At 46.8% G+C, this 123,953-nt stretch overlaps 2 protein-coding genes across 3 annotated transcripts; both read left to right on the top strand.

Annotated features, from left to right (window-relative positions):
* Positions 1-19,506: 19,506 nt before the first annotated feature.
* Positions 19,507-23,755, top strand: LOC127017494 (lipase member M-like). Its single transcript, XM_050898572.1, has 9 exons — positions 19,507-19,608; positions 19,981-20,098; positions 20,565-20,763; positions 20,879-20,988; positions 21,284-21,424; positions 22,131-22,273; positions 22,762-22,833; positions 23,274-23,339; positions 23,522-23,755. The coding sequence occupies exons 1-9, from the start codon at positions 19,507-19,509 to the stop codon at positions 23,753-23,755; spliced, it is 1,185 nt and encodes a 394-aa protein (XP_050754529.1).
* Positions 23,756-44,929: 21,174 nt separating this feature from the next.
* On the top strand, positions 44,930-122,607 carry RNLS (renalase, FAD dependent amine oxidase). Of its 2 annotated transcripts, XM_050899075.1 has the most exons (7): positions 44,930-45,041; positions 45,118-45,223; positions 46,316-46,458; positions 47,665-47,823; positions 103,410-103,583; positions 116,199-116,374; positions 122,329-122,607. In XM_050899075.1, the coding sequence occupies exons 1-7, from the start codon at positions 44,930-44,932 to the stop codon at positions 122,479-122,481; spliced, it is 1,023 nt and encodes a 340-aa protein (XP_050755032.1). In that variant the 3' UTR covers positions 122,482-122,607. The 2 variants fall into 2 exon arrangements, with proteins under 2 accessions (XP_050755032.1, XP_050755033.1); XM_050899076.1 differs by lacking the exon at positions 44,930-45,041 and having other exon boundaries at positions 45,126-45,223; positions 47,662-47,823.
* Positions 122,608-123,953: the final 1,346 nt, after the last annotated feature.

The raw sequence follows: 123,953 nt of genomic DNA, 5'->3' as shown, positions 1-123,953 counted from the left end.
CATTGGTGCACAGTCTGGCATTGGTGCAAGGGGCTGGTGGTGCATGGGGCTGGTGTTGGTGCACAGGGGCTGGCGTTGGTGCACGGGGCTGGCATTGTGCAAGGGGCTGGCATTGGTGAAGGGCTGGTGTTGGTGCACGGAGCTGGTGTTGGTGCATGGGGCTGGCGTTGGTGCACGGGGCTGGCGTTGGTGCACGGGCTGGCATTGGTGCACGGGGCTGGCATTTGTGCACAGGGCTGGCATTGGTGCAAGGGCTGGCGTTGGTGCATGGGGCTGGCGTTGGTGCATGGGGCTGGCGTTGGTGCAAGGGGCTCAGCAGGGTGCATGGGGCTGGTGGTGTCACACGGGCTGGTGTTGGTGCTCAGGGTGCTGCAGGGTGCATGGGGCACAGCGGGGTGCATGGGGCTACCCTAGCTCATCCCAGCAAGCTCCTGTGGGAAACCCACCCAGCTCTTGTTTGGCTCTTCTTGTTGCCTCCTGGCGTGTAACGAGCCACTGCCTGGAAATGCAAAACCTCCCAGTCCCCGTAATGACTGCTGGGGGTGCTCTTTAAAAAATGGAAAAGAAATCCATCCCCAGGGAGGGAAGAAGCTGGGGATGAAGCTACCTTTCGCTCTCACCGGCCATTGCATGCAGTTTTGGTGGGAGGATGGGTCTTTTCTTACTGAGCACAAAGGATGCCCGTCTGGACCACAGTGAGAGGTGACTTTCTCTGCCGGGTGTCTGTGCCCACCCAATTTTCAGTTACCTCCATCTGGTCAATCGTCTCCGTGTGCGCTTATCACAGCCCTCGTTAGGCGTTTTTTTGCCCGTCCTGCACTTCTCCCACAGACTTCACCTCTTCCCAGCTCACAACGCTTCGGCCAGCCGCTGCCTGGTGGCTGAGGAGCTCCCTGCAGGGACGGCGAGGGGTCGCGTGGGCTGTGGGTGTCATTTTTGGCAGCGCTGCCTTCGAGGATGCCTCTCCGCTGCTTGCCAACATGCCCGCGCACTGGCACGCTGCAGCGACCCAGTGCTGCTTTGCACGCTGCAGGCACCAGTCGCCTCTCCTGGTGTTAATACCTGCCAGGTCTGGCCAAGCCGCGCTTGCTGAAATGCAAACACGCATTCTTTGGAAAGCCTAAATAATTCCACCTCAGTTTGAAGCTGTAATGACTGGTGTTTACTAAAGACGAGCTGGAGGCAGCGCCAGAAGCCCTCCCAGCCTGGCTCACCCTCACGTGAGCAGTGACTCAGACCTGAGTCTGATTCTTTCCCTTGTCCCGGTTTCGGCTGGGACAGAGTTAACTCTCTTCTTAGTAGCTGGTACAGTGCTGTGTTTTGGATTTAGTGTGAGAATGATGTTGATAACACGCGATGTTTAGTTGTTGCTAAGTAGCACTTATCTTAAGCCAAGGACTTTTCAGTTTCCCATGCTCTGCCAGCAAGCAGGTGTGCAAGAGCTGGGAGGGAGCATGGCCGGGCAGCTGACCTGAACTAGCCAAAGGGGTATTCCATACCATGGAACGTCATGCCCAGTATATAAACTGGGGGGAGTTGGGCAGGAGGGGCGGATCGTGGCTCTGGCATCGGTCAGCAGGTGGTGAGCAATTGCATTGTGCACCACTGGTTCCCCCCCCCCTTTTTTTGTTATATTCCTTTTCATTACTATTATTATTATTATTATTATTATATTTCATTATTAGTATTGTTAGTATTATATTTTACTTTAGTTATTAAATTGTTCTGATCTCAACCCACAAGTTCTGCCTTCTTTCCCGATTCTCCTCCCCATCCCACCGGGAGCCGGGGGAGGACGGGGAGTGAGGGAGCGGCTGTGTGGTGCTTGGCTGCTGACTGGGGTTAAACCACGACACCTCTGCAGGGAGAGGAGGAAAGGTGGAAAAACAGGATCAAATATACCGAGACAAGAAATCACTCCCCCTTCCTCCCGGCATATATTAACATCCACATAACTTGCCTTCCTTTTGGGGACAGGACAGCAGAGAGTCTCCTGCTGGAGCTATGGCCACTCCTGGTCCTTGCATCAAGTCTGGGCCACGTTACTTCCCCCGTTACTTGAGTCTGATGGAGAGAGGGCAGAGCCGGAGCTGAGCCTTCCGCGAGGCGTTCCCAGAGATTTCCAGCATGCACACACATGAACGTTACCAGCACACCATGACCCGGCTCTTGCCGTGGGACGGACACTCTCCAGAGAGGATCCAGCACATCTGCTGAGGCTTTGTGCACCACCGGGATGCAGACGTGACCCCCCCATCCCCTCACCCCTCTCTGCACCAGTCCCAGCCAGTATCTCGCTATTGCCAGCGCTGCAGCCCCAGGGGTACTCCCCACCTCTCCCACAGCACTGTTAAAATCAGGCTGGGAGCCCCCCCCCCCCGAATTACTTCAATTCAGGGTGAATTACTGCATGGACTATTAAGGCATGAGCGAGTCAGGAAAAAACCAGCCACAATCAGATCTCGAAGCATCAGCATTTTCTTGCTGGCAGGCTTATCTGCCATCTGCTGAAAGGAGACCTCTGCATGCCGCAGCCTGCAGCTGCTGGGACATCTGGACGGCGTTGGCATCCCCAGTGTCCTGGTTTCGGCTAGGACAGAGTTAATTTTCTTCCTAGTAGCTGGTATAGTGCTGTGTTTTGGGTTTAGTAGGAAAATACTGTTGATAACACTGATGTTTTTAGTTGTTGCTAAGTAGTGTTTATACTAAGTCAAGGATTTCTCAGCTTCTCGTGCCCAGCCAGCAAGAAGGCTGGAGGGGCACAAGAAGCTGGGAGGGGACACCGCCAGGACAGCTGACCCAAACTGGCCAAAGAGCTATTCCATACCATATGACATCATGCCCAGTATATAAACTGGGGAGAGTTAACTGGGAGGGCGGATCGTGGCTCGGGAGCTAACTGGGCATCGGTCAGCGGGTGGTGAGCAATTGCATTGTGCATTGTGCATCACTGGTGGTTTTTTTCTTTTGTTGTTGTTTGTTTGGTTTTTTTTCCCTTCCTCCCCCTCCTTTTTGTTGTATTCCTTTTCATTACTATTATTATTATTGTATTTCATTATTACTATTGTTAGTATTATATTTTACTTTAGTTATTAAACTGTTCTTATCTCAACCCACGAGTTTTACTTTTTTTTCCCTCTTTCCTCCTCCTCACCCCACTGGGAGGGGGAAGGGGGAAGCGGCTGCGTGGTGCTGAGTTGCTGGCTGGGGTTAAACCACGACACCCAGGCAGGCAGAGGGGTGCAGAAGGAGTTTAGGTCGGGCAGCTGCAAGCTCAGCCCGGCATCTGGCCCGAACGGGGAAGGGCTGCAGCATGCAGCGCGCACCGAGTATCAGCTAATCAGGGAGATGGTGGAGGGGGCTTGTTAGGCTCAGCACCACAGCACAATCCAGGCTTCCAGGCTTGAAAGTGAAGGTCACTACTGGAGAAACAAAATATTTCTCTTATCTGCCTAAAAGCAATTAAAAAAATCCATCTACAAAATTGGGATAAAACCAAAGAATTCTGAGCTTAAAAGCCAAGCTTATTCCATAGGTTTTAAAAGTTATTTTACTTTCCTCTTGTAACAACACACACCCACTGAAGGGGAAAGAGAGATGGGGATTACTCAAGAGCAACCACAAGGTGAACCGCTGGACTGCTTTCTCATCAGTGCTGCTGTTGGAACTGGATCCCGACGGGACTGGTGTGAACACGGTGTGAGTCACGGGAGTGAACATCCACCACGCGTGGGTTTTATCTGCCCGTAGTGCCAGGGGACGCAGTTTCTGTCTGGCTGTGAACCAGAGCACTCGGGGTTCAAGGAAACATCTGAAGATGTTGCTGACTACCAGCCTGCATGACAGCACAGGAGAACAAGGGAGCTTTGGACTTGCTTGAGTTTTGGAATGGATTTTTCAGAGATTTTAACATTTGTACATTTTGAATTTCCTTAGATTTTTTCAAATTTTTCAAAGTTTTTGTTGCCTTTTGAAACTGGGTTTGGAATGCAATTTTTTGAAAGATACATCACCTTCGGGGACACCCCTATAGCCAAATTTAATTTGTTTTGATAAAAGCCAGGTCACATCAGATGCCGGAGCGATGCGATTGGAATGGATGCCGGAGCAGTGCGAGGAGCACCAGCAGCAGCAGTACCCGGCAAAAAGCAGTGTCCTCTGCTTCTCCTGAGCTTCTAGCACGTGGTAGAACCAATGCAGCCGCACAGACAGAGCTCCTGTTCAAGCATGAGACCACCCACGTTTCCAGCTGTGGGATATGTGACGGGATATTCCTGGAGGTGGAAAGTGATTGCGAGCAAGCCTGTGGGAGGTGTGACCAGACTGATGAACTGCTCTGCTTGGCGGCCGAGCTGCAGGAGGAGGTGGGCAGACTGAGGAGTATTCGAGAGTCTGAGAGGGAGATGGATCAACGGAGCCATACTCTGCCATCTCTGATGCATAAAAGCCAACTCGGTGTGGCCGCTACGGAGCCAGGTCCAGGATCTGCTTTGTGCCAGGAGGAAGGCAGCGTCACAAGGGACAAGGAGGGGTGGAAGGAGATGACAGCAGAGAGAAACTCCTCCTGACCGTCTAAGACACCCTTACAGAATAGGTATGAGCACATAGTGAGACAGAGGAGGAACCTGTGCAAGCAGTCTTGCCAAGGTCAGAGAGACCAACCCCTCGCAACAAAACCTGCATTAAGACCAGCGCCGAGACAAAACAACGGCGAGTTACGGTCATCGGTGAGTCCCTCCTGTGCAAAATGGAAGCGCCCGTTTGCAGACCGGACCCTCTTTTCAGGGAAGTTTGCTGCCTCCCTGGGGCCTGAATTAGGGACATCACCGCAAGACTGAAGAGCCTAGTACGACCTTCAGACTACTGTCCATTTCTGCTCTTCATTCAATGCTAGTGGGAACATTTACGCTGCTCCTAGGAGCACGGAAGGCTCAGGAGCCTATCTGAAATGCTTGTACACCAATGCACACAGTATGAGAAACAAACAGGATGAACTGGAAGCATTGGTCAGCTCCCAGAGCTACGATATCATTGGTATTAGTGAGACTTGGTGGAATGAGTCCTGTGCCTGGAGTGCTGGGATGGAGGGCTACAGGGTCTTCAGGAGGGATAGGCAGGGCAGGCGAGGTGGAGGTGTCGCACTATATGTAAGGGAGAGGTTTGATAGCACAGCCCTCACAGTTAGCGATGATGGGGTGGAAAGCCTCTGAGTGAGGATGAGCGGGATGGAAAACAAAGCAGATGTTGTAGTGGGTGTCTACTACCGATCGCCCAGCCAGGATGTAAGCACTGATGAGTTATTCTATAGGTGATTAGGAGAAATTTCTGGATCAGCAGCCCGTGTCCTTATGGGAGATTTCAACTTCCCAGCCATCAGCTGGGAATATCATACTGCTGTGACGAGCAGGTCTGGGAAATTCTTGAAGTTTGTAGGAGATCACTTCTTGTCACAAGTAGTCAGGGAGCCAACGAGGAAAGATGCCCTCCTAGACTTGCTACTTGTGAACAGAGAAGGACTCGTGGGGGATGTGATGGTAGGTGGCTGTCTTGGCCACAGTGATGATGAAATGGTTGAGTTTAAAATTGTCAGTGTAATGAGAAAAAAGGACAGCAGAGTTGCTACCCTGGATTTTGAGGGAGCAAACGTTAAGTTATTCAGGGAGGTACTTAGCAGAGTCCCCTGGGAATCTGCTTTTGGGGGCTTAGGAGTCCACGAGTGCTGGTCAGTCTTTAAGAACCACCTTTGAGAAGCACAGAGGCAGGCAATTCCACTGTGTTGTAAGTCAAGCAAGCGGGGCAGAAGACCAGCTTGGCTGAACAGGGAGCTCCTCGTGGAGATCAAGAGGAAAAAGGAATTGTACCATCTCTGGAAGTGAGGTCAGGCTTCGCAGGAAGATTACAGAGCTGTGGCTCGCGTATGCAGGGAGAAGACATGAAAGTCCAAAATCCAGTTAGAGTTGAAACTGGGCAGTGTTGTGTCAGACTTTAAAAAGAAGGGCTTTTTAAAGTACGTTAGTAGAAAGAGGAGGTCTAAAGAAAACATTGGACCGATACTTGTTGAAGATGGTCATCTGACTAATAGGGATGAAGAAAAAGCGGAGGCGCTCAATGCTTTTTTTACCTCAGTCTTTAATAATAGTCCTTGGGCTGCCTGGTCCCTTGAGTTGGAGGACCACGAGTGTGGGAACAGTGACTTTCTGTTTGCGAACACTGAAATTGTAAGGGACCAGCTGTGTCAGCTGAATGTTCACAAGTCCATGGGGCCTGACGGGATTCATCCCAGAGTACTGAAGGAGTTAGCGGATGTTACAGCAGGACCCCTCTCGATCATTGGGAGTCTGGGGAGGTCCCTGCTGACTGGAAGCTAGCCAACGTTACTCTAACGTTATTCTAACGTTATTCAACGTTATTCTAATCTACAAGAAGGGCATGAGGGGATCTAGGAAGATCCAGGGAACTACAGACCTGTTAGTCTAACCTCAGTTCCTGGAAAAATTAAGGAGAAGGTTATACCGGGTGCTACTGAAAGTAATTTAAAGAATAATGCAATCATCAGGCACAGTCAACATCGGTTCACAAAGAGAAAGTCCTGTTTAACTAATTTGATATCCTTCTATGATAGGGTCACTCGCCACGCAAATGAAGGGAAGGTGGTGGATGTATTTTCTGGATTTCATTACGGCTTTTGATAATGTCCCTCACAGCATCCTTCTGGACCAGTTGTCCAACTGTGAGATGAGCGGGTTCACAGGGTGCTGGGTGAAGAACTGGCTGAAGGGCAGAGCTCAAAGGGTCGTAGTGAATGGGGATACATCTGGCTGGTGACCGCTCACCAGCAGTGTTCCTCAGGGTTCAATTCTAGGGCTGGGCCAATGCTGTTCAATATGTTTATCAATGATCTGGGTGTAGGAGTTGAATGTACCATTAGCAAGTTTGCTGATGATACCCAACTGGGAGGTGCTGTCGACTCTTGAGGAACAGGAGGCCTTGCAGAGGGATCTAGATAGATTGGAGTATTGGGCAATGATTAATGGGATGAAATTTACCAAGTCGAAATGCTGGATTCTGCTCCTAGGACAGAGTAACACTGGCCACAAGTCTAAATTGGGAGAGGAGTGGCTGGAGAGCAGCCCTGCAGAAAGGGATCTGGGGGTGCTGGTCGGCAGCAGGCTCAAAAGGAGCCAGCAGTGTGCCCTGGCAGCCGAGAGGGCAAACCACATCCTGGGGGGCATCAAACACAGCATGACCAGCTGGTCAAGAGAGGGGATTGTCCTGCTGTAGTCAGCATTGGTGTGGCCTCACCTGGAGTACTGTGTGCAGTTCTGGGCCCCACCATTTGAGAAAGATGTGAAGGTACTTGAATGCATCCAGAGGAGAGCAACCAAGCTGGTGGCAGGGTTGGAATACATGTCCTATGAGGAGCGGCTGAGCACTCTAGGTTTGTCTAGTTTGGAGAAAAGGAGGCTGAGGGGCGACCTCATTGCTCTCTGCAGCTTCCTGAGGAGGGGACGTGAGAGGGAGGTGCTGATCTCTTCTCCCTGGGATCCAGGGACAGGATGTGTGGGAATGGTTCAAAGCTGCGCCAGGGGAGGTTTAGGCTGGACATTAGGAAGCATTTCTTTACCGAGAGGGTGGTCAAACACTGGAACAGGCTTCCTAGAGAGGTGGTCGATGCCCCAAGCCTGTCAGTGTTTGAGAGGCATTTGGACAATGCCCTTAACAACATGCTTTAACTTTTGGTCAGCCCTGAAGTGGTCAGGCAGTTGGACTAGATGATCCTTGTAGGTCCCATCCAACTGAAATATTCTATTCTGTTTATATCAATTCCACAGCAACGTTTACAAAGGCTCCTGCTCCTGGAGGGACTTCCTGTGGAGATATCAGCACTTCTGGGAAGACCCTGGGGTGGGTGCACAGCCTTGGGGGCCATGGTCACTGCATCCCGGTGACTCTGCGCTCCCTTCTCCACAGTCCCCCATCCCCTTGGTGCCATGGGTCTGCCTCCGAGGAGACTGCCTGCCCAAAGCCGCTTTAATCTCGTGTACTCTTTCCTAAATTTCTCGGTGCTACCTGCTCTTCAGCTAGCTGCTGTCTGGTCATGTAAGCACTGATGTCTTGGACTGATTGCTGTCCGTGGGACGGTGCTCTCTGAAGGAAAAGGGAAGGCCTGGGCAGCAGAGGGTGCTGTGAAAGCACTGGTGAGGGAGATTATCTCCTGCCCAAACCCTCACGGAAAGTGTAGCATTTTGGTATATTTAAAAAAAAACAACCCATGGTCATCCACCTCTCCTTGAGCATGAGGCGGTTCTGCAGCCTGGCCACGGCTACCCAGGGCAGGAGCTCTGCAGGGATGGAGCCCTTGCTGCTGGGAGGATGGGGAAGGTCCAGTCTGGCCAGGTCCGGTCCTTTCACTCTCCATATTATGAACTGTAATGCCACAGGCCACATCTGTGCTGCTTCGGCTGGGTGAGAGGTGTGTTTCCGTTGCATTCGTTATAATGCATTGATAAGTCATGCTGGTATTTCAGGCCCTCAACAACCTGCTGCAGCTGTGAAGTTGGCCCTGATGGGGCCCGAGGTTGGACCACAGACCCTGGGAGGCTGCTGCCAGCCAGCATCACCCCGATGCCCTGGTTGACACTGCCTTTCTTCACTTTGCAGTTGTGGAGGAGCAGGAGGGGGAAAAATAAGCCCCTCCATAAATCCTCTGTGTTTTTCAGCTGGTTATGAAGCCTAGTGGTGTTCTTTCTCATGCAGAGCAGGTGAGATGTTTCTTCTTGTGTGTGCATCTATGCTGTTGAGTTTAATTTAGCAAAATACTTCAGCTCAGGCTGTTCTGGTTTGTCAGTAGCAGGGTGTAAAGTCTGTTACTGAAAAAAAAAAAACCAACTCGAAAACCCCAGGGCACTTCTGCCTCTGGTTTGCTTTCCTCCTTTGTCACCAGGGGGAGAAGCAAGGTTTTGTGCAGTCTGCGCTGAGCTCCATTGCTTCCTTATCATTTTACTGCTCGCATGACTAACCCCCTCCCTCCCCTCCCTCTGAAGCTATTTTGCAAATCACCGCAGGTCGGCAGCAGGGTGGAAAGATGGTGTTGACTTCAAGGCGAGGCAGTTGTGCTCTGGACGCTGGGCTGTGAGCGGTAGAACAGCCCCCTTGCAGGCTCCTGCCTGGGCAGTGGGGTGTGCGGCTGCGGCGTGCTGCGTTGGCCAAGGGGCAGGTCCAGCCCTGGAGATGCATCTTCCCAGGCTCCATCCCTTCCCACCTGAGTGTCCCCAGGCCCCTCAGTATCTCTCAGCTCCTGCTTGGTGGGGGAAAGCATGTCCTGACTCCAGCTATGATTTTGCTGATTATTGGCCATGCACATGCTGGTTGTGCTGAAGGCACTGGGCACCATTTAAACTGTGCCAACAGAGACACGGTGGTGGCTGAGCGGATGGTGCCAAAGCAACCTCCTCAGATGCTCTGCGAGCCTCTTGGTGAGGTGCACGTGTTTGGGAGCCCACCCGTACATGGACAGACAAAACCGCAGGCAGGTGACACCCATCACACGTGTGCTGGGTGCTCTCAGGGAATATGCAGGAGCTTTTCACCCCCAAATAGCAAAGCAAAGGTCTCTGGGTGTTCACAAGCCGAAGGATGTGCCAAGAGGGACTTGTGCTGACATGTGGCTGCCCTGGCCAAGAGGAAAAGCCGAGGGCTTGAGTCAGCGAGCAGTTTTCTGGATCTGCCAGGCAACCCGCTGAAATGCATCCGAGTCTGTTCAGCGGGTGGATACCTGCCTTTGAGCTGGGAGATCCCCCAGCACTCGGGGCCCTGTCCCAGGGACGCCCCGCTCTCACGGGGACGGGCTGTTTCCTTGGGGCCGGCCGGGGTTTCCCATGCTGCGGCTGTGCCGGTGCCTCTGGGGCTCTCGCTGTGCCCCTCCGAGCAGAGTCCGGCCCCGGCCTCTCTGGGACCCCTTTGGGCAGCAGGGGTCGATGCCGTTGGGTCCCCCTTTGCCTCCTCATCTCCGGCTGAGCAAGCCCAGCTCCCGCAGCCTCTCCTCGCACGCCCTGGCCTCCGACCACCATCGCCTGAGAGTCCCCGGGCTCACTCTGATTTGGGGGTGTCTCACTAGTCCCTGGGAACCCAAAACTGGATACAGCATCGTGATTTGGCCTCCCCAGTGCCAAGCAGAGGGAATAACCCCCTCCCAGGGCTTGCATCCAGGCACGCATCTCCTCTGGCTTGAGGGGAGCGGGAGGGCCAGGTGAGGAGTCATCCTTCCCGCGGAGCAGCTGAGCCTGTCTGGAATCATGGGCTTCCAGCTTGTGCAGAGAGGCACGGAGGGGAGCAGGCGTTTCTGGAGAGGGTGTGAAAGGAAGGACCTCTGAAGGACCGAGGAAGACTCGTCAGGCTTTGCTGCAAGCCACTGAGGTAGATGAAAGTGAGCCTGGAGGCCAGAAGCTGCCTGTGAGGACACATGGAGCACGGGCAGAGCTGGGTCTAACTCCTTTCTACCTGCTGCCCTTGGTGGAGAGTGTCCCTGCCTGCATCCTGGTGGGAGCTGGCTTTGCTGCACCTGGGGGCTTTCTGGGGAGCTCCTGCAAGGAGAAGGTCTGTGCAGGTCTGCCTGCAGAGCTCTGTGCATCTCAGGAGTCTCCTCTGTCTCAGCCTGCTCTGGTGACACCAGATCGCACTGGGGACGGCATGTGAGCACTGCAGAGAACCACAACTTAAAGGTCGTGAGCTGAGCTAGGGAGGAGCAGGCTTTGGGGAGCGTCCCTGCAGCCATTGCAGGCTCCGGGGTGGTGGGAAGGAGAGAGTAAGACATCGAGGTGTTGCTGGATTAGTATTGGATGCCCAAGCCGTGGTGGTGGGGAAGCTGAGGGAGAAGGTTCTCATGTCATATCTGCTGGTGGAGGCTGTCCCTGATGCTGGAAGTGGTGGGGGAAAGGCAGCTTTGTGTTGGGACAAGGCTGGGATCCAGGTTTTATGGGGTGCCTTGGTCTTTGAACAAAGACCAAACACAAGAGCTCTTTCCAGCCCATCTTTATGCAGGGGGCAAGGTAATTCCCAAGCCTGGTCTCTTCTCCTCTCTTTGCTTTTGCTGTCTGCCTTGGAGGGAGCCATGCAACTGTTGGCTCCTGCTGCTGGTCCTCAAATGCAGGCTTCCCTCATACCCCATCCACACCCCCACGTCTCTCAGCGATGCGCAGTGCCCCGAGTCCAGCCCACGTGCGCTGGGCGTGAGCTGGTGTCAGCCCAGCTCTGCAGCTTGCCTACCCTGTGACATCTTTCCTCCTTTTTCAGCTGAAAACGGCGCGCGGTGCCGTCCACGGCCACCTTCTCCCAATCTGTTGGGTGGCACGCAGGTAGCCGCCAGTGTTAACGAACACATCCCTAAATAAAAGAACGCCGAAAGCGCTTTTGCCACGGGGCTCGCCGGCTCCTGGAAGAGCAAGCCATGACCTCCCGCCTTGACAAGGAGCCAAGCTGCTGCGGTTGTGTGCTGGAAGCCTTGAGGTCCCCAGGGAAGCAGCAGATGGCTGTGAAGGACTCTGGGGGTAGGGGGGAGAGCCACAGATGTCACGAGAGGGCCGGTCTCAGCACGTTCTCAGCTGTGCCGTGACCATGGGCTGAGCTGCCCGGAGCAGCCCAGGAGCTGGGGACAGCTTTCCAATGCCTGGAGGTGCCCGGCGAGTTTGGGTACCCCAGGATTTGGGGTGCTGGGGAACCTGGCACTGCCACCCCAGACCGAGGTGGCCCCGCTGTGGTTCCTGGAGTCTGCCTTACCCCTTGCCCTCTTCCCTCCAAGGTGCTTTTTCTCACTTCTGCTCTGCCCGCCAGAAAAGCAAGGGCTCTCCACCGTGTCTGCACACAGGGACCGGGGCAGTGGAAGAAACAGCTCCTTCAGGAAGGACAGAAGCTTCATCTGCTATTTGATAACAACTTCTGCTCTACGGGAAACAGCCTTGTAGGTTTTGGGGAGCTGTGAGGAACGGTCACCACTCTTGATCCACCTAAAACACCACCGGACGCCTACCCCTCATCGTTTGCAGAGACCCAGCGTTAGTCATGTTGCATATTTGATGGGAGCAATGCCTGCATCTTATGGAGCAAGGAAGAGAAAAAACTTAATGTTTTCTCTGCACGACCAGCTGTCGATGTTGTGCAGGGCAGTGGACAAGAGATAATTTATTACGTTGGCCTGTCTTGGGACAACACTTTAGAAGTGTTGATACAGGAAATACCATTCCTGTAACGCTGTAGGACCCAGTAGAAGTCATTAGAGTACAAAAGCATCTTGCCCCAAATGGGAAACTGTTGTGAAATCTTCCCCTTCTTGGCATCCAGTAATATGTTGCATGTCTTCTGCTCTAGCAATCACATTCTGGTGGCTTTCCCTGCTACTTCTTAACCTTTTCCTTGTGTTTACATTCTTCATGGGTACCTGTGGTTGAGGCTTTCAGTGCAAGGTGCAACATCTTGCATAAAAAGAGCCTTGGATCTTTTTCTTGGTCAAGTTGATGATTAAATACCTGCTTTGTCCTATGGCACTTCTTAGTATGATTTTCACTCTCTTTTCTTGTAGGAACGCGCACCTTTGCCTTGTCAGGTGCATGTCTGACGCTGCCTGAAAGGCAACTTAGGTTACTGGGCATTCCTAGCCAGGTATTTTGCCACCTCTATGTAGCTGTTTTCAAGGCAGGAGAGGCTGCAAACATGGCCATCCAGACCAAGTAGGAGTGCAGTGAGCAGCAAAGTCATTGGCAGAGATATTTGTATGTGCTTGAGTCAGGGGAAGTGTTCCTGCGAGTCTTCTATACTTACACTTCCTTTGGGTTTCATTGCATTTTCTTCAATACCCCAGGTGACCCAAAACAACCTCAAACTAGTTTTGCACTGTGTCCTCTCCACATTCTTCAAAACACTAAATGTCCTCTACTGAACATGCTACATCCACCATGCTCTGGTTTGCACAAGCCACTGTAAAAGAGTTTGGAAAAAGGCTACAGGACAAGTTTGCAGATAAATAAATGCTGCCTTTTGGATTGCTTGGACTGTGCTATATCAGCACCATGAGCCCTGAATTTGAGTCCTGGCGTTTGTGCTCAAAGAAATGCCGTGTGAGCAGTTACAGCCTTGCACTGAGTTACCGAACCAGCCCACTTCCTCCAGGACCTCGGCTGAGTGTGGGGAACGGCGTCCAAAGGCTCTGTAATTAAACGAAGCTCTTGCAAAGCGCCACATCCTGCTCTTTCATGTGAGCATTTAACTTTAGGAAAACAAACAAACAATAATTCTGTTGGTGAAAACCACAATAAGCATGGGTCCATCCAAGCCAGAAGTATTTCTCACTGACAGAGAAAATATTCTGCTCACCGCTGATACCACCCCAAAAGAGTCACGAGCACTTTGTGACCCACTCTGTCTTCTGCTGGGCTGATTCCCCACCCGGACGCTCATTCCTTGAGCTCCTTCAACTGAGGTGACACTGTCCTTCCAGGGTTGTGGATAAGCTTGGTCCATGGAAGACAGGGCAGGACACCTCTATGGCCTGCAGTCACCACCTCAGAGTAATCCGGTGCAAGAGCAAAACCTGCTTGTTTTGGTAGCACTGAACAAGCATATCGGTCAGTAAGACGGAGATCCTCCCACTGTATGGGAACGGGCTGCTCCGTTTCTCAGGGAGGATGGTGGTGTGTCTGCTGGTACCCGAATCCAAGAAGAAATAAGCATCCGTGGAGTGAAAACTCCAGCCTTTGACCAGGCTGCTGCTGTTTGTGGGAGACACCTACATCCTCTTCAGCCAGGGCAGCTCCTCACCTCTCATGCACATGGCTGCAGGGAAGAGCAAGCTGCTCAGGCAAACCTGCCTTAGACCAGCACATAGGCAGCCTTTGGCAATAGACCTATCACCTCATGTCTTGCCACACGAGTCCAATTTGCTCTCCAAAGCGATGTCCTTGAATAACTTCCCGATACAAACTCTGCCATTAAAGCTCATGAGTCAGGACCCAAGGAAGGGAGCTGGAGCTGGTGTGAGAGAGATCTTCTCGAGTCGGGCTGGTTTGACCCTGGAAATGATGCAGCCTGACTTGGGTATCGAATGGTTGTGCTGTGAAATGAACGGGTTCCAATTCGGTCCCGGTCTGGGCTTTCTTCTAACCCAGATGACCTGTTGCATCACAGACTTTGGACCTGAAGCTGCCCACACAAAGAGCCTGACTTGCTGGTGGTCCTGGGGAGACCTGATGCTGGTAAAGCACATTTGTTGCTTGTTCAGTTCAAGGCACCGACTGGGAGTCCTCTGTCAGACTTGCGGTTCCTGGGACTTGCATAACCCACAGGCAGGAGGAACTCTTCTTCCTTAATGTCTTTGCTGCCATGAAAGTCACATCCAAAAGCAGTTCAAAACCAAGGGCACATCAGCACGGCCAGGGCAGACATGTCTCCAGAGGTGGCTGGCAGTAAATGCCCAGGGAGGGTATGAGCAAGGCTGTGGCACGGGGAGAGGACTTTCCAAACAACGTTTATGGCCAATACTTCAGATCTTATTATTTATCTTACATGCAGGGACCATAGTCAAAGGCAATAATTGGGGCGTGTGAACTGTGAGCCTGCTGTCCCAGGGCTCCACCGGCCCTGGCTTGGCAGCAGGTGCCACTGCGCTTTGGTCTGTGCATCAATACCCACATCCCACCGGGAGAACAGGAGGTCCCAGGTTCTCAGCAAGCTCTTGAGGGTCCACGGGGTGGTGCAAGGAAGGGAGGACCTGGGCTGTGACCTTGTGCAGCTCCCGTGCTGACTCTCCTGTTTTCACCAGCTGGCAGAAAGCAGAGAGGTCCAATATCTCAACCATGAGAGATATGGGAGAAGTACACCCAGGTGGGACCCCAGTCTCTCGTTCTCAGTGAGCACTGCACAGGAGCTGGGAAACACAGCGTAGACCAGAAACCGTTAATGCATTAATTGCTGGCTCAGGGATGATTGTCCCATATGCCAGGCTGGTTATGCTTGTTTTCCTCCACCTGGCTTTTTCCTGGATGCTGCCCTGCAGTCACATGGGCCCACCTCGGCTAGACAGAGCCACGGCTGCTGGTGACAGTCCCCCTGTGAGCGGGAGGCTGGGATGCAGACCCCAGAGGTTCCTTCCCACCACCATTGCTCTCCTGGCAGGAGGAGACGTAATGAGGCTGGAAGACATGTTGTTGAAGGGGCCTGTGGACACAGAGCCATCGTGGAGGGCTGATTGTCACGCCTGCCCATGTGAGATTTGCTTTGCACCCTTTGGATTTCCACTCTTGGGATCTCCACACTGATAAAAATCAGACCGTCAGCGTCATGTGAACCTGGTATCCCTTCCTCCTTTCCTCAGCTCTGCCTCTTCCCTTTCAACCCAGCCATGGTTGCACCACCTCCTCTAGGCAGCGTGGTCGTCCCTGTGCCTGCTGCTGACATGCAGAGCTGACACGCATTGCCAACGGGTACCTAGACCAGGAAAGCTAAGCGTGAGCAGCCAGTGACCTGTCTGGCAATCCAAGAGCATGTTGCCCTTCGTATTACAGATGAGGCAGCTGGAATCCCTCTGCAGAGGTATGCCAAAAATGCAACTCCCAATTGCAGGACGCCACAAGGCCTGGGTGTTCCCGGTGATGGGGACGTTGCCCAACAGCTTGTTATGTACCTTCAAGATGCGGCGCTTTGCTGCTGAGCTCCCTGGGCTTCGGGATGCTGTGCCTGAATCATCGGGCTGGAGAGGAAGAGCGGGCAGTGTGATTGGAGAGGGACTGAGCTTTCAGATGTTGACGGACGAGTCCCAACCTCTCCATGTGTCTTTATAAGCCAAGAGGACGGGTTTGCTCAGTGCCGCCAACCCTCCCGACTGCACGGACGGGCCTGGAGCAGCAGGTCAGGTTGATGGGCAATGCGTGCTCTCCTTCTAGCCCAGGCTGTTGCCGAAAGAAAGGATCCCAACTGAGTCAAGAGGCTTTATAATCCCTCCAGCTGTTTATTTTATGCATGGAGAACTTGGGCGTTTCGGTCACCATTGCAGTTAAAGTGTCCTCTGAAAGGTCTGCTTTGCATCTGAGCTCCTCGTTTTTTGAGCGCTGGTGCTTCCCAGTGAGCTGAGGGAGCGCTGTGAGTCCTCCTGGCTGTGGTTAGACATTTTCCTGGGCCTCCATCCATTTTGGCTGTGTGGAGGGGATGGGGTGTCCCTGCACCCCTGGCTTTGGCTTGGTTGGATTACCCAGGGCTGATGCATGGGGAATGGCACCTCTGAGAAGGAGCAGAGACCATCTCTGCTCTCCTCCATCCCGCTTGCCTGTGCCCAGGGACTCACAGCTGAGCAGCAGTTTGCCACTAGAGACAGCCGTTCTGGGTTTGGATGGTGGGACGCGTTGCAGTCTCTCTTCTGAGAAAGGCACTGTTGGGCTCTTCTCAAGTTTGTTGATGCGCTCTGGTACCTACTTTGGCTTGTTGCTGGAGGCAAGCGGTGGGAGGACCCACAGCTGAGTTGGGTGGTCCAAAACAGCCGGGGTCTGAGCCCCGGGATGCCATCAGGCGGTGCTGAAGCTCTGAAGCGTGGCAGCATGTGGCTGCGCCAGCTGGAGGTGGGCAGTCGGGGGCTGGAGGAGGTGGCCCCGCTGTGGCCGAGCTCTGCGGAGGCAAGGCTTGCTGGGCAGCGCGGGCAGGTCCCCTGCAAGGCAGTGAGCTGACATCTCCTCTGCCGAGTCCTCCCCTGCCCAGGCAGGAGCAGGGAATGCTCCACTGCAGGCTGGCTCCAGACCATGCCGGGTACCTGGGGATGGACACAACTCTCACGTCTTGCGTGACCCCAAGGCTTGGGTGCAGAAGGTGGGGACTGTAATTTTGGCTGGTCTTTATGTGTTCCTACCCTGTTTTTACATCAAAACCCAGGAGCCTATTAGTGCTTGCTGAATGCCACAGGTATGCGCAGTGACTCATCCTTCCTCCTTTGCCACGAAGGCTTTAATCTCTTGGGATACCAGAAGCAGTTGCTTCCATAAGTGGCTGAATGCTTGTCAGTGGTCTCACTGACATCTGTGGACTTTGTGGCACAGCTTGCCACAGGTCATGGCTACCGTGGTGTGCCACCATAATATCTGGATGACACTGGCGTGGGCGGCAGAGCCTTCAGCTATGGTGGTGACCTCCATGGAGGTTCCTCCTTGGCTATGGTGGTTCCTCCTGGGAACTCTTAGTGCCACTGCTCAGGAGCTGGACGAAGGGGCGTCGGGTGGAGGAAATCCTCACCGCAAAACATGCAGGGTTGTGAGCCAGGCACGAGCCACAGAAACCACAGGCCTGTGGGCTGTTGCCGATCATGGGGCAGTGGAAGGTCCTCTTGCATATGATGATGTGCAGGGCTGGCTGCAGATGTAGGGGAGATGATGGACCGTGGGGGCAGAGCTTGGCAGGGATGGGAGACCTCTCTGCCCAGGGGATGGGGAAAGGCCACTCTGGCTGGGTCCAGCCCAGCCATGGCTTTTTGAAGGGACTTCTGCAGACCTCTAGTCCAACTTCCTACTCAGAGCAGGACCATCCCCAGTGCTAGCTCAGGCCAGCCCTGGTTTTGTCCAGCCAAGCCTTGAAAGCCAAGGTGTAGACCCAAGGGAAAGCAGCTGTTTCCTAAGCAACATGCTCCTCAAGAAAATGCAATTGGTATGAAAACTCAGGGTGGGTTTCGCAACAGGAAAGCAGCGCTGGGAAGTATATTGTTATATCTGGCGTGGGGAGGGCTCCTCTGGCATCTCCTAATTCCTGTGCAGGTTCGGCTTCTTGGTCCCTTGTAATTCACACTGCCTGCTGAAGTGGCTATTTCAGTAATTTGGTCTGTCTCTGATGTCCCCAGGCATGGCCTGCAACGTCTTGCCTGCGTCTCTGTGCAATTGAGCCTGGTGAGAAGGCAGCCACTGTAATTCCTTCCTTCCTGCTGTCCTTCCTGCCTTCCTTCCACATGCAGTTTGGAGGGGCTACAGATGAAAAGCACCTTAAAATGGTGATTTGCACCCATGGTTCCAGCCTGCAGTTGTGGCCACTGCTCTTCGGCAGCCGGACAGGACAAGTGCCAGTAGGGGAGACTGGGTTTAGCGATGCTGTTTGTCCACAGGATCACGGGGCAATCCGACCTCTCCTTCCTTCGACCATCACAGCAGTTTAATCCCAGGATGTCCTCACCTGCATGGGGAGACGTAGGCACCAAGATGTTGGTGGTAGACTTGAACACAGAGCAAGACTTGAGTCAACGCTTTGTTTTAATGTGTGATAGTGAGTTTTTTCTGCTGCCCACATGGTGCTGGGCTGTGGGTAGGTGTTCCCGTTTTCCTGAGCAGCCCAGGAAGACTTTTCCATGCTGGAAGGATGCTGGGAAAATGTGCCCAGACACTTCCTCTGGGAGACAGAGAGTCTTTTCTAGCTCCTGCAACAGGGTCACCAGGGAAATGGACTTCATTGGACCTGTCCTGAAGTCTGGATCCCCTTGGGCTGGGGTGCTGGGGATGGCAGGGCACACCAGGAGCACATGACGACGAGCTACAAACCATCCAAGGCAGGGATGGAGCAGGGGAGCTCCTGCAGAACGGAGCTCCGACACGACCCCTCCTGCTTGGGGGAGGATGCTTTCCCAGAAAGCATCCTGATGCTTTTCCCAGAGAGGGGGTGGCTAGAGGCTGCTTGTCCCACACTGCAGTGGCAGCTGGACCAGGGCCAGGTGGGCAGGGTCAGCAAGACATGCTTGGGGTAGGTTCCTAACTGCACAGGGAAGCGTTAGGAGGTGGATTTTGGTGGGACATAATGCTGGCATATTAAGACACGTCTACAAATACAAAGCTTAAGCCGGTGGCCCTCCACCCGCACGGTGTGGATGTGGCTCTCAGGCGGACCATGGGCTCTCAGAGGCTGGTCACGTCCCCGCCAGAGCAGCCACCCCACCTGGAGAGGGGACTCGCTTGTGCCAGGTGATGAGCGGCAGCACCAGCGGGCTTTAACACTCAAGGCGGGGACCATAAAAGCAGCGTTGTGGGGTCAAACCAGTCATCTGGGGAGCCTCTGGTAGTGTCTGGAGGAGGAGTCCTGGGGAAGGGCAAAAGGGCAGGACAGCCGCTGCAGACGTGGCTTTTCCTCAGCCCCTGCCAGCCCCAGCTGTGCCCGGCTCAGAGCCCCCCAGGCCAGATGTGGCCTCTTCCCATTTCATCCCCTGCATCCCCTGGGGACCCCCAGCCCTCACCGCCCATGTGCCACTGGGTGCTCTTGCTCAGCTGGCTTCAGCCAGAGCTGCAGGATGCTGTGGAGTGCCCAGTGCCAGGCAGAGGGTCCCTCCCATATGATGCCACAGCTGGCGTGGTTTGGGCTCGTAACGCCCAAAACATGTCGCAGCATCATGCATTGGTGGCTCTGCCAGTGATGCCAGAGCTTCACAGTGTTTGCTCGTGCCTCCGGTGCGCCCGCCATCCTGCTCACACCAACCTTGTTATCCCCCAGGCGCTGCAGAGAGGTGAGATGTGGCTGCTGCTGGTGGCCCTGTGCCTGGCCCAGGGGCTGGGCGGTGACGTCCCACACGCCGGAGCGAGCCACGACAACCCTGAGCAGTTCATGAACATCGTAAGTGCCAGGGCGTCAAACCCACCCGCCGCGGGACCCGGGCCTCCCCAGGTGGTGTGCCCAAAGTCCTCCCCGAGGGACCAGCCAGGCTCTCCCCACCCCTTACCCTGGTGTCTGCACCTGGGGTCAGCCGGGGGGCTCGGGGCACCAAGGGTTTCCTATATTTGCATGGGTGTCACTCACTTCATACCCTCAGCTTGAGATTGGCCTCTCCCTGGTCTTCCTCTAACGTAGATGGACCTTCAGGTCTTGTGTGTGTAGGCGGAGGTGACACCGGAGAGGGTGGGTGGCAGGAGTGGGTGTCATTGGGTCAGGCGAGGGGTGATGGACACCAGTGGGTCACTCTCTCCCTTCGGACTGTTGTTCCTGCAGAGCCAGAAGATCCGTTTCCACGGGTATCCCAGCGAGGAGTACGACGTGCTGACGGAGGACGGCTACGTCCTCAGCCTCAACCGGATTCCCCACGGCAAGGGGGACGCTGGGCACTCAGGTGGGCTCGGTTTCACCGAGGGTGAAGCAGCCATGACCCTGCTCAGAGATGAGGCAGCGTGCAAGGGGAAGCCAGTGCGAACACCCGTGCCTTCAGACACAGTTTTGGCAGCTGGAAGAGGGATGAGAAGCTTTTGCCAAGCTGCCTTGAGCTGCCCCTGGGGATGCAGGAGCTCAGCATCGTGTTTCGCTGCGTTCAGGACAGGGCAGCACAACCCAGCGAGTCCCAGCGGCTCCTTCCCTGGTGCAAACCCCTTGCCCTGGTCCAAGGTTTCCTGATAGCTCAGGGCCAGGGGTGGCAAAAGTCCTTCAAACAAAAAAAGCGCCAGCAGAGCCAGGGAAATCATGGGAGAAGGGAATATTTAATGTGCAGCCTGCAGAAAATAATACTGAGATGCACAGGGCCATTTTATTTCCATATGGGAAGAGGTTTTCTTGTGTGAAGTACCCGATTTCTCCTCTTTCAGGATCCAGGTCACCTGTGTTGATAGTGCATGGGTTCAGTTTAGATGGTGGCGACTGGGTGGACAACCTCCCCAACAGCAGCCTGGGCTTCATCCTCGCAGATGCAGGGTATGACGTCTGGATCGGAAACAGCCGGGGCAGCAGCTGGTCCCGCCGGCACCTGAACTTTTCTGTCGACCAAGAGGAGTTTTGGGATTTCAGGTGAGAAGGCCACCAAGGATGGAGCTGGGATGCCGGGCTGCCGGCGCCAACCACCTGATGTCCATGGGAGGTTGGGAGATGCCCACCTCCTCCAGCTTCTCCCCTTGCTCCCCAGCTTCCACGAGATGGCCGTGTACGACCTCCCTGCCATGGTGGGCTTCATCCTGAGGCAAACTGGGCAGGAGAAACTGTTCTATGTTGGCCACGCTCAGGGCAACTCTCTGGGTGAGTGAGGAGGAGGAGAGGGGTGCTGGGATGCCATGGGAGAGGGGCATCAATATGTCTCCCAAACTGGAGACTGCTGGGGACAGGGCTGCGTTGGCCTGTGGGGCCACTTTTCCTACCTGCCCTCTTGGTCCTTCTGCATGGGAGAGGATTGCCACGTCTTGCCCAGCCATCCTGGGCTGTGCTCACATCCAGGAGCGTTTCATTTTGTTCAGACCCTGTGTTTCAAACGGGAGGTCTGGGATGAGCGTTGTCACTGTTGGGGTTATCGTTGTGACCTCTCGCTGCTTTTCAGGTTTCATAGCGTTTTCGAGCATGCCGCAGCTGGCTGAGAAAATCAAACTCTTCTTTGTGCTGGCTCCTCTCTACACCTTTCATCACGTCAAAGGCCCCGTGTTAAAGATAGCGTTTTTACCAGACGCAGTGCTGAAGGTACGTGAGGCGTTTGTGTGTTATTGCCACCAAAACCCAGGAGCTTTCAGCAACTCATGTCCCCCACGTTGCGCCGTGCACTGAGCCCGTGTCTGCGGCAGATGTTGGAGACGCGTGTGGGGAGATGAGCGATCCCAAGATCCCAAACAGCAGGGATGTCCCTTTCCCCCCAGCTGAGCACAACCAGATTTCACTGTTTAAAATAGCCATACCTCTCTATCATTCCTGTTTATGTTTTTGTTTATTGACCTCACCACACCCCAGTCCCGTAGCCCAGGAGGTGCTCAGAGCAGCCCCACACCACCTCCCTTCCACCCTTTGCTCCAGCAGCTGGAGAAGGGCTGGAAGGGGAGCTGGTGCTCTCCCTGGGTGCTCTCCAGCTGAGGAGCATCTGTCAACCGAGGTGGCAGATGAATGGTATGAGTCTGGCCATCCTGGGCTGAGCTTTGGAAGCTGGTACCTGAGAGATGATGCACCAGGATGATGGGGACGACAGCATGGCGTGGAAAGGATGGTGATGGTTTCGCGCTGCTCTGAGAGTTGGGGCGACCATGGGTCAACCTCCTCAAGAGGCTGGCTAGTCCAAATGTGTCAACAACCATATTGAGGAGTTGCCTGTCGGCGCTGTCTGGAGACAAGCTGTTCTCGTGGAGAGGGGACGTGTGTCACGGGACCCGCCGTGACCTGTTTCCCTGCGCTCTTGCAGGCAGTATTTGGAACAAAGCAGCTGACTCTGGTGGGGAGGAAGGAGAGAGCCACCCTTGCGAAGACGTGCAGCAACCTGCTAACAGCCGAAGTCTGTGAAAATGAGATCTTCCTTATTGGCGGGTACAACAAGAAGAACTTGAATGTGGTGGGTGCACCAGCCTCTCTAGGTCACAGCCATCTCCAGTTTTCCTAGACACCTGGAGATAGCTAATGAGATACAAAAATGAGTATAAAAACCAAATAAGGTGTGAAAAGCACTGTTTGAGGCAGCGGTTATTTAGAGATTTCTTTCAGTGGTGTTGGGTTGTTAAACCTCACGGAGGCTTTGGTAGGAAAGAATCACTTGTGGTCTTGTCTGCAAAGGAAAGGTAACTTCTGCCTCATTTTCTGCTGACATGCGACAAGTTTACAGGAAAAAAAAAAACAACAAAAAATTAACTGGACCAGTTGTATTTCCATTTTAAAGCAGCGGTTAACTGGTTTGCCTTTAAAAGCTATTTCTAGCTCTGAACAGAATAAAGCTGCTGGAGAATATAAAGTTTGTATTGCAGTTATAAGACAGAATGATTTTTCTGCCTAGACAGATTTTCATCATTCCCCACTCACTTAGAAAATACTTTCTTTTTCCCATAGAGCCGACTGGATGTATACCTAGCTCATTTTCCAGACTATACATCAGTAAAAACTCTTCTCCACTGGGGACAGGTAGAGATTCTGATTTTATAACGACTGTAACCGAGGCTTTTTCTTTTAATCTGTGAATATGATATTTTACAATGCTGCTTCATTCACCCTGGAGACAGGTAAGGAGGTAGAATCAGACAAAGCCAATAAAAGTTATTTTGAAGTTGCTACACCAAGGTGTCTCAAAAAGCCACAGCTGCTAGCTACTGCTTCTGGCTGGCCAAGGCAGAGCCACCCAGATGCCCGCCTCTGTCACGGGTGAGGACCCCATGTAGGTGGTTTTTGGCCTCCCTCTTTGCTCTGTCCCACGGGATGGGCACCAGCAAGTGCCAGCCCAGACACCAGGGCTGTGCTGGGCAGAGAGCGCTCACCTGGACCCTGCTGCTGCTGCCCTTTGCTTGCGGTGGGGCTGATCCAGGGCATTACCTGCACGGGGTTAACCCTTTGCCTCTGCCTTCCAGACTGCCAAAACCGGGGAGTTCAAGCAGTTTGACTATGGGGAGAAGAACCAGGAGAAGTACAACCAGGTAAATGGGCACTTGTGGAAGGAGGAGCAGAGGATGAGGCTGGCTAGGACCAGGATGGGGGTAGCCTCCTCCAGTGGCCAGCGTGGCCCAAGTCCTCTGGGATGCCAGGGGCAGCACACCCCATCCATTAGTGCTATTGGTGTCAGAGCTCGCGAATAACCAGAGCGCTTCCCCCCTCCCAGGCCACCCCCCCCTCGTACAGGATAGAGGACATGATGGTACCGACCGCCCTGTGGAGCGGTGGGGAGGACTGGATGAATCCCCCTCCGGAGACCCAGCGCTTGCTCCCCCGCATCACCAACCTCGTTCGTCACGAGCACTTCCCCGACTGGAACCACTTCGACTACCACTGGGGTCGGGACGCCCCTCAGCGCCTGTACAGGCAGATGGTCGCTCTGATGGAGCAAAATCCATGAACGGTCCACGTGCTGCCCTGGGATGGAGGAGCCACCCGTTCCCACATGCCTGGGGGCACGGGTTTTGTGTGAGGGCTGCCACTCTGCTCTTCCCTTCTTAAAAATGTCTCCTATCACCCCATTCCACACTGACTTAATGCCTTAAATGTAACGGTGTAATTTCTGCCTGCCCTCTGTGACTAGAGATTGCAATAAACTCTTGTATCACAGCCAAACTGCAACCCTTTGCTTGGTGGGCATCGCCAGGGTTGTGTTTGCACCCCATTGCTGGGGCGAGGTGTGCAGGAGACCCTGTTTTGGGGGGTTTTTTAGCTTTTGCTGGCTCAGGGCTTTGCGAGCACAAAATTTTACTCCAGAAATTGAGCGTGCGCTTTGGGTTGTGGGTTTAGGTGAAGGAAGGGTGGAAAGTGACCGTGTCTGTGGCTCTGGAAAGGCCGGAGGGGCTGAGCACTGACTGCAGGAGAGAAGTGTTCCTCCCAGTAGAATGAATCCAGAGATGCTGATGCACACCACACACCCGAGAGGTGGTGAAAGGGAAACATCTGGGCCTTGGTGTTAGGCTAGGTCATTCCTGGGCGATAACCCACCCATGTCACCTCCTGGGGTACGCCTTATGGCAAAAACCCAGCTGTGTTTTCTCAGAAGTTGAATTTAACATGGCCACAGTGTTATCTAAGAGTAGTGCTCTGTTTTTAGCATGTATGTTTGAAAAATATCTATCTACCTACTTATTTTTCTTTCTATCCATCTATCCATCTATCCTACCTATATCTATCATCCTCTACCTATCACTATCTATTCTATCATCTATCCTATCCATTTTATCCATCCATCCATCCATCCATCCATCCACCCACCCATCCATCCATCCACCTACTTATCTATTCTATCCATCCATTTACCTACTTATCTATTCTATCCATCCATTTTTCTGTCTATCTATCCATCCATCCATTCATGCGTCCGTCCATCCATACCTCCAAGAGATGCGTGATGCTCACCTGTGAAGTCTATCTAAGTTTAAGATGCGTGGGAAGAGCACTGTGAACAAAAGGCAGGGGTTGAAAAGAGAATTTCATGGGGCTCGAGGCAAGGGACTCACCCCCGAAAGTACTGATGATTTTGGTGAGGCATTCCCAAACTGCCTGCCCATCTCCCCAACACTGCACACCGGGTGCCACGCAGAGACGCGACAAGAGGTGTGAAGATGTGGTCTGAGCTCATGCGGTAGGTCAATAGCCCAGAAATGTCCTGCGTGACCCCTGTCCCATGTAAGCATGGGGACAAACGGGCTTTGCTGATGAAGCAAGCCGCACACCGGCACTGGGTTTGGTGGGGGATGGATGAGAGGGGCGTTGCCAGCCTCCCCATGCCCTCTTGCTCCACTATCCCATCTCCTTGGGACCCTTCAGCCCCAGGAGCGGGGCGCGCCGTGGGAGGGACAGCTGTGGGGTCAGAGCAAGGGTCCATCAGTTCGGAGCCTCTGCTTGAGCCTCCTGCATTAAGGCCACAGGAGTCAAGCTGGTGACGGTGGTGAAAAGACGGAGGTGTACTCCCAATTCGAGGTATTTCCCAGGGAAGAAGTGTTTGCTCCAGGTACGTTCCCATCTGATCTGACTGGTCTCCATCTGATTAACCAGGCTGAAAAGCAAAGGTACAGGGTGAAACGTCAAGCTTGCAGGATCTGTGAGCTGAGCTGCCCATGTGTCTTACGGGATGCTGCTTTCCTGGGCTGCTCCTGTGAAAGTAAAGGTTCATTTTATGAGCACCGTACTCTGGCCCTCTCCTCTCCCCCCCACCCCTTCCTCCCCTGCCAACGGTGATGGATGGATTCACTGGGAGGGAAACCAAACCACATGTGGTCACAACCAGCCAAGGAGTCACTGGTCCTGGACAGGGTGCTCTGCAGCGCGTCATCATGCGTGGCCATGCTGCTGCAAGGATGCGGTTGTCGTCAGGGAGGGAAGAGCAAAGCTGCATGTGCTGGCATGTGCCCACCAAGGGAAGAGCCAGACTGGGCTTCGGCATGGGAGTTTATTACTTAAATAGTTCTGAAAAACAAGGGAAAGAAATATTACTGCTCCCAGGAAGAAGCTTGGAAGGTAAAACACCAGGGCACTCTGTAGTCACAGAAGGCAGAGAGAAATCACAAAACGGTGTTAGCTCACTAATCAGTGTGAAATAGGGTGACAGGAGATGTTTCTAGGGAGGAGAGAGCAGGGTGACAATCCTGGTACAAAAACCAGTCATCCGCAGGATGTGGGAACGGGTGGCTCCTCCATCCCAGGACAGCACGTGGACCGTTCGTGGATTTTGCTCCATCAGAGCGACCATCTGCCTGTACAGGTGCTGAGGGGCGTCCAGGCCCCAGATGTGATCCCAGTGGTTCCAGTCAGGGAAGTGCTCGTGATGAATGACGGGTGATGCGGGGGAGCAAGCGCTGGGTCTCTGCAGTAGAGGTAACCCAGTCCTCCCCACCGCTCCACAGGGCGGCCAGCACCATCATGTCTTCTATCCTGTAAAAGGGTGGTGAAGTCAGGGGAGAAAAATCATCAGGTTATTCAAAGGAAGGTGAAATAGAAAGGTATCAGCTGGGTTTTAGCCATCAGGGCTGCTGAGAGTCCCAGGGTATTCACCTCCTGGGACATACATTTAGGAAACGTGAACAAATGTGATGTGGGGCAAATGTGTCCTGCAAGATCCCCGTGGGACTTGTCCCATCGGGGGCGGACAAAAACCCAAAAGGTTGGGTCGGCACCAGCTGGCCAAAATGGGACCAAATGGTTGAGTGTTCATGGAGGCCCCAGCCACCGGGGGAATTACAAGACACATGGGTGCAGGATGCACAAGGTGCCTTCATCCCAGTCTCGGCCAACCTCATCCTCTTCTCCTCTTAGCACAATCAAGTCATCCCTTCATCCTTGCAAGCAAGAGGCACCCCTTGATTACCTGGTTGTAATTCTCCTGGTTCTTCTCCCCATAGTCAAACTGCTTGAACTCCCCAGTTTTGGCAGTCTGGAAGGCAGAGGCAAAGGGTTAACCCCATACGGGTAACCCCTTAGATCAGCCCCACCATGGGGGAAGCGCAGCCGCGGGGTCTCTGCCCCAGCACAACCCTGATGTCTGGGCTGGTGTTTGTAGCTGCCCGTCCCTTGGGACCCACAGCAGGGCAGCACAGCAGTGGGGCAGCTGGCCCAGTTCGGGGTTCGGGCAAAGCAGATGGAGGGTGCGCAGGGTGCGGTCACTGGGGCTGTCTTTGAGCGTGTCTTGTTTCTACCACGGCAGGAGGGAGGAGGACTCGTCCGCTGTCCCGCAGTACTCTGTGGACGACCTCAACTGCTTACAATGGACCGACGGAGTGCAAGTCACCTGGTTGCGTGAGGAGTTTCTCTTGGGCATTGTTCGGAAAAAAAGAGCGTTAGGTCTGCTGAGAGCTGCCAGCACCGTGCAGCTTTTCAGCCATCCCTGGGGCAGCGTGACCGTGTCTGCCAGCCAAGGAGGTGACGAACCACGGTTGAACTCTTCGTAACCAGCAAGAAATGCAAGGTGCATCCACTCTCCTAGTCTCAAGATACCCACCATGACCATTCAGACCATGCTTGAATTACAATTAAATTAATGACCTTACTCTCTGAAGGAAGGGACAATCCAATGAGGATTTATTCATGTGGATCTGGTGTAACTTCTGTCAGTCTAGGGCCGTCCTCCTGGTTTCCAAACCCATCTCCCAACCTCCCATGGACATCAGGTGGTTGGCGCCGGCAGCCCGCATCCCAGCCCCATCCTTGGTGGCCTTCTCACCTGAAATCCCAAAACTCTTCTTGGTCGACAGAAAGGTTCAGGTGCCGGCAGGACCAGCTGTCGCCCCGGCTGTTTCCGATCCAGACGTTGTACCTCGCATCCGCGAGGATGAAGCCCAGGCTGCTGTTGGGGAAACTGGAAACCCAATTGCTACCATCTAAAACCAATCCATGCTGGACAGCACAGGTAACCTGGGTCGTGGAAATGACAGGAAAAAAAAAGGCTGTTTGATGGGAGTACCCGGGAGTGGGAAAGGAGCTGCCTTCACCTCCAACCCACGGGAGTGTGTTATTTTCATATCACAAATGGAAAGTCTTCTGCAGGGGAGAAAGTAGCTTCCCCTGCAGTTTCTTCTCTCTGCTGTTGCTTTTTCTCCTCCAGTTTGAAATATTTTTGCCACCCCTGGCCCTGAGCTGTCAGGAAACCTTGACCCAGCGCAGGGGGTTTGCTCTGGGGAAGGAGCCACCATGGCCCTCCTTCTCCAGGTGCTGGGGCTCGCTGGGTCACGCTGCCCCATCCCGGACACAGCAAAACACAGTGCGGAGCTCCTGCGTCCCCAGGTCCAGCTCAAGGCTGCTCCCTCCCCACCAGTGCCCAGAGAAAAGCACGTTTGCCTCCCAGGAGGACCCACATCTCTTCCTGTCCCCGCTCCTCGCAGTGCGGACTCCAGTCACATCCCTCTTTCTGAAAAGACAATCCTCGTTTTGCCTAGATGAATCTCGTTTTACCGAGAGATCCTCGTTTTGCCTTCCCTACTCAGGAGAAGGGGACCTGCCGAGGCGAACCGCGGGGTGATGAGTGCCCACCTCTGCTTCCAGCCTCCTCTCTGCCACCAGGAATCCGGTTCACGGTCAGGAAGTAGCCATCGTCCGTCAGGACTTGGTGCTCCTCACTGCGATATCCATGGAAATGGATTATCTGGCTGTGCAAGGAGAGAATTCAGTGGGGAAAAAGGTGGGTGGGTTTGACTCGACTGCCGGCAGACCTTGTCCCAAGCACAACATACATCAGAGGGTAAGTTGGCCCTGGAGAAGGCAGAGCTCAGTCGGCACTGTTGTGTTTCTTGGCTGTGCAGAATGAGGCAATCCTCAAAAATTGAATATATTAATAGAGCTCAGGTGGGTAGGAGGTTCCCCAGTGTGGAGTACTGCCCCTTTGCTTGATGCAGTGAGGGAAAGCCAGGGTGAGAAAGACACAGCCTCCTGGGGAAGGTGCTGCCCGGGTCTGAGGGACAGTGAGGAGCAAGCAATAAGCAGAGATGCTGCATGCATCGTCGTGGTTTAACCCAGTCAGCAACTCAGCACCACGCAGCCGTTTCCCCCTCCCCCTCCCGGTGGGGTGAGGAGGAGGAAAGCAAAGGAAAAAAAAAGTAAAACTTGTGGGTTGAGATAAGAACAGTTTAATAACTAAAGTAAAATATAATACTAACAATAGTAATAATGAAATATAATAATAATAATAGTAATGAAAAGGAATACAACAAAAAAAAAGAAGGGGGGGGGAAGGAAAAAAAACCCAGTGATGCACAATGCAATTGCTCACCACCTGCTGATGGATGCCCAGTTAGTTCCCGAGCCGCGAGCTGCGCCTCCCGGCCAACTCCCCTCAGTTTATATACTGGGCATGACGTTCTATGGTATGGAATATCCCTTTGGCTAGTTCAGGTCAGCTGCCCCGGCCGTGCTCCCTCCCAGCTTCTTGCACACCTGCTTGCTGGCAGAGCATGGGAAACTGAAAAGTCCTTGGCTTAAGATAAGCGCTACTTAGCAACAACTAAAACATCAGCGTGTTATCAACATCATTCTCACACTAAATCCAAAACCCAGCACTGTACCAGCTACTAAAAAGAAAGTTAACTCTGTCCCAGCCGAAACCAGGACAAAGGAAGATGCTCAGACTCTTTCCCTGCCCCCTCAAAAGTCCTTTCCACCTGTGGAGTGGCAAGACGTGGGCCGTGCGACCTGACCATCGCCGGGAGACCTGAAGAGGTTCGCATTGTGGCAGAGCGGCTCTTGTGAAAGGCACGGAGGGTGCCTGGAGCCCTGGGGACACTCCGGAGGCCAAACTGTTCCCCTTGCAGGTAGGGGCAAGGAGGTGACACAAGTGACAAAGGAGCAATGCAGTGACCAGCTGGCCAACAGCCCAGTGCAGTCCAGGAGGATGTGCCCAGACCGCCCTGGCTCCCCATGGGTGCAGACACCAGGATAAGGGATGGGGAGAGCCCGGGTGGTCCCTCGGGGAGGACTTTGGGCACACCACCCGGGGAAGCCTGGACCCCCCCCTAGCACTTACGATGTCCACAAACTGCTGGGGGTTGTCGTGGCTCGCTCCCATGCACGGGACGTCACCGCCCAGCCCCCGGGCCAGGCACAGGGCCACCAGCAGCAGCCGCATCTCGCCTCTCTGCAGCGCCTGGGGGATAATGGGGTCGGCGTGAGCAGGATGGCGGGTGCGCCGGAGGCACCAGCAAACGCCGTGCAGCTCCGGCACCGCTGGCAGCGCTGCCAATGCCCGATGCTGCAATGTAGCATGGGTGTTTCCATCCCGAACCACGCCAGCTGCAGCCCCATACGGGACCCTCTACCTGGCACCGGGCGCTCGACAGCATCCTGCAGCTCGGGCTGAAGCCAGCCAAGCAGGAGCACCCAGTGGCATGTGAGTGGCGAGAGCTGGGGGTTCCCAGGGGATGCAGGGGATGAGCAAGGGCAGGAGGCAGGGGAGGAAATGGGCAGAGGCCACATCTGGCCTGAGGGGCTCTGAGATGGGCACAGCTCAGGTCAAAGTAGTAGGAGATGGTACTCACCAGAGCCTCCTCGCTGCGCCAGGTTCAAAACCTGGTGATTTTCTGCCGATAAAATATGCAAGAGGAGCTCAGAGGGGTTGAGCCCTTCCTCAGCTCCTAAATCCACCCAGCTATCCCTCTTCAGTCGCATTGTTCCTTGCCAAGCTTTTCCTGCTCATCCCGTTCAGCTTCTTAGTGTTTAAATGAAAAAAACATCAAGACAAGAAGAGTAAATTCCAGCAACTCTGTTTAGCCTGGAGGTGTTAACTCGTTAATGGCTCTCTGCAACCAGTATCATCTTCTTTTTGCCTGCATTTGCGCAGCATTAAACAGGGCAGGAATTCGTAGTGCCGTGACTTAGTTTCAGACTCTGGGGACAGCTGACAAGGCTGGATGCCTGAAAGCAGCCTGTACATATCCAGTGTGGCTAACACGGACCAGAGCTACCTGGCTGCTGAGCCCCACAGCATCTGCAGAGGTGTACCTGCAGAAGGCATTTCTCCTTCTTTGAGTATGCGTGCGGGCATGTGCACAGAAACAGATCCAAGAGCATGTGCAAATGTGCCACAAATTCAGTAATAAAAAATGGAGACAGAAGCTTCAGAAACGGAAGAACCAGCTAAATGATGTTTAATGATTAGGTGGAAACAGGAGGCCTTGAACGATATCACTAGCCAGAAGCAGTGCTGAGACGTGCTTCCAGAGCCCACCAAAAACGCTAGAAGAGCATCTCGTTTTCTTGATTCTACCTTAGCAATGGGACTATTCAGAGGTAAGTCCTGCAATTGCCAAAGCCATTAATCCGTAGCAGCAGAGTAGCCCAGCACCAGGTATGGATGAGTCCTCTGTACATGCCTTCCACCTTGCCCAGTGGTGCAAGCAAAGGTTTCAGAGCTCCACCTTTTATGCAGGGGGTGGGAATGGCAGAGTATTGCAATTTGAATAGATGAAGCTGACACCAAGAAGAAGATGACCTGGGTCCCTCTTGGTGTCGCCCAGTGACCAGAACTGAGCTATTTCTATCTTGTCAGCAGCTCCAGGACTCGGGAGAAAAACATCAGCATGAAAACCTGACTAAAGAGGTGGATAATCAGAAACAGCAACTCAGGGAGATCGAAGGTTTCCAAGGAACAGACACCAGCATCTCCCCACCTCACTGATAATTGCCCAGCCAGCAGAGCCGCTCATCAGTGCCTGCATCGGCTGTGGCGAGCATATTCGTGCTTAGACTAACAGCATGCTAGCCCCATCTATTTATTACATGTGCTCACCAGTAGGTAAAATGGTTGTTTGCCTGTAGAGTCGTGCATCATTCTGCCTGCACGCATAGTAAAGGATGTCCACAGTGACCCAAAGAGCAGAAGGTTTTAGGACCTCCAATCCAAAGAAAATAAAAATACTGACAGTCTGGGTGGATTAAGACTCAGTGAGATTAATTTGCAACCTCTGCATCCCTCGCCTTTTAACAGAGAGAAAAATACGTTTAAAGGATAAAGCGTTGCGCTCTAACCCAAACTGACGTCAGCCAAGCAGCTTGTGGGATCGGAAAGCTGGTCTCAAAGCATCGATTGCCGTAAGGCATCTGGTGGTGCCACCACCACCACCACCACCAGCCGTATCGTGGACCTCTGCAAGACACTGTGCTTAAGTTAGAGTGCGCAGCTCAGTGTTTGCAAAGGTATACCAACCCCTGACCTGTATCTGAATAGTAAAAGGAGAAGAATTCACTTCAGGGAGCATTAGACAAAGTCAATCGGTCAATAGATGGACTAATAAAATGTGGATAAGAGTAAGAAATTGATATGCAGGATTGGAGGCTGTTGCCGTCGGTTTGCAACATAACGCTGAGGCTAATGAGGACAAATGACATATATACTTAAGGCTGCACCTTCAAATAACACACTTCAGGTTTCTCTTTCAAGTGAAATGAAGTCGGGCTCATTTTATTTCATCCACAAAATGATGAGAACTCGGCAAAAGTCCTAACCACCATTTCATATTGCTTCCCCAATTGGGATCTTTGACGAAGAATGAATTTGCTGCACCAAACTAGAGAAGCTCGGGAGCCACGGACCAGCAAGCAGGTCTGGCTGTCACTGGTGCTGTGTCAAACCCAGCTATAAATTTGCTGAGCTCCCCCCAAAAAACCAACCTGGAGATTTTTTGCCCCCCTTGCTCCTACGGAGCCTGCAGCGGGACGTGCCTTTCGAGACAGGAGCTGGGATTTCCAGCCCAAACCTGAAAATGGCCGATTTCTACTCATGTGCTCATGGGCCCATTTTGGGCTTTCACCCGTATTGTGGTTTGACCTCTTTAATTATTTAGAATTTAAAAAATGGGGAGACGGCGTATTTCTTCCCACACGGGTCCTAATCACCAAATGTATGGACAACTGTCAAAAACAGTGGGCAGCTCACGATCCAGATGAAGAGGTAAAAATACCGGGGAATATATTGGCTTTACAACAGATTAGTATCGATTCATGTTGTGAGTTACTAGTTAGGAGGCAGATTGAGGGGACTGAGGAGTTCTTAACCTGTGTACTAGCAGATCTCCTCAACAGACCCTCCGAGCTGATTAATTTACTGCTGAAATGAGCAAAACCCAATCTATCCTTAATACAGAGGAGACAGAAAATGATCTACAATCAATAGTGATTGCCATTTCCCTCCAATCCTCACCGCGCTTGACGACGCGAACATTTTTGCTTGGGGAAAATACCTCCGCAGCAGTCGTGGTTTTGCAGGATGCGCAGGGGAGTATATATCCTTCGGGTGCTACTGAAAATACCTCCATCTCAAGAGGAAGCTCTTCGCCATCACTTGACATGCATGGTGAAGGACACCTCATTTGCGTGAACAAAGATTTCACTCACCTTTGAACTGGTGTCATTTGAAAGGGATTTCCATTCAGGCTCTTGTCTTCAGATGGACCGGACCTGTCTTCAGACCACCACCTTTTTCACTCAGTTTCACCCAGTTTCGCCCAGGCCCAGCTCTTCTTTTGTGGGAGAATGATTCTGTGGCACGAGACACGTCTGATTATTTCAGAGCGCTGAATGCTCACGAGAAGAGCAATATCTTCCTCAATTTCTCCATCAGTCTACTTTGACCATTTACAAATGCTGAAGCCTCTAAGGACTCCTTGGGTGAACGTTCCAAAGCCTGGTTCATTTCTTTTTCTTGCCCAAAGTGTTTCCAGGGAAAGTTTATTGCATCTATATGCAACAAAATACAGCAAGGAAATGCTGCCTCAATCAATATGCTTTAAATTAACCGGCAACCAGGACCTGCCCTGGTGGCTATATCTGAGATGAGGCCGTTTGCCTGTGCACCCATATCTCTAAACTCCAAAGCATTTGCTGTTAAGGGAAGTAAGGAAAAAACATTGTCCATAAAGTCAGAGATTTCCAGGCCATCCCAAAAAGGCTAGTTTTCCAGGCCATGAGAAATTTGGGGGGATATAGAAATCACAGCAGCAATGGGATGGATTACCAGTTTCCCTCCTTCTCACTTCTCTCCTTCCTCCAGCTGTTGTCTGGTTCTTCCCAATATATCTTGTCAATACTGGGACATCGTTTTCCAGACACTATTTTTTTTTCCCCCAACTTCTTTGGTGTTTCTGAATAAGAAAGTGGAAATGCAAATGTATTTAACATCTGTAAATATCTGCTTTCTTAAGTGCATATTCTGTCTATGGTAAAAAATGAATAAATCAAAAAATAGCCAGCTATCACTTCTGTTCATAGCTGTCAAAAAAAAATCAGAAATGAAATCCTAGAGACTGGAACAATCCCTGGTGAAGGAGCAGAAATCTGGGAACTGGTGAGAAGACATAAGGGAAGAGGTGAGTAGAGAAGTAAGAGGAAATATTAACTGTGAAATTCGTGTTGTGCCTGGCACGATCCCCTTGTCTGAACTGTGATACCCCTGTCATTTTCCAGTGGTAGGAAGAAACCCAGCGGGCTGAGGTTTGACCTCTCATAACACTCACGATTTTCCTCTCCCCCGGCAGTCTTCAGACTTCAACCCTGCCTTTTGCCTTCTGGCTATTTCATTCTGATATAATTTCATACTGATTATATCAGTTCATACTGATATAATTTCAGTGCATAAAAGGTGGAGTGGGCACAAGAGCATCTTTGTCCCTCTTTAATTTCTGATTTGGGTATGCCATGACCTTTGGCTAAAATGCACGTTTAGCACGAGGAATTTTGCTTATGAAAACATGAGCCTCTGCGTCGCCTTTTGCATGAAACCACTGAATTACCTGCCCCCAAAGAGGGTGTGCCGGCTCCACGCTGCCTGGCCCCCGGAGCTCCTTCTCCATCGGTCACGGTGTCCTCATCCCAGCGATGAGAGCACCCTGCCCCGCAGCCCAACGGCTGCGCCCTCGGAGGCACCACGCACGCTGGTCCAGGTCCCACTCATCACGGAAACGGTTTAACCAAGAGGGGGTTGGCTGGTAAACCCGCCGTCGCTTGAACAAGATCAACTGGTTTGTGTAAGGTTTCACAGCCTGTCTTCGTCCCTGCATGTGTCCCGGGTCGGAGCTGGTGGCTCCTAGGAGGAGAAGGACAGCAAGAGGTGGTATTGCTTCTGCTCCCCGAGGAGATGCCCTGAGGACAACCCGGGCAGGGTCTGGGGACGTGACACGGTGTTTAACATGGAAGCAGACCTCTGCTTTCCCAAAACTTTGCCGGAGGCATCGCAGGGTGGAACAAGTGGCAGCCCTTGTGGGTTAAGACCAGGATGGGTGTCCTTCGGTGATGGGGTTAGCGTGACCTGTCTTCCAGGATGACTGATGGGGAAGCAAGCGACAAAGAGCAACGCAAGGACCCAAGCTCACCGGGCACCTCCAGGGACTGGAAAGCTGCCCCGCGGCATCCATCCAACTTCTCCTTGCTGAGCAGAGAGAAAGGGAGACCTGTGGGGCCAGGAGGATTGGGCCAGGACCACAACCACCCCGAACCCCCCACCAGCTGACATTGATAAGAGACCGGTGCTGAGACTGTCCCTCTCGTGACACCTGTGGCTCTCTCCCCCTGCCTTCAGAGCCCTTCACAACCCTCCGCTGCTCCCCTGGGGACCTCAGGACTTCAGCTGGTGCGGCGGCAGCTCGGCTCCTCCTCGAGCTGAGACTTGCTCTTCCAGGAGCCCGTGAGCCCTGTGGCAAAAGCCTGTTTGACGTCCTTCATTTAGGGACGTGTTCATCTGTCAGCAGCAGAGAGACAATCTGCTGACTCAGCAGGTGGTGGAGTTGTGGCATGCAGCTTTGTCAGCTTCAATTACCCTTTCCCACCGAAACAGCACGCAAGAAAAGAGGTCTTCTCCTCCCGCAGAGTGATGATGGCCTGACGGCAGTGCTGACGTGCATTGAGGACTCCGGTGCCATCCCAGTGGTCCCAGCAAGGGACAGCAGACCACACTGGGCAGCTGGGGAGGAACAGGGTGGCAGGCTTCGGGGTGTCACGCAGCCCGTCACGGCAGCGGCGGTGGGAAGAGGTCCTGGGGTCAGGGCAGCCATGGCCCCATATAGCTGAGACGGGACCATCCGACTGCCAGGCAGCATCCGGATAAAAGCACCGATGGAAAACAACACCAGCGCACAGAAAAATCACCCCAGGCTGGTAATGAGCGCATTCATGATTTCTGGTCTGCACCGTCTTTCCCAGCTCCCCGGCTGTCCGCCACGCACACCCCACCGGGAGCAGAGGCAGGGGATGCCACGTGTCCGGGCGAGTCGGGGCATCCCCGGCTCCTGGCTGAGGGGCCGTGCCCGGGGTCTCCGGTCCCCCTCTGTAGAGCTGCTGCCCCCGGGGAAGGATTTGGGGGTTGTTTATTTATTTATTTGTATACACCCCCTGGGTCCAGCCACGTGCCACGTGTCTCATCTGGAAACGTCTCCCGCTGCTGGGAGCCGATTTATTTTCATTTCAGCGAGGATTTGGGTCACGGCTTTGTTTCAGGGTTTTAAAAGAGAAAGAACATGTTTAGGCACAACAAAAGAGACAAAGCAATCAGGGAAAAGCCCTTTCGTACCTATGGCAAAATACCAAGTGAAGCTGCATTTTTTTGCTTCGGGCAAATGGTTTCTGCAGAACTGGAAAGAGAATTTAAAAAAAAAAAAAAGATGTGTTTAAACAGGATTAACTTAAGCAAGAATTTGTGCTGCGGAAAGACGCTTAGAGAATTTCTTAAAGATAGAAAAGCAAACAATTGCCTAATCTGATAATCTGACCATCCGATAAAATTTACAAGTCTTTTTTTTAGAAGAGACAAAAGTATTTACTGGAAACAGACTGTCTCGAACAAACTGAAAAACCTGATTAGGTAAAGAGCATTACCTCAAAAGACAATTTAACAGAAAGCCTCTTGGAATGAGGCAGAATTAGAAGCAACATATTTAGGAAGAAAACGGGGGAAAGAAGAATTAAATCATTAATTATTTACTGCAACCAACGTGGCTTTGTGATATACCAGGAAACTGTAATGAATGCAAGCTTCTCTTCATAAATAACTTTCATTAAATTTTCATTTCCACTTGCTGACTTTGTTCTTCAGAGGAGAAAGGCTTAGGACAGGACCTATGAAGAAAGCAGCAGAGGAACAAACACAGAGCATCACCACTGTGCCACGGCCACGGTGTGCTCGTGGTGTTCACTAGGAGTCGCTCCGTGAAGCTTCTCGCCAAAGGATGCTGCGGATGCCAAAAGTTTACATGGATTGATAAAGCAAGTGGGCAAAGACTCGCAATATCCATCACGGAGCATTCAATAGTACCACGGCTGGCTTGGGAGGGTGGGAGATGGTTTGCAGGAAGGATCTCGACCGACTTGCTCTGCTCTGCTGGAGGCACCCTATGGGGTAAAGATGAGCGTTTCAGCTGGCACAAGAGTAGCATCCTACAGTGGTCAGCGAGGCCAGCACAAGGAGGTCCAGCATCAGAGAGGAATCACTGTCATTCACTTCCGCCAAGCAAATTCTAGCAAGGAATTCCATTATCAAAAATAACCCACAACAGCATTTGGAAAGACTGTTCTCCACCCAAAATTATTTCCTGTGTTCTCCCCCATCTCTCATCAATCTGCTTTGCCCTTCGTGGCTACTTCTAGCTGATGCAGATCTTCTAGGAAATTTTAAAGGAAACATGACAGACTGAAAATACGGCAGTACCCCAGTGCACGACTTTGAGTAATTTCTCCTTGAAACGTTGCTTCGCCTCACAACTAGATTCTTCCTCCCTGAAACACGCTGACTCTTCAGATGGTCACACCATTAACATGTTCATCAAGTTTTTCTGATGAGCCTCAGAATTTTGGCTGGCTGTTATAAAATAACCGTTCTTCCTTCAGACGAAAGAAAAAGTCGTCAACACATCATGGCATCTCTGAGATCACCACTTTCTCCATAAATGCCATGGTGCAAGAGATGCAGCACGGTGCAACACATGGGGCTTCCCACTCGGATTCCCACCCGTTCAGTTGGTCTACAGACGCATGTTGAACTGAAGAAAGAAGTGAGACCTCCCAACCACTCAGGATAAATGAAATAGCCAGATCTGCAAGTGCAACCAAAAATAATACAGCTGGCATCCATTCCAAAAGGGACTGGCTGGAACAAAAAATCAGAAAGAAATTTTCAAGTCCCCTACAAGGGAACTACAATCTTCTTCAAGGAGCTTTCCACACCACGACAGACCCTCTTCTCTCTCTTGTTCAGGGGAAATGCGTGCAAAGACCTGCAATCCATCGTAAGAGGTGCTGTCCTGGGGCGATCAGCTAGGTTGAAGGATGACGTCTTTCTGCACTGAAGGTTTAAAAACATTTCCTATACTACAGCGCAGGAAAAATAGCTATTTTTAAACAACAGCTAGTCAATGTGATACCGGTAGCTAACGTGATACCGGTAGCTAACGTGATACCCGTGGCTAGAGAGCATCCTGGTGCTGCATGGGATGAGCAAGCTTCTTTCTCATGGCAGAAAGCAGACGGGCCTGTTTAAGACAAGGAATAACTCCCTGACTTGTTTTCCTTCGGTCCACATGCCCTGGTTAGTCTAAAATATTGCTAAAAATGGGAAAAATAGTTGTCACCATGTTTAACATTGAAATTCAAGCCAACTCTCCTTCTGTTTCTAACTAAAGCTTGATGTACAGAGTTGGGTTTTAGAGATGTACATATTTTGTTTCATGTGAACTCAGGTATAACAGTTTAGCCTCTATTTTCCACGTACGTAGGGAGCCTGGGATGAAGAAACATCTTCTCACGTGCTTGCCCACGCAAAGAAACGCTGCTGTAGTTTTGTTCAGAGCAAACGCTCCGAACCTGGCAAGATTTAACACAATTTGTCCCAAACCTGTAAAGACACGAATACGTAGAAGTCTTATTTCTTAAAGTAGCCAGACTTCATCTTATTTCTTTGTGAAGTACTGATATTGATAATAATATTCAGCCAAATGTAGACTGAACCCTCTGTGGCTGGCAGATACCTGCATGCCTGGTCTGCTGCATAAATGATGCACTACCAGGGATGATTTTTGCAGCGCTGCTTGGTCACGTGTATCTGAAGAAAGCGCTTTAATCAGAAAATACGCAACACAAAGTGAACGACTCAATCTTATTACCAAAACATCTCAGCTAAACCCTAAGACGTAGGCAGTTCATACCTTCCCTAAGCCCCTTTTTTATTTGGATTTCGCACATTGCGTATCAGAACCACATGCTAGACTGTCTTTCTTGTAATTGCTTTTCAGGATTTATCTCTTCCTCGATTCTTCCTTTTTGGCATCTCAGTTGTTGAAAGAAAAAAAACTGCATTAAAAATGTGATTAAAAATGTGATTAACTACTATTTTTATTGAATTTCAAAAACACTAGTACTGTATTGCCTCGAAGGAGATGTATTTCTGCTGCGGTTTTTCACCACAGACCTGTTAGATCTCCTTCTGACCCATGCTGGTAGTTTTAAAGGTCCAGGGGTAACAGTGCCAGCTCTGAGACGGCAATAGTGAATTTTGTGTCCCTGATGAAGCCAGGAATCAACTGAGTTACAAGGGGGTGCAGACCCCCAGGTCTCGGGGCAATTGCAGGCACTTTAAAGCTAACCACGTGGGAAAGGCTACACAGGATCCATCGTGTCTCAGAGAAGAGATCACTGTGATATTAGTCTAAATGAAACGTCTGAAACCCCAGTATCCTCATCTATGTTTCCTGTACTTTGCAAATAAACACGGCTGATGAAGGAAAAAAAAAAGAGGGGGGTGAAAAAAAAATAGAAAAAAAAAGAAAAAAGAGAAAAAAAAGAAAAAAGGGAGGAAAAAAGGAAAAAGAAAGGAAATGAAGTGCTAGTCAGGAATAGCATAAAGACTCCTCTCCCCACCCCATCACCTCTCTAGTTAAGAGCAGAACATTTTAATCAGCTACATTCAGGTGGTCCAAATAGTGACGAATTTCAAAATCCTTTAAAGACGGCACTAATGTAAGATACGTCTTACGAGACATACCAGCAAAAAACATACCAAATCAAAACAGCAGCTTTACGGATGCTTCTTCATCATGTCGACGGTTTCTTGGTACGAGACCTCGCTTGCATCGAGCCCCAGTAGGAAATCCAGGTGGTTCCACTGGGGAATCACCTTGTAGTGGACCAGGTTGCCGACGTGGCGGAGCAGGAGGGCGACGTCCCGGGGATCAGCCAGGCAGTCCGCTCCGCCACTCCAGATGGCCGTCGGCGCTTTCACGTCCTTCACGTCGTAGAGCGGCGGACCCACCTGAAGGGACGGAAAACTAGGGTTTTACAAAGGAGAGCCATTGCTGCAGTGCAATAAAATACACGCCGCGCGAGAGCAATTGCTATTCTTTGGGAATTAAGGGAAAAAAAAAAACCCCAAACCTGGAAAGGTTTTCTTCGAGAAAGAAGAGAAATCTTATTAAAGGACGCGGTGTAACCTTATGCGCTACAATTTAATGAGTAACTAGTAATTTTAATTTAAATTAATTAGTAAATTAGTTCTGCCCTGTTAGAAATTCTGGTTCTGATGCTACAGACAATTTGATCAACTTTGATAAGCAGGCAAAATTTTAGCTGCCCTGATCTAATGCTGGTGGATCGTCCTGCTTCAAGCAGGAGGTTGGACTGGAGACCTCTAGAAGTCCCTTCCAACCAGCTCTGCTGTGGTCTGTGGTTACACTTCATGCAAGCAGTAGCCTTTCCTTCAGCTTCGTAACAGCAGGAAAGTGTTTGGAAGCGAGTTCTTGAAAATAAGACACATCTGGGAGGGTCGCTTTAGCTCAACACCATGAGGACTTGCCATCAGGTGATTTGTCAGCATCGTATCTCCTTACCTGCAGTGTAATTATTCCAGTTAAAAAGCATGCCACTTTCTGAACAAGTTGATTTTTCCTGCTTGAGGAAGAAAGCAGCTTTTTTTCTCTGTCTCTGGTACTCTTCTCGACGTAGAACAAGAGTTGCCCAAGCTCCCAAGGGATGCAGAGTTAGCTGCTCACCATTCACCCTGCGACTTTAGGTCTGGGTGGCAGAAGGGCTTAGCACTTTGCTTTCCATCATGGCTAGACAATTTACAACCAGCATGGAGACTTCAGTTTTATAGATTTCAGATAGTAACTGGTCACACAGTCATTATCGTTGCTTTTCTATGTCGGATTATGGACTCTAACAAAATGGTGGACTCTAACAAAACAACTGGAAAGCATCTAATACTTTATTCCATTTAGAAAATATTTGTAAAACAGAGTTTAGAATAGAAAATCCTGTTGTTCCAAGCGGAGGTCCTGCTGACTTTCCACTTGCGTGCCCAATTTGCGAAGAGAGGACAATCAGTTCAAAGGAATCGCACCAGACTAACGCAAGCAAGCACGAATGGGAACAGAACGTGTAAGTGAAAGGGAAGACCACGACCTTGGCCATTTGAAGCACCTTACCTGTCTATAGCGAAGGCTGTTGTACACACTCCCCCCCATCATAAGCTCTCAGTGCACCGCTTTGAACTCCCTGCGGCAAATTCAGAAATTAAACGGTCTAAAGCAAATCATAGTTCTGCGGGGGTGCGATCAGTTTAAAAGGGGAAACTCAGAAGTTGGTTTTCACCGTTGAACCGGCAAGATATTTCAGCTGTGTCTCACAGATCTGCCGTAGGCTCAGTACCGCTAATAATTGTCATGAATTTGGATAAATGAACAGAGATTATGTTTATATGGTTCGTGGTTAACACCAGGATGGGAGGAAATGAAAATGTTCTAGAAAATGGGATTAGAATTCAAAATATTCCTTGTAGACTGAAGAATTGGCCTGAAATGATATGATCAAAGATGTGTTGGTTGGAAGGAGCCTCTGAACATCTCTAGTCTAACTGGAGCAGGACTATCAGCAATACAAGATCAGGGTGGCCATGGCTTGGCCCCACCAGGACCTGAATCCCCCAGGATGGAGACCCCCCCCATCTCCCTGGGGACCTGTCCCAGGGCTGCTCCCCGCCCCGGGGAAAAGAAGTATTCCCCACCTCCAACCCGATCCCCCTGGCCTGTAATTCGTGCTCGTTGCCCCTAGTTTTGCTCTTTGTCGCTCACCACTCACCAGATAAGCTGAAGTCCAGTAAAGAATCTTATAAAAAACTATACATAGAAAAGAAAAACTGGTGGACGTAGACAGAACGAGGACTAACACCGCTGAGCAACAGCACTTCAGAAAACGGAGTGTGTGTTCTTGCTACAAAACCAACAAAGTTATTCTGGGGTCTCTGAGCAGGAGTGTCACACTAGGGAGACGTGCTCTGCACGCAGCCTGTGGCAGACACACTTCAGAGAAGATGCATCAACTGGTGAGGGTCCAGGAGAGATCAAGAAGAGGCCATTTCATAGAATCATAGAATCGTGGAATAGTTTGGGTTGGAAGGGACCTTTAAAGATCATCCAGTCCAACCCCCCCTGCAATGAGCAGGGACATCTCCAACTCGATCAGGTTGCTCAGAGCCCCGTCCAACCTCACCTTGAATGTTTCCAGGGAGGAGGCATCTACCACCTCTCTGGGCAACCCGTGCCAGCGTTTCACCACCCTCATCGTAAAAAATTTCTTCCTTTTATCTAGTCTGAATCTCCCCTCTTTTAGTTTAAAACTGTTACCCTTTGTCCTACTGCTACATAGATTTTTAGCCGCGATCTACAAAGAAATGTGCAAACAGCCGGGTACCTTTAGCCTCGGGAAGAGAGAATGCGGGCAGCACTGCACAGTTCCAGTGTCAGAGGGGCTGTTCTCCATGCCCACAACACGAAGAAGGAGAAATAATCCGCTTAATTGGTAATAAGCTTCATTGGATGCTGTCCAGGAGAATCGCTGCCGCAGTCTGACCGCTAACGGCACTCGGGCCGCAGGGCAAGACCGGAGCTAGTCTGAAATAAAACCCCCGAAACGTGCCTGCTGCGGCTGCAGGGTCCTTCAGCTCCGAATGTTTCTCTTTGCAGATCCACTCCTTTGGGGCCACTCTACTTGACGATGGACAGGCAGCTCAAGAAGCGACCGAGCATTTTATAAAGGGATGAAAACAAACCCAACAAAGATACCACTGACGTGTTGCAGCAGACCAATACAAGAGACTGACCCCCAAGGACCATTAAAATACTCCGTATTCTGTTTTGCATAGCAAAGTAGCTGGGAAAGTTTACTTGCAACCTGTGGATTACATTTTGTACCGAAGTCCCTGCTGCGGAGCGTGCCGCGTACACAGCTACTCGGCTCTGAAAGGAACCGAGCGCATTTCGCAACGGGTTTCATTCAGCTCCGCGAAACCGGGCAGCCACGGCTTTGTTCTTCAGAAGGATACCGAGGGCCCTCTGCAGATTTATTCCTGCTTACCATATTTACGTTCTTCCAGTTAAATCCCAAGACGCTCTTGCAGGTCTTCGAGCGGGCACAGAATTTGGAAAGGACCAAGCTCGCCCAAGGCAGCGTGCGGTAGGAACTCTTTGGGGCCAAACACCTCCTGTGAAATTGCAAATGTACTCATGAAATAGGAAGACTGGTCACGCTTTTCCCCAAAGCACCACCAGAAGCGGTGCTTCACAGCTTCATAGAAGCTATGAAGACAGCTTCTATTTTACCCCCATATTGAGGCATGAGGTCGCCCACGAGCGGACCCCTTCCTTGCAGCCCGTTAAACGTTTCTGGTCCGTGATTTTACGTGCCTGACCTCTTACATTCATCGTCCTCCCGCATGAAGTGGTAGGGCTCGATTCGTCGTCTCCGTATCAGTTTTATTCACCACGTTTCTGACGCCTGCTGCGCGCACGTCTGCCCATACCGCTAGCTCTCTTGGCTCTAATTCCGCCAGAACATTTCGGGGAGTAAATTCGGGACGGGACAGAAAAGACTCTGGACTGAGATGTGTGATTCTCTTTGCTATGGGAACAGATGAGCACGGAGTTCCTCTCTCTGTAAACGACTTGAAATACGCTCCGTGGGTAATTTCACAATCTCTACGAAAAACTATGTTTGTTTTGGCTATGCAGAATATAGTCTGGGCCACCGTACCTTAAGCCATTTTAACAGCTCTGTTTGCTCCTTGCAGCTCCTTGCGTGACCCCTTTCTCTCGGCAAGGTGGAGCACGGCCTTTCCCGGGCTTCTTTCTCTCTGCTGGCTTTGCGTCCCTCCCCGGGAGGATGAGGTCGGGGCTGGGGCTGACAGAGGAGCAAGGGGCCGCCAGGAGCCTCCTGCAATTTGGGGAGGAGGAGGAGGAGCGCCAAGGGCCGGGGGCCGGTGTGCACGAGTGTGCATGTGTGCGTGCACGAGTGTGCATGTGTGCATGCACAGTGTGCATGCAGGGGGTGTGTGCGCGCACGTGTGTGTGTGTGTGGGCAGGGGTGGGTGCGCATGTGTGCATGTGTGTGTGGCAGGGGGGTGTGCACACGTGTGTGGGTGTGCATACGTATGTGTGCAGGGGGTGTGTGTGTGCACAGGTGGCTGTGTAGGGGGTGTGTGTGCATGGGTGTCTGTGCGGGGGTGTGTGTGCGTGCACGGGTGTGCGTGCAGGCAGGTGTGTGTGCAGGGGTGTGTGTGCATGCACGGGTGTGCGTGCAGGCGGGTGTGTGTGCAGGCGGGTGTGTGTGCAGGGGCGGGTGTGCACAAGTGTACGTGCAGGGGGGGTGTGCGCCCAGATGCGTGTGCGGGGGTGCGTGCGTGTGCACGGGTGTGTGTGCAGGGGTGTTTGTGCGCACGGGTGCGCGTGCAGGGGGGGTGTGTGTGCACACGTGTGCGTGCAGAGCTGTGCGTGTGCATAGGTGTGCACATGTGTGCGCATGCGTGTGCGTGCACAGGTCTGTGTGCAGGGGGGTGTGCGTGCGGGGGGGGCGTGTGTGCGAGGGCCCGTGTGCAGGGCAGGTGTGTGTGCACGCATGTGTGTGTATGGGTGCGCACGTGCACGCGTGCGTGGGTGTAGGCGTGGCTATAGGCGTGGCTGCACGCCTCCCCGCGTGTCCGCTCCGCCCGGGGGCGGGGCGGGGCGCGTCCCCTCCGGGGGGCGGGGCGGCGCGGGGGTGCCCGCCCCTGAGCGGGGCGGGGCCTGGCGGGGCGGGGCGGGCCATGGCGCGGGTGCTGGTGGTGGGCGCGGGGCTGACGGGCGGCGCCTGCGCGGCGCTGCTGCGGGGGGCGGCCCGCGGCCGGATCGCCGTCTGGGACAAGGCGCGCGGCGCAGGTGGGCCCGGCGCGCGGCGGTGGTGGGGGGGGGGCGCGTGGCGTGGCGTGGCGGTTTCTGACTGGCTGTCGCGCAGGGGGCCGTATGAGCACGAGCCGGAGCGCGCGGGACGCCGCCTGCACCGCCGACCTGGGCGCGCAGTACATCACCCTCGAGACGGAGCGCGCGGGGCCGCGCCGCAGGTGAGCCCCGCCCCCCCAACCCCGCCCCGCCCCGCCCGCGCGCGGCCGGCCTGAGGGGAGGCGCCGGCGGGGGAGGGGGGGGCGCGGGCGCCGCGGCCCGGGCGAGGGGCGGCAGGGCCGGTCGGGCCGGTCGCCGTGCTGCGGCCGGGCTTCGGCCCCCGGCCTCCCGCCGCCCCCCTGCCCGCCCACCCCTGCCGCGTCAGGTGTGGACGTGGGCTGGGGGAAGCGGAGGGCGAAGCAGGTGGCGGTGCGCGGGGTCGGGCGGGTTTGGTGGCCAAGCGGCCCGCCCCACCCCACCCACAGGTGTCGCGGCTCGACGGTTTTCACCCGTGGCGTGAATCTGCCCACCGTAGGAAACGTGGGTGGGTGCAGCCTCCCCGCTGCTTAAATCCACAGAGATCTTTGCTTTCAAGAGTTAACCTGCCTCAGAGTCGCCTGGGCGCTGTGCAGGTGACAGGAAAGCTAGGTGTGAAGGAAGAGGTGTGAGGTGCCTTGTCTTGGCGGGGACGTGACCTCTCTGTCCCGAAGAGCAGCGGTGGGTGACTGCGGGGATGGCCGGGGGAGGATCGCGTCGGTGGGGCCTGCTTGGGCTTCCTCAGTACAGAGGACAGTTCGCCTTAGGCTGGGGAAGGGGACGGTGGGGTAAGAGCGACGTAAAAATGCAAAACTTTTGTGGAAATCAGGGAAAAGGTAGGCATGTTTCCATCCGCTGGAATATTCCTGCGCTCCACGGTGGCGATGCGGGTTGTAATGATGTTCAGAGCTTTAAGTAACTGTTGTACGTGCCCCTGCCACAGTTCTGAAACCTTCAGGTCAAACTGCTAACAGTTTCTGTTACAGGCGCAGCAGGTAGCCTTGGTCTCACGTAAAAGGCCAGCCCCAATAAAATAGCAAGGTAGTTTGTCATTTTATAGCTGTGGTTCCTGTTCGTGTGTAGCCTGGCTTGAAACACGGGTTGTATGAGGTTGTTAAAAACTGTTCTCTAAATTCAAAAGTTAGGCCGGTCTTGACTTTAATTGTGAAAAATAACGACAGCTGCCGTTCGTGTTCATGCAGTATGTTTTCATCTCTGTGCCGTTTGCTCCCTTTAAGCTTCTATGAGGAGCTTCTGTCTCATGGCATTTTGAAACCGCTGACTGCACCCATTGAAGGAATGGTAGTGAAAGAAGGCTCGTGCAATTACGTGGCACCCCAGGGCATCTCCTCGGTTGTCAAGTATTATTTAAAACAGTCAGGTAATGCCTTTGTATGAAACGAAAGGTTTTAATGATTGTGTTTTTGATGGCATTCTTTAACTGTCTTTCAAATTTAAATCTCCAGTGAGAATGTTCAAGTTCCTTGTTTGTTTATGTATGTCTTGAAGTTGCTTAGATGGACAAACATGTCTGCGAGCTCTATAAATTTCCAAGTCCTGCAAGCACTTCACTGACCAGCTGCACTACTGGCATATAAAAATCTCTATACAAATAGAACGTCTGTAGGATCAGGGGCCAAGCTTATATTTACACCGTTGGCTTTAGCATATGAAAGTTGGACCTAACAGTTAGGACAGAGATAATTTAGTGGGAGTGAGATCATGGTTGAGAAGAGATTTGAGTTGCAACTTGAATGAAGTGAGTGTTTGGGTGTTTTTTCATGAGTGTGTACTTAACTGTGCTGTTTAACTGAGCAACTGGGAACATAGTGGTGAGCTACATCCTGTGTTTCGTAGAAAGGAGCGCTTATGCAGTACGTGAGCCTGCTGTGTTGAAAGTCCTTTAGAAAAGACTGAAGGAGAAGATCATCTGCTAGTTTAAACTGTGTAACTACTGCATTAGGTGTAATGTGGCAGAACCACTTGTACAGTTTAGTGACTAACTCTGGTTTGAAAAATGTTAGATTTATGAGCAGTCAAGCTTTGCTCCTTTCATGTGATTGGCTTTGTCTTTTTTTAATTAGGTGGGTTTTTTTAGACCCTAGTCTTGCAAATAATTAACTACGTTCCTGTCTTCTGATACATGAGAGATGCTAACAGGGGCAATGCTCTCTTTTTTGGCTCCTGGGGGTGTGCTTTGATTGCTTACCCTGTGCCGCCTCCTGCGCTTGTCAGATTTCACTCTGAATTGGTTCAGCTCGCTAAAGCCACAGTAAACTAACCTGACAAAGAGAGCAGCTGGTAGTTTTCCATCTGTTTACTGAGCTGAATCATGTCAGAGAGGAGTCGGATGAATACCAGCCCTAGCACAGGGGAGCGATGGGATCTTTTCAGCTGATGACGATCCCCTCTTTTAATGTCACATGCTGGCTGTTAAACTGATTCAACCTAATTTGTGAAACTTTGCCCTAAGACTGACTGTGTGCTTTGCTGTTTGCAAGTCATCCACTTACTAAGGGAAGCTGCTCTGCATTTTCTCTGTGGAATTCACTGTTACTTGTATTTAACTTCTTCTTTTTCCAAGCAGGTGCAGATGTCGTCTATGAACAGTATGTAACTCACATCTCTCTCCGAGATGGTAAATGGGAAGTCTCCAGGAAAATGGGACCGCCGGAACAGTTTGATATAGTTATTCTCACAATGCCCGTTCCACAAATTCTTCAGCTGCAAGGTGACATTGTAAACAGTAAGTTCATACCTCAGAATCGCAGGTATCTAGCCTAAAATGGCAATTGAGCATCTTGTATAGCAAAGAAACACTCAACAGGCTGGGCTGTCTGTTAATTTCTGCCAGAATAGGGTGAATCTGAAAATGATAGGAGGGGGGTAATTTCAAGGCCGTGTGTGTGGCGCATGAGCGGTAATACCTTGATAGCAAAAATATCTAAAGAGATGAGTCAGTCTTTAATCTGATCTTTAATTTTTTGCTGATTTCGAAGACAGGACTTGTCTTTCTGTAACTTGAAAATAGTTATTGAATCGGACAAGAGCCTCAGCTGCTCCCCACATGGTGGTTTCCTCGTCGGTATCTCTTTGTTGACATGTCATGCTGATTTTCAGTGCTGCCCTTGGTATGTCTGCAGTAGGGATGACCCAGAGAGTAAGACCTGAATAACAGCTGCGCTGTGGGGAAAATCCCTAGGGCATTTCAGTGAGCCTAAAATCATATGAAATGCAGGGGAGGAAAAAGTCCAGATCGGAACTCTTTGGTCTCTAGTTTATAAGATGAAAGCCTCTCAGACCCTCCAGCTTGTTTGCTGTTTCTGGCTGCCCCCTGGGGGTTGTATTCCCCAAACACAAGTGAATCTCAATTATCCTTTGGTGATTTATTGGGGTGAATGTGTTAACAGTGCTGTGGAGGCTTAGAAAGAGCAGCTCGGTGCTGAGAAAGAAGTGTAAGTTCAGGACAAGTTTGCTAGCTCAGGTGCATTGTCTCAGGTGTGAGGCTTCCAGGGCTAGCTTTTCTCTGAAGTCAGGCTGATGAATCCTGCTCGCCCGTGCTAGCTCTGTGCACAGTCAGTGTCCGTCCACAGTGGGCTCCCAGCAACGTTGTTTCTGGGAGGACTGGTTGGCTGAGGTGCTGCCGAGCCTGTGAGCAGATTTGGTGTACTGGCCGTGAGCCTTGATCCTTGCGGAACAGCCACCGTGAGGATTTACAGGGCGGAGATCTTGATGCAGCTCTACAGGAGATGGCTCTGAGGGCTGATGCTGAGCAGAAGCCAGGAGGCCCATCCAGGCCTGTGCTGACCCTGGCAGAGCCATCTGAACTGCGCCGGGCTGTGGATTTATCACCTTGGCTGCAGTGTTGCACGAAAGACGTGCTGCATCTGGCTAATAACCTCTCTTTGAACTCGGCACGCTGGCAGCGGCGCAGGGGCATCCATGTGGCTCGAGTCAGTTCTGGCCAGACAGGGCTTGTTGCCTCTCTGCTGCCAGCTCCTGAAGTAGACACTTTAAAATTTGCGGCTTTTCTGCTCTCTGGTTTGTAGAAAAACCGCCAATGCTTGAAAGATGAAAAGCTGACTTTAACGCTTGGCTCCTTGTGCTCTGCTCTATCTTGGATTCTAACGTGTTTAAATACGTGAGCGTGATTTGGAAGCTGTCTGTTAAAAGATATGGGAGCAATAGATGGAGGTGGTTCGAGTGAGCTGCCAGGGTCTATCTGAAGTTGCTTCATAGTAACCAGGACCTGTATGAGGGAAAAGAGGACAGATGGGGGGGGAAAAAAAAGAGAAGGCTAGATGGCAGCAGGACAGTGTCTTATGGTAGCAAAGGGAAAATTGTTGTCTGATCACGGTAAAGAAGAGAAGTATTTTCATTACAACCTCTTATTTTAAGCTTTGTGCCTAAAGAGATAAATATCCTGTAAGAACAGGACTTCTCTGCTGTTTGTTTTATAAGCGCTCTCACTTCCCACGTCCCTTTACCGTGGAAAGTAATGGTATCCCCACTGAATTTTCTTGGTGAGTGAGTGTGCTCTTTCACTTCATCCTCTGAATCATATGAGCAGGGTAAAGGTATAGACATCCTTTTCAGAATTATGTATTTTTCTTTTAATAGCCACATGTATACTGTTCGGCTATGTAAAGATACAATAAACTAATGTTAAAAACATTGACTGGTCACTAACTAATGCACGGCTTTGCAAGCATTAGAAAGTAAGAGGAGAGTGATGTATAACAACTACAATGGGTTGGACTGTTCCTCTGTCTGCAAGGAGAGACATCTCGATTTTTTTTTTGTTGTTGTTGTTTTATTTTTTTGTTAGGCTTGTTATGACAATGTAACATGGAATATTGCTCGGAGATGTTTGCAGTCATGGCTGACTCTCAAGCTACTTCAGTTCGGTTAGCTCAGCTCACAGCAGATGGGAAACCTCAACAGCCCAAACTGTACAAGCACATGGGGACAGGCGTAACGAGGTGGCTGATTGCTCGGTGGTGTCGTTACGGGGGTAAATGACCGTGGGGTGGGTCTCGCCCATCCTGTCCTTTCTAACGGTGGTCTGGTCAATAGTGAATGTCCTGGGAACAGAAGAAAAGCAGAGGTAGGGTGTAGTACTGTTTTCTCAGAGTCTTCCCGAGGTTCCTCTAGTCTGCATCTCAAGGCCTTCCTTGATCAGAGTTGATGTCTTCGCAAATTGTTTTTCTTGGGGTAATTAAATCCTTTCATGTCCAAAAAGTGGGCAGGTCCCCTTCAGAAGATGTAGTTAAGGGTGAACAGTTCATTCCACTTGCTCTTGGAGTGCTGGAACTGTCAGATGCTTTCCACAACATCCTCTTCTTAATCTTCTGTATAACTGCAAGATTAACTTTTACCTGAGGGAACCCAGCAGGTTTTGACGTCTTCTCCCCATTTCTCTTCCTCTCTCTCCCTGTACCCTGTGCGAGACCAGCTTCCAGATTTCCAACCAGTTGTTAATTCTTCATCTCTGGCAAGAGGGCTGACTCCCCATACCCTGGAGTTCCTTAGCATTGGAGCTACTGGCTTCTTTACTGCTGTTTCTTTAGGCTAAGAAGTGAAGGGAAAATAGGTGAGGAGACTGTAAGGAAGGTGTTTCAGAGCCTGAACAGGGTGTAGATTTCAGATCCTTTTTGACTTAGAGGGTCAGGGTACATCACTATATCTCTAAATCTCAACCTTATATTGATTGCGTGTCAAAGAGCTGAGTTTTGCTGACAGAGAGCAGGGGTTTCCTGGATCCACCTCTCTTGGGATTTAAGATGCAATTTCATGTTAAGCTTAAGGTAGTTAACTGTGGACAGCTGCTGAAATGAATAGTTGTCCTCTCCCTTCCACGCTGACACTGGCCTGCTTTTGCCTCCTCTGTCAGCACTAGCGAGCGGGTACCATGCTGGGAGTCAGATCTGCTCCCTGTTTTGGCCCAAAACTGACTCTGATGGTGCAAATGAGTATGTTAGTTTTCACTTGGCTATGCACGCTGATCTGACTTGTTGAGCGACTGCCTGGTCGCTGGTGTTAGCCTGCACGTATGCTGAGGCTGCTTCCTTCCTTACCTGTAAAGCAGTTCAGTCGTCTGTATGCTCTGGTCTTCCAAATCCAGAGACAAAATTTGGTGATTCTGATGGAAAACATATTTGTTGGTTCCCAGTATACAAACTAGCAATTTCAGCTGCTCCTGGAAGGGGAGGTTCATGCTCCTTGTTGCAAACTTTCCCTTCGCTGTGACTCAGGGGAGGGAGGAATCATTTTGCTGCTGTGCTCACGCTGCAGCTGAAATGAGGGATGTGCAGAGTTGGAGGAAGGGGAGGGCTTTCTCCTTCTAGCAACAGCAGCCTGCGTGGCCAGCTCAAAGGTCCTATGTAACTACTCTGAGACTGCAGGCAAGGGGCTTAAAGTGAAGAGGGGCAGGATTTAGGAATACAGCTACCTTAACTGCTGATCTTGAAAGCCTTTATTATATAGAAGACAGATACTGAAGCTAAATGAAAGACATGGCTTGGTGCCTTGTGGTAATACTAATCTCAGTCACTGTTGTGATTTGTGATGAGCAGTGTCAATGGAGCGAGCTTTGGCCATTTCTCTAGCAGCCCTGTTTTTGACGGTAACTAGCCTTTACTGCATGCCCTCCTTTGCTTCAGTGTATCATCCCTGCTTTGACGGCCTCTTAATTAGAGGCAGCTAGTTTAAAGATCTTCCATATCCTCCATAATTTTCCTCCACTTTTCCTGTCTGAGGTTGCTCTCTTGAGATGCCTTTTCACATCAGTTTTGCTGCACACTGGAGATTGAACTGCAAACTGTGGACCTGTGCCACATTCCATTTTAGCCACTTAGATATAATTGAATCTATCAGTTCAAAGCCGAATGAAGTTTTAAATGGATTTTGATGAGGGATTGTTAGCATTAATGTATAGATAAAGGCTGTAAAATAAGTGAAGGTGCAAAGGAACAGCTGTGTGGAGTAGGTGATGCTTTGATCCATTAGCAAGCATTGGAATTAGCCTTTGATATTTGTCCGTAAAAGAACCTGAGTTGGAGAGTTCAAATGACTAGCCAGAAACGGTAACTCACCCCTTGCAGGAATTCACCATTTTCCTGTTTGAGCCTCGAGACTGACTCTGTCACATTGGTACTTTCCCCTTGCTTGAGACTATTTAACTGTCTGAACGTTGTATTTTTAAGCAGTGGTCCCATAGATGATTGCCGTAAACATGCAGTATGTTTCTTTAATAACGAAACAGTTTGGACACGTATGCCCATGTTATCAGAGACGTCTCCTGAAATTTAGGCTCCTATATTTGTAGTTAGGTGGTTCAACAAAAGCATCCTGCGCATGCGAGTGTGTTGTGAGTTCCTCTTCATTGCAGAACTGGTGTGTGTGCCTACGCTGGACTAGGTGAATGGCCAGCACCTGGCAATCGAGTTACCTTAATGTGGGTCCAGTGGCTGATCTGCTCTTCGATTTGCAAAATGTTAACTTGTATCTTTATTTCAGTGTCTTTAGGACTTCTTTTTGTAGACACCTTCAATATCCTGTTACAAAAAGCAAATGAGATGAGGCTTATCAATTTGAAACAGACCAAAATTTTACCTTCAGTGAGACAACTTACTAGTTCTTGCCTTTGTGTTCTGACTTTAAGAATGAAGACTACTGACAGGAGAAACCACAGCCTGCTTGAGGGAGGTCTTCTTTTGCCTCCCAAGTTTTTTTTGAAAGTCACTTTCATTTATTTACATGGTATTCAGAGAATTAAGATTTCAAAATAATGAGCCTCCCAAATTTTATGTTCAGTGGCAAAGTTTCCATTTTAACACTTAAAAGCTTTAGCCTGCAGAGCTTTGTTAGGCTGATTTATTAGTTTGTGTCTCTTTCGTGTTCTTTAGCCTTTTAGATGAGTCTGAACATTATGTTAATGTGAAGCTGTATACATTTAGGAGGAGACAGAATTCAGTGGCCTTTGGCAACCTAGAATTACCATTTTAAATGGACTGTGTGAGAAATGACTGTTCCAGAATTACTCCTCTTATGAGTGTAAAGCCAAAACTTAGATTAATGGAGAAGTTAGTGAGTATACACACCTTTATTTATATATATACACACACATATATGTGTATGTCTGTATTTACATATATAAAGTATTTTGTTTTGTTTACTTGTATTCTTTTGTTCGGTTTGTTTGTATTCTTTGAATTTTGCCAGCATTTATCAATTCTTAACTGAAAGGGGGCAGGGAAGGAAGTGGCATGCCTATGGCCAATCTTTTTAGATTCATTCATCTTTGTTCATCTTCATTTTCAACCTTTATTCGTTCCTTCTACAGCTATCGTGTCCAAATAGACTTATCAGTTGCATATTTAGCAATAGCAGAGACAGCAGTAGTAATAATGCTGCTGGAAGTCATAAGCTTTGAAATCTCTTGAACTAGTAAAGTTGTTGAATTGGTAGCCTGTGAAACAGGCGTTCTTAGGGCGCTCTGATACTAGTATCTGATGAAATTACTCTTCACTGATTTGATTTGGTTGGTTTCCATCCAGAAATTGTGTCCCCTATATTTACTTGAAGTTACAGTAGAATTATGAAACAAAATTAATCAAAAGAAAAAAAAATCTTTTTGCAATGTCTTCATTTTTCACCTGCTTTCCTTTATTTACATAACATGCAGTATGTGAAGAGTTAGTGACTTTCTAAGCTTTTAAAATAGCTGAGTACTAGTATTGGGTTGAGGTAGAGGGGGAAAAGGGTTAGCTCCTTGCAACGTGTTTGGAACAACAATAGGTGGCAGCAATCAAATGATGTTTAGGACATTCAGCTTGAATAACTAAATTGATTTAGCGCACTTATTTGTATTTGGGCTTTACATATTTTGGTAGTAAATATTGTGGTTATGCAGAAGGTAAAAGGAAAATGAATAAATGTTTCTGAGTTTTGTAATGTAAATTTGGTGTCAGAAAAGGAATAAATTTGCTTAAAAGCAGGATCTTTGCAAATGAAAGGACTAGATGTTGCAAATGTTCATCATCTAATAGAATTTCAGACATGCTGGACTGTTATATTGTCTGCCGATGTTAGAAAAATCCTAGATTTATGCCAGATTCCATATGATCACTGAGCAATATAGTCCTTTTCTGTGCATTTTCAAATCAGATGGACAGACTTTTTTATCGGTTCTGTTTTTAGTAAGACATTTGGCAACATGGCAATTAAAGATTGCAACAATTTGCAGTAGTTTTTATCTGTGTGTTCAGAATGTTTTCATTAAGTTGCTTTACTTGGAATTTAAAATTACAGTTCCGCATGTTTAATCTGCTAATAAAATGGAATAGCTTGGCTTTTGTTTCAAGCCTGACCTATTTTTTTTTTCCCATCTGTGTGAATGGCCCACATGTTTTAAATAATACAAGCTGATGAGAAGATACAGGTAAAATAGGACTGTATTTATGTAGGGAGGCTTTATAATGTGGATTAGGAAAGCACAACTCTGATAATTTTTCATGAGTCCCAAGTTCTTGCTGAACGAATGTGTTTGTTTTTTGGATAGCATGATGATAAATTCTGAATTTTGTAGTTCCAGTTCCAAGCAATCTTAGCAGGGCTTATCCAGGCTTTGAGTTTGCTCTCATTACCTAACATATCTAAAATGTCTAGTGTAAACATGTACACTGATTTGTTAGTTACTTATCAGACCTTAGGAGCTGAGGTCGCACTGTGCAAATATTTGTGCTTTCTGGAAATACAAGTAGTTACTAGTTTTGCATGAGACTAGCTGTTGATATTAATGTGGTCCTTTAAAAACCTGTCACTCATTTGACATGGCAGCATCCTAGTACTGACCGAGGTTGTGATAGTGGAAGGATCTGCGTTGGTAAAATTGGGCAATACACTCCGATAGAAGTGCAAGAAGCCATTGTCTGGATTATCAGTGCTGCAGGAGAAACGCGGGGTGTCTTACTCTGTAGTGAAACCCTCTGCCCTTGCCTGTGGGAGAGCTGTTTACACAACGCAGCCGGACAGAATACAGCTCTCCTTAGCTGTAACCGAACAGTTTATGATGAGCTGTTCTCTGTTTCGCTTCTGGCTGTGAATTTCACCTGTGCTTCGGTGAATGGCATCCTGTCCCTACCTCCCACTGCTGGTGTCAGCTCCACCTCTTACCTTCCACTGCGGCGTTTTGTACCCTCCTGTGAGTTGATCTGACTTGCCAATCCAGCGAGGAGATCCATCTATCTATGTATAAGTATGGGGTTGTTTTTGCTCGGTCAAGGAGTTGGATTAGCTCGTGGAATGGTCTGACAAGCATGAGAAAGCAGGCAGAAAGGAGAGGGTGGGACTACACATCTGGGAGCAGAGGAGAGTCTAAGGAGGAGCAGCGCAGGCTTGTCTGTTCAGCTGCTACTGAAACCACTGCGTCAGCCTTTAAAGCAGGCGAAGTTGTTACGTGTTCTCTGCCTTCTGCAGCTCAGGTATAGCCTCCCTTCTTAGGGACTACTTTTTTAAAAAAGGGCTACTGGAGCTAGAATTGCACATCAGGAAAAAAAAGTCAAAGTAGGCCGTGTGTATTCTGAAGTGTGTGTTTGACTTAGCCTATTTTTAGGTGTTTCTTTAGAGTGCTTGTAATGGACTTGTTCTGCAGTTATTAGTTGAACAAATTGAAAGCCTATCAAAAGTCAAATAGGCTGCCACACTGATTCCAGTGACCCTCTGTGTCTGAGAAATGTGAGGATTAAACCCGATGTGTGCGAGCATGAGAGGTTTGGAAAGGAGAATGAAATAGAATATATATTAGATAAGGGTCTGCTTTGGATTTTATTGTTGTCAGTCAACACTGCCTGGCTTTGGTAGAAAGCTGAAACTTTGATTTGACAGATCTGAGTAAAACAGAAGGAAAAAAAGCAAGATACAATGCTGGAGGAGGAAAGTATGCTGCTTTTTGTCTTCAGACGTGGAGGGAGTGGGGCAGCTGCTTCCCACTCCAGGGGAATCCACATTAGATCCTTTGGCCAGACCAGGATGACAGCTCTTAAACAGAAACCCTGCAGAGGGGGGGGATCTCACTGCGTCACAGCATCTCTTTTTAGTGCCTGGTAACATTGCAGAAACCTTTCTTCCAGCGGTCCCTATTACTTGTTCTACCCTACCTCCAGCAAGTTGGCTGTATCAGCACAACTGTCTGGGACCACAATAACGCAGTCCCCCCCACCCCCTTCCCCCCCAAAAAGGCGGGGGGAGTTATTTTTAGCAGGATCAGTGGTGTGATCTTCAGTTCACCATGTGGCCCACAGACTTACTGGCACATTATGCACTTTCAGCAAGGGTAGGAGGGCAGCACAGGGGCTGTGCAAGTGATTGAACCGTATGAGCAAAAAAAATACTCATGAATCTGTGGTTTGAATTCTAAGCTTAGGTTTCCTGTATAGTCCCAGGAGAGATTCAGAGCACCTGCGCATTAAACTGGCAGCAGATTGTGCTGATTTAGCTACACCGCTTTTAAAAAAAAAAAAAAAAGTTACTTCTGACATGTAAGGCAGCGCTGCTTTTGTGCGTTGACGCATTTAATTCAGCCTGATCTGGCTATCTGTAATTACTGTAACCTGGACATGCTTCTCTTCCTGTCCCTACTGCCTATGCTGGTTGGCAGAGTGCTTCAATACCAGGGGACTTGATCGCAGAACTTTATTTAGTGCTTGTTTAGCCTCTTTATGTCGTTGCAGTAGTGTATCTCAAAATAGAGAACGGGACCCCAGGAATATCGGATCAGCTAAACATGAGCCCATGTGTGTATGCACACATCAGATTTTTTCTAAATAATAAAGGTGATGGTATTTGAACACAGGACATACTTGGAACAGAACAAATAAATGCTCTAAAATTTGTTTATCTCAACAATAAACACAGATACCTCTCAGTTTTTCCCAACAGCAGGCAGTCTTTGGTACTGTCCAGGGATTGTGTTTAGATAGAGAAATCTTTCCAAAGCTGCTCTTTGCCATGAGCCTAAAGGGAAAAAAAAAAAAAGTTCCCTGCCAAAAAACGTGACCAAACTGAGCAATTCTGAAACTTCTTTATTTGTGTCTCGTGGGACATGTGTTTAATGAGCTGATGGTTTCTGTGTTATAAGAAGCTTGGATGTGCTACTAAGAACTTGTTCTTCAGTAAGTCTAGTTAAGGCATTTATATCAGACTTGAATTTTTAGGTCCTGAATCTAAAATGGTTTTGATGGTTGATTTTGGGGAACAATGATAATGTACATCTCGCCTCTTCCTTTGAGTAAAATCCTTTTTTGTTTGAAGTTTTGCCCTTGTTTTTTGGGGGGGTGGGGGAAACACATTTAGAGAAGCTCTCCCTTCTTTCCTGTTACCACACCTGCTTAGCATACTTGAGAGAGAAATGTGTGAAGGTGACCATAGGCTGACTTTGACTTTATAGCCTTCGTTTTGATGTGAAATCTACAACTCAAGGTGTTGCTTTTGTAGAGTTGAAAACCTCTGCGAAGTCTGGTGCAGGTTTGCAAGCAGTCTTAACATTTAATTGCTTGCTTTGGGATTTTTTTTTAATTAGTGCTGCAATCAAATAGGCAGACAGAAGTCTTCACTGGAACACATTTGTTTTTTTTTTTAATGCTATGTGCATTTTAATATATTCTCATAGCTGAGGCAGTGCCTCTAGACTGGACGGGTTTTCATGGATTTCTAGGGGTTAATAGTTGCTGGCCACTCACACCACTGTAATTGAGACCGTTCTTTATAAAGATTATCTTTACCTCCCATGGATACATCTGCAAACTTTTAAGTTATTTTTGCAGTCCGCATCTGGATTAGAGCAGGAAAAAAATAATATTAATTTTAAACTTAAGGAGATTTTTGGCTCCATTGAGTCAAACATAAAATTTGCATTGAGCTTGCAGTCAGCTTTTCACACTTGGCATCATAATTTCCAAGAATGTATGGTATGCTCTTGTATTAAAAAAACCCCTCAGGAATAAGGGTTTTTGTAGAAACTGAGTTCTGTTCCTTTTCCTGTGCCATCAGGTGAATTGACGTAGATGGTAGAGATTTTTATTTTGCAGAAGCGTTGCAATGCATATTGTCAGCCTTAAAGGTGTCAGATGGGTTAGCTCACTGATGTGGCTGAAAACTGACAGTAGGGGAAAAATCCGACAACTAGAAAGGTTTGTGTTTGTGTCAGCAGGTTGGTCTGGTTTAGTCTGTGGCTGTGTGGGCTCCAGAGCTGAGCAAACCTGAGAGATACGAACTCCTCTATTTAGAAATTTGCAGTTGGGTCAGTTGAAGCTGACTGTGAAATTTAGGATACAGGCATGTTTCCTCTGTCCCCTCCCTTTCTGCCTGTTCTCTGTTCCTTACCAGATTAAAACCTGGGTCAGTTCCTTAATCCTCTTCCCTGCGCGGCCAGCAGGCAGCCGTGTCAACCCGACTGAAATTAGGTTGGGGGATGTAGTAGCAGAAAAGACCAGACAGCACTGGCAGTGGCTTATGTTGTTAGAGAAGCTGAGAACAGTGGCCTTTTTCTTCTATAATTTCCATCCAGAATATTATATCCTGTTAGTATTTTAGCTGTATGGTATTTTGGATTTACCTGCGTTGCCTTAGAAGCCTCCATTTACTGTTGGTTGCCTTGCTCTTCCTTAGGATTTGAATTCCCTGCTAAATCCACCTTCCCAGAGATACTCAAAGCACTGTGTGGGTCTCCTGTGACTCTATTCTTTAAAAAAAAAAACAAAAACCAAAAACAAAACCCTGATAAACTTTGTTCCGTGACTAGTGTAGTTCTCGCCTCATTTCAAGACAGAATCTGGCTTTGTAACCCAGTATTTCAGAAGTTACTGATAATACTGCTTTCTTCAGGTTTACTGTTATTTCCAGTATTTTGTAACATGAGTTGTCTTTAAGAGTTGGTTAACGGTGGCGGTGTGTTTGAGGGAATGAACTCTGTTCCAAGACTTGTAATCATAAGACCCGCTCTGCTGTTCTGACCCACACGAGTTTCCCGAGAGCTAGCAGATGACCGTGGGTGCTCACCTGACTTGTGCCTAGATCAGATGACCGGGAACGGAGGTTGAAGTCTGTGCGAATGAGCGTGCTGGGTCAAATAGCGTGCCTGGAGGTAAGGTCTTGCATTTGTCATGTACCTTAATAGTTTGTTTGAAAGCCGTAAATATTGTCTGAGCTTTATAATAAAAATCACATGTGAGACTTTCCAAAGATCTTTGGGTCTTGAGTTCATTTATCTGAATTTCTGTTTTCTTCAGCAGCTGTTTTAGTATCTGCCATCAGTTCTTCATCTAGTGATGTTTTGAGGGCTTGAGAACTTTTTCACATGTGGTCTGCAGAACAACTTTAAGTACTGCTTCGCTTTTTTTATTTTTTTATCTTTTAAATTCGTATCACTTGTAATGGCTGGACTACCTAATAAAAATATAGCAGTTCAATGTAGTAAACTTCAAACATCTCCTGTTTGCCCCAAAATTGTTTGGGCTTTGCTTTTGCACCTTATTTTATTGACTCAGTACTGAAATTTTAATCTTTAAAATGATGAGTTATCTCACTCCAGGTGAGAAGTTCTCATGTATGTAAAACTTGATGGAAAGAAGATTTAAAACACTAGTTAGTAGCTTATTAGCAGTTGTCAGGCGAGTGATTGTAAGTGTTTGGATCTCGCTGATCAGGATTTGCTGTTAGGGTGATCGGGGTGGGCTTGAATGTTGGTTATGTTTCAGGAAGCACCTGAAACATAGTGCATAGTTGTTTTCCCATTCCACTGCTGTCCAACAGGGTAAGCTGTCAGTCTCACAGTCCCAAAGCTTATTTAATTTAGGAAATGGAATAGGCTAGGTGAGAAATGAAGGTGTGATTGGTCGACTTTATTGACTTAGTTGATGAAGGACCCTATGTTATAGCAATGGACTTGGTTGCTACAAATTATTAAAAATATAAAGAACGTATTGCCTTATTTAAAGGGATTAAAGCTATCCTTTCACTTGATTTATTCAAAAGAGCAAGGGACATGCAACTAAGGCTTTCTAGAGTCAGTCCTGTTGCACCAGTAGCCTCCACGTCTATTCCCAAAAGTAATGCTTTAAAAATACAACTGGGCTGAAATGTGGCTGATTGGTGCTCCTCTGTAAAGACAGGTACGAGAGGATAAGTGTATACCTCTACATAAAGCAGGATTTATTGATCTCATTGGATTTATACTTTAGGGAGAACAGGGTAGCTGCCTATGGAAATTTAGGGAAGTAAATTTTATTAAATGACTATGTGCAGACAGCAAGTGGTTTAAGTGTCTTGCAGACTGTTAAGTGACTGCAGAACAAGAAAGTGGTGTATGACTCTGTAAAGCATAAAAGAAATAGATTTGCTGGCTGTTTGCATATCCTTTTCTCACCAGCACAGTAGGAAGTGTATTTTGGAACATTGATCAAAACCCCTTTCTTCTATTCTGAATTAAGGCATGCTTGTTGCAAAAGCTTGAAACCAACATTGGCGTTTTATAATGTATATTATGCTCAAAAACAACTTAGAAGCAGGCAAAAAATATAACTTTGAAATGATCACTTGTTTTCAAATAGCTGAACTACTTTTAGAATTTATGCCCAACTTGATTGAAAAGGTTGGTCATTTCCATAAGATAGAATTGTCTAAGCAAGAGCTTAATCTTCTACTCTGAAGAAAATGCCGTGTAATTCTTACTGAAACAAGGAAAGTTGCCTCAAATTTGGGTTTTGAATATTTTTAATTTATCTGCAAAGGATCATTGGAAGAATTAAATACTGACTGAATTGAAATTCCTAGGGGCCTCAGTGTCCTTTCCTAAACTTGCATTTCAGCTCATGTAATTTACCAAGTAAATCCTTGCTTTAACTTCAGAAATACAAATTTCTGGTAGCTTTTAATGCAAAGGAATATTGACATACAAAATATTTACAGGAGGTTATCATCTCTTTGTGGTATGGTGTGGAATCTTAAACTTTTCAAAGTATCTCATGTTTGAGAGGGAGTGAGAATTTGTCTCCTGGGTATAAAAATTGACATTTCTTCATCTCTATATTGTTAGCACTTCATAGGGTGGTAGCACTTCCCAAACACTTTCATGAGGCATCACATAATAGATACCTTTAGATGTCAGTGTAAGTTTGTTTGCATCACGCTTGTGCTGCAGGACCCTGGCAAGGTTAGCATCTGTAAGGTTGGGAAAAGGTAGACTAATAAATTACGTATCTGTGATGCTGTCGGAATGCTTCCAGGAAGGCATTCTAGTCTTGTCATTCAATTCTATTTGTGTACTGCTTAAAATGCTGTGAAAGGTCATAATTTTGGCAAGCAAAAGAGGTAGCACTTTTTAAACTTCAACTCCTCAAAGTTTTTGCCCCTTCATTCTTTAGAAGTATGTGTGGTTTTCCTAGCTCTCTCCTCTCTGATGGTAACAGTCACAATACCATGTTTTCCGCTTCAGATACTGTGGAAGAAGTAGAAACACCATCAGATATTTGGAAAATAAATGTAATACATCAGTTCTTTTTTTTTTTAAACCCTTAGGAGGTGGTAAAATGCTATGGTAATCCCATGTGGAAGATGTCTGACAGTTCCTTGTGAACAGCTTCAGTTTGAGGTTTGGTAGGGAAAATGGTTAGCTTTCACGTCTTCTAGGTGCTCAAAAACGTTGTGGTAGCCTGGGGTTTTGGAACCAATCTAAGCAGGATTTTTGGGGGGCTCGCTGGCCTGAACTGGGGTTTATACTGATACCAGTTTTAAGGGTTTTGGCTTTGTATTTTTTAAGCCCTCATAAATCTTCTGGCAGTGAAACTGTGCTGCTGATATGTGTGTGTTTATAGGCAATGAGATACATACTTACTTGGTTTCTTTTAAATTAGTGTTTGTTCTTTTCTGTCATGTTGCCTTTAGCCATAAATGTTACCTCCCTGTTTTTTTTTGTGTCACCCTGGCAGTACTTGTATTTTGCTGCAAAGTCAAATGTCAAGATACTAGGTATTACAACAGTTTGTGGGGTTTAAGGTTCAATTTTCAGTGAGTACCTGCATTTTCTTTTTTAATGGGCTTTGCAAGGCAGATAAGTCTGGGCAGTGTTTTGAGATCAGTATTTCTGCTTCTTTTTTTTTTTTGTCTTTGTCAGAGTTAGCTATTAGAGTCAATAGTCACTATCGATAGTTGAAAAAGGCGTAAACAGTTTTCCAAGAAACCGTTTGTTGTGGCAGGAGGGGAGAGTTTGGCTTTTGAATACAGCATTTGGTATGATGTACTAACAGCAAGGAATTTTTTTTTCTATTCCATCTGGTATCTTTTTTTTTCATCCTCTGGTAGGTTGCAGCTGATCTGTCAATAACTTTCAAGGAACCAATTTTTTTCCCCCCCTGTGTTACATTTTGAGCATTAATATTTTATAGCAGTGGCTTACCTTCTTACAATTAAAAAAGACTGGGGAACCAGGTTTTTAAGTTGCATACTTGATTGTATGTCTAAAATTGTGTGCATGATATGCATGCTCTAATTTATGAAAGTTGGATAAATTATGGCAGAGAGGCCATTTGCAATCAGGTACAGCTTTCTTAATTTATCTGTGCTTCCAGAACACGTGCTATGCATGCTCAATTGCATGTCTAAATCCTTTGGAAAGTCTAAGATGAGAGACAGAATGCAAAATGAAAGAATGTGTGATAAAACAAAAGAAATAAAACACATAAGACTTCCAGAACATGTGATACAGTTGAAGCCACATGAAACAACGTACTGATTGTGGGTAAAGTGTTACACATGTATGCAGCTTTAATTTTTTTTTTTTCTCAGCCATTTCATGCTCTTTTCTGTTAGTGATTATATTTTAGGTGTATCTGAATGCCAGGCAAGGAAGTTGCTTAAAAAACAAGCAAAAAACCCTATTATTAATGGAACAGTAGTCTAACAACAAGTGTTGTCAGAATGTGGACCTGTGAACTCCATAGTGTGAATGTGGTTTGTATGCCAGTGCTGTTTTCAGCTTCAAGGAAAGCTTAACTTCTCTTTATCAGTATCTCAACCTGTGCAAATGGAGGTTAATGCTTACCACACAGATAAACACTGAGGGTAGGATGGGAAGGTTCAATTAGGACTTGATTTTGAGACAAGAAAGTCTGTCTGGTGCTTTTCCGCTCTCTAGCTCTGCAAACAAGCTCAGTTATAGATGGTAAAGAACATGGAGCTGTAGCGTAACATTTAGGAAAATATACAGCGTTTGCTAAATATATTTGTATTCACCTACAGAAGCACTTTCTGCTATATAATGCTGTGACTGTTTGTTGTCAGAGTCTGAGGTGTTTTCTGCTATCCTCCTCACACATTTGAATAACCTGACTTTTTAGGCTTGCTGATTTGCTTTCCCAATATTAATTTTTCCATTGTTACAGAACTGCAGCATTTAGAAAGTGTTGCTTTCGTTGTTGTCCCTTTTATTAAGGGCAACCTTACCAGAAGGTGAGATACAAAGGGATAGGAGAAAAATACCATGATGGTAGCACATAGTCAGCTTTCTATGCCTACACATTACCTGATACTAGCCAAGGAAAGAAAACTGCTCACGGGAGAGATCATTGCATAACTCAGAACTGGAAATTAAATAGATTCATACTACACTGAGAGGAGTTATGGCACTTCCCCTTTGGTATGTTTTAGATCACTAAAAGAAGTCGTGATACAAGAGAGAAATGAGGTAGTTTATCTTTGTTCACCACACTCTGTGTTAGTCTTCCTTTGTCACCAAAGCACATATTTTAAAAGAAAATAAGGAAGGAAAAAGAAGAACATGGTTTCAGTAAAAGAAACTATCACCATGGCATGTCACAGGCATATTTTGCAAAATGTTACAGTGAATTAACAAAATGGGTTGTTTTGGTTTCATAGCTTTTCTGAGGAGTGCTACACAGTGCATCATTAAAGTTTTTAACTGGTACATCAAACTACAGAACTTTCTAACCAACTCTAGATTAAATCTGTTATTAATTCAGTTATTTTTACTAGCACAGTGGATTGATGCTTTTTTCTCCCCATCATCATGAGGTATGTGCTCTGAAAATCATTGAAGTATTAGACACTAAAACATTAGACGTCTGTCACAGGTACCAGTTAACACCAATTCAAACCAACTGTTTCAAGTGAGAAAATGAGAGGAAACCAAATCACATCATTCTTGTTAAAATGAAGTGTCTTATGCATTCACCCTGCAGAACAACTAGAGAAATTATTCTGTTGTTTGTCCGTTTCTCTGCAAACCTTAATGTACGTGTGTTTGCAGGCTCTCACTCCTGCATTGAGGTCTACCCCAGCACTTCCTTCAGCGTGCAGCAAAAGGAGGGAGCTGAAAATTTCTTCTAAGAGCATATGGTTTTATTTATAACATGTTTTACAACTGTGACATTCATAGACAGGGCTTACTTGTGTACCACACTCCCACTCATTCACTCTGCAAGCAAGCAAAAACTTCGGATATGTGCACTCATGTTTTTAAGAAAAACAAAAAAAAGCACATGGAAGTAGGGGCAGCTTTATTTTATCAAACTGAGGATAAACATTACTTCACTAAGATAAAGAAAATTAACTTTTATATAGTAGAAAAAACCATACCCTTCTTAACTGAAGGTATGCTTCTGTGCATGACAGCAGGTAATTTCTATATGTAGAATAATGCTGTATTTCCATCAGAAAACTCACTGATGATTGACGATATGGGAATGCTTGGAGAAGAAGGGAGAGTGACAGAAACTAGTCCAAACACAGATACTGTGTGTGCATGAACAGAAAAATCTGTCCTTAAATGAACATACTGCTTGCTTGTTTTTACTACATGGTGTTTAACTTAAAAATGCTAATAAACTACAGCCTCTTGGTCTGATCACATCCAAGTGATTAACAGCATCTCTTGGTACTGTTAAAGCAAGTTGGTTTTGTTTGTTTGTTTTTTTAAATCGATGATTTAAAAACTATTTGATGTTCATGTTCCCCTTTCAGCCTTCTTTAACATTTACATCTGTGACAGATATGATATAAAAAGGGAAGTACAGATATTTCAAATATAGATGTTAGTCTTAACCTTGCTGGCATTTTTTTATGGTGACTGTTACACAGTGTTGGATTGTAGTGGTAGCACAGACTTTGTCACGTACCCCTGTGCTTCTCAGAGTGTTCTTTCTATTTTAATTTATGAATACAGTTATTTGCAGATTCATTAAATGCAAGTAAAAAATTGAATGCTCTTGGCTATGAGCATCCCGCTCATCTTTTTTTCTACAAATTTCTATTTTTCCATTGACTGCTTCTCCATGCTTACAGGAAAGCTAGAGTCTTATCCTGGTCTCATCAGCTCATGTGGAACAGGGTCATGACTTACTGTCTCTATAAAGCTGGGGACTTTCTGTGGTACGTCCCCATGAAAACAAATGGAACTACGGTCACATTCCAGACAGCGCATTTTTGCCACTTCCTGTGCAATATGGACTCTATTTCTAAATGAAGACAAAAGCCTTTGTTCTGCTGAGTCACCCTCCAGAACAATAGACAGCTACAGAAAAGTTGGTACACTTTGTTTCTAGTTCCAGTTTTGACTTTGAAGTTCTCCTCTGTACTTGCTTCTCTCTTTTGTCTTCTTTTTTTTTTTTTTTTTTTTAATGCTAGAGTTGCAATATGATTTAGCATGCACGTTCCTGCACGTATTTTCTCTGAGCTCTGTTATTAAGTTCTCCCTTTCGGTTGCAGCAATCCTATTGACTGTCACCAGTCTGCAGGTTTTCTCTACTTCACATAAAGCTGGTTTATGAAAGAGGGAAGTGGAAGACAGTGATCAGCTTTCGTGAGTCCAAAGCATATCATCTCCCAGGGTGATGAGTAATAATAAATTGTTATTTTTGAGGTGCCTAATTCACTGTTTGATTGCTTTGAAATGCGGCTGACAACTCGTTGAAACATATTTGAGGGATGCAGGTTCACAGCCAGTAGGGTGTTACGGTAATAACAGGATATGATCCATGAAAAAGGCTGTATAACATAGATGTTACAATGTGCCCGGAGCCATCATGAGCAAATACCATTTGCATCTTTTGCAATACTGCTAAAAATTAATTGTGATATTGCCTAGCATTAAAGCCGGTGAAAATGACAGTAGATTAGAAAAGTGTGTAAATGTGGTATTGTTAAAAGGGATGGAAATGAAAGAAGGGGAAAAGGAAGGGCCCTGTGGGTGTCATCTCGCTTTTGCACCAAATAACAGTGGGATAGGAGGACCTGCCATCTGTTAAAAGCTGCAGAGTCCAAACTTTGGTTTTAGAGAGCGTAGTGCTGATTGATGCTAGCAACAGGATCACAGGCTTATGTGAAATGTGCGATGCTGTGATCAGTTAAATCCTTCTCCCTTACACAGTAACGGGGCTGCTGGTAGTGTGGAGAAAGTACGCCTGCTGAATCGCTTGAAACTGGGGGGAGGGAGGGGAAGGAAACCCATCGTGAAATAAAACCCTAGATTAAGTTTTACGCTCAGATGCTTAATCCAATGTCTGCACGAAGTAGAGCAGATTGCAAATTATTCCCAGGGGAGATTTTAATGGGGTCTTGAAGGCTTTATCATTTTCTTTTTGAAACTTCTGGCACCTCACCTTTTGTTACAATCACTGCTTGCAGCTTTATAATATTATATGTTTAGCTCTAGGAAGATCTATACTTTGAGAGTTCCCCCCCCCTTAACATTATTAGTGGGTTTTAATAAGAATTCTTGGTAGCTTTCTACGATACTGATGGGCTAAGCTGATTGAAGCTCTTTGAATCAAAAGACAAGGGGTATTTTGGACTGCAATAAAGAATTGAGATATGTGTTCCTGTGGAAAGGTATTTTGAGCCTCTTCCTTATCTGTTTATCACTTCTTCACACTTTATAGCCTGTCCTTCACTGAAAAAATGCACTGCAAGGTTTGGTACATGTTTAGCTGCAATTTAGGTATATGTATTTGTTTTACTCAAAAATTAATTTTAAATTGAATTGCCTTAATTGTACAGGGAATGTTTGAGATCAAGTTGATAGGAGACGACACTGACTGAGTAAGTGTGGATTCCTGGGTTTAGGTAATTATATTGGGAGAGCTTTGGTAAATGAAAAAAATACAAAATTCGGGAACTGTCCACACAAAAAAAAGTCCCAACAGAAAGAAAAAGAGGAAATAAAATGTGGAATCCCTGAACTCAGGAATAGAAGGAAGAAGTGAGAAGCAGTCAGCAGAAGAAATGCTGGTTATTAAAATTGATGGAAAATTTGAGCATCTGAAAAAACCCAGAAGGATTTACCAGTATGTGCTGGATATTTACATGAATATGCAGTAATGCATGCCTTCTCAGAGCAGGGGTAAGAGAATCCTGGAAAAGTATACAGAAAAACTAAATTTACTCTTAAAATAGAGCTGTCACAAATTAATTACCAGCAAAGACAGAGGATACTGGATCCGACAGTTTGTTCAACTCATCCTGCTCAAAGTTGATAGCAGTATTCCATTGACTCTTTTATCATGACTAGATTTTGCCTCTGTTGTATTCTTCAACCATATTGAGTATTGAAGGATGCAATTGTCTCTTTATCCAAGAAAGCCAAAAAGGGAAGGAAATGAGTTTTGCAGAGCTACTGAGAGTAGTAAAGGGATAAATAAATCCAGCTGAAGGTGGGGATGAAATAAGATGTTGATTTTTCCTAGGAAACAAGTAGCTAAATTATAGTCCAGAGGCTGTGTCCTCCCATTCAGATTCAGATGTGACTGAGGCTCTCGGTGCCGTTCACAGGATTCATACACCTCTCACTAGGGAAAGTATGTCTGAAATCCCCAGGCTGCCTTGAAGAACTTGGTTGTGTTCTGTTACAGGCAGAACACTAGCAAAATTAAAACCAAACCTGAATGTTGCCTGTGTGATGTCCTGCCTATGGAGGCACAGCTGTGTTTCAGTCAAACAATTTGAAAGAAAAGGTAGTGGATGCCTGTGTAGTAAAAGGATTTTAGCAAAGAGGAAGGTGATGCATGCATTAGTCTTGCAGAAGAGAAAGATAATTACTATTAACCATCGTCTTTTTTTTTTTTTCCCCAAACTGTTACTTGATTAACATAATCAAGTTACAGTCAGAGCAATTGCTCTCAATTAGTACTTAGTTTGCCAATTACAGCTTCTATTTCAGACTTGATAAAGGCAGGCAAGGTTAGTGAGCCTGAAAGTATGTCTGTTTTTTCTATGCTGTATCTGCTGAACTAATAGAGGGTATGACTTCTCTCAACAGCGTGTGCCAAACTTATACCCTTAGACGATCAAAGGCACAGCGACACAGTTTTTTGAGATACCTTCATGTCTAAGAAGATTTAGCACTTTTATTTCTTGGCACAGTTTTAAATCTTCCATAAAAAGACGCTTCAGAGTAAATAAAAAAGCTAATTTAGTAGCCCTGACAAAACTGGTACAAAAGATGACACAGCTGTGAACTGATTTTGAAAAATCCCTTAAAGAAAATGTACACACCGTAATTCTGAATATTTACTACAACAAGCAAGTCCCTTCTATTTTTTTCCATATGGAAACTCCTAATCTGTCAGCTGCTGCTGATTGGCTTTTTCATTTTTCACATCGGTGAGGGAAGAACTCCCCATCCACTTCATAATCTCAGCCTCTGTCCTCCATCCCTCCTAGATTTCCAGTGCAGCCTTACCCCAGGGAAGACCGACTAAACCATCTCCAGCAGGACATCCATCTTCTTGCCTTTATGGAGTGCTATGGTTGACTGAGACTTCCCAGGCTCATGAAGCTACCCTGGGGACTCAGGTCAAGCTACTTTCTTGGGCACCACTCTGGTCAGGTCTAAAGTAGAGCCCTGCAAGATTGAGCCATCTACATTTCCTCCACAAGTAGTCTATTTGGGTGGTTGTGGTTGTTAAAGCATCCTCCTTTCCAGGGTTATTTTGATGCTGTTGCTGCTGAGCAACCATGACTTGATGTTTGCAGAATGGTCTGGGATTGTCACCTGCTCTTCTGTCCGCTCCTGGCAATGTTGGAAGTGAAGAGTATGGCACTTGACAGGTCTTGCCACCATGGCATGACACTTGTTCTGCCACTGCCACCATCGCCTCAGCACCAGGAGGTGGGCTTCCCACGTACTCTTGAGTTGTCTCTTGCAACATGAGTTGACTCTCTCGTGTCTCAGAGTAGTGAGAAGATGGATATTCTGCACTTAGGTTTCCATCAAGATAGAGAGACATGATGCTGTTCTTCCTTCAGCCTGGCCTTGGCATTTTCAGTCACAGGACTTGTTTTTTCTCTGCATGCAGAACCCAGTTCACCTTACTTTAAGTAAAGCTCTTTGTGTCCTCTGGTAGCTTTTATACAACCACCAGAGGAAGACAAATAATAATTCCATGGGTAGAAAGTTTAATGAGCTTTTGCTACTAACACTTTGTTGCTCAGTGTCAAAATTACGGGTCATGTTTCTGTCTCTGTGCTGATTGTGCTTCTCGTACATGCTAGCTAGTAGCAGAACTACTTTCTGTTTCCAGATATTAAGCAGTCTCCAGCACCACTCTTTCAACTTGACCATGGTGCTTTTGTCTCTGTGCTAGGATTCCTTGCGTGCCTCACTCAACCAGCCATACTCCTGATTGTACGTACCCCGTGACTTCCAGAAGCGGTATTCTTTGTCTCAGTTATTATTTGCCTTCATAGTATGTGATTGGCAGAAGCTTACGGGATTTAATCAGAATTTTAAAATACCTCATTTGGCTGGGTTGGCACTGTCTACAGAGGAAACGTTTGTTGTTGTTCTGTAAATAGTTGTTTTTCCAACAGGAACCTGGAACCAAGATCTTTCAGTCAAATAGGCCTGAAGTAAAATTCTGCAAAATCTGAGGGACTAAGATTTTTTTGCGATTACAATACCTACTGTTTAGTGAAATGCCTGTGCCAAGATACTGCCAGTAGCACTTATCTGTCCTCAACAGCAAGCAAAAAGTGGAGGCGGAAGAGTGAAATAAAAAAAATATATATTGTTCAGTCAAGATAGATTAATAGTGTTACACACAAGCCACACTTCCTTGTTGGTTATATCAGTTCTTTGTATTTTTGTACAATCTAAAAATGTCTTTCCTTGCTTTTTTCCGTTTGGGGAAATCAGAGTGAGTGTTCCCTTTCTGTGGGAACAGTTGGTACCAAAAATGCTTCATTTTGATGTGTAAAAATGTTCATTTCAGCGTGGTGCAAATACTGCTTTCTGTGGCTTGACTAAGTTTTAGCACTGTATGAGGATTTTTTTTCAAAGGTGGTGATATTTTGTGCTGTAGAGAACAGTGGTCTCTAAGGAAGCATTAAATCAAATGGCTCACTGAGGTTTGGAGTGCCTGAAGAAACTTTGCTGAATTTTGCCCAGTGGCTGCTGTAACAAGTACCTTTAGGAAATGAAAGGTTTTGCTCTTCCTTTATTATGTCTACTGTCTGCTTATAAAATGAAGCTGTGCATACAGGTGTCTGCAGGATGAGTCCTGGATGGTTTACCAGATGTTTCTGCTTAAATAGGAGCTGCATTTCTGAAAGGGGCAGTGCTCTTGAAGGCTGTCATGCTGACTAACAGCTTTTACTGCTCTCGGCTTCATAATTTTCATAGCTTGTTGGGGAAATAAACTGCATAGCCTCCAGACTGCTTCCTTAGATTCTCAGTCCTTGTTGTACAAGGACGTTCTGTTTCCATCAACATGTGAAACAAAATCTAAGCATCACGTGAGTCAGTGGTGGATTTGTGTGTAGACATCAGCATTACCAGAATTTAGGAAAGGATAATGCAGGTAGGTTGGTGAGCAGGGCGAGCAGGGCACACTGAATATGCTTTGGCTTTGTTACATCAGTTTCATCAACGCTGCGGTAAAATGAAGAGGTGTGGCTATGGTATTACTCTTCAGGAGAAATCCGAGATCCTCTCTCATTTTAAAGTGTTGCCCACTGTGATGACACTCACCTATCACCTTTTGCACGTAAATGTACGGTAGGCGTTGCGAGGAGGGAGAACCTCCAGTAAATGTAAACCTGTATTGATCTGTAGGGCCTGACGACTCCAGTAGCCTTTGTAGGAGACATTTAATGGTTGGAAAGAATCCAACGTTTGTGACAACAGAAGCCCCATTCCTATAGCACAAGCAGTTGGGCTGTGCTGCTGGTCCTGAGAACACTCCTGGGTGGGGTAAGACATGATCATTAATAGCCAAAGGCTCTTGGAGAATGTCAGTAATGCAGCACAAAGCCTAGCTGGACGTGTGCTCCCTACATTTTAACTGTCACCCAAGCTGGCCGCTGTCTCGCTTTTAAGAGCCTGTGTTACATCGCAGAACAACTCCAGAAAAGTGGGTTGGATCCTGTTGCACAAAAGGACTGTATGTTTCAGCTCTCTGGGTTGCTACTCTGTAGGTGGTTTGTTTTCTGGTATGTCTGAGCGGCAGAGAAAGAAGTCATGCCCATGTGGAAGAGCGAAGCATTGATTCTCCTGTATGAAGCCAGACTTTGTTCTGCATCCCAGGCACTTGCCAGGCTTTCATGCCTTTCTTATCCCCAGTGCCATGCCTTGCTTCTGGGTGATGTCTGAAAGTCCTTTCACTGTATCCTACTTCTGCTTCATGGGAAGTATGATGGAAGAATTGGCAGGAAGGTGGGAGAAGTTCAGAGAAATAAGCATGATGGGAATATGGGATATGGAGCATGGTAGCATCAGCAGTGTGGGAACATGGACGTAGAACGAGGAGACCGTGGGAGGAGACCACAAAGAGAGGGACCAGAGCTCTGAGTGAGAAGGCCTTTGTCCTGCTTAGACAGCGATAGCTCATCTAGAGCACAAAGTTGAAGCTGATCTCCTTGATGATGTATCCCAGCCTGTGGCTCATCCTGGAACACCCTGAGATGCTACAGAAAGCAGTGAAAATGACAGCTGGTAGCCAGTCATTGTGAGCCCGCGTTAATTATTGCCCAAGTCAGAAAGGCAAGAGCAAAAGGGATGTGGACTTCTGGAAACAGGAGCCCTGGGGATGTAAGAAAATTAGGGAGATTAAATTCAGCGTCTTTAATGCAGAAGGCTCCAAAGCATAGATGCAAGATGCGGTCCTTGCTGAAGGAGTTAGTGTGGACTTGTGTTGACCTCCAAGGTGCATCTAGATACGGGCTCTGATTTCACATACAATTCTGCACTTTCTGGGGATGCTTTCTAATAATGTAGGAAGTAAACCAGTACTGCACAGATGTGGTAAATGTGTTTTCATAATAAATGGTTATGTGTAATCTGACCAGCCCTAAATTTTAAATGTTTTTACAGATGCACGCTAATTAATTGTTCATTACCAGTTGAGGCTTACACTGGATTGTACTTCAAAAACTCTCAATGCAGTTTATAGCATGTATCTTCTCTTTACAGATGTCTGATGGTTGTGATCCCTTGTGAGATGTTCTTTACTTGCAATGCACCTAAAACATCTCATAAAAACTAAAGAATTAGTTGTAAATCTTCCACTCTGAACAAAGGACGAAACTGCCAGATAAAAAGTTTTTCATGGGGCCAGTCATTAAATTTGAGTTTTAATATTCTGAATGCTGTAGAGAGAATATTTTACTGGAATGCTTGTAGTGGAATGGAAACCTTCTGCTGAGTTCTCATCAATAACTTTTTTTTTTTTTTTTTTTTTTTTTTTTTTTTAAATATAGGAACCCTGGTAATTCAGACACTTCTAATTAGACCTCGTATCTCTGGTTCTATTTTTGGGAGGCAGTTGGCTAGCTGACAGTAAGTGGGCATAATTATCATGCCAGCTAACTGTTGGCAATGATTTTGATGTCAGCAGTTTCACTTACTGAGGCTACAAATCGTGAGTCATCAATTGTATTAGGACTAGAAATCTTGTGCCAGATTTGAAGATGTTTGCTAGATGATTTGTAACTTCCTCTAAGTGTTTTTAGAACGATGAAGAGAATGTTGCATGTCCTTCATGTGCACAAACATAATGGGGGATTACGCATTGTGGAAGCTAGAGCAAAAACAAATTTCTGGTTCCTTTTTTTTCTGGCTTATTCTTGTTTCAGGTATCATTTGCATGTACTTGTGTCCAGGCGGTAGTACCTTGGGGTTTAATGTCCGGATCAGATGGCTGATGTGACAGTTCTCATGCAGCACAGGAACGGAGAAATGCTCCAGCAGTCTTTATTTGTGAGCATGGGAGCGGACACCTCTGGTGTCTCTCAACCTTTTCAGACATTCCTCGAGCCTTGGTAAGAATTGTGCGGTTCTGCAATCTAGATGGAAAGTTGCCCACTAAGGTTTGCTATTTAGGCTGTTGGAAACCACAGTAACGGAGCATTAGGAATGACGCCTGCAAAATGGAGCATGCTGTCCGTTCCAGAGAGAACCTCAGTTTCGCTTATCAATCTGCTTTTGCGCAACGTGATCGGATCCAGCTTGGCAGACTCCTGTAAACCTGTTTCTCTGACAGCACCTAAGCCCTGATGACTGTATGTGCAAAGCCTTGGAGAAAGTGGTTAAGCCTGGTTGATTTGCACTAGCTTCAGGGATACTTTAGGCTTGCACAGTTTTAAGAGAGTATATATATTGAACCTGTGTGTCTGTGTAGGTGTGTATATACATGTTGTATGTATATACAGACATTGTGTGTGTGTATGTACACACACACACACACACACACACAAACGCACATAATGCTTTGTGTATGATATTCTTTAAAAACCTAAGGTTCACCGGTTTTTGGTGACTTTCCCAAGGCTGGATGGGTGTGCACATGATGTTTGAGAATTGCATGTTATCACAGTTTTACAGTTTTGAATGGAAACATCTGGAATGTCAGTAGTTTCTCATAGGAAGACTGTCCCTGAAGTGATTCCTCACTAATCGTGGTATGTAGCATCCTTTCTCCTTTTTCCTTTCCTATTAAGCTAGAAGGTAACAAGGAGAAGTTCAGGTTTGTGGCAGCCAAATTAAAGCAAGTCAGGACTCTGACTGCCCAATAATCCAAAATCTCTTCTGCAAAATTTTCTGTTGTTTTAATTTGCGTGGTGTTATTTTTCATAATTAATGGGGAATAGCAAGGGGAAATCCTGTATGTGCTTTGATAAATTGAGTTCTGCCAATCCCAAAACATGGAGCATGCTAGAGTGATTTTTTTTTTTTTTTTTTTTTTTTTTTTTTTCATTTTTTAATTTTGATGTGGGAACTGATACTACTTTTTTGCAACTGGGGCTTGGAATGTCTTTAGCCATCAAATGAGATGAGCTGTTTTGGCTACAGTGTTCTGAGTTTTTCTGTTCAGCAGATCAGAGAGATACTAGTTGGCTGTTGCTTATCACTTGCAGACCATTTTAAATGAAGTCCTGCCTTAAGATCCACCCTTATTACAATGAGCAACGCTAGTGACTTTTGCTGGGTAGCACAAGAACAATGAGAGGGGAGAATCTGGCTCAGTATTTTGAAGGTGAGGTCTACCTGCGGCTTTAGTTTTCACTGGGGCTTTGTTTTCATTCTTTTAATCAAGGTGTTAAGACACAGCTGTAGGCTAAACCATATGTGATTATAGCAAGCTTCAACTTAGGTAATTTTGAACAGACTGCCTGAAATTTTGGAGTGAATCCAGTATGACTGGATAAACAATACAGTGATCAGATCACATCAGGATGGAGGTTTCATTTTAGAAGCAGCTAACCACAGTACGTAGATCGGCATCAGATTTGTTCATGCAGCCTTTAAATATGGGCCTGTTTGGGCAAGTAATGAGAACTTTGAACTGCCTTACTGTTCCCTCCATCATGTGTACACAACTTGATATCAACTTGAAAATTGTCTGTGATGTACGTGATCTTTCAGATGAAACGTTGCCAGCTGGCGCGCTCAGTCTGATGGTGCCAAAGCTGAGGTGCAGCAATGTTATCTGTGCGTGCAGGCCTTAAACTTAATATTCAGTTGATGATAGTACCATCGGTTGCATGCAAAGAACTGTTTAGGGAAGCCCGTGGTGTTTCAGGTAGCCTGAATCACCTTCCTAGTTGTCAGGTTTTGTGCTTTTGTGGTCTTGTTCACAGTCAATTTGAAAACTGTACCTGAAATTCCTTCCCTTTTTAAAGTAAAAGGAGTTCTATAAGTGTTCGTATTTGTGTTATTGGTTAATATGAATGCATGAAATATTTGAGACTCTTTTCCATTTGATATCCTCCATGTGAATGTACAGTTTACAAATTAGGGGGCTGACTCTTTTCTCAAATTTAAGCCCCGTGCAAGTTTTTATAAAAAGCTTAAAATCAGGTTTTCAATGTAATTTACAGCTCTTTAAATGCTTCTAGATACCTTTTTGTATTTCATAACAACTAGGAGAAGGTAACCTGCTTTAGTTTGGAGAGTTGTTGAATTCAAACTCTAGGCAGGTATAGTGTGAAAATCAGGGGGCATGTGAAAATACTTGATTGCCGGGACCATTCAAACCGATTAACCAGAAAACGCGTACATCCACCACGTTTTAAGTGAGCAGTGAAGTCGTGGCCTCCAGACAACAGTGAGGCTGGCAGTTTGACTTGACAGACAGCTTCTCTGTCTGGCAAACATCCTGGAGCTGCTGGAGGCTGGGGCTTGTTCAGACAGACCTTTGCAGGCCTGTCGGGCTGAAATGGCTGTTGGAGGGGACTGAGGCATCCTCGAGCATCTGCGCCGGAGGCTAGTGGTGGCAGGGACTTGCCAGAAGAAGTAGACATACTAGTTTTATGGCTGGCCCTGTCCTGCTCTGAGGGGTGTCACCAGCTCAAAGTTAAACAGTAGAGCAGGCAGAGAAGGCACATTTAGGTTCAGGTACAGATTAGGTCCCTTGGAAATGATAGTCCCTGTAACTTCAACTGGTGAAATGAAGGATGCAATTTAAAGGGGTTCTGCTGCTGCCACAGGTAACTGTGTATCTTACAGAGGCATCACTGGGTATTTCTCTGAATGGTTTTATAAAATTCAGCAGTTATTTTGTTTTCTTTGGGGATTTAATAACTTTGATTTGGAGCTGGTAACTATATCAGTTTAAAATCAGTGAGCTGTCTTTGTAACCTTGTTCATTAGAGGTACTTAGTTCAATTAGGAGCATGTTCCCCCTGTTGTGGAGTTGGTACCGAGGATTTTTTTTTGGCCTTTTCCATCTCGGTGACTCTGATCATCTAGAGAAGGTACTGCTGTAGCTGGATATGTGCCCAAGTCATAGAGCTGTGAGTGTGCTCCCAGAGATGGCACAAAGGTGTGCACTGGGGGAGACCAAAATTAGCTTCCACTTTTCCCCATTTGCTTCCGTCATGGAGGCCCAGATGAAGTGACATACTGTGTTTCGGTGGTCCTTTTCCTTCGCAAATGCAGGGGAAAGAGTTTCGTTAGGCTTCCTCCTACACTGAAAAATTCAGCTGCCTACCTATAGGGAGGGCTTTAGAGGGTCAGTTTCTAGGGCCTATGGAAGAGATGCAGCCGCGCAAGGCGGGGTGAGGCCACCAGCAAGACTGTGCTGTGGAGGTTTTTCTCAAATATCCCAGAAACGTGAAGTCTGTGAGACAGAGGGACAAAATGAGCCCTGACCCAGTGACCAGCTGAGTTTCCCCTGGGAGGTCGTTTAACATTTTAGCGTAGCGTGATGGTGGAATCCCCCTCCAGGGCCTTTCCCAAATCCTATAATGTGACAACGACAAGCTTCCCTTTCCAGTCAGGCTTCCAGGAAGCTGGGGACAGCAGTTCCACCCCTCCGTTGTGCACAGGGCCAGGACCTCCCCGGCTGAGCCGAGTCCCGGGTTTCGGAGGTGCAAATAACCACAGCTCTCTCCGCGGGCTGACGACACTGCATGGTTTTCATGTTGACATGCTCCCCACATACAGCACTCTGGAGGAAATGTGGTAGGGGTGATGCTGACATTTTTACTTCCTTTCCTTACTTAACGAACTGGATTTATTTTAAACAGGGTGGTTAAACAGCTACATTTGCACTTCTCTGTTTTGAGGAGTTACTAATTTTTTCAAAACTCTGGAATTTCTAATTTAACGTGAACAGAGCTCATGAGCCTTAAATCTACTGCAGGGACCGTGGAAATTTGCTAAATGCATTGCGACTTAACCACAAAGCAGTCAGGCTGTTTCTGTTTCTCTCGTGCTAACTGAAGTGAGAGAAAATAATTATGCCGAATTTAAACTACAGGAGAGTAATTATTTTCATTTTCCTTTTCTGAGACACAGATGTGTGTTTTGGGGAGTGATTTGCATAATTTTTGTTTTTAGTTTCTCTTAGTTACAGTGGAGGAAGTTTGTAGTTTATGGGAACCCCAGGTTGAGCGAGTAAAGGGTGGGAATTGTTGTCTGGTTACAGAGCTGCATGGGGCTTAAATCTGTCGTGCAGAAAAAGGCATGGGACATCGTAAACTTCAACTGGGGTTATTATTCCAGTCCGCTAAGCTATTGCTCTGAAGACTCAACAGTAATAAACTCATAATGTGTGTTTTTGGTTTGTTAAAAATCTATGTGACTTTTTGAACTTTTAAATAACATGCACACATGCTAGACAAGTCTTTGCTGTAATACCACAATCTGACCTCATTGAGCTATTTATTGTTTGTCTGGCTGTGAATATGCTCTTTATGTGTGTATAGTTCTTTCATGTCAATTTTAAAGGAGCTCCCACTCATAAGCTCATGAAGTACAGACATCAATGGATTAAAAGAATGACTGTCTGTCCAGAACACTGCAGTGCTGCCTTCCAGAAAAACTTAAAGTAATTATACATACAACTCTTGTGGAATGAAAATTGGCCACTTGATATTTAATAAACAGAGATCTGCTTATCATATAAAAAGTGGGAGACTGCTGATTTCAGAGCAGTACTGAGTGTTTTCATTTGTACTCAAAAGATGAGTTGCCCAAGATTTGGAATTAGATTTTTTTTCATACAGTTTTTATCTAGGCTGTGAAATGTACTATTAAAATTTTCTTTTATATTTCTTTTCTGGAGCCCCATGGGATAAACACGAGCAAATGTTTAGTTTTGTCTGTTTTTACAAATGACACTGATCATTTCACCATTCCTGCAGTTTTCTACTGACCTAACTTTGTATCAGTTAAATTTCTTTCTAATTACAGGCATTTTTTTTCAAAGAAACATGCAAGATAAGAGCATCTCTTTGTCTGTTGATCACGTGGAGAATTGGCGAGAGACTAGGGCACTCCTGGAAAAAATGCATTCCTGGGCCAGGTAGATTTATTATTATTTATTATAAAAATCTACCCAAACTTTTGGCAGACCTGGCCCTGGCCCTGCCAAGTGTGAAGTGTGTTGAAATCGCGAGCAGCACAGCAGTGTCAGGCAGGTAGAAGAGCCGCTTGGCCACCTCCACTCTGGCAAACCCACAAAGAATTAAAAGTGATCAGAAGCAAGCTGGAGCCGGTTAAATGCTGAACGTAGAGACCGTGCTCAGACATGTTTATTTTCCAGTTCTGTCCCCATTTTACCCACCAGAATTTGTCAGCGGGACAGAGAGACCTGCTATGTTCTGAAATATGATGTCGCTAAACCCAACACGAATAAGTATGTATTTCACTCCCAGGCTTTGGGGGGAAAACCAATGAATGGAAAATGAAAATCTAGTGGCTGGCTGAGGAGCGGGCCATCTTTAATCATTCCAAACAAGTAGAATTACTGCATTTTCTCAGTAAATCTTAATTGTTTGATCCTTATTATGTGCCTCTTGCTGTGTCATCTGATGAATGCCCTGAATTAAATATAGTACATTCATTTAAACCACCCACAAACGGTCTTTCCTCCCTATCTCGTCCCAGCCAGCTTTAAAAATAAGTGCTATGTGCTTTTATTTACCACATCCTGCACCGCATGATACTTCCAAGGATGGAACCAAGGAGAGTACATAGCAGTGCCGTTCCGTGATTGAAAATTAGATTACAGATTAGAAAGCCCAGAGGGACCGCTATGACCAGATAAAACAGTCCCCTGCAGGCCATAAGACTGTTTTAATTGAGGCCAATCTAGAAAGAAACATCCAATCTTGGCATAAACACTTTCAGTGATGGATGATCCAAACGATGATTGGTATGTTTTAGTGGGGTTTGCTCTGGCTTGTGATTTTTCAGCTTTTGGGAAGAGCAAGAGGTCTTCCATTCCTTTCCTTTGATTGATTTATTTCTCCCTTTATGTCATGCCTTGAAATGAGTCTAGATTTAGCTAGCCATTAGATCTTATTAGACTTGTGTCTGCCAAAGTGAAAAGTCCTCTATCAAATGTTTGTTTCCCATACTTATGCAATCCCAGTGGGATTAAGTTATTCCTTGGCCTTCTCTTTGTGGGCTGGATAGAGCACAGTCCGTGAGCTTTTCATTAGCAGACATGGCTTTCAATCCTGTGTCTTCATATATTCCTGAACAGGGCTCCCTGCATGTGCTAGCACTGCATTTCTTTCACTGAATAAACCTGAACGTCAAGGCATACTTTATATGACTGGTTTTCTTGTCACAAAATAATCTGGTGTCCTGCACGCTCCTGACATTTTTTTGGGGGAAGATCAAATACAGAAGGAAGTTGGAAATGGGGACATTTGCTGATGCCCAGGTAGCATTTGCAAAAATTGAGGGGAGACTGTGCCTGCATTGTACCTTGAAAAAAACCAGGAAAACCTTAAAAACTATCTGTGTCCAGGGACACCATCTATTCAGACAACCTTCAGCATCCTCCTCAAAGCAGTCTGCTTGCACAGCTAACAGCGTTAGTTAAACCTGGAGGCAAAAGCCCCTTTTTCTCAGTCCTCCCCCTGCGCTTTTGCAGCGGCCTTGAGGATGTGGCCAAGAATCACTGACGTGGTGATGCAGCGATCTTCCCAGTTTCCCTAGGGACAGACAAGTTCTTTTGCAATTAACATAATTGACTGGGAAAGAATCCTGTTTGCCTCAGGGTAAGGAACTGTGGGATTAAACCTAGACGCATGGTGCACATGCCGAAATGAAGGCTGTAGGAAGATGGGAGGCACTGTGCTCTGGGAACGTTCCTGCTTGGGATGGGCACACTGAATGCGTTTTACACGCAGGCTCTGAATTTCTTTGATGGAAGGATACTAAGGTTGTTTTTGCATTTATGAGACTCTATCCATCTTGATCCATTTCCTCAGCATATCACGAATTCCTGTCATAAAGCATCATTTTTCTAAAAGCCTTGATTTTTCTAATGAGCAGGTGATTCTCTGATTCACTTTGGGTAAAACTTGGGCTCTGAAGCTGTTGGCAAAATTTCTTGTGACTTCAGTGAGGCCAGGATTTCACCCTTTATGAAAATTTAATAAGACAGAAGTATTGTTGACATGGGAGCGTAATTCGTTGTGATCTACGCAGCTGATTTGAGCCAAAGCTGAATTAAATCTCAGACCTGAAAGTCTGGTTTAAAGGTCCTTTTTCATTTCCCAGACAACAGCGATTCCTTGGTCTGTTGTAGGAGACGTATGCACATTCGTGGTTTCAAACTGCTGCTGGTGACATTAGCTACTGTTTCATCTCTCTCGTTTCTGTCAAGTGCTCCATGGGCTGTGCAGCGGGATATGTGAGTGATCTCATTCCGATGACTTTATCGACAGTGCCATTTGAAACGGTGGGCTGAAATAAAAGCACTTAATGCAGAGGTCAGCGAGTGCCTGATGTTCTTTGCAGAATCCATTTGTTGTGTAAGCAGCTCTACTGTTGTGGCGCCTACTTTAATTAAGGCTCTGACAGTATTTCCATAATAAACCATATTTTAAAAGGGTTTATTACTCAACTGCAAAATCTGCTGCAGGCTGAGACTTGGACTAGGAAAGCTTCAACCTTAAAGTGTTTTCTTAACTTAAAAAGCTATTTTTTTTTAAAGTATGGCTGCAAAGAAACCTTTCTTGAATTCTATAGGTAAAATCTATCTTTATAAAAAGAAGAGGTTTCAGTCTTATAAACAATGCATATTTAAGTGGCTGGTATTGACTATGTTGCTTGAGATATTTTTGACCGTGAAATATCCAGTATGGTCATTCTATAATTTGATGTAATTTGAGTACTGAAGTATCTTTTATTGTTTGTGCCATGGCATAAAAAGCTTCATTTAGGACTGGGACCTTATGTGCTAGATCGATTTCAAACACCAGAAGAGAGAGTTCCTGCACTCGAATACCCTTCCTGTGAATCACAACAGAACAAGGATAGGAGGGGGGCATGTGTTAATGCCAAGCAAATGAGCATGGAGGTAAACTGCAACTTTGACAAATGTTTAGGATACACTTGCTCTGCTTTGTTTTTAGCCAAAGGCGTAAGTAGGAAACTTAGAATAACGTGTTTTAATGAGGCAGGTGCATTATGTATGAACTAACAGAGCAGACCATCTGTTAAGGTCCAGGACGTGATTTTTGGAAGGAATTGCTTCCAGATAACCGGACAAGTTTTCTTTTTGTTGTGTTGTTTGGTTTTTTGGGGTTTTTTTTCTGACTTCTGGTTAGTCAGGTGAGAAAATATTGGATCGGTTTCCTGCAGAAGGGATGGAGCTGTAATTGATTTTCCCTTCAGTAACTGGTTGTTCAGAGATTCTTGTAGGACAAGAACCTGTGCCAGTAGGTTTTCAGCAGAATGCTCTGAAATATAACAAGGTTTTCCTAGGGTTTTTATTCCTCCAAAAGAAGTTTCCTATTTTGGGTTGTCTGTTTAAGTTGAAAAGCACTGCTGTTATTTACTATTAATGTGATAACATTTAGCTGCCTATTCTGGATTATATTTAAACATACACGAGTTGATCCAGGGAAGAGACATAATACTCTGTGAAGCCTGGACCACTCGCTTAATGGGTTTCTGTTGCCTTTGTGACAAGTCCAAGTTCCACAGAATGAAGGGATTTATTGAAAATAAGTCGTTTCCAATCCTAGTGATTGAGCGTGAACCTTCTGAACAGTAGCCTGAAGATGTAGTGGCAGTTTTATTCACCTTTAAGTGTGTTAATTGAAGACCTTTTGAATCTTTGTTCCTTACTAGATGTGAATTAACAATGATGCAACACATAATAAAAGGGCAGAGTTAAACATTGCCTAGGAAATAATCAGTATCATCTTTTCCAATGAAGTGGTGCTTATTGCCACAGTTACTTTGCAACCTAGATGTTTTTTCAGTAAACAGTTCGACTCAGATAGACTTCCCATGGGCATCGATGGGATTTTTTTGCTGTGAATCAAGATATTTGGTCCCAAATTTGTAGTGCTTGATCAAGAACTTGGTCTTTTTTTAAATGTAATTCTACTCCACAGAAGATTTTTTTAATCTGCCAATGTAATTCTGGTATTAATATTTACTTCCCCCCCCCCCCCCCGTCATGAGTTTGGGGGGGGCGGGGGGGTGGCAGCAAGAGTTTTTTCTCCGGCAGTTTTTGGCTGAGAGCTTTGGTTATATCATACAGCTATTCAGAAACAGAAATACTGTTTTTGCAACTATCATGATAGTATTTTTCATGTGGTTACAGTGGTATCAGTTTTATTCTGCAACATACGGTGGGTTTGGTTTTGGTTTTTTTTTTAAATCCAGAGTTAAAGAGTCACCTTAAATTCTAAGCTTTTTTTAGACCATGTCTAAAAAATTAATTTTATACTTTGTATAACTCGTGAGAGAAGTTTTAAATACGGAAAAAAATAAATCAATAACTCGGAAGGCAAACAGACAGCGCCCTACGCTTACTTTCAAAGCCTGACCCGGGAGCTGGAGATGCTGAAGTTTGATGATGCTTACATAGCAACAGAATCCTTCACACGGCAAAGACGGTTGCCTTTAATACCTTGCTGCCTGACCACTCATGCTTGAGAACCGAAGGTGATTTGTGCCGCTTTGTGTTTCAGCGATGCCTTTGGCTGGCGTTCGGCTCCCTTGCAGCAGATGGCAGTGCTACCAGCGCTTTGTGCGGACGGCTGGGCGCTGGTGGAGGGACAGATCCTGCATCCTGCTTTTCCGGGCTCAAATGCCTGGCTGCTTGCGGGCTCCCCTCTTCCCCTTAGCCACTCATCCAAGTCGCAAGCGGTAAGGCAAGAAGGGCTGTGTGAATCAGCCCTGGGGAGGAGGAGAGGAACGCGCTGTCTGGGTTACACGGCTGCAGTAATGCCAGAGGGCCGTGTTGAAGTAAGCGGCAGTGCCACAACAGGTTGAGGCCAATTGCTGTTCACCTCCTCTCTTCACAGCCTGAGGCTTGTTCCTGACACATTTGCTTACCAAGCAGGCAACCTGGGATACACTTGAGTGTTTTGTTCGGTGTTTTTATTTTGTGTTTTGGGTTTTTTTAAATTAAAGGTATTTTCTCCCCTCTTTCCCCCCTCCTTCTTATGGAAATTTGTATAAAATTTAAGATTTCTTTTTAACTAAGGCTCCACTGCCAAAATGGGAAGTTTCCTTGGCCTGCCCATACCTTAAGAATTATTCACTAATGCCAGACAGTTACTCTCTTGAAATGAGACGCTGTTTGATGGCTGTTCTTGACAGCTGCTTTGTTAAATAATAGCAATTATTTTATCTGTATGGCCTTGTGTCTAGTCAGTAATTGAGTACTGTGTTTCTTCTGTCAGACTGCATGGGGTATGAAGAACCAGAATCACTGAGAGGCATATCATCGAATATCACTTTTCTATCTTAGATACGAGGTCACTTGTTATATGTGAGGAAGTCGTGTTTTGATCTTGACTTACATGAGTCAGACGGGCTGATGCAGTAGGGCGAGGGAGAGAGGGAGCATCACCCATTCCTTCAGAGCTCCTGTCTAAAGGTGCGGTTGAAAAGGCCAGCGCAGCAAACTCCCCTGTGCTCCTCGTCTGAGTTCCCTTTCCTTACAAGAGCACAGTCTATATGCTCCTAGTGCATAAATCAACCAAGCCTTTGGAAGGAAAGCCAAACTTTGAATGCTTGCCCTCCCATAATTTGTTCCCCACTTCGATGAGGAGCGGGTTATGCCTAGGTGAGTAAGCATGAAATTGTTTCAAACTCATCGCAATCTGTGGATTGATATCAGAGGGTAGAGTTTGCACAGGTCTCACAAATTGCTTGAAGTTTGAAAGGATCGAGTAGATCGTCCAGTCGGTGTCTATTCACTGGTATGTCACAGGCCATCACCTTTCATCCAGGTACCTTCTGTATTAAGCCCAGTAACCTAGATGACAATAAGGCATACTTAGGTTTCCCTCTGGCACTTGGGCAGAGAAATTCATTCTGGGGTTGCAGAAACCATCAAAGATGAAGCACCTGTTAGTTAACCAACTGTGCTTTTGCAAACTTTCCTTTCTAGTTGCTGGCTCTTGAAGTGTTTTTCTGGGGCCGGCTGCAGATCCTCCTAGTGACAGGAATTCTCTGTCTAGAGGAGTGCTGAGCTTCTTTAATTATCCCACCTCTCAGACATCTTTTTCTTCCAGATCCTTTCTAAGATCAAAATTGGACACAGCATTCCAGTATGCATCTGATAAGTGTTGTACGCAAATTTAAGCTCTCCTCCTACTTGCTGCTCTAGCTTCCTGCACGGTGATACAGATCATGCATGACTGCCCACTCAGACAGACTTTGTGCCATTAGCAAATTTCATTGCCATTAATTTTTCAGCAATTAAATTGTTTGTATACTTTTAAGCTTCTTACCAGTCTCTGCAGAGACCCGCTAGAAATACCCACTGACAGCTGCTCCTTGAGACCTGTCAGCCCACCAGTTCCTAACCCATTTAGCGTGTGCTTTATTGCTATAGTGTGATGCTCTCTTCTAAGCATTATGCCATACAGGGCGAAGTTGTATACCTTACAAAGATTCAGATATTGCCTGTGTGTACTTACTTTAATCAACCAAATGGGCAGTCCCTCTGAAGAGAGATTAGATTTGTTCAGGAAGACCGATTTTGGAGTCATGTTGCCATTTATTCTGTCATTTTTATTAAGTGAGCTCCCCATCAGATGTCCCTCTCTGTGCCTGGGAACTGATGTCAGCTTTTTTCCCCCTACCTGAGTCACTTCTGTTTGTCCTTTTGGCACAACGTTCAAACTCTTCCACATCTCTGTGATTTCCCTAGAATTCCAGGATATGTTAAAAATCTACATCAAAGAGGCCACAGGGAGATCAGCCAGCTGTTTTAGTACTTTTGAGTGGAAACTATCTATTATTTGTTGCTAGTCAAGTCTTTATAAATAGTAACAGCTTTCTCAGTACTGTATTTCTGTATTTGAAGATGCTTTGTCATCCATCCTTATGTGATACAAGTCCTCTTCCTTTTGTTTTTTATTCGGACAATAATACAAATGAACATTTCTGCATGCATTGTATTTTTAGTGTATTTTACCATTGCATCTGCTGGTGGGCCTGAATCATTATTCAGGTTTATTTGTTTATTGTCTTAGCCTTTCGGTTTGTTTTCTGAAAATGTAGAAAGAACTCAAAACTTGTTTGGGACTGGTAGTGGTGCTGCGCATTCGATTATAGCATATAATGATTTTTTAAGGTACTTTATGATAGAGAGATCTGTTCTGTCATGGTTCTGCAGTTCAGAAGAGTAAATCACAACTCACATAGCATATTTGGGAGAAGAAAAGCAGCTCCCTAGATTATTCTTTTCAGCAGTTACAGTGGAAATCTTTAAAGAGTTTTTTAAGTTCTGACAATGTCTCCTGGAGCCTGAGGTATTCCCTGTTGGGGGATGGGTGGGTGGGTGGAAATTTTAATTTATATTTGGTAACCAAATGCTAAGTTATAGAGAGTAATCTTTAAAAAATTTAAAAATCTTTTAAAAAAAACTTAAACTGGTAACTGTCTTAGCTTCAGTACAGTGTTGGTAACCGCAGACATCCAGTATAGAGCCCCATAAACTTATTTCCCATACGAGCTCTAAAATGTGGAGCAACGCACGCAAAAGCTGTCTGGAGAACATACCTGGGGAAGCAGAGCAATCCTCGACAGACACACTGCCGTTGGCAGTAGCAGCGGGGGCTGCTGTGGTACACCGAGAGCAGGATGTCTCCTTTTCTGCAGTTGCAGGCAACCTTGCATTAAATGTTGAGTCCACTGTGGTCAACTGAACTTGCCTGAGTTATGTGATACATTTTAAAAGCAAAGATTGTGGGTTTTTAGACTAAGTTAACTGCAGAAGCAAAACGAATTCCAGTCATCTTTTTTCTTAAGGAGCCAGTGACATCTGTGAACCTCACTTCAGTGTCTCCATTTGGATGGACTCCTGTCGGTAACAATCTCGGCAGAGTCCGACAAACTAGATTTATTCCACCAGCACATGTTTTGTGTCCCTTATTTCAACATTAAATATTTGTTTAAATCTTAGTATGAAAACATGAGGAACTAAAGAGCCTGCCTATTTAATGTGGCTGATGTCTGGACCTGAAGAAAGTGCACAGACCCTCAAACTGGCATATGCTGCAGAACACTGGACAGTTGAAGGAGAAGATAGAAAAATGATTTTAGAATAAGCAATATCTCCAAAACCCACATTACCCCTAGTGAAGGTACCAGAATATGGTCAAGGCTTTCAGACATTTAGCACCAGCCAAGGCAACTTTAATTCTTAAACCGCATAATCGAAAATAAAGTACCCTGCCAATTCAGTAAAAGGATTCATCCCATTGTCTCTTCTAAATTTAGGGAGACAGAACATCTGCCATGGAAATGCACAAAAGTGTCTGTTAATCTCGGTTGTGAGCCTTCATTCTGGTCTGCCTCTCTTAGCTTCAGTTCTATGTTTTCCTCGGTTCACGTTTCTCTTGATTCAGCCTTCACTTTCTTTTTGAAAAGTGATTTTCCTTAGACTTTTTTGTTTGTAAATCTGTTACCTCTACTGTGTTTTCCATTGTGTTTTCCTCCTGCCCAATTGCCTTGTATTTCATGTTGTCTTTCTTCTGTACATACCGCGTGGTACCTTGATTCTTATCTGCCCTTCTGCTTATCTCCTTGCATTTCGTTATTCAGTCCTGGTTTCTTCCCTTTTCTCTCCTTCCTATCCCTTTCTAGCCGCGCCATCAGATTCTTCCGTTTGCAGTGCTGGAATACATCGGAAATGATGTTTTCCCCTCTCCCCTGCCCTTTTAGTTACTGAAATATGCACATAAGAATTCAAATACGCTTCTAAAAATAGTAAAAGGATAAAACTGTTTGTTTCAGCTTTTCAAGTCTTTGCTTTATTAGAACTTCTGGGAGGAAAGCCCCATAAAGTCTATAACTAATTCAGCTGCAGGAAAAAAAAATAAAATAAAACCCAGAAAGAGATATAGCTACAACCTATTTGATTAAAAAAGAAAAAAAAATAAAAGCAAATCTCATGTGTGCTCTGCCTATGGACAGTGTCAGTATGGCATGTGTAGTTCTAAGTGGCATTTTATATCCTGGGTCTTTTTGCTTAGGTGAGAGGGATTATTGTGTATTTCACAGTTCTGGTGGTTGATATTAAAGCTAACGTAACTTGGTGTGAGATTAAAACAAAATGGTTTATCTGGGGCATTTTTAGAGAAGATGAGAGTCATGTAAATTCTGAAAGATGTGGTGGATGAGAATTTCTTCCTGCAGGAAACGTCTGTCCAGGCAGGTAGTTGTGAAGTCCTGGCATTTCCCATTGTCCAATAGACTCCTCTTCCTGAGCAAGTGGATTTGCATTATCTTTCAAGAGTGCTTAGATATTTCTCAAATGAAAATAAATGGATTTGGTTTTTGGTCCTTTTACATTTTGTACACAATATTGTGAACATTAAGCTTTAAATTCTATCCAAATTTGGATCTGTAGATGTTCGTGACATGATTATAAAGATCATCAGCCTTGTGATGCTCCAGTATTATGTTGCTTTATCTCAGGATATGGATTCCTGAAACTGCATGTCCCAAATTCTGTTGAACTAATTATTACAGTGCAGACAGCTTCTAAAAATAAACTTTCCCACTAGATATTATGTTTTATAATAAATTTGCTCTTCCAAAAAGTTTTATTTTCCTCTTGAAAGAATAAAGCTCATAGTTTTATTTCCTTCTCCACAACCCCCTAAAATACTGGTAAGACAGGCAGGTGCATTTACTGGCTGCGTTTAAAAAGAATTTGGGGTGAATTAAAGGCTTCATAAAAATCCTTTGAGACAGGGAGCAATTAGATGTGATTAGGCAAAAAGCTGATAATCAGAAAGCTACTAGTGCTAGGTAGCGTAGGCCCTGGTATGGGCACTGTGTTTACACATGCCCGTTTTGGTGGATTGCATTTAGCAAGTCTTTGTTTTCCCTGGTAATGAGGTGAGAAACAAGTGTCTTTGCCTTGTGTCATCTCTCTGAATGTCTCTCGCTTTCTACCTTACGTCTTCCTCTCTTCCCTTGAAACCTATCGCATCTTCCTACTGCTTGTCTTATAGGTAAGCGTATTGACAAACCAAGCACAGTTCTCTCAGCCTTAGCGGAATACGAGCCCATCCTCTGAAATAATTTGTATGCCTCTGAAAACATCGACTTGAAAGCCTCATTGGGTGTTTAAATTACATTTAAATGTATTCAGTGTTTAAGCTCGTGATGAGAAGATTTCTCCCAACAGTAGAAAATCGCAGACTTCCTCCAAATATAATTTAGTCCTCTTTTCTGCAAATATTTGTGTGTGATTTGTCATGAATTTTCTAGCACCTCAATACTGGCATGTCTCTGTGCCAGTGCCATTCCTCCACTTCTCGCTGGTAGCTTTCTGATCATGATCCTTTTGCCTTTTAATTAGTAGACACTTTCCTCAGCATATGGTGACATGAACAGTAGGATTCAGTATTTCTCAGGTTTTCAGCTCGCCAGTCCAAAGGAGAGGACAGAACTTTATCAAATGGGGAAACCCACCTCCTTGCAGCAACTCTACCTCTCCTGAGTGTATTCAGGACTCAACAGAGTAAGACTGACTTCAGAATCCCTTTTCACTTTGGGATTTGTCCTACGCTGCTTTTTGTTTGCTTCTTTGCTTTAATATTCGTCCCAGCTTTGCTATGGTGGAAGCAGAATGGATTAGGCAGCTGATTCCTATCCCCTCCGTAATGGACTCATTCTTTGCAGGTTTAAAAAAAAAAAGTACTGAATAATATTCATATCCATGTACATGTTTGACTTGTACCATCATGGCTTACATCTCTTAGAGAAGTCAGCTGTCCAACTTACTTCAAGGTGTTGCAAAATCAGTAAATACAGTGCAGTTCACATTTCTTCAGTGAAGTGACCACACAAGGTCAGTGTGATTTGGAGATGTGCCTAGCCACGCATCAGGGAGAGTTATTTTGGGAGAACACCATTCTCACTAGGTCCAACGCGCTCCTTTCCCAGAGATGTATCAGTATGCAGTGAGGTCCTCGTCAGCAGGTCTGGGTTTACTGCAGTAGAAGAGAGTGGAAATTAGCAGAGCTGTTAGATGACCCATCTGAGGATGATAAGATATATAGGTAACTTCAGGCCAAACTAATGTACTGAAGAGAGGCAGCTTGGAAACATTTAAGCTAAATTATGTGGCAGATAGAAATTCATGGTCATTAATAATATTAAAAAAGGGAGACTGTTTATGATTAATTGAGAAAACAAAACTTAATATTGAGAATTAACAGTAGACTAGATGTCCAAAAATTCCCTACAGATGTGTAAGGTCATTTAGTTCCCCAGTAACCATTTTTCTTAAATAGTTAAAGCAGCAGACAGATCCTCCAGTATTTATCACAATCTTTCCTTACCAGTAAAAAACATATGGAAACTAAGCTGTACTATCACAGGAGGAGGGGATGGCAGCAAACCACTTCTTGGCTGCATCTTCTACTTCAGTTCTACTACATCTACTGTGTAGGAAGGAATTTGATCGGTTAATTCCCACAACGTTGTGAGAAAGATCATTATAATTACTTTTGGTTTAGCACTAGAAAACCTGTGTGTAGGAAGGTTACATGACTTGCCCAAGGCCACGTTGCAGGTCAGCGTCAAAGGTGAGGAGGTTAGACCAGAACTGGCCGCTCAGGCTCCTGTTCAGATTTCGTTAGGCCGAGCTCCTCCTATTTGTGTATTCCTTACCTGGAAAATGCGTGGAAGTACAAGGTATTATTAAACTTGCAGTACCAAAGTAATGGCTGGCAAAAGTGCTAATGGTGGGCTCGGATGTGCTCAGAGCTGACACTGGGTTTTCCGTGTGACAGAAAGCCAGGTAAGCGTTAGCAGAAGGGATGGGGAGGGAGAGACTTCTCTTTCTCCAGTGTTTTTCTCTTGATTGTGTGGTTGTGTAGTTGGCCTACTCAAGTAAGATGCAAGTTGATTGGAGCATCTTCTGTATGTATGCTTCTACTCATTTCCAAAATTCGTGTCAGCACGATGCTTCCAAGACCGCCGCCTCTCACCATGATCCACCAGCTCCATTCGGATACTGTTTTAAGTGAATATAGACGCCAGTCCCTATAACGTGTTCAATTTCTTTTTGCAAAGGGCAATGGATTTTTCTGTCCTCCTTTCATTTTGTGATCGGAAGCATAAATAAGTTATGGGGAAAAAACAATCCTAACTTCATATATCTGATGCAGAGACCTGATCTGACCAACTTGAGTGAGAGCTTGAGATCCGATGAAAGTATAAGCTCATCTCTCCTTAGGACTGTGAAAGAAAACTGAATGTTAAACATGAATTAAATAAATAGAGAACAGAAGAGGGAGATATCATGATGCTGCTAGATACATCTTTGGTGTGCCTGCAACTTCAATATTGCGTGCAGTTGTGTTTTTGTAATTCAAAAAGCTTCAGAGATGCCCACAGGGATGGATGGCCAGAGGCATGGAGCAGCTTCTCGGCAAGGGATGACTAAATAGCCTGGGATTCTTCAGCCTGGAAGACAGCTGCATTGTATTAGCAGTCTCTGGAAGTATAAACCTCTCTTCCAGTACAAGAACTGGAAAGCCCAATAAAGCTGTTTGGGCTGATTCAGAAAATGAAAAGAGGAGAGGTCCGAATAGAGGTAATACTGAAACTTGCTAACAAGTCTGGCCTGAATGGGGGGAAAAAATCTCCTAAAAATCGCCCCAAGGGGGTTCTTGTAAAAGTTGAATATAATTCTTGCATCTTCTTGAGTGCACAGCTCTACCCTGTATTCTTTCCTTTTGCATCCTCCTGGTAATGAACCAGACATGCAGGTCTACTTTAAAAGGAGAGGGAAAATATGTTAATTTTTTTGTCTTAAGTGGAAATTTCCAGTGGCCAGCTGAATCCTTCCTCAATAATTAATGCCCGAAAGCATTTTCTCTAGTACTTCCTTAAATTGAAATAACTTTGTTGTCCATTATTGTAAAGCTGCGTTTTGATTCTGTGAATGTGCATTACCACTGTCTGGTATTGCATTACAGGTATTGACTTGAGTTTAGTAATAGGGAAGCGTTGCGAGGAGGCAGTCTGTACTGAGACCTTGCGGATGAGCCTCCAGTTGCCAAAGCTTCAGCTTTGCGTGCCATTAGGGTCTCCCACTGTAGTCAGTGGGGAGCTGCAGCCCAGAAGCCAGCAACGTCAGGCAGATCTAATTCAATTTATTTATGTGTTTATTCTGTCCGAGTCAAAACACGGAGCAGTAAGCCAACATCTTTCTTTGTTGCCTTGAAAAGCTTTTAATGCTATTTCAGCAACTAGTGTCATACTTAAAGAAAATAAATCTTCTCAACTTTATTATTCAGCTCGATGCTGTGTACAGTAGGTGCATAAGTTATTTGCTAAATGTTTTATGATGATGATTATGTAAGTAATGAGCTTTTACATTTTGGCACCAGAGAGTAACAGAACTGTGTGTAGTACTCTGTAACTTGATGTAGGAAGGAAGCTCTTCTAAGTCCTCTGTAATGACATGGCACAGCAGGAAGATGAATCTGGATTAATTTGTCACATTTCCTCTGGATTAATTTGCAATGAGCTTTATTTATTTTTCAGCTAAACTTTTCCAAGTCTCTTAGCTCAAAGATGAGATCTTAAATCTATACAGAGGTTTCTGAATAAAATCAGATTTTCTCAAAGATGTCTTCAGCTTCTGTTGACTTCAATGCCAGTCACAGAAACTAGCGGGCTTTGCAAGAATGACATATAACGAATGTTGCTCTGCCTATAGTATGGAAACTATTTGCAGTCGTGCTAATGAGAGTTGTATGATAGCGTGTCAGATATATATTCTATGTCATTACCTGTAAATGATTACAAAGTAGAAACTGGAGTGTACATGTGTGTTATGTTTTTTATTTGGACTTAATTGACTAATTTCTTGGGGTTCTTTGTAAGTGACGCTAATTTCCAAGCATGTCCAAAATCTCCTGGAAAATCCTCGATATCTTGGTTCCTTGCTGGAAGGAGTCAGTCTGTCCTGGTGGCTCCACGGAGGTATTTATCTCCACTCCTTCCCAGGCAAAACTGGAAGAAATTTCCCAGCTAAAACATGGGCATTTTGAACCATTCCAAGACTGGTTTGCTTTCCTCAGGCGGGTGGTGATGTAACTGTAGGAAGAGTTGGGATTGTGCAAAATCGGTTATTGTCTTCTCCTTTAGTTTTACTTGCTTATAAATGTCATATCCTGTTCTTCCCAGGGTGGAAGCTTAGCACAGGTTCGTATTTTAAAGTAAGATGTCATTAATTTTGAATCAAAACCGTAGATAGAATAAACCACAGTGAGCAGTATTTCCGTGGTGTGTTGTGTGTGGGCATCCCATATGCTGCAGGTTCATGAGACTAAAATGCCGTGTGCTCACGTTGTACACATCTTCAGGGGCTGCATTGCTTCTGATGGCGTCACCGAGGAAATGACTAGATTTTTGGTTAAGAGTCAGCTTCTGCGCTCACAACCTAGTCATCCAAATAATGAGTCTGAAAAGTTATTTTCCCCATTAGTACAAATACAAAAATTGTGAATCTAATGTCAACATATGCATTAAATCCACCTGCAAATTGGACACTGAGCATACAGGCTGAAGAGAACAGCATGGAGCTCCTCAGCTGTGTATAATACTGCATACAGGTTAAGAATAAGCTATGGAATTGGGGAAGGAGGGTAGAGGTTTGTTAAATTTAAAAAAATGAATTATATATTAAAAATAACAAAAGATTATTGCTTTGGATCAGGGATTTTTTTTTGGTAAAAAGTATGACCTGAGCATGTAAGTAGGTATAACAGGGATTGATTTAAAGGGAGAGAAAGCAAAGATAGTTTTGCAGCGTGCTCCTATGCCAGTCTCCTACAACGAAAACACAAGATCTATGCCAGTTTGGGCTGGAGGAGGCAGGCACTGGGCTTGGCCTTTGGGGAGGTGCCAGGGTGCACGCACCCGAATGGATCAGCTCTCGGAGCAGCGCAGCCCTTTCCGTACTGCTAAATGAACGTTAGCGCAGCAGCTGCAGCACGGGCCGGTGTTTAGACAAAGATCCCATGGAGAGCATCTCCCCTGGTTCCTCAGCCCTCCTCTTTTCTCCCCTGCCCTTCCTCCAGGAGGCAGGAGCTGGTGGTCGTCTGCCCTCGTGCCAGCTTTGTCCCCCGTCCTAGAAACGGTGCAGTTTCATTTCTCTGTTGATAGCAAAAGTTGACTCGAACGCAACGTGCGGTGCTGTAGGAGATTAATGTTTCTTGTGAAAATTGGTGGAGGTTTTATTTTAATAGTGAGTGAATTGCTAATCGTCTTGTCAAGAGCAGCTAGTGGACAGGTATTCAAGCTTAGTTCTCAAGATCATAAGCTTCATAAAAAGTTACTTGTACTGTCTTTTTTCCCCAGCATCTTTCTTTTCCACTTAATCATCTACATTTCTAAATATGCCTTTCCTTCACGTGCCACAAACTTTAGATGAAGAATCTTTATGCCAAGTCAGCCAGGACCGCAGTGATTTGAAATAATTATTTAAGTTGTTATGGATGTTGCATACAGGCAGGAGTGAGTGTTGCGTTGGATCCAATCAGGTTTATTCAAACAAAAGCGGAGCATAATAAGAAAATGAAAAGTATATCGCAAGACGTAACTATGTTTAGTGAGTATTTCAATGCAGATATAGGCATGGTTGCATTTAACTGTTATGTTGCCTTTTAAAAAAAATCTCAAGCTGTTTGATAAGGAAGCTGAACTTAAACACGAAGCCTTTCTCATAACCTCTGCTCCCTCCTACGCAAAGGCAGAAGCAGGAACAGCCTGCATCTTGAAACGGTCAGCGCGGTGGCAGAGGGCCAGTGTCATGGCGCGGTGTCAGCGTTGATGACTGTGCAGAGGGGGATTGCCTGAAAAGTCTGTCCTTTGTCACCGCTCAACTAGAGAGCTGAGGGCAGCGGCTTCGTGCTCCGGAGAGCAGTAGGAAAGGTCTCCGCAAGCCTGCCGAGGAAGAAGAGGTTGCCATCCAAGGAGGCTTCGTTGTGTGAAGGTTATGATAATGTGCCGTCCTGAATAATTCATCTCCCGAACAGAGCTATGCAGCACTCTGTCAGCTGTGACAATAAACTGTATCTCCAGGTACTTAGCCGAGCTGCCTATTCTGCTGGGTGAGCGTCTTATTAAAATCTCTTAACTTGATACCTAGGCTAAAAATATCTTTGTTGCTGTTCAACCACAGATTTCCTTTTTAACTTTTAAAATAGTGGTGATCACTAGCCACTTACAAATACTGTGTCACCGACAACATCTGATTGACGCGTTTAGGTTTGCTGTCAGCGTATCACTAAGTCAGATGCTGCAAATAAAACCTTAAGCAAAGCAGGGTAAGGAAATAACAAAACCTTTTCAGGGATACCGTCAGTGGCAGGGTTATTGAGGGCGTAGCTGTGAGAGAAGTGTATGGTCACAGAAATAAAGTATGGAAAAAATGAAGAAGGTGGAGAGAAACCTTCCTAGTCAAAGGCCGAGTTGAGTACTAGGGGATTACAGGGAGGCTTGTGCACCAGCTTATCAATCTGCCGGAAAATAAGCAACACCTACCAAGATCCTTCATAAATTTGTCAGGTTTTCTTAAATCCGTATGTCTGACAAAAGTTTCTGGAAGGTGGGAGAGAGAACAAGAGGAAACAGGCAGGATGTTTTATTTCTCTTTGTGCCACCCCATGGCAGGTGGGGATTGGGAGTTGGGCAGGACAGGTTTTGTTTCCAGAAGAGGAAGCCAAGGTCCTGAAAACTCAGGGGCGGCTGGGCAGTGACAAAAGATAGCTGGTTTCCTCCCAGGGTGCAGGGGCATCTCGCTGTCCAGCCTCGAATCTGAACCTTTCAAGAGAGGAAAGGGATATTTTCTTTGCAAATATGTCAAAGCGGGAGCTAGTACTGAGGCACTGCGTAAACCAAGGTCACCGGCAAAGCTTCAGCTGAAGTTTTTGCTTGCTAAAACTCAAGCAGGGAGGAACAGAGGGTAACTGTAGAAGCACCTTTTCCCTTCTGTAGTCCTTGTGGACTGATACGGGGGGCTGTTTCATCCCTTGATCCAAATCCACAGTATCCTTCAGAGTATTTTCATTTTTCCTGATTTCTTACAGCCCCAGCAGGACTGTTGTGCTTCACAGAAAGCGCTAGTCCCACCAGACAGACCTGTGTCAGACCTGCTTGCTAGGAATGGCTTAAGAAAGTGCCGAAAGCAGGCCCGCAAGGAGCAGGAGTTACACTGAATTGGGAGGATGCTCTGGAAAAGTCACAAAGCTCAAGCCAGGCTCTAATACTATTCCCACCAAAGCTAAAGCTGTGGGATTATTAGAAGAATAAGGAGTTTCCAGTAGAGCAATCTTTTCCTAAAAGAAAAAACTAAGTCCAGCATCCTCATATTTTGCTGCTTTAATAGCGCTATCGTTCCTTAAAAGTATTGCTATAGGTTTTTTTTCTTAGTGCTTCGGTGGCCACTAATGTCTTGATGTCTCTAGATTTACAGTTACTTTGGCCATACCTAGTGAGCGATTTTGAACATACCAGGCGATAACTGTGTGCGATAAAACACGAGCTGTGTCTGGCTGTTTGTTGTCTTCTTTGGAGCTGCTAGTTGTCAGGATGCAATGTCCTCTGTGCCACCCAGCAAGACTGGACAGTGAAACAAAATAAGAGTGTTTTCCCTCTCATCCCTGGAAGTCTTTCAAACCAGGATCTCAATTTGTTTACTCAAGTTTGCCCACACGTCCTTATGTGCATGCAAGAGCTGGATACAAGCATCCCAGCTGAGCTCTGAAATCATGTGGTGACTTGATAGAGAGATAAGTATCCACAAGCTTTTAGAAGTACTGAATTAGGAATAGCAAAACTTTCCAAAACAAGTATGATTTTAAATGCATCTCACATTGTAGCGTCTGCTTTTCCCTGCAGTTCTGAATGTGGTTTCTCCCCATCCCCAGCAGCTGTGACCTACGGTGACAGGTACATGGGACTTCGTGTGAAGTTACGGGTAACCTATCTGCTTCGGTTACCAGACTGACCTGAGTCCTTTACCGACCCATCGTGCCTCTTCCCCATCTCTGCTTGCTCAAAATTGCGGTTGCAAGTCCAGTCCTTGCCACAGCCTCTGACAACTGCCACAAGCTGGTGGTGAATGATCCGGATGCTACCTAGCTCCTGCAGTGCCTTTCTTGCAGATAAAGGTGCACATTGCAATCCCCTCCCTTACTTGCTGGCAAACGACTAAACGTCCAGGATTAAACCTTGATCGTCCTAGTCGGTTCTTGGCCATCGGAGCAGCTGGGTTTATTTTTGCTTCGCTGGCCTCTGCGATGGTAGGCTGGGCTCAGTCCTGGACTCCTGCATGGCGTGGTGCCCGTGCTCCCAGCCTGCCAGCTAAAGCCTTGGCTCTCCTCTCTCTTGCTGGCCCTAATGGGATCTCTGGGTCCTCTCCTTCCCACAACATGAGTGAGGCAGCGAGGTGACATTAAAGTACTGGAACAGCAGATAAAAGGCCCTTACTATATTTATTGAGTGTTACAGATAAGTAATCCACTCTGCTGTCAGTGTCTAGAGAAACAGCAAATAAAGTATACATGCCCCTTGCTTTGATGTGATGAAATCTCCAGAGGACGTTTACTTCAGTGGCATTCGCAGTGCAGCTGCAGCTGAGTTTTTCAGTGGAAAATATAAGATTTTCATGTCTTTATGCATTGCTTTAAAAATATCGCTATGGCTGATTCTTGTACGCTGGACAATTCCGTGGTCTGAAAGCTGTTTTTTTTTCCAAAATGTTATTAAAATCATCTTAACCGTTTTTGTTGGAAGGAGAAAAATTAATAGTTATTTTGTGGTTTCATACACAACATTAAAACAACAGTCTGGTTTTCATTTAAACCAATAAAAGTATGGAAATTCAAAATGAAGGCTCTCTTCATGTCCTTAAATCAACTTGTTGGCCTTGCTAAAATGCATAATAGATGGACCAGGGGAAAACCTCAGTCTTACAACTCGTAGCATTGTTTTCGCATACGGTTCAGCTTTTCTGGTGCTGGATTTCAAAATTGACATCACTTTATTGCCTGTCTTCTCAAGCTATAAAAACTTCCTTGGTTTTGTAAATTTGCAGCAGTTTAGAATCCGGTGGACCACAGACATTATTTTTAAAAAACCTAGGCAATAATTAAGCAAACCGGTTAGCAAAAGTGTATCAGTAATTGAATTAATACACTTTTAAGCTTTGAGATATAAACCTGACTGTTTTGGATGATGGGTATTAGTCATTTCTGGTTTACGGTATGGTCAGAAAGAGACCAGAGGCACCGGCGCAGCTGCAGCACGGGAAACCCCGGCCGGCCCCAAGGAAACAGCCCGTCCCCGTGCGAGCGGGGCGTCCCTGGGACAGGGCCCCGAGCGCCGGGGGATCCCCATCCCCGGGGATGCCCCGACTCGCCCGGACACGGCCCCCAGTGACTTGCTGCAGCTGCCTCGAGCCTGAGCTTGGCCGTGAGTCCAATGCACTTGTGCGTGGGGTGGCTAGCATCGCAGCGCTGCCCCTCTGTTTTTACCCTGCACGTTCCCTTCCGGCTCTGGTTTACCCAAGGACAAGGCAGGACTGACTCTGGAGAAACTCCGCCGTGTTTCTGGGGTTCACTTCTCGCCGGTGAGCAGCCTGCCGCTGTCCCCGAAACGCCTGCAGGCGCTGGGCAGTATAACCGGCTGTCCTTAGCCTGTGCATTATTCCATCTCCCCAAGGCTTTGAAAAGTGACTTTTTTCCTGAAGCTGTGCCTTCCTCATGAACGAGCCGCCCTAGCTGTTTACAGCCCTTTGATCTGTTAAGTCACAGCTCTGTCACTTCTGGCTGGTGCCCACACCCTTGAAGCTGCCTGCCCTCCCTCCTCTCCTCTCTCCTGGGAGGGAATTTGCTCAGTTGCCTTCCTTCATCCGCTTTCCCCAGCGTCCCCCCCGCCAAGCTCCATGCATACGTGTATACTTAAAGCTGATAAAATTGTAACTTATCTTTGATTACCGCACTGCTGTTCAGCATCCATCCCCAATGACCCCTAACACCTTCTGAAACTTTACAGCTTGTAAAGACAGGTCCATAAAGCGATGTTAAGTCTTAAACGAGGTACTACAGAGCCAACTGGCCGGCTCGGCTTTGGCAGCACTTCACGTTCTGAAGGTTGTACCTGCTGAAGCGCTCCGTGTAATAAACCATTTGCCCGAGCAAATTTAAACCCGCCGGTCCTTTCCCCTGCAGCAGCCCACGTGTCCTGTGGAGCAGAGGCAGGGTACGGGCTTGGGCAGCTCGGCGCCTGCAGCCCCCAAGCTGGGCAGTTCATCTCTATCTCAGACGCGTTCCCACAGCGCAGAGGTTTCTGCGTGCTGAGCTTTGCCGGGAGAATTTGCTTCGCAGGCTGGAGGAGGTCTTGTTTATTTTTTTTCCCCCAGGGGGAAACGAGTTGCCAAAGTAACCTGGACAAAGAGTAGTGTTTTAGATGTGATATTACAGCTTCATATTTATTTGCTTGTTTAGAGGACTTTTCTATTCTTTTGAAGCACAGCAAGAATGTGTAGTACATTGTGATTATTTATCATAGCTGTAAGAAGGGGGCCTGGTGGTGATGGACATCTCAAAACCCGGCTGTGCAGAGCCCTTACCTGAAAGAGGACAGGGAGGTTTCTGGGCAAGATTTGTCCCCTCCGCTGTGCGGCGTGTGTTTAGCAGCAGCTCTGTTCCCTGTCTGGGCTCTTGTGGTCTGCCAGGAGGAACTGGGACAAGCACTGCTGAGATCGCTAACGTCGCTGTTCCGACTTGGCAGTAAAGAGCCCCCGAGACGGTTCCCGGATGCTGGCACCATGTGCCTGCACTGTTAAATTCACAGCTTGAGCGGGAAGTTAGCACAGGCCAGGGAACATTTCCAGCGGGGCGGGATGTGCGAGGTCCTCTCGCGCTGGCATTCTTTCCTCTGGGGCAATCCTCCAGCCCGCCCCGCGTCCCTGCTTAATCCCATCCCTTCACCTCCTCGTCGCAGGCTTTGCCAAGCAGCGGTGCCACGCCGCGAAATCTCCCATTCCTGAGGGCTGCAGAAGCTGGAGAGAAGCTGTGGAAGAGGAGAAGGGTGGAGGAGGACGGAGAAGACAGCCTGCAGGAGACTCGCGGAGCTGGGGGAGTCCTGCCAGTGCCCGGGTCAACACAAAACCTTTGAACGGCATGAAAAGCCGGGATGAAAGCCAGTGCCCCGGGGTGGCTGCTCTGGAGGTTTGGCGTGGAGCCCTGCGCACCCAGGAGCCCTGGGCCCCAGGGGAGCAGCCTGGCCCAGAGGAAGGCAAAGCGAGCCTGGGCAGGGTGCTTTGCACACTATGGCTTTCGGAGCCGGCCAGCCGGGCGGCACACACAGGGCAGGGGGTCTGCGCCATGTCTGGAGTCCTGGGGTGAGATGGGAGCCACCAGTTCCTCAGCTGAGACGTGCTCAGGGTGAAGCAAGAAGAAATGACCTTGAAGAGCAACACTTGCAACCACCACTCTCTGGTTTTCTCTGGAGCACGTTGTACAGGGTTGTTCTTCCATAGAGAGCATGTGTGTGTGTGCTGCAGAAGCCCGTTCAAGGCAGTAGCATACCGACAGCATTCTCCGTGCTAAACCATTACTGGGTCTTGGTCATGGACCAGCGGTATAACAAACAGGAACCTTACCGTGCCAAAACTTACATGGAGGCAGCTTTGCCAAGGGAAGGTGATAGCAGAGGTCGAGGGGTCTTTGACCCAACGCTTAGAGGAGTTCCTGAGGTCTGTGGAGAGGAGTGGATCCTTCTTGGAAAGATCTAGGTGCAGGGACAAGGTGAGAGGCAGCTGGGCCCCCTCAACATCTTCTCAGAGGGGGCACTGGAGTGGAGAGGGAAAGGGAGCTTCTTCAAACCCCGTCGTGCTCAGCCAGTCCTACCCTCCTGGGCAGACCTGTCCCCTGGCTTCCTCTGTCGGGCAGCTCCACCACCAGCACCCCTAGTGCCAGATGCCTTATTTCTCCTCCTTCCCTCTCCCCAGCTTTCATGGGTCGATCAGTGTTTCTTTCTGCCCCCCCATTTCTCTGTTCCCCAGCATATTTGTGTTAAAATTTGTGAGGGTTTTTCTTCGGGGCATTTCAAGGTTTATTTCTGATGGGATTTGAGATGGAATCTGACTTGTGACCCTCTGGTTTGCTGGTGATTAGGTAAGGCTGGTGTGGGTGCGGAGGTCGTGGTGGGGTGGGGGAGACCAGCCAGGAACCTCAGCTAGGAGAGCACTCTGTACATGAGGTCACTGTTTCAGGGGAGGAAGCAGAAAGCGGCCTCTGAAATCAGTCTTCTCCATGACGTGCAGAGGAATAGAGTGGAGAGACATCACGGAAAAAATACGCAACTTGAGAAACAGCGGGATGGGGCAGATACCTCTGAGTAGCCTGGTGGGTTTTCAGGTGAGAGATTGTGACTGCAGACCGTGCATCCTCCTGTAGAAGGCACCTGTCTGTGAAGAGTGGAGTCGATATCCTTGGTGAACCTTCTCTGGTGGTTCACTAGGGCTTCTGAGACATAGTAGGCTTCATGGCTTACTTATTGAGCCTCTCAGAGGACACTGAATAGGGACGTGAATTGTGTCCCTGCGCATTTTGGGAGGCCACATGGAAATGTTGCCAGAATGGACCAGTCATGACAAGGAGCTTGGACTTGGCACCTGTAGACTTGGACAGCTGAAATGGTCACCCACAGGTTGGTAAGAGCTGGGGTGACACCAGCCCTCCTCTCCACCAGGACTGGCTCAGGAATAACACCCTCCCCTGCTCGTCATCCTCTGCATGTAAATAGACTCCAAACACAGGCAGCCTTGATGCTGTTTGAGAAGGGAGTATGCCAGTAGCAGTGGTGGGAATGGACCTTGATGCAGACTGGTGGGATGTAGGCTTTGCAGTTTTAGTGGTAGTTATTGCAAGGACTTCTCAGCACGACTGAATGTGCTCTCAAACGTGCATCCTGCTGGAAAATACTCTGCCAGTGCTGCTGGACCCTTGCCCCTGGCCAGCACTGCGTGACTCAGGAGTGCCTGCGTCATGGCACCATGCATGGAGGTTTGATTTATAGCCCTGGTTCCTAGAGTCTCGCCTTGGCACAGCAGGAAATATCGGTTCCCGGGGAGAGAGCATGTGCTGGTGGAGTGAGTGTGTGATGAAGCCGTCCTGGTTGCAAGTTCTGAGGAGCAGCATTAGTCATGACAGCAAGGTCAGTCACGCCAGCGTTCTTCTTTGAAGCACGTTAATTGCAGTCACATGGAGGTGGCTGTGGCATGGGTAAGGTACGCAGAATCGCCCAGTCCCACCAGCTCCAGCTGGAGGCACCAGGGTGGGGGCCTCCAGCCTAACACTGCTCCCAGCAGGTCCAACACCACAGCTGCAGCAAGTTGTTTGGGGCCGTGTCCCCAGGAATGGAGACCCCCCCTTTAGTGGACCACATCAGTGACCCCGCACAGGACTTTGTCCAGTTTGTTGTTGTCTCCCTTGTACTGGGGGGCACAACAAACTGCACAGTGTGTCCAGATGTGGCCTCGCTCGACGGGAATAATACCTTCCCTTGACCTGCCGGATGCTCTCCCGCCAGGCTGGTTGGCCTTCACTGCTGTGACTCCTGGCCAGCTTGGTGTGCATGAGTCTGCAGATGCCTCTCGCCTGCGGAGCCTCGCGTGGAGAGCTGCCCTCTCCAGCCCATGCCAGCCTGCCCCACGTGTGGGGCTGGTCTGTCTTGGGGCAGGACTTCTGCTGAAGTCCTTCTGAAGATACCACTCGACACGTGGCCTGCTGCCTGTGGGAAGTGCCATGGTGGATATAACCATCAGCTGCTCCTTTCTTCATACAAGACGTTCATCACGTCAGCTGAATTTTGCATAAAATGAAGCACCTCGATTGTTGTTCTTTTGCCTCTCAATATCAAATCTCCAGACAAGCCCAACAGAGCGTGCAGTTTCACGTACAAGCGGGAGACCGCTGTGATTTTGTCTTTGCACATCCTGCTCCAGCTCGCAGGAGTGTTGGCCGTCCATCCAGTAGTAGGAAGAGAGACGTGGTACCTAACTCCACGATTAGTCAAACTGTTGTATTTCTCTTTGGCATGAAATAAAATAGTATTTGAATGCACAGTGGGGCTAATGCTACTTTGTGCAGCTTTTTATGAAGATTATAAAATTGAGGCAAAAAGCAGATCTTACTGTAATTAGAAGATAGAAAAGTTAATCATAGGGAGGAATGGATTAATATTTGCTCTGAAGTGTTCTAAACTGCTTTAAAATACCTTCAGCTGAAGGAGCTGAACTTCACTACGAACCCTTTGTGTGCTGAGGTGCCGAGTTTTCTTCATCCATTTGAATTGCCACACAGAAGTTGCAGGGCTATTTTCCCCAGAGATTCAAGAGCCCCTGTGTTTATTTTGTTAATACGTGAAGTCATTTGAGTTTTTGCAGAGCCGTACAATCATTTACTTGATGTGCTAGAGGCAACCCAAACGTCTTATTCCCATTTATTCACCCTTTGAGAAAAGATTTGGAAAAAAGTCACCGGTCGTCGAAGTTTCAAGTCAGAGGCAACTAGCAGAGAACTGGGAGATAAACCACCAACAGATGGGGGAGGGTTGTGTGTGAAGGACATACTCTACATAATGCGCCATTAAAACTTCATGAAGAGGTGTCCCAGAAAAAATATTACAAAGCACTAGGCTTAATATTAAATTCTTAGTTTTAGCAGTCTGGTCATTTTCAGGAAGGAATAATCAGCTTAACCACAGCATTCACATATTTAATGTTCTGAGAGAAGAGGGATTGTCTGATTTTTCTTTTTCGTTTTTTTTTTTTCCCCCCACAGTAATTAATGAAAGTCAAAAGCAGCAACTGGAATCTGCGAGCTACTCCTCCCGCTACGCTCTGGGACTTTTTTATGAAGCCGGTACACGGATTGATGTCCCCTGGGCTGCACAGTACATCACCGATAATCCCTGCATACGCTTCATCTCCATCGATAATAAGAAACGCAATATAGGTCAGTGCTCCCATTATTTCCCTTAAACACAGTGACAATAGAGGGTGTAGATCATGAAAAATGCTGTTTAATTGAGTGTTGCTATTCTGAACAGAGCAAGTATTTAACTCCAAGCCGCAGCGGATAGCATTTAATGTCACATTTGGCCTGTAATAAAATACACAATGAAAGCGGGAAGGTCCTCAGAAAATCACCACCCAGCACATGGTTTACGTTATTGCATTTATGAAACCAGTGTCAGGGGATTTGAGACATCAAAATGTTGCTATTCCAAGAAAGAACTGGAGTTCCTTTGTTTAAACATTGATTCATACGCATGCCAATTTATCTCCCATCATCCATTACTTTACAACTCCTGTTCTTTCCACTAAGCATGCTTGGAAGTAGTAATGAGTTATATAATTGAGGCTGTTCAGTCTAATTCAGAGTTAGCCAGTGTGCTTTTATAATCACGGAAAATCCTTGAAATGGCTGCGCATGGTATGGCTGCTCGGTAAAGCTTGGAGAACATCCCACAAGGCAGACACTTCTCATCTGTTTCTGGAAGACGGCAGTCGAGTAAGTATATGTTTTATTTATTAAATGTATTTCATATACCAAGAGTGTGTTGGCATAGAATAGCTCAAGAAAAACCACTAGCATTTGAGTTTAATCAAGTTCGTTAGGAGCTGAAAACGCTTCCCGATCCTGTTATTTGCTCACATTGCGATGGTGACCAGGTTTAACCACATCCGTGAAGTGGGAGTAAAAACCTACCCACCTTTGTGGTGACCTACAAAGCACTGTGACTCGCTGTCACAGAATAAGCAAGGATTTTCATAATCAGCTGCTGCCTAATACGTAATTATTAAGTATTACCAAATTCACTGCGCTAAAGCATGTTCAGATTTAGACCTGGGAGACTTCTGTTTCTAGTCTTCCATGTTCAGTCGGGATTGATCGTTTCCTGCCTGCAGTCTGCAGACATCAGTGACGTTAGTACCTGCTGAGCAGGGCACTGAAAAGCTTGCCCGTCACCCTTAGATCTCCACGCCGTCACCGTGCTAGAAAACAGCCATAAGGTTGGGCACGCCTTCACTTTCTTACGCCGTAAACACGCAATTAATGTAATAAGCTATCATGAGAGAGTGTCACAGTATAACAGCGGCGCTGGTGGCCAGGACCTCTGAAGATCTCTGCTCCAGCTCCCGCTCACAGCAGGCTGTGCTAACACAAGGTCGGGGCAGCCATGCCTTGTCTAGCTGAGGTTTAAAAAAACAAAACCAGGATGGAGATTCCCCCACATCGCTGGTGACCTGTCCCAGGGCTGCACCTCCACTGGGGGAAGAAGTGTTTCTTCATCTGCCATCTGAACTTCCCAAGGCTCAGCCTGTGGATGTTGCCTCCTGTTCCGCTGTCTGCCTCTACCAATTTGAGTCATGGTCATGCGGGTTGGAAGGGACCGCTGGAGGTCGTCTGGTCCTACCCCCACGCGAGGTTTGAAGTTAGATCTAGCTGCGAAGTTAGATCATGTTGCTCCAGGCCCTGATGTGATGTGATTTGCCACCTTTGCACTCCTGGCTTATATTCAGTGGTGGATCCACCATAACCAGCAGGATCTTCTCAGAAAGGTCTGTTGCTCAGCCAAACTGATGCATGGGGTTGTCCCGTGTCAGACACAGGACCTTGCGCTCCTGCTTGTTGTGGCGATAGCACAGTTCAAGTCAGCTCTTCCAAATATGCCCTTCTTTGCACCAAAGCCAGCTGGGTAGCAATGGCTCTTGAAGTGCCTCCAGAAACAGCAGTTTATGCTGGGAGCAAAGAAGTTGGAGAGATGAATCAACTCACCACTGTGGAAGCCCAATTTTGTTATTTCTCCTAACAATTTAGCCTGTTGGTCTGAAAAGAGGGAAAATAAAACAAAAGAATGACTGAACTGGCCAAAACAAAGATACATCCACCCTGATACGCTTCCTCCAGCAGGGACCAATAGTGAATATATAAAAAAAGAATGTAAGGAAAGCCAAATACAGAGTGATTTTTTTTTTTTTTTCCCTCTGGCATTGTCTCCTTGTTACTGACAATGTGCAGCTGGAGATTTTCTTGCATCTAAGATTATATCGCCGTCGTTGTGTTTAACGATAAGTACTTGATAGTTAATAGCATCTACTGGTATTGTCCATGCCAGCTGCCTGATTCTAGCTGTGCAGAAGAGGGGACAGCCCAAGGGAGAAACTCACCCATCCTTCCCTCACCTGCTGGCATATGTGGTCTCAAAGCGCCAGCACTGAGAACAACGAATATGGAATTATAATGGAATTATCAAATAGCTAAGTACAGTGTCTTTGCTGTCTCCAAATGCAATTTAACCGAATAGAAAGCATATTATTTAGGGCATATTGTTAACAAATACAGAGAAACTACCAGAACATCAGTGTTGACACATCCCTTTCTCACTGAAATTTCCCTCATATTGTGAGAGAGATCTGTTTATATGAGCAAATTTTTCCAAGAAGAACAAACTGTATACCTTCATAGGGCTGGAACAAGCTGGGGGCCAGCAACTGAAGATGAGTTCTCTCTGGTAGGGCCCTCCTTGTGACATATAAAGAGTCAACCAGCCGCCTTGACTGCGCTGTCTTTCCTGGTGAGCCTGCATTTTGCAGATTTGCACTTTGTTCCAGGAAAAGTAGTACTAGGGAGAGAGCAGTACGTGTTAGCTGGAGCAGTATTTCTGGCTGCGAGCGCTCGAGCGGAGCACAGGAGGGTTGGAAAGCGTGCCTGTATCGTGTTCGGTAATGCTGACGTACAGAAGTATAAAAATCAAAAGTGGTCACCAAGTGATTCACTTTTCTTCAAACACACGCACAGCTCTGCTGATAATAGAGACACACACACACACATACATACTTTAAGACAACATGGGCAAGGGGGGCTGAATGAGAAGTTTATTTACACATATGGTGCCAAAACACTTGAATATAAAGATCTTTTATGTTTGTTTTAGCACATATGCAAGTATTTTGCATTTGTATTTTTCTTTCCGTGCTTCTGACTGACCTCCGGAACATTTCAATGGGAGGCACAGCAGCACCTCGCTGTCCCTTGTTCGCTGTTTTTTTGGGGTGCCATTGCTGATGTTCTAACACCATGCTCCACTCAACTCATCGTTCTTCCCATTCTTCCATTCTTCGACCTTGATTGATCGTGATTCATCTGAAAAAGACGATGGTGACAATGAAAAAGTAAGCATTCAGAGAGAGAAAGCAGAAATGCTTAGGCTAAGATTTACGCTGCGTCTCCTGGGTGAAGCAGCTGAGATCTTTCTGGACAGTCATCCTTCCCAAAAAGCCGTCACCTCCAGTTGATGCCTGAATGGTCCTGCTTCCACCCTTCCTTCTCTATGCCATATACCCTGGCCCCGTATATTCAGTTGTGTGTTATTTCTCAAGTGTCTGCATGCATCCCTCCCTCCAGTGCATTAATCTTAAGAGGGAAAATTGCTTTGCCGCCCATCAGATGTGGCTGCAGTGATTATCAGGAGTACATCCTCAACAGATAGAGGAATATGGCTGCAGTTCTCTAGGCATAAGTAAAAGTGACTAATGGATCAGACATAAACAGAAATTTTATTTTTCTGGTGTTTCTACACCTACTTGGATGTATCCACAATTAATGGAGGTTTATCTAACCCTCGTTACCACCTCAAATAGTAACGTTTTAGTAAACAGCGTTGAACCATAGAGATCCAAAGGAAATGACTCTAGCTTTCTGCTAAGGGACTCTTTGTTATACAAAAAATAGCTACATCTATATAACGTCTACCTAAAAGCAAGTAGTCTAGCCCTCAAAGGCCAAAAGGCAAAGTCTAGCCCTCACTGTGAAAGTCCAAACTATCCTTTTCATGTGTATGAGACGTGGTAATCCCTGCTTTGACTCATTTAGTAAAGCAGAGATGTCAAACTCTTACGCCAAGTTTTACATTTTACCAGTGAAATGCCTGAAACAGCCTTGTTGCTGTAATTATACAATAGGATGGGTTTGTTAGCAGAGCCGGTGAGTTGCAGTCTGTAATTCTTCAGAAATCTCAGCCTTTGCCTGCTCTCAGAGCCACGCGCTTCCCTAAGGATCACTCGCGCCTCGCTGTGTTGTGATGAGCTGCAGCGCTCTGAATCGCTGCTTGTTGCACGGCACTCGCAAACTCATAAAACCTCTTCTTGCTAGGAGATACGGCAGCATCCCCTCTCTTTTTGTTTTCTCCTTAATTCCTTTATGCAGACTGCTCGAGGGTTGCTGGTTCGTCACACGTTTATAGTGTGATGATATTCTTTAAATCGTAAGTTTGCATTCGACATTAACTCTCATCAGCATGTCCCCTGGACTTCTGTAATGGAGAACAAGCCAGGTGAGCATGCCATCTTTCTGGCAGTCCAGGTGGGTGAGACAGAACAGCGTGACTTCTCCGAGTTTGGTCTTTGTTTACACTGCTAGAGAGAAATACAGTCTTCTGCGATGGACTAACCCTCGCTGCGATGGGGAGGAGGTAGCGAGCCTGACCCGTGCACCCAGGCTGAGCCTGCTAGGGAAGGCTCTCAGGAGTCCCGGCACCCAGGGAGTCCCTGGCAGCCTTTCTCCGCGGCACAACATGCTACCATTAGTTGGCTTCATCATGACACAGCCTAGTTCTGTACCGATAACTACAGATGACATCTGTTTTCTTCCCGATTTATGTGGAAGAATCAATAATAAAGCTGTTTCTCCGATACTGCCGTTACCAATGTAATCTGGAGCGCGGTGAGCCTCCGAGAAGGAAGGCTTTTTGCCGCAGCTGAGGATCTCAGCTGCTGTTCGTAAAATCGCGTCTCCGTCCGCAGAGGTGATGCGCTTGAACGCTACACGAGGAAGAGCCTACAAGAAGTGTATGTTGAATTCCCTGTGCGGTATGTATGAATATTAAATATTTGTGTGATTGGCTGCCTTAAACACCCCATCAATATTTATAACTGGTCGGGGGGACAGTGGGAATTCTTCAGTATGAATTATTTCAAGCCTCATTTCTGTAATACCGCAGTCTTTGCATCTCTTTGCATTCTGGAGGACTAAAGATAGATGACACATAAAAATGGAAGCGGTTCCCTTCTTTCGCTTCAGGATTGCGAGGTTATATAATTTAAAGGGAAGATTTGTCTTACAGGTTTTCAGGATCAGTGTAATTCTTGAGTATCCTTTTTAATTTTAAAATACAGATTCCTTTATCTTCTCAGTACTGAAATAAGAATTTTTAGGAAGATGGAAGAGTTAAAGAGTTATTTAGGTTTTCGCCTCATTACGTGGCCAGTTGCTTTGTAATCCCCTGCCTGCCCTGCCTGCCTTTTAGAAAACTAATCAGAAACTGTCTGTAAGGCTAATGAAATGCTGAATTTCTGAATATAAAACAGTTAGTATCGTTCTTTACATGGACTCTTCCAAAATGTGCCTTGTGAGATAGAGCACATTTTATTCCAGGGAGAATACGGGACCTTACGAACCACGGGAACTTCTGAGGATAACTCGGGAAGCTCGTTAATGCTTTTGCTAAATAGCAGCGTGGCATTTTGAAAGCGAACCTCCATCTCTCTTGCCTGTTTACTAGGTGTGGTAAAGTTAATCACTGTTCTGTTTTTCATTTTAGGTATAGTTTTATGAGGCCTGCATGTTGACTTCTCTTTCAGCAGCCTGCTGATCCCTCCCAGGGAGCAGGGATACAGTTCCAGCCTGTCTGGAGGTGTCCAGCTTCTCTGCTGCCCTCCACACTGACCCAGCAGCGTTTCCTTTACAGCCTAGCTTCGAGGGTTTGTTTGGTGTGGCAGTGATGAAGCCCTTTCCCTTATCCTCATGCTACCCAGGACCAGAATGGGTTTTCGATAGCAAAACACATCTCCCCAGTAAGATTAAAAAATCCTGAGGGACAGGAAGCAACCACATCTCATTTTCTATCGGTATCTGTTCTGACTCCAGGTTTTGGGCAGGAACACAAGAAAAATACTTGACACTGTTCCTCTAGGAAGGAAGAAGACATTCCTGTGGAAGATGTGTGCCTATCACATTGATATACAGGTCTCTTCTGGAGACTAGGTTGTAACCCTAGGATCGATCCCCTAGGAATGAGAGAGAGAGTGCCCGTGCCTGCGCTGGAGGGGAGATCGCAGCTAATCTCTAAAATGTCTCTTGAGTTTAGGGACTCTGAACCCTGACCTTGGCATAGATTCACCAGAGAAAAGTAGCTTTTGCATTGTGGAAGGGAGAAGATTTGGTGGACAGATGATCCACCGTGGACTTTCTCTGAGAAGTTATGTTTTGTTTTATTGAGGTGTTTATGCTTTAGTGATCTCTCTGTCCCCTTCCTTCCCTGAGACTGATGGTAAGGAGGATGTGGCTCACAGGAGCTGACTTTACACCCTAAATATCATCTGGGAACTTCCCAGGGCGGAAGGAGGTCCCCGTGGGAGGACTTGGCACCACGGGCTGTTCATATTGTCACTGTCCTGCAGCACAGAGTGCATGGAGGTATTCACCCACGAGTGTTTTTATCCCGCCGTAATAGTGACAGCTGCGCTTCTAGCCCGAGCAGCTTTGCTGAGCAGCTTCACCTGGGACACCGTGCTCTTCCATCTTACCATTCTGCTCTAAACGTGTTATTCAAAGCTAGGAGCCACCTTTCTGACGCCAGACGCTCTTGAGCCGCAAGCCACCGTGCTGGGGAAGTGGCCCTGGGCTCTGTTCTCTGTGCTCTTCTCCAGGGCGTCTTTTATTAGCCCCATCCTTTTTCTGGAAGATAATACTCCTAACAGGCTTAATCCTGCATAAATTCTCACTGTCAGCAGTCTGTCCTTCTCTTTCTTTACATAGCCTGTGTGATTCCTTCAGCTGGGAATTAATGACGAGTGTTGAGACAGTCCCAAAACGTTAAGAAGCTGATGGCTGCCTTCTCCTGCTCACAATCCAAACACCTTTTCCCTCATTCCCAGGTTGTAGGTCAAGATCCAGTTTCCCCAGAGAGTTCAACATGGGGAGACTTTGCTAGTGCTTAATTCACGGTTATAACTGGCTGAAGTGCAGTGTATGGTGAGCTCTAATTGCTTTCATGCTTTCTGTCCTTGACACCCCTTCCGGATAGCTGATGTGTCCTCTACCTGTGACAGCTTGTACTTCACGCTACTCAGTGTTGGAGGTCTTCCTCGTCTGTTTTCATGGGCTTCTACAAACCTACCAGACTCCAGCTCGAGGCAGCGGGGTGGGAGTCTCTGGCCTGACCCTGCTCCCAGCAGAGCAAACATCACAGCTACAGCAGATGTCCAGGCGAGTCGAGCAGTCCCCGAGGATGGAGACCCCTGTCCTAGGGATGCCCCGCTCACACGGGAAGGGGCTGTATCCTCATGTCCAGCTGGGATTTTATCTCGTTGCAGTTGTGCCCATTGGCTCTTGTCCTATTGCTTTGAACTTCTAAGAAGAGTCTGGCTCTGTCATCTCTGCCACCTTCCCTTCAGGATGTGGAAGATGCAGTTAGATCCTCACTTTTCAATTCCCAACTTACTTAATTCTGCATTTATTTAATCTCTTGTCTTTTCAATTCATCCATTTTCCTTTTCCATGTTTGTGCTTTCAGACTTGCTAAGAGGGGAAGACACTGCTGATCAGACTGACATTGCAGCCGGACTTTGGTCTGAAGAGCTTGAGCATCTCCCATAAGGTCTTTGTGGACTAGGCTTGTCTGTAGGGGACTGGTGGAACTTCATACTTTGACTTTGAGACGAAAAACCTGAGATTTGTTCATCCCTACTACTCTGCTCAGCCTTGCAGGCTGCTCAGAACGACTGCATGTAGATAGTGGTGGTGGCGGCCAAGACATCCCAAGGAGGGCGGCCATGTTAAATCTGGGACCCACATCAGAGCCTGGCTCTGCCCCTCTTCCCATCCCCACGAGCCAGCCGCTCCACGGTCTGCAGGGTCTACACAGCCCCAGCCGCTGCTGCCGGGCCAGGCAGGGATGTAGCGGCTCCTGCGACACCTTCCCTGTCACGGACGGGACGCTGGGCTGGATGGGGCGATACGCCAAAGATCACGCAGTTCTTTTCTGTTTACATGGAAGCAAAATGAGTCTTGAAAGGAATGTGTTTATCCTCACCTTCGTCACTTTGCATCTACTGTCTGCCTGCGTCGGTCCTGTGCGATGCAGCAGAGCAAAAGAAATTAACAGTAAAACGAGGAAAACTTAACGCAGAAGCAAAGGAAACCTGTAGTTATAGTATTGCATCTTCCCCGTGCCACGGGGAAGAGGAGAGTCTGAACCTCGGGCACAAACCGCGTCCACCAGACTGCCGTCGCTGCACGAGATCGTGCTGGTGCTTCCCTTCCTGGCCGCAGCCTCGACAGGGTCTCTGCACAAAAAGCCGCTTTCCTCCTGCTGTGAATTAATGGAGGCAGACCGGAGGGGACGCGGGGCAGGCACCCAGCCCCTGCAGCCTGGCGATGCAGCATGGGCTGGTCGGAGGAAGGAGAGCCAGGCGCAAGCTCGCCGCTCGTAGGTTTTCAGTGGGGTCCCTCAGCAACTGCAGATGCCAAAGACGCTGCCAGTGCTGGCAGAGCGGCTCCTTGCTCATTAAGTAGGTAGAAGCTACAGCCAACTCTGCCGTCTCATTCTAGCTCTGATCTACCCGGCATCTTACGCCTTCCACCGCATCAACTGATCGGATTAATTGCTGTGCAGCTGGGATGAGGTGGGGGGAGAACTGGGAGCAGATGAAAGCTTTTATGCTGCTTCCATTCACCCTCAGATCATTACCCCTCGCGTTGCCGAGCATTCCCGGGCTTGCCACATCTCCCATGCTACTTTGTCATCTGCTAGCATGGCCGTGGACGGCTTGCATCCTTGCCACAAATAAAGGAAATTAAAATCTCATGAGAAGCCCTGCCAGAAGCCCTTGTTTTTAAGCTAGCTGTTGCAGCCTGATCTAAACGTGTTGGGAGGAAAATGATGGTTTTACTCCTGCGACAACTGAACAGTCGTTCATACCCGGTGCATCAAGGCTGAGATACCCCCGTTGCTTTCAGGGAAAAATCTATTTTAAACTCCTCTCTTAGCCAGTATTTTTGCAGAAGAAAGAAAAGAGCTTGAGGCTAAACTTGATCCTCGCAGGCTGCATATTTCAGTACTGGAAGGCTGTGACTCAGTGGCCTCTGGAAGCTCTCCAAGCTATCAGTAGCTCAAAGGAGGAATTAAAAACTCAACGAACTGCCTGTTTTCCTGAAACTTGTTTTGTACATGCTATGGAAGAGATGAGAGATTTGAAAGAAGGCGGCCCTCTCCAAGAATCATTGGCTATAACAAGTCACAGCAAGCAATGAATATTTATTTTATTAAAATGCTTAGACGTCTTTTAATGAGCCTTTTTGTCAAGGTTTATGTGGAAGAATTTGCCAAAATACCACGTACATTATAATAAATCCCAAGGTACCTAATAGGCTTCCCTACTTGGTCTTCTGTCCCTGACGGTCTCTATGTAGAGATGTCAGAAGACCTGCTTTCTGCCCCAAAATGGGAAGGAGAGACTGAGTAGCGTTTCTGACGCTTTTCCAGACAGTTGGAAAAGCTGATGCAAACAGAGGTATGTCCTGTGCTAGCCTGTGAAACCAGGCTTGGGGGTGACAGGAGGAATCGCAGGAAGATGAGTCTGAGGCTGGATGTTAGACTCAGGCAATCAGTTCGTCAGAGCTCAGGGAAGAAGATTGCCCCTTTGGCTGAGCCTCTGCTTCTAGGCAAGAGTGGTCCTTGTTTCACTCGACAGTCTTAGTCCCCACATCTGCCTTGCCCTCGTCCCCAGTCCATGTCGGGTGGGTATCTTGGACCTGTCCATCCCCGATGGTTAAGGCTTACTTTCAAGTCCAAGACACAAGAGAGCGAAATCAGTACCTCAGATTAAAATAGGAAACAAAATTTCTGGACACTTCAGGAAATCACCCAGGAAAAGAGCTCTAGTACTTGCTGAAAACAGAGCTTGCGAGCCCAAGCCAGTGAGTGAAGTGAGTGATCTTCTGCTCTTAGGAGTGCCTTACTTGGAAAAGGAGAACTTTAAGAAAAGGCAGCACCATGGCTCGGTGCCTTCAGACGTGACCTGTCAGGGTGCATTCCTGATCACAACCAGGAAACATCTTCCCACCCTTTTTGCCATATTTTCCCAGTTCTCGAGAGCAAGGGTTGGCTGAGCTGGCCCCACCTAAGAAAGAGACTCAGTGAAAGGATCCTTCCAACTGAAGTTAAAGCCATTGCTTTCATGCTTGCTGTGGATGCTAGGACTTGATACTGCTGCGCCTCAGTAGTGTATTCTGAAGTGATCAGCCCAGGACAGAAAGCTTATCAGAGAAAGACATTTTGGTTGCCTTTGGAAAGCTGGAATTTTTCATCTTCTCAAAGGGGATCTTCAGCTGGAGGAGCTGGAGATCTCTTCACTGACACAGCAGAGAGAAAGATTTCTATCAAGCTTGGTACCTAACAGCCAGAACTGGTCAGAAGGTGTTCAACTGCCTCTTTCTTTCTGGATTCCATGGTCATAAAATGCTCATTGGCTGAAAAGAAAATATTTTTCTAGGAATGTGCTAATTCAAACAAAGGTTTAGCCAGAAAAGGCTTTCTGCCTCCGAAAGAGGGAATTTCTGGTTAATGGAGTGAGAGGAAATCGCTTAATTTAATGACCAGCTCAGTGAGTTTGAGCTCTCAGCTGAAATATAGCAGAACCCAGGTCACGTCCTTGCTCCAGCAAATGCATCCTGCTCATTCGAAGCAGAACAGCCCCAGCAGGAACGACTCACACAAGGATCTGCTGGGTCCTCATCGTGCCTTGGCACAGGGAAATCACTGAGCCTGAAAATCCCTTATTCTAGGCAGATTCTCTGGCTGCTGGTTGTTGGCTGTCCAGACCAAGTCTGTAAGGTGACAAGCCAACATGCCGGCAGGGACAGAAGTCCCTTGCTGTAGAGAACCTACAACCAGCCCCAGCCGTAACGAACCTTGGCCATTTCCAAGTCTGCTGGGATGAACATCAGCGCTTGAGCTCCCTTCAGTTCCTCCCCTGGTACTGCAGCCTGGTTGATTTTTAAGGGACAAACGCTTTTTTTGAGTTTTGCTCACTCGCACGTATTTGCCCAAGGACAGAAGTTGTATTGAAGGTTCACACTCCCCAAAACATCCATGTAGACAACTGCACATCGATTTCCTGGAAGTTGCTAGAACGGCAGAGTTCAAGTTGAGTTCACTTGCGCAGGCCAAAAGGAAGTGCTGATTTCTCAAGCTAACCTGCCCTGGCTTCTGTTCCCCTTCTCCCCCTCCATAAATGTAAAGTATTGGTTGTATTCTAGCCTTTCAACTGTGTAAATACTGTTGCACGGCCAATATGCAACCAATTATAGCGGGAGCAGATGTTTTTCACAGTAATGCAACAAACACTCCTCTTTTTCTGTCCTTTGCCTTAAAGGTAATTTTTATCTCGTGATGATTTCATGTTCAAGTCTTTCGTATTTCTGTGTTACAGAGATTGTCCCCATAAGGGGACATGCATTTCAAACGTGCAGGGGAGGAAGAATATAAATTAGTCTGTTATAGGTGGGTAAGCAAATTGGCTGTGGTGACCCAGCCGCCCGCGCTCCTCCGGCCACTCGGACAGAGGAGGTGGCTTGCTGGCAGAGCCGTGCCGTTGTCGGTGCGGTGGCTTGCCCGCGTCAGGCTTGCGGTGGCTGCGACTGCAGTTCGTTCGTTTTATATCTGGCTGCTGCGCTCAGAAGGACTTCACGTGCCTTTGGCCGTAAGCGAAGCGCCGAGCCCCTGGGGATCGATCCCCATGAGCGGCGGCAGAGTCATTCAATTTCCAAGAATAATCTTCCATCCAAAAAAAAAAAAAAGGTGCATCATCCAATACCTTTATCTTACCACACGGCTGGGTGAGCTTCAGCCTTTGGTAAAGGGTTTCCCCTTTACCATTGCCAGTGATAACACGAGTCCCAGCTGCAAGCGCAGCCCTTTAGGAAGCCTCACCTCCACAACCACCGCCCAAGCAACACCTTGCAGGTGGGCGGCTGCGACCGCGTCCCTCCCAGTGCCCTGCGGTTGCAGGGGCACTAACCGTTACTATTTGTAGACCTGGCTGGAAAAATTCCTACAAAGCAGTTGTACGGGTTTCTTCTTGCCGTTCTCTTTTGCCGGTTTGCCACAATCGCCAGGTGGTTGCCCTCCTTGTAGAGCCTGTCAAAATGTCTGGGAGGAAAAAGGGGAAGAGTTTGCTTCCGATATATTCCCTGCTCCTTCCAGCTGCTGCTTACGGTGTGTGGGAATGCCTTGAGGTTCCTCTAGGAGACATATGTGGAGCTAGGGTTATTGCAATGGGAAAACCATCACAAATTTTGCAAAAAAACTGCATTTCTTCACTGTGCTTCTTATGAACAACTTGTGTTGTTATCCCTTGTGTTTTTTCCAGCTGGAAGAACAGGATGGTGCCACAGATATTTTCATTCTTATTGACTGCTAGGCTAGAGGCACAATTGTCAGCATGCGGGGAAGGCAAGTATTAATGAGCAATCTTTCAAAAGCATCTCTCTTCTTTATTTCAGAGTCTCCTGAAATTGGGCCCTCAGTTGTAGTTCACACAACTGTGACGTTTGGAAGCGAGCACCTGGATTCAGACCCTGCAGAGGTGCAGCAGTTAATCCTCAGTCACCTGGAGAGGATTGTGCCATCCCTACCTAAACCAGCCAGCGTCAAGTGTCAGAAATGGAGATACTCTCAGGTACTCTGTGGTGGGATCAGTCAGCTGGGAGGATGCTGCTGGGGCAATGCCGTAGTACGGACTTGCGGTGTATCGCAAGAAACAGGACATCATACGACCCAGTGGTTTTCATCCTCAGGGAGCAAGAGGAAAGGGGATGATAGTTGCTCGATATCCGTAATACATTCCTCTACATAGCCGTGAGCAGCATCCAAGGCTGGCCGATGACAGCCAGATCATTTCTAGTCATCTTTTTACGTAGTGAACCTGGCTCAGTGGTGAGTTATGCAGCACGCCTGGTAAGTAGGGACAGGAGCAGTGCACAGGAAGGAAGTAAATCCCACATACTTCAGTGGGTTTTTTGCTGATATTTAAAAATATGACTCAATCTGTCTCTTCTGTATCCGAAAGTATGTGATATTATTAGCAAAATTCCCACCCTACCACAGAGTAGCAAAGTCCTTGCATTCAGATGTACTAATTGTTATTATTTGATTTGGCCCAGTTCAATTTAACAGTATGTTATGCGAAAAATATTTTAAAGTAAACTACCTAAGGGTAATAATAGCAAAATGTGTGTATTTTACAGACTTTTAAAAATCCAAGGAAATTGTTGGCAATTTCCTCAAGTATTGGAGTGTATCTACATGTTTACCCAAAGCCTCTTAAGTTAAATTACATTGGTGAAATTGACTGTGGAAGTTGATGCAAAATATTTACTTAAAGCAGTCCCCTAAAAATTTTTCCTTTTATGAAGTCTGGAAAAGTTACTGTAGATGACTGTTGTGAAGTCTGCTCATACCCCTTGATCTCTATCCAATTTAGGAACCTGGTCTCATTAGCACACAGTTTATTTTTCTGCAAGTTAGGTATTGGTAGTTTGCAAATCACTTCCCGGTGCATAGTATTTGTTCTCAGTTGTCGTACACAAACGACCTTAACATAGGTTTTAATGTTTCGGATGACTCATACAAAAATCATGATATGTTTTATATGTTCCTCTTTATCAGTTGAGGGGTTTTTTTGCTAGTAATAGTCTCTCTGTACAGTTGTCACTGTTAAGGCATCCTTTTCTGATTGTGACTTCTGGTCTTTTCTTCTGCATTGTCTGTTACCTTTCTGCTTCAACTGCTTGCGAGCACAAGAGCTGCAGATGGCAGGGGGGAGAAGAATTGGATCTATCTCCAACAGACACACACTTGGTTGACCAGCTCTGGAAAGGGCTCCCAAAACAAAGTAAGAAGTATTTTTAAACAGAATTAGTACACCCTAGAATCACAGAATCATGGAATCATAGAATAGTTTAGATTGGAAAAGACTTTAAGATCATCGAGTCCAACTGTTAACCTAACACTACCAAGTCCACCACTGAACCATGTCCCTAAGCACCACACCTGCACGTCCTTTAAATACCTCCAGGGATGGTGACTCCCCCACTTCCCTGGGCAGCCTGTTCCAGTGCTTGACAACCCTTTTGGTGAAGAAATTTTTCCTAATATCCAATCTAAACCTCCCCTGGCGCAACTTGAGGCCATTTCCTCTCGTCCTATCGCTTGTTACTTGGGAGAAGAGACCGACCCCCACCTCGCTACAACCTCCTTTCAGGTAGTTGTAGAGAGCGATAAGGTCTCCCCTCAGCCTCCTTTTCTCCAGGCTAAACAACCCCAGTTCCCTCAGCCGCTCCTCATCAGACTTGTTCTCTAGACCCTTCCCCAGCTTCATTGCTCCTCTATGGACGCACTCCAGCACCTCAATGTCTTTCTTGTAGTGAGGGGCCCAAAACTGAACACAGTATTCGAGGTGCGGCCTCACCAGGGCCGAGTAGAGGGGGACGATCACTGCCCGAGTCCTGCTGGCCACACTATTTCTGATATCAGCCAGGATGCCATTGGCCTTCTTGGCCACCTGGGCACACTGCTGGCTCATCTTCAGCCGGCTGTCAACCAACACCCGCAGGTCCTTTTCCGCCGGGCAGCTTTCCAGCCACTCTTGCCCAAGCCTGTAGCGTTGCATGGGGTTGTTGTGACCCCACTGCAGGACCCAGCACTGAGCCTTGTTGAACCTCATACAGTTGGCTTCGGCCCATCGATCCAGCCTGTCCAGATCCCTCTGTAGAGCCTTCCTACCCTCAAGCAGATCAACACTCCCGCCCAACTTGGTGTCATCTGCAAACTTACTGAGGGTGCACTCGATCCCCTCGTCCAGATCATTGATAAAAGATATTGAACAGAACTGGCCCCAATACTGAGCCCTGGGGAACACCACTTGTGACCGGCTGCCAACTGGATTGAACTCCATTCACCAAAACTCTTTGGGCCCGGCCATCCAGCCAGTTTTTTACCCAGCGAAGAGTACACCCGTCCAAGCCATGAGCAGACAGTTTCTTCAGGAGAATGCTGTGGGAAATGGTGTCAAACATCCACAGCCTTTCCCTCATCCACTAAGCGGGTCACCATGTCATAGAAGGAGATACTGCTGCTATCACAGAGCTCTATCATAAAATTTGTCAAATTCAGCTACTTTGTTTATGTGTGCAAGGAAAGGGCTTAGTATGCCTTTTCCTTGCACTACTCACACTTTAGCATAGTGTCAAAGGTGACATATAAGCATATGCATCATATATGGCCCATTCTGATTTATTTCACCATGGAAACATGGATAAGGGAAAAGACAAGAACGGCAGTTAATTTCTTACTACTGAATAAAAAAAAAGTCTCGATTCCATTCTACCAAACAACTACGCTTTTTGAATCCTGGCAAAATTATGGCCGTACAGGATTTATTATAACTTTGTACCTATTGCTTCATCTTTTAGAGGTCGCTGGAACAGTGACTGTAGGAATGAACTCTTATTTTCCACAATTGCTTCAGAATTGTTGTCTTCCTAAATCACTAGGTGTGCGTCCTGTTTCCCCTATTTAAAAATTACATTCAGACATCATACTGCTGGATGATGCTCTATTATTTTCTCAAACCACTGTGCAATTTACAGCTCTTCCCACTTACTTCTCCTGCCTCTGTTGCCTGCTATTGACCATGCTGCTACTAACCAAAACCACCGACTTCAGCAGCTGCATGTGCTTTATGGCTGTGTCACAGGAGGAATTATCACCAGTCTTTAATTCGGTGGATGAATGTCAATATGTCTTAGATTGCAAATAAGTCAGTGTAGGTCAGATCTGTTATCTCAATAAAGAGATCTCTATTGCCACCCTATAAAATAATCACTACCTAAATTAAATATCTGGGACAGAGCTCCCTCTTTCTCTTAAAGCTATCCTTACTTTCAATTATAGTAAGCTGTTGCCACAGAAGCAAAGGGAACTGATAAGATGGGTGCATCTTCCCCCTGACTCTTTTAGATGGGATTTATCCTACTTGTTAATTAAATCCGGCTGTAACGTCCTTCACATGGCCAAACACAATCCAGGGATTAAAATGCAGACATTACAATTATCCATGGCGGATGAGGGATTAGGACTTCCAAACTTCTACTGACACTACTTAGCAGCACAGCTGCAATTCTGCATCCCCTGCTTTAATTACAATAAGGCACTATTAACATTCAGAGCTTCCCAACCCATCATGTCCCTTTGACAGAGTCACTTTCTATGTATAAGGGATACTGGGAAAACACAGACTCATAGGAATTGGATCTCTTCAGAGCAGACCTCAGAGGTGAGGTGAAGCAGTAGGTGACCTCGACCATGGCTTTGTCTAGCTGAGTCTTGAAGTCTTCGAGGATGGAGATCCAGCAGGCTGTGTCATACAGCCGAGGGTAATTTGGAATTTATGTTGGACAACACCTTCAGAAGAACTTGAAGAAGGGGCAGGATCATTCCTTTCCCCAGTCGCTATGTCTAGAGTGAGGGCCTTTACTACATTAAGCACACAATCTTGCCACACAGGCAAAAAGATGCAGGCGGAGATGTGAAAATACTGATCCTGTGATCAGTATGGCAAACCAGAAACTGTTTGGTACAGCCAGAATCAAATAAGCACTGGGTAGTCAAGAAGGAAGGACACTCAAAAAGCCTTTTCCTGCTAAACCTTTCTTCATTGTTTATGCTCAGTGACCTTGATCTGTAAGAAAAATTTAGGAATAGATTAAGTACTGACATCAAATTAGTCTGAGGAACATGATCTCTGGCTGGATTTACCGTACATGGCTAGACTATTCTGTTAAGCTGAATAATGGAGAATGGGTCGCAACTGACTACAAATTCATTTCAGATAATTAGCTCCTTTAAAGAGTTGCTAACATGCTGGTAACACAAAATGCAGCCAGTAACATAAACGTGGGTGTTTCGCAGCTGATCCGTACTTGGAACAGCACGGCAGTGGCTAGCTGAGTGTACATTTCAATCAATGGAGAAATCCCCTGGACTGAACAAGATGCCTTGGACTTTAGGTCTTGTTCACCAGACAGTTGTACGATGGGATACAGTGACGGTTTACTGCACAGGAATCCAAAACATATCTTTGGACCAAAAGATACGTTGGAATCCAAAACATATCTTTGGACCAAAGGCAGAAAGTCAAGAAATGGTCGAAAGAAAACTGTACTCTCTGTATCCTGCTTTACGATCTCTGTGGTTTGATCTCTATTGCTGGTCTACTGCTGTGCTTCTGCTCTTTTTCCCCCCTCTCTCTGTCTGGCTTTCTAGATATTTTTTCCTCTTTTTCAACATTTCATCCTTATGGTTCTTGTTTTGTCATTCCTTTTCTTGGACTATTTCTTACCACCTTCCTCCTCCGATCACTTCATCAGCAAGCTGTCCTGCATCTTCTTATCTTTTTTATCCCTTCTACCTGAGCTGCCTTGCCCTCATGTTTACCTTTAGGCCAGTGGTACTGCTGCTGCTGCCGCCTTTTCTCTGTTCTGAGATTCACCAGTGCTGCTCTGGGATGCACTGATTTAGTACAACATGGTCACTCAGCCTTTGTACGTAGGTTTGAAACAGTCTACAACAACGTGTGACAGAGCCAAGGGCGGTAAAACCACAAATGCTATGTGCTTTTACTCTTCCGTTTGACACGCAGTGGTGTTTGTCATAAAGTACAATACCGAAAAGAGATCTTGTTCTCCTCATGGGTTCCATGTAGCTTCAGGTTAACAGGTACTGACCAAAGCAAAGTCCATTCACTTTTAGAAGTGTTACACAGAACTGCTCAAGAGCTGCCACTCCACAGATGCAAGTTTAATTGAGGGTATAGTGCCAGGAAAATTATATTTAAAATGAATACAATACATACATTGAGAATGACATTAAATATTTGTCAAAGCAACCTCATTCAGAACTTGTCCCGTGCTACTTCCAGAGAAAGTGTTGATTGTATCTCTAGCAGTGTCTAAAAATAGTTGTGCTACTCGGATGAAAAAGGAGACCAGCGTAGCAAAGCTGGAGACAGAGTGGGTTGTCCCAAGGCTCTACGTACGCTTGCACAGCAGCATGAAGCATGGGCAGGTCATCGTGACAGTTGTTACTCTGAAGTCCACCTCACTTCCCATCCAGGAAAGTCACCTGGTCAACCCGATCATGTTGCAGGCTCTCTTGGAAATGGCAGGCTCCCTTTCCTTTGTTGAAGAGTTACATATCTGGGGGTTTTTGCAAGCTTACCTTTGCTGATGTGAGATCATCTATCTTCATACCTTTTGGCTTAGAGATCTCCACGCCTCATCTATCCGGGGTCAGGCAAGTCATTTCTGCTGAGATGGACTGAGAATAAGACAGGACGGGGCTGTAAAGTTTCTAAATTTCCACATACAGGAAAGCTTTATTCTAATTATTTAACTCCAGAAGATAAATATTTTGCTATGGTACTTTGATCATTAATGCTTGGACCTACGATCTGGGATGGGAGGGGTGCTTCGTATGAAGGCGTGTTTCTCAGGAATACGGACCTTTCTGGTGTGAAATTCAGGTAAAAAAAATACTTTCTTTTCCATCTCCCTGTGTGCTTTTCTTTTTCAGGTTACAAAAGCTGTGCCCGGTTGTCTGGGACAAATGATTCTTCATACTCAACCTCTCCTGATTTGTGGGGGCGATGGATTTACTCGTTCCAACTTCGATGGCTGCATCGATTCTGCTATGAGTCTTGCAGAGGCTGTGAAGCCTCATTTATAGCTATTTCAAAGTTGGCTGCTAAACTGAGTCTAGATTTATGATGAATTTTGCTATGATGGATTGAATTCTAGTTTAGTGTTAACATCACTGGTCTCTATCTTGCAAAAATAAATAAAGGAAGATCTATCGGTGTGTTGTAATAATTATTGGGATGGAATATGAATTGAATTTTCCAGGATCTGTGCTGTGAGTGGTTACTTTGCTTGAAGTAAAGTTTTTTCTGGCTCTAGTCAGAGGCACTGAGCTCCAGCAGTCTTGCCAGGTCTCCTGATACTTTTACAGCCCGTGAAAATTATGTCAAGGAGAGGAGCCTGACTTGAAGTAGCACAAAACCCCATGGAGCTGCAGAGTTTGCTCCTTCTCTGAGCATTTGGAGCCCTGCAAGTGACAGAAGGAACATGCACAATTGATCCCAGAGCTTTCATGCATACATGTGGTCATTTCTGGTGCGGATCAGCCCTGGTCACGGTTGTTGTGTTGGCCATGGGGAGTCAGTGCTGGGGCATACCTTGCTATGCTTCTCAAGTTGGACTGCCTATGCAGGGTCTAACCATATCGACTCGAGGTCTAACCGTGTCTCCAGGCATGGACAACTTTGAAGTGAGGGATAGTAGTTGTCTGCCGACCGTCATTCTTAGCCCATGGTTTTCTGGAGCCCTGGTTGCAGATTGCTGGAAGAGCTCATTTAAGAGCTTGGTGACGTTACTGGCAACGATGTGCCACTGAAACATGGTACCTGTCCTGGGTGCGGTCTAAGCAGCATCAGCCCAGCTGTGCTCATAAAAGAAAGACTGGAGAGAAGGCGAAAGAGGTGGTGTCCGTGTTTCTAGCGTGCTCATAGCAATAGGGCTGCTATCCCAAAGTCATCTTGGGAATAGACATTGACATCAGGGCTGTGACGTGAGTTTAACACAGTAAAGCGGACTGGCCAGGAAAGTGGATGCACTTAAAATAGTTCAGTATTTGCCAGGTTAGAGAGTCACTGGTGCATCATGGCTCTCTGCTGGTCCAGGGTCCCCTGAACAAGGAGCAGCCCTTTCCTCCTTCCAGGTGGTAGAGGAATCGGGGTAGGAGCAGCCAATACAGAAGGTGGTTTAGCTGCTTTGCCTGGCAAATGCCAAGAGGAAGGAGGGAAAAGAATTTACCTAAGCGTGGTCCGTGGCAGTGTGTTAATAAGAAGACTGTGCTGACATTTCAGGCTTAGAGTTACATCACCGCCACCATAAAAACTCATTTAAAGTAAACAGCCAGTCTGAAAGTGAGGTGAGTTCTAGACAGCTCTATACTTTATTTTGGCAGAACAGGTGTAGAAATAGAGGGACAGGTCCAGGGAAGGATATAAATACACGTGTGAGTGAATGAACAAGGAATTTGATTTGAAATACTAAAAAAATAAACAGCAAGTATAATTGTGTTGAAAATACTACCTGTCACAGTTTCAAGTATTTCTAAGCTACTAAACTGTGTTTCTG

This window comes from Gymnogyps californianus, chromosome 6 (assembly GCF_018139145.2).
Source record: "Gymnogyps californianus isolate 813 chromosome 6, ASM1813914v2, whole genome shotgun sequence".
Lineage (NCBI taxonomy): Eukaryota > Metazoa > Chordata > Aves > Accipitriformes > Cathartidae > Gymnogyps > Gymnogyps californianus.
Note: the sequence above shows the minus strand (reverse complement) of the source record. Positions and strands in the feature narration are given on the sequence as shown.

Excerpts from the sequence above, each read along its gene's own strand:
- LOC127017494 (XM_050898572.1), top strand. The coding sequence starts at position 19,507 with ATGTGGCTGCTGCTGGTGGCCCTGTGCCTGGCCCAGGGGCTGGGCGGT. Across the intron at positions 19,609-19,980 it reads CTGAGCAGTTCATGAACATC|AGCCAGAAGATCCGTTTCCA; the intron begins GTAAGTGCCAGG and ends TTGTTCCTGCAG. Across the intron at positions 22,274-22,761 it reads ACAAGAAGAACTTGAATGTG|AGCCGACTGGATGTATACCT; the intron begins GTGGGTGCACCA and ends TTTTTCCCATAG.
- RNLS (XM_050899075.1), top strand. The coding sequence starts at position 44,930 with ATGGCGCGGGTGCTGGTGGTGGGCGCGGGGCTGACGGGCGGCGCCTGC. Across the intron at positions 46,459-47,664 it reads GTATTATTTAAAACAGTCAG|GTGCAGATGTCGTCTATGAA; the intron begins GTAATGCCTTTG and ends TTTTCCAAGCAG. Across the intron at positions 103,584-116,198 it reads TAATAAGAAACGCAATATAG|AGTCTCCTGAAATTGGGCCC; the intron begins GTCAGTGCTCCC and ends TCTTTATTTCAG.